Source organism: Misgurnus anguillicaudatus, chromosome 10 (genome assembly GCF_027580225.2).
Source record: "Misgurnus anguillicaudatus chromosome 10, ASM2758022v2, whole genome shotgun sequence".
NCBI classification, from domain to species: Eukaryota; Metazoa; Chordata; class Actinopteri; order Cypriniformes; family Cobitidae; genus Misgurnus; species Misgurnus anguillicaudatus.
This window is the reverse complement of record NC_073346.2, coordinates 41804443-41947529: the sequence shown is the minus strand read 5'-3', so window position 1 is coordinate 41947529 and position 143087 is coordinate 41804443. Positions and strand designations below refer to the sequence as shown.

Genomic DNA, 143087 nt, shown 5'->3' with positions numbered 1-143087 from the left:
AGACGCAGCCATTGTGTCACAAAAGCTTAGAGTCATATGACCTGATTTCAAGTTTTCTTTGTTTTTAGAGTGTTAAATGATGTCTGTGCACATGAAAGATCTGTAAAGTTGCAAAAATTAAAGTTTCAAATCCAAAGAGATCTTCTTTTTAAAAGTGAAGCCTCATACACGCCTACCTAAAACAACTCGTTCAACACGCTCATGCAGTTCGACGTCATACTGGTTTGAACATTTGAATAAAACCGCCCTAATGTACACACAAAGATAGAGAGTCTAACTTTCAATCACGCTGTAGTATTGTTGTTTCCGCCATGTCGAGTTGACGCTGTGTTTTCCCCTGCGAAAGGCATACGACTTTGTTTGGCCTTCTGATTGAGTAAACATTAAGAAACCAGACAACTTCATTTACAACAATGTTTCACAACAATACAGCCCACATGTTCGATTGTGTGCTGCACATTTTACAAAAAGGACTTCTTTCTAAATGTCGGAGAGTTACAAAGTCTGGATGGACACAAAGTAGGGTGGCCATTCGTGCCTGTTCCGCCGGACACGTCCCGAACATGTTTTCGGGTTCGTTCTCCGGAAGTCGCGTTGGTCGACCGCATACGTCATCAAGGTTTAATATTTCAGGTTTGATTTCAGAAAAGCAACCGTTACATTTCAAGGTAAGAATGAAACTACAATGATTGTATGTCTTAAAAGAAATAAATCTTAATTTTCTAATGTATTTTAACTGAAATGTGAGAACCTGATGACGTATGCGCGCGACTTCCGGAGAACGAACCCGAAAACATGCTCGGGACGTGTCCGGCGGAACTGGCACGAATGGCCACCCTAACACAAAGACTTCGTCTAAAAAGTGGAGCAATTCCAACTGCTGGTTCTGCTGACTGACATCGATGTTTTCTTATTTAACGAATTTCCTACCGACGATTCAAACGCAAGTTTTGAGCAGAGTAGCGCTTGTTTGTCCTTTCTACGATCACGAATGCAGAAATGGCTTCATGTTTTAGTATCCTTACCTTACCGTACCGATCTATTACGTTCTGCTCACATCATGCCTGTAAAGTTGACCGATCAGCTTAGTCAACTGTGTTTTCTGGGTCAGATTCAGGCTTGTATTGATATAATGTACGGTATTTAGAAAATAATGTGTTTTTTGAACCATAAACCACGCGATCGCATTATATTAAACCAAATACACAAAGTGATGAGCTTTTTAGTTATGAAATATGGGCCCTTTAACTGATGTAGTTGGACAGCTGCTGTTGTATTGGAGTATTTTTCTGTTTTAACTGCATCTGTCATTCTTGACAGACACAAAAATAATAAAGAAATCAAATATACTCGAGAGCAATGATCAGACATGAGATCATACTGAGATCATGCAACCTTTAACACACACAGACACAGATTTCTCAAATGCACAATAGTTTATTCCTATACTTTTTATGATATTTACCTGACATCTAAACCTGTTGACAATAAAATATTCATAGCAAACCATGATTTAGGCTAGTTTTTCACTATATTTGGATGAACATTTTCAAAAGTGTGGCCCTAACACCTCGTGCCAAACCTTAACACACACACACACACACACACACACACAATGCTTTGCCCCTAGATGGAGAGTGAATGTGCAGAGTGGTGCAGGACTGGACGGGTCCCCTGATGCAGCTCCGCCGTGAGGCCCTGCTGGAAAACAGATGCAGCTGGTCGATGGAAAGCAGGTGTGTGTGTGTGCGTGTGCGTGTGTGTGTGTGTGTGTGTGTGTGTGTGTGTGTGTGTGTGTGTGTGTGTGTGTGTGTGTGTGTGTGTGTGTGTGTGTGTGTGTGTGTGTGTGTGTGTGTGTGACCTGCAAACTCAATTACTGATGAAAAATAGATGACCACATCACACACTCATCTGAACTCTGAACGAATCATGTCTGCCTTGAACCACAATACTCAGTAGTGTGTGTGTGTGTGATTGACACATCTGCTGTCTTAAAGGAAAAGTTCACCCTAGATTAAAAATTTTACACACCTTAATGTTATCCTAGATTTAATTGACTTTTAGAGTTATATTAAATAATATCTTAGCTTTGTAATGCCATGAAATAGTGGCTTTTTTCGAAGCTTTTTAATCATCAGAGAAAGGAATCCATTCGACTTAAAGCAAAACAATATATTTGTGAGAGAAAACTATTTGTATCTAGACAGCAATCCTTCACTTTTGAATGTAAAAACATCTAGATCTCAAATGGAGGCAGCCTGGCTCCACATTATATAAGATGTTCTCGCGAGTCTCGTGTTGTCATATGCGTTGTGATAAAACACGCAGTCTGTGCCTGGGGTGAAATATTTCCTCATGTAATATTCAGTCTGTGGTGAACTATTCCTTTAATTCAGATATGTTCATCACACACAGGACATGACTGCAGTTTCTGGCAGCAGTGAATGTGAGAAACTCTTATCGTGGCCGGGGCGTCGGACTGGTGGGGGTAAAACCGGTACTGATTACCAGGGCCCCAAACGAAGAGAGGGCTCTTGAAAAGTCTGAAATATATTATGGGGTGGGGCATGGGTCCCCTCAGGACTGCCTATGCATAGGGCCCGAGATCTTGTGCAACGCCCCTGATCGTGGCTGTAATACCACTGAAGGACAGACCTGAGCCTTGAGTATCATCGAGTCAATCACTTCCTAACCGCGTGTTGTACCTAGAAACCATGCAGGAATATATTAATAAAACACACAGAACACGTTGGCAACCGCATAGCAACACTTTGGTGTTATATCAGAGGTCACAGTGCGAGACAGTGAATGTGCATTTCTGTGTGTCTGATTAAGGGATCAGACTAGTTAATCTCAAATGGAATGAACCCAACAGCTACACAAACACTCCCCAATACAGAAAATTACATTAGTGATGTGGTGTGTGCGTGTGTGTTTGTGCTTGTCTGTGAAATTGATGTTGCTATAGATGTTAAGAGAATGTCTCTGTGTGTTAGGAAGCATTAATGTCTCTGTATGTGTAATGAAGATCTTATTGCGTCTTTATGACTTGTCTTTGCGTGTGTATTCGGTTGGTTTGATTTTACAGACTGCTTGAAGTGTCTGCATTATAAAGACATTAGCAGAGAGAGACAGTCGCTCTATTATCTGCACTGATAAGAGACTGACAGGAAAACTTACATCTGTGTTTTTATATTTGACATTAATGTGCACACATCATAACACATAACATGTGCTCACAGTCTAATCCGTGATTCAGGTAAAGAGATTCATTTAAATAACATGTGAATAAAAGTGTGTTATCAGAATCATGCCAAAATACTCTGCACTACAGTAATCCATGTAGATGAAACAAACTACCGTGTGATTATGTTTTACATTAAGTGATATGTTGATGTGTCACTCGCTGTTTACTATTGTTGATAGTGACATGAGACAAAAATAAGTCCGAAATTATAACAAGATCAAACTCAATGTGGCTTTTCAGCACAAAGCTGCTCATTGGTTTATTAAAGGTCAAAGCAGATCTCTTTACAGCTAAAGATCTGCTGGCTAGTGCTGCTGGTGACATAACATTAAGCACAGAGGAAGTTAAACTTAGTTAACTTGTTTAGTTCAACTAGTCGGTGAACTTTGTCCACTGTAAGTTAGCTCTTATGAATAACTACTTAAGTGGCTTGGAAATGCTGAGAGAGAGAGATATGTGTTTATGTGTTGTGTGTGTTTTGTGTCCTCGGTTAGCCATTGTGACGCCAGTGGTGTTGTGCGAGCTCATGTCCAGCACTGATAGAGTTTGTGATATGTGATGTGTTGTTATCTTATCTGTGTGATCAGCACAGCAGGAGAATGATAAGATGAGTTTTATTCTACTGGATAATGTGCCTGTTAATCTCTCTCTCTCTCTCTCTCTCTCTCTCTCTCTCTCTCTCTCTCTCTCTCTCTCTCTCTCTCTCTCTCTGTGTAGAAGTTATTGTATTGTGTAGTTTAGAACCCTTCTCAATAGAGGGCGCCAAACTGCTTGTGTACAATTCTTTCATCTACATTCAAGAGAGAAAAGTTACGAAATTACTTGAATTGCTAAAACACATTTTTTGAAACCAGCACTAATTTTCTCAAAACCTTAAACACGAATCCAAATTGTCAAACTAAATTCACAGAACCCCTGACTCTTACAGCAATATCACACGATTCCTTCAAAACCATTTCACCTGTACTCAAAATCAAACCAAGATTTCAATTCATAGACAGATGAGTCAAAATGTGTGTTTTACTGAGAAGTTTGTGTTTAGAGTTTTCCTAAAAAAGAGTTCATGATTTGACAAATGGGTTTAGGGCACTATGATTCTTAACGTTTATTTAAAAGGGACCATGTACATTTCCATTTTTCATTTCATGCATTGTACCGAATTTAGCCAATGGCTAATTTTCATCCCGAGCCGGGTCCCTTGGCAGGTATCATAAACTAAAGTACACATAATTAAGCAATATCGCTCGAGTAGGAGTGTGATATAGCTCTATATCATCACGGCTGTGATTAGGCCAGAGGCACGAGGCCGCAGGCCATCACAGCCGTGATGATATAGAGCTATATCACACGACTCCGAGAGCGATATTGCTTTTATACAACAGTTCGACGGCACACGTTTGAAAAACGAAAACTAGAAAACAACAACGGAGTTATTTTAAAAGCCTCTTTGTTTGAGAACTACTTCTTCCGCCACGGATTTGAGGGCGGCCAGAATGACAGGTAAAACTTTCGGCTGCTTTGAAGCTCATAACAACTCAATGGACGGAAAAGCCCTTTACTTTATATTACCGTTTCTTGGTCACAAAGTGTAGTTTTAAGATTAGTTCAGTCGAGAATGTATATGTATTATATTTAAATCTGCAGTCGATTAGTAAAGATAGCGCCTGTTTGAACGTTTGCTTAGTGAGATTCGGTACAAATGAGAACCAAAGCATGAGCGGACATCAGTGTTCACTCGCCCCGCTGACCACCGCCCTCTCTGGGCTACATCTCTGAAAGAGATACCCTGGCTCTCATGTTGGCCTTGTTTGTTTATGATCGTCAAAATGAGATCAAATCAGCAGTATTTGGTGTCATGATCAAACTATTACTTGTTTTTTAATTCATATTTAGTGTCTTTTGTGTTGTTATTGTTTTGGCGCGAGGTAAAAGTTAATAAAACTACTTGTGTAACGTTACTATTGCTTTCTCATATATTCTTAACGCGATACGAGCACTCGATTATTATTATTAAACTTTGTTCTTGTCAGTAATATATAAAACTGTTTTTTATAAGTGTCAGAGATATGTTTTTGCATGCTGCTTATAAATATAACAGTGGCGATATCTCATAACATGTTTTAATAGTCACGTCACGATAAAGTAAATGATCAATGTCCACATTTAAAAGCTGCGGGGCTTACCTGCAGTTCCACGGTGTTTTTGCGTTCTGATAAAAGATATAGCTCCAGAAAAAAACGAGTGTTTATATTCCTCTTTCCAAGTGTTAATCGTCCACACGATGTGACAAGACATTTCTCCCATTAACTTTAACGTAACATCCAAGAGCGCTGATCTTTGACGGAATAATAACTTCTGATTGGGGATTCACAGACTGATTTATGAGCTAGTAAACTAATGAGACACACACACGGAGAGTGATTCAAACAGCGCGTCTGTGTTTTTCCATTCAGAGATGAGCCTGCTTAGGACCTCCATTCACTAGGTGGCGGAATAATACGAAAGGTGAAGCGGTTACAGTGCCGTTATCAGTACAATATCGTATAGCTCTTAGCCAATCAGATTCGAGAACCAGAAAGAACTGTTGTATAAAAACAAATAACAACACTCACATAGAAAACATTAATACATTAATCCTGTCAGAGGCAAGAAAAAAGATACTATAAAAAAAATGTCAATGTAACCATTTCAATTTGAGTTACAGAGTTCAGTTTAAATGTAAAAATATCACTAGATGTACACAGCTTTTTCTGTCTTCTTGTAAAGGGTTACAATGAATAAGAGGAGAAAGAAGAAAATCCAAAGGCAGAAAGACGAAGAGGAAAAACACAGTCGACGAGTCTTAGAACAAAAAATGCACAAAAAAAGATTGGAGGAAGCCAAGTAAATGATCATGTATAGGCAATAATAGGCAACAGGTTCTCACAAAAAATAATTTTGCAATAACAACCTGCTTGACTGTACATCATTTGGTTTAATTATTAGTAAATATAATGTCATATATGTTGATAAAAGACATATTTATATTTATTTTATGACAGATGAGAAAAGACTGTACAATATCTGCATTCATTCATCCAGACAGCAATGAGATTACATTTGGACTTTTGCAGACATTGCAAGCTTCACAGATTTTTAGAGGTTATCTATATCTAGCAATGTTTTAAAATCTTGAAGTGTGGAATGAAAAATGAAAGTTATTGATGTGAAACATTTCTCATCTCATTCTCCACAGACAAGATCAAATGATCTTTGTTTTACAGCATAATATGATAGAGTGTTATAAAAAACATTAATACTTGAATGAAATATAACAGATAATCTGAAGATTGTTTATTGGAGCTAAATAAAAAGCAATCTTTGAGCAATAAAACATAGATGATGTGAAATGATTGCCAACTATTTAATGTGTTACTTGTATAATTCTTGAATCATGATAATAACTTTAATTCATAATTACTGACATAATATAGAGCTGATTCATACAGTATGTCATGATTATGTGGATAATGTCATATAAGTCTGGATCGTACTGTACGTACAGTAGCTAGACATGATTTCTCTTTCTTTTAATGGAAGAACATACAACAGCAGCGTGTGTCCTCAGTTCCATAATGTGTTTTAAATAAAACAACTCCACCCCACTGGGAATCTTTATTATGAGCAAAGGTCCACACAGCTGCTGGCACAAGGAGGTCCATCTTCCTCTATCTTATCTCCCATCAGTCATAAATATTTGACCGAGAGGCAGCGAGAGATAATGAGGGGCATCTTCTGTTCTGATCTTCACACATTCTGAGACTCAACATCTCAGCGTCAGTGACGGACGGACATCTCATGTCGTTCTGCTTATCTGATTGCATTCGTGCAAGTCGTGCGTGACCTGAGCTGTAAAAAATTATTTTAACATCACAATAACAAAATTCTGTTGTGTTTTTCACATTCTGGCAATTTACAAAATGATAGAATAAGTAATTATGTTTCAAAGAGAGAGCCAATACAAATACAAAGGAAATCTTGTTGTTGTGTTGCCGTTTTGTTTGTGTGTGTGTGTGTGTGTGTGTGTGTGTGTGTGTGTGTGTGTGTGTGTGTGTGTGTGTGTGTGTGTGTGTGTGTGTGTGTGTGTGTGTGTGTGTGTGTGCTATAAGTTCATTAATCTCAGTCTAGCTACTGTGTGCGCTGATTTCGGCAAGTAACGTTCCTGAGTCAACATATTTAACTCACACCTAACTCTAGATTCTGATTGGCTCTCATTAATGACATTATGGGAACTGTATGGATGTAGGAATGTGAGCTGCAGTAATATGAAGCGCTGAGTCACAGGTGTGCGTTCATCCACTTCTGGCTTTTACATTTTTGGATCTGACTGTTATATTTTTAAGAAAAGCTTTTAATGCACTGGTAGCAGGATTTTACAGGGGCATCTTGGCATTTAATCACCACTTAACTACTGTAAACTGTTATCATTTGCAAAGACACACCTTTGAACACTATTATGGGTCAGCGGTCAGTGACAGAAGGTGTGTAAAGTTTAAAGTGGGACGACAGGGAATGTAAGAAGTGAGTGAGAGAGAGAGATTGGTGTGTGTGTCTATCCAAACTACACTGAGGAGGAAGATGAGGAGCAGAAATGTACATTGTTTTACTGTAAGAGAGCTAAAAAGGCATTCGAATGAAGACTCAATTTCTACGAATGAATGAAAATCCATTCAAAAACATTTCAAGTATTGTTGCAGATAAAAGCCATTGCAAAATATGTCTGCACTAACACATACAAGGTTAAAGGCAGCGTTCTCTGAAAGCCAATGTTGATATTTGAAATCACCTAAACAAACACTTCTTTTGATGACCTGCCCCACACATACACAACCTGGGTAACGATGTCGTTTAGGAGACACGCACCTTACTGCTGATTGGCTACAAGTGTGTTTTGGTAGTCGGGCCGAATCTCTTTTCCAAAGCGTTTTTCAGATATCGTGTATGTCGCGCCTTAAAGTGCATGATTTCATGCTTCATTTTTTTTTTTGCTGTGTTATTTTTGAGTATTCAGTAGCCCTCCATCTCAGTTATAGACTCCTGTCAGAATTAACTGCAAAGTGTAGAAGACTTTGTGCAAAAGTGTGAACATGCAAAACTAACAAGTCTGTATTCCTCTCTGTATTTTGTGTATTGGAGTAATGTGTGTGTTGTAACACCCTTAGGCTGTTACCCAAGCAGTGTGTCATAAACTACTGTTTTATTGTCATAAAGCGAGGTGTGTTTATGACTGACTGTGTATATCTGTGACTGTTCTCAAACTCTTTTATAAGCAGCCTGTTAAAAATCTAATGCAAATGTTATTGAACTAAAGAGCAAACAGCTGCCTGCCACTGGTCTTTATAGAGACAAGACGTGTGTGTGTGTGTGTGTGTGTGTGTGTGTGTGTGTGTGTGTGTGTGTGTGTGTGTGTGTGTGTGTGCGTGCGTGCGTGCGTGCGTGCGTGCGTGTCTGTGTGTGTCACTGTGTTCTGTCAGTGGATTGGTTTAAGGCAGGCCTGGTGTAACTGGGGGGGCACACTATAGGCCTACCCTATTCTGACTGATTTCCTGCTCCTTTAAATTAATTTATTCATTTATTTGCATGTATTATTTCCTGTATTTGGGCCTATACACATTCAACTTTCACTATTAAATCTGTTCGCAATCCTGATAATCATGAATTAACTCTGTTACCTCTCTAACCTAATCTCAAGCTAATTATTTCATTCATGTAAAACAGCGCAGTGGAATTCAGCGACATAGATGAAGCTTCCTTGGTTGATGTTTCAGCCTGTAAGAAACATGTGTTCCTTGAATTGAAATCACACAAGCTAGTAATGTTGTTGTCGCTGTCATTATCATCATCATGGGAAAAGAAGACACAAAAGCAAACTTTGAATATAAATCTGACTTTATTAATAAAACTGAACATCAGGACTGCCGTCGTCTGGCTAACAATTTCAGTCTCCTGCCAAAACGAAGTGGCTGAAATCAAAGTTTAAACTACTCAAACATAATTAATAATATAATAATAATAATAATAAATCATATTGAATAAAAATAATATTAAGGCCAACTAAAAATAATAAAATGACAAAAACAGAACTACATTGCTTAAAAAACTATAAATAAATTAAATAAACATAAGCACAGCATCTAAAACTCTTTCAATGGTAAGTGAAATGTTTGTGGCACTGCTTTTTTATTATGGGAGGCATTAAAATGTACAGAAAAATATAATTTGGATTATTAATGCTACGCATGCAGTCTCACATGAAAAAAAGGAAAACTGTTGCTTTGTGAACAGTAACAAGCAATACTTTTAAGAAAAATGAAACATATGTGCATACATATAGCTTGTAGATTATTTTGTTGCAGTCACTGTATAAATTCAGTTATACATGCTAGTAACAATTTTTAATATTAAAGTATATGATGGAATTTAGCTCTGCAATTTCATTTGTGTCTGTTAAGAAAACAGGGGGGGCACAAATTCTTTCTGGGGGGTCACGCCCCCCTTTGCCCAATGCATCGTACAATGAGGTTGCAACCAAATCTCCTAAGCACATCAACCCAAATAATTATTTTATTGAATCTACAATACAAATACAAAGTTTTGTTGAAAACGTTGAAATAAAAATGATAGAAAAACAATATAAAAATAATAAACACAAATATAATGAATCAAAGTTCAAATCAGTTAATTTTAAGACAGCAACAGAGATGTGTTCACTGAAAAGTCATGGAGTAATAAAACATTTCTAAATCAAAACAGAAGATCTAAGGCTGTAACTTTGCATTTATGTGTATGAAATTGACCAAAACGTTTTAATACATTAAATGTCATTCATCCTTTTCCAATTCAGAATCCCAATTTAAAACCAGTAAAGATGTTAATTAAAACCCCCAGTATTTAGTGAGTGATGTAAATATCTGTAGTTCAAGACCCCAGCTAGTCATACAAAATTCACCCATTCTTATCTAAACATACAGATAAACAGACAACCACTTATACATCATCACTTGTTCAGATTGATCAGCTATGACAGAGTTATATTGATATCCACCAGATCATATAAACGCTTCTTGTGTGTGGTTTTCATTAAAACAATTTGCTGCTCTTTTCTTTTCTGTCTGAATGGTGTGCTCTGCCTTTGGTAAGTTAATTTGCCAAATCAACAAGAAATATCGGGAGTTGTAATGAAAAGCAGCGTGCTGGCAAAGGAACGACACGCGAGCATTTAGGCCACTTTAATGTGGTCATTGCACGCTTGACGTTTCCATAAAAACCCCCACAAGCCTTTCCGCTGTGTTTTTAGCTCTTACTACTATTTCCTCTCAAAGGTTAGATATCAGACTGTAATTCTGCACACACACACACACACACACACACACACACAGTACAGTGAGATAGTGGTGACGCCCGCTGTTTCTGCTCTACAGTACTCTGACCTGCTGTCCTGAGGAAACAAATCAAGATTGTTTCTGTTTATACAGCTCGCTGCAAGACTGCTATAATCACAATACAGTACACACACACACACACACACACACACACACACACACACACACACACACACACACCTATGCTCAGTTTACATGTTTTGCGCTTTAATAGATGTGGGAATGCATTCTGGCAGAGATTCAAAGCCTTTAATTCATGAGGAGGATGTTTCCTGCTCTGCTGCACTTATATTTCATGCCTGTTACATGACAAGATCCATCATAAATGTATTGTACTCTGATCTCATGAATTGATCATCATTACAGCAACCCCCCACAAAAAAAAACCATACCAGCTGTTCAAAGGATGTACATACACATAAACAGTCAATCGTTTGGACACAAGAAAATTTTTCTGAATTTTGGACACTACATTTATGTTTCTTATTATCTGAAATCTTTTGATCTTGATCTTAAGCTTCTGCTTAAATGAGTTTGCCAGACAATTCTGCATTACATTCTGCAATACCTCGACACTTAGGGACTCATGCTAAGATGCTGGGGTTGTTGACTTCAGTTCAGTCTTCAACATCATCTTCCCAGCCATCCTTCTGTCCAAACTAACCCAACTGTCCGTACCCACCTCCATCTTTCAGTGGATAACTAACATCCCAACTGACATGCGTCAGCCAGTGACGAAGGGAAAATTAACATTCAGCACCTGCACAATCAGCACTGGCGCTCCTCAGGGCTGTGTGCTCACCCCACTGCTCTTCTTCCTTTATACAAACCCCTGCACCTCTGCAGAACTCAAAAAAATTTTCTTCAACTGCTGCAGATGTGCAAGGACTGATGAATGCATCGTAACACTCTGTACACTTTTTAAAGGTGAAAAACATCCAGGTGGTGAAAATGTTTGCTCCAGTGTTATGCCCATCACGTTTACAATGATGTCACGCAGTAGAGGCGACGCAACTGTAATGATAAGTCTATAATCCCACACACTATGAAACGATACTAAACTGCAGTGGAAACGCCAACCGAGCCAAAGTAAATCGAGCCTAAGCCGAGTCTTTCAATTCAATTGAAAAATGACTATTTATAATAGAAAATCTTGTTCATTTTTTTGTAAGTGTAAGTGCATATCATATAAACAACACAAAAGTAAATATAAAGTTATCCATGAATAATAAGATGATGTATTGTGTGTGTGTTGCATGCCCTCACGGTACGCCTCCAGGAGCTCGACTGTTTTTGGAAAGAATTAAACTGTACAGCTGTATCTGTCTTTTTCAAATCTGATCAAACTAAAGATACGAAGGACGCAATACTACTCTATACACAAGAGAAACTGTGTGTATTGCTGTATGTCACCTTTAAATAAAGTTAAATCTTTAAAATTATAATCCTTTTATTTGATTTTTGACTTGTTTTATTTCTGACAGCTTGACTTTTCAGTCATGTACCAAACCTGTTAATCACTGCTTTAATTTCTGTGAATCATAAGTAGCACCCCTACTTTATCAATATTGAACACAATTGGATGTTCCTCATCATCCTTTAATGTATTCACGTCTGAGGAGTAATCGCTGTCTTAGGGTTTAAACTTGAATTGATAAAGTTGGTAGCCAGCAGCACTATAAAACACAAACTAACCCGGGTTGGATTTGACAATTGGCTTCATGCAACAGGTCGGCTCTCCGTCATGTGCTGCTCTCAACTCTCTCTAAATCTCTCATTGGAATTCTGGTAGCAGTCTGTAAGTGTTTCCCTTCAGACAGGATCTGACTGGGATAACATGGTTAGCAATACGGAACTTCCAAAACAAGGTTTCAATTACCTGCTAATAACGCTCAATCCACCAGCGCAGGAAATGCAAAACATGCTGCAGTTGATGGTCGGTTTTTCTTGCTTTGATTAATCACTCTGAAAAACGGCATTGCGAGCAAGCAAAACACCCTGCAAAAGCCCCGAATCTTCTTCCCATTTCAGTTTTGGGTCACACAGGCATTCTTCGATTCATTCTTAAAGCATTAAATCAAAACTACTCTGTACGCAACAATGCATTTTTACATGATAATGGACGTGACACATTTTCACACAGATACCATTCATACACTCCATATACCAGATACTTTACTCATGGTTCTGTTTGAAAGACAAAAACACAGAGAGAATCAAAACCTGTTCAATTAAACTGCAATACAAATAAAACCAAGCATAGACTAATAAATGATATTTAATCTTTAAAATATCTAAACACTGTAGGATGCTTTACTTAATATGACTTTAAACACTCGATTTTGTACAAAGAAATAGAGATGTCAATAGAGACATAAACAAATGGCTTTTGTGGCCAAAACTTAACTTCCAGTAGACATCTGCAAAGAATCAATAAAAAAACAAGTTGCTCTAGAGGAGCATATTTCTGATAACAAGCTAAATAAACAAGTAGATTATTTTAGTTCAAATCATAGCTGAAGTGTATTAACCATTACACAAAGAGCTAACACTACTGAGTAAAATGAATGAATATAATACTTACAGATCCTTACATTCTTGCCCGGCTGCCAAATTCTCTTTTATCAGCATGTTTTGTCTTTCCTTGTCTTTTGGAAACCGATTTTATTTTCTCACAAGGTATTTGTTCAAGAGTTCAGTTTAGTCACTAGCCAGACCGATAAACATGCACAGACCGGAAGTTAACTTCAGGCCAGGCGCATCACCGCAGCAGCGTATGTGCGTCCCATGAAACCGTCTAAAATTAGAATTCTGCATGAAAATATAAAAAATAAATTTTAATTTCTTAGCTTTGTTAGCTAATAACCAGTATAATATATATATGTTTATACAACAGTTCTTTCTGGTTTTCGAATCTGATTGGCTTAAGAGCTTTGCGATTTTGTACTGATAACGGCACAGTAACCGCTTCACCTTTCGTATCATTTCGCCACCTAGTGAATGGAGGTCCTAAACAGGCTCATCTCTGAATGGAAAAACACAGACGCCCTGTTTTTAAACACTCTCCGTGTGTCTTATTAGTTCACAAGCTCATAAATCAGTCTGTGAATCCCCAATCGGAAGTTATTATTCCGTCAAAGATCATCGCTCTTGGATGTTACGTTAAAGTTAATGGGAGTAATGTCTTGTCACATCATGTGAACGATTAAAACTTGGAAAGAGGAATGTAAACACTCGTTTTTTTTCAGGACCTATTATCTCTTATCAGAACGCGAAAACACCGTGAAACTGCAGGTAAGCACCGCAGCTTTTAAATGTGGACATTGATCATTTATTTTATCTAGACATGACTATTAAAACATGTTATGAGAAGTCGCCACTGGTATATTTATAAACAGCATGCAAAAACATCTCTCTGACACTTATAAAAAACAGTTTCATATAGTACTGACAAGAACGAAGTCTAATAATAACCGAGTGCTCGTATCGCGTTAAGATGAAATGGTAAACCAATAGTAACATTATAGAAGTATAGTTTTATTCACTTTTACCTCGCGCCAAAACAATAACAACACAAAAGACACTAAATATGAATAAGAAAACAACTAATAGTTTCATCATGACACCAAATACTGCTGATTTGATCTAATTTTTGATCATCACACTGTAAAAAATACTTTGCTGCCTTAAAATTTTTTGTTGAATCAACTCGGATTTACAAGTCATTTCAACTTACTATTATTTATCTTGACTAGAGATGAGTTGTTATAACTACAAGTGAGTTGTTATAACTTATTAAAGTAAGTTGACTTTTTTCAACTATATTTTATAAGTTGTGACAACTCATCTGTGTTGACATGACTTGTAAATCTGAGTTGATTCAACAAAAATTTTTAAGGCAGCAAAGTATTTTTTACAGTGCAGGCCAACATGAGAGCCAGGGAATCCCTGTCAGAGATGTAGCCCAGAGAGGGCGGTGGTCAGCGGGGCGAGTGAACACTGACGTCCGCTCATGCTTTGGTTCTCATACGTACCGAATCTCACTAAGCAAAGGTTCAAACAGGCGCTATCTTTACTAATCGACTGCAGATTTAAATATAATACATATATATTCTCGACTGAACTAATCTTAAAACTACACTTTGTGACCAAGAAATTGTAATATTTAAAAACGGCGAATCCGTCCATTGAGTTGTTATGAGATTCAAAGCAGCCGAAAGTGTTACCTGTCATTCTGGCCGCCCTCAAATCTGTGGCGGAAGAAGTAGTTCTCAAACAAAGAGGCTTTTAAAATTACTCCGTTGTTGTTTTCTAGTTTTCGTTTTTCAAACGTGCGCCGTCGAACTGTTGTATAAAAGCAATATCGCTCTCGGAGTCGTGTGATTTAGCTCTATATCATCACGGCTGTGATTGCCTCCGGCACTCGGTCTACGGCCTCGTGCCTCTGGCCTAATCACAGCCGTGATGATATGTAAGGGATAATGTAGAGGAAGCCGGTAGTTATTGGGAAATAAGCCCCGACAGTGTGATCAGTCTTGTATCACACTGAAGGGTGTTAGGACGTCGGTTTGATTGGTTGCTTTGTTTCTGTGTTTTCATTGTCTGTGTTTATGTTTTACAGCTTTGCTCATGCACGTCTGTCACTTGGGTTCTTCATCTTCGTGATTTCTTACACCTGCGTCATGCACCTGCTAATTATTTACCCCTCATTTGGTTTGCTATATTAGTGCCCTTAGCCTTTTGTTTCCTGCGAGTTCGTCATTGTATGTGCCTTGCCATATCTCCTGTCTTGTCTAGTCGGTCTAGTTCCTAGTATTGTGATACTCTAGCTATATGTTTATTTTGTTATTTTTTCAAAGTCTAGTTATTATTCATAGTTCAAGTCTGGTTTATTTCTTTAGTTATTTTCCGCATTTTACCTGTGCTCTCTGCTGTCACCATCTGCCAGGTAACCCATTGCTCTGCTATCTCTGAGTGGTTGTCGTCTCACTCTCCGCTGCAGCTTCGACTGCTTGGCTGCCAGAGGCGCTGTCCAGCGTACCATCGTAGCCGCGATGTAGCCGCGCCCGGCTCGTCCGGGTAATTTCTCTGCGGCAGTTCTATCATTCACCCAGTCTCCTAGCAGTGGATATCTCAGTTGGCCTTCGCTCATTGGAACTCTCTCCCTGTCTACGCACAGCGGCAAATCTCACCCTGTCAAGCACAGCGGATCTTTCTTTCTCTGATTCCTCTCCCATATTATTCACCCAAGCTCAGTCTTGTGGACACTGACTCTATTGAATAAATAAATTTTTCTGCAATTGGATCCTGTCTCAGTCTCCCTCTCTATCCCTGACAGAAGGGGCTTATTTCCCAATAACTACCGGCTGCCTCTACATTATCCCGCTTATTACACGGCTTGCCACATAAGAAAAAAATGAATATGAATTTGAAACATTTTATTGCCATATTTGTTTTAAATTAACATTTTTATCCTTCCACGAAACTTTGCACAGATGAATAAAATGATCGTAATACCTTATTACAGTTTTTTTTTATTGCTAAACGACAGTGGGCACAACTGGAGCTAGATTTGCAAAAATCTAACTACAGTCTGCAATACCAAAAGTCACGTGAGCTAAACTGTTCATATCACCTGCAAAACTCACTTCAAGAAACACAACTCTAAAACATGACTCAAAACAGCTCAGTGCAGCCAAACACTAAACACAACCCTCAATAAGATAACACACACTGTCACTCACAACACACTGAGAGAAAAAACACTAACATCAAACACCAATACACAAAATACTAACTTTTTATCTTTACAGATTGAACAATTTCAGTGACTTCATACAAAGTAATGTTTTATTCAAATAATTATTTATTTATTGATTGATTTATCACATGATTTATTGACATTTTTAGAACATCATAATTCTTTAAGGTAAATGAAAATTTGCAGTTTGCTTCAATAGTCTGGAGTAATTTATGGAATTACAGTAATGAGAAAAAAGGTAGAAACTAAAAGTACATACTGTAATTCATATATGAAACATTTTTTTATAATTGAGTAGCTAATCGTGCCTCTCTCTAGCATCAGGCCACTACATGCCACCCTTCTCCCTCCACAAACCCGTCTTCCTTGTTTCATTTCCAAAATTAGTTTTTCTGAGCTCTACATATATATATGTAGAGCCGCTGCTTCATACTTGTCTGTCTCCATTTTTTTCTCTTTTAAGTTAGCCAGTCTTTGAGAAGTTTTACAGTTTTTTTTTTATTGCTAAACGACAGTGGGCACAACTGGAGCTAGATGTGCAAAAATCTAACTACAGTCTGCAATACCAAAAGTCACGTGAGCTAAACTGTACATATCACCTGCAAAACTCACTTCAAGCAACACAACTCTTAACACATGACTCAAAACAGCTCAGTGCAGCCAAACACTAAACACAACCCTCACTGAGATAACACACACTGTCATTCACAACACACTGAGAGGAAAAACACTAACATCAAACACCAATACACAAAATACTAACTTTTTTCTTTACAGATTGAACAATTTCAGTGACTTCATACAAAGTAATGTTTTCTTTAAATAATTATTTATTTATTGATTGATTTTTTTAGAACATCAACAATTATTTTAGGTAAATGAAAATTAGCAGTTTGCTTCAATAGTTTGTAGTAATTTATGGAATTACAGTAATGAGAAAAAAAGGTAGAAACTCAAAGTACATACTGTAATTCAAACAAATAAATGAGGGGCTAATCCTGCTTCTCTCTAGCATCAGGCCACTACATGCCACCCTTCTCCCTCCACGAACCCGTCTTCCTTGTTCCATTTCCAAAATTAGTCTTTCTGAGCTCTACCTATCATATTTATATAAAAAGTAATATTTTATATATATATATATATGAAATATATATATGACATTGGAATTTATATTTATATAAAATTGCAATCAGCAGTGTTTGAAAGGCACAAGTCTGAAATCAATTGTGTTTTAAATGTGTGGTTCACAGTTTTGACAGCAGTGTTTTAGCATTTGAACAAAGTGCTGTAAATTCACAGTGTTGTGCAGGTTGTGTTTAAAGTCATGGGGTAAGTGTGTAAAGTTTTGAAAACTGTTTTCAAGCATTGAAAAATGAACTAGAGTTTGGTCCACATGAACTGCTGCTGTGCAGACTGTAGTTAGAGTTTTGCACTTGTGACTCCAGTTGTGCCCACTGGCGTTTAGCAATCGAAAAAAACTGTAAAACTTCTCAAAGACTGGCTAACTTAAAAGAGAAAAAAATGGAGACAGACAAGTATGAAGCAGCGGCTCTACATATATATATGTAGAGCTCAGAAAAACTAATTTTGGAAATGAAACAAGGAAGACGGGTTTGTGGAGGGAGAAGGGTGGCATGTAGTGGCCTGATGCTAGAGAGAGGCAGGATTAGCTACTCAATTATAAAAAAAATGTTTCATATATGAATTACAGTATGTACTTTTAGTTTCTACCTTTTTTCTCATTACTGTAATTCCATAAATTACTACAAACTATTGAAGCAAACTGCTAATTTTCATTTACCTAAAATAATTGTTGATGTTCTAAAAAAATCATGTGATAAATCAATCAATCAATAAATAATTATTTAAAGAAAACATTACTTTGTATGAAGTCACTGAAATTGTTCAATCTGTAAAGATAAAAAGTTAGTATTTTGTGCATTGGTGTTTGATGTTAGTGTTTTTGTTGTGAGTGACAGTGTGTGTTATCTCAGTGAGGGTTGTGTTTAGTGTTTGGCTGCACTGAGCTGTTTTGAGTCATGTGTTAAGAGTTGTGTTGCTTGAAGTGAGTTTTGCAGGTGATATGTACAGTTTAGCTCAAGTGACTTTTGGTATTGCAGACTGTAGTTAGAGTTTTGCACATCTAGCTCCAATTGTGCCCACTGTCGTTTAGCAATCGAAAAAAACTGTAATGCCCATTCTGTTTTTTTTTTTGGTGTTGGCTTCGTAGCTGTCATGCTCTATTTTGTCAAGTTCAGTCTCAGTAAGCTCTCTGTGTCTTGTCGTTGTTCGTTCTTCTATCCACTGTTTAAATGTTTTGTTTTTTCCGTACATGTTAAAATTAATGTCGAAATTTTCCATTCTTAATTGTGGTTGTCGAATGTTTGTCACAAGATGGCGCCAAACAGTAATCTTTGTTGGCGCGGAGGGATTTAAAACATACAAGTAGTCCGGCTTTGCGTTATTACTTTGGAGCGGTTATTATTTGAAAAGAATGAACCTGCAAATGTCTCAACTGACCAATCAGAATCAAGCATTCCAGAGAGCCATGTAATAAAGAGCTATATCACACTCCTACTCGAGCGATATTGCTTAAATATATATATATATATATATATATATATATATATATATATATATATATATATATATATATATATATATATATATATATATATACAATTTAATATTTTATTTAATAACATCAGTTATTCCAATGAGAAATGCAATTTTATTTCTGTATATGAGGGGCATTTTTTAAATATTTTGAAGCGTTCAAATCATCTCCTTCTCACACTTATGCTGTGATATGTGTACAGATTTGCTTTACTGCAGCCACAGGCACAAATGCTGTAAGACCTTCAGTCCTATGTTCTCTGAATGTGTCTGCTTCCTGTAAAGTGTTTTTATTTGCTTATTGTCATGAAACAGTCGACTCCTTCCGATTAAAAAGTCAATCTTTTAGAAATATCCTGATGATCTGCAGTGTGTTTCTGCTCACATGAGCTCATACAGTAATAAGAGACATGACACATCAGGTCAGCCTAGCCCTCACCGACAGATATTACGCACACACACACACACATACACACACACACACACACATTCTGGTTTTCATGTTTTGTGGGGACATTCCATAGGCCTAATACATTTAATACTGTACAAACTGTACCTAACCCCAACCATCACAGAAAACTTTCTGCTACTTCACATTTTCAAGATACATCATTCTGTTTGATTTATAAGCTTGTTTCCTCATGGGGACATCAAAATGTCCCCACAAGGTCACAAAAACACTGGTATTCCTATCTTTGTGGGGACAATAATTACCAGGTACACACACACACACACACACACACACACACACAGACACATTCTCATCCACTTTAAATAAAGAACATCTGCTAAATGAATAAATGTAAAAATGTCGACTACTAATCAATACATTTACATTTATGCATTTGGCAGACGCTTTTATCCAAAGCAGCTTAAAGTGTATTAAGGTAAAAAAAAATTATAGTATGTGTGTTTCTTAAACCCATGACCTTTAGCGCTACTAACACAATGCTCTACCACTGAGCTATACAGAAACATGTATACAATAACAGTTCAGGCAGTGTATTTTATATTAATATTCATGATCAATCAATGTCAGATGTTTAAGAGAGTTTAGGATCAGGTGTAAGGAGGGAGGACAGCTTTCCCCACTGAAAGCACGTTTTATATTTTTCCTTTTGCAAAGTAAAAGCAACATAACATAATTCAGCCATATAACTAAGATAACTCATTTAAATACAGCCAGCTATATATCCTTTTGATAGCAGCAATTCATTTCTGACGACGTGATATTGTAAAACATTAATTCATTTCTTTGTGATTTGCTGTTGACACAGCCATAGAAACATGTTGCAATTCGGTCCAACAAACGGCACCCGCACCACTGTGTGACGTCACATGAAATCTATGAATTCACAAGTGTTATAGGCTAAACTTTGTGAAACAAAGAGGCAATCGGTTAAATGTATTCATTTTGACTGAGTATCTTGTTTCTGATGTAGGTCACACAATCTTTTCTGATGATGTCATCAAATGCTGAGGGGATCAGAACCTGCTGTGTTATCTTATTACTCCAGTGAAAACTTCAAACCTCAGCAGATCTGATCTCAGACCTCCTTCTCATTAAACTTTGTACTTATAGAATTTGAACACAAACTTATTTGGATTCATTGTTGTCATATTTGCATGGTGCGAATTGTGATTTCAATGTCTGATGATGACATTGTAACGATCATTTCTGTATAATGTTTTTGACATGAATTTATGTTTAGAGTTTGGAGAGGAAAGATTTCTGTGACACTGATATGTGTGGCTGGTTAACAGCTGCAAAACTAGTGAGCTTGTTTGTTTGTTGTTTAGTTTGCATTGCTCCAGACACAATAACCTTCAGTTTGGACCATTCAGTTCTGATGTGCTGCACGGAGACAATGAGATAATGATGATGGAGCAGACGCTACGCTCCGCAGCAGCAATCTGTTAAACGTTGACCTATAGGTGGGTCGAGCAGAACTACTACGTCTACTGTGCCAAAATCTGTAAAAGTCCAGCGGCCTTCTTTACGATTTCATTTATAATCATCAAGTGTGCCATTAAAGAGAGGGCAAGCAATCAATTTCACCGTTTAGAGCTGTAATGCGTCCGTGGCGACATTTATAAATCTAGAAGTCAGAGTAATTGTGGATGTGGGGCTTTTACAGCCAGCTGTAACCGAGCAGAGCTGCGCGATCCGCACGGAAAAGCGTGGCACATCCCGTCCGAGCGAGGTCACTCTCAAAGAATCTCTCCCACCGTGGCGTTTCTATCCGGCACATGTGAAATCAATCCCGAGCAGTCTTTATAAGCTTGCGCCGTCAGATGGAGAACATATTGGCAGAAAATGTAAGTTCTTTGCAAAGTCCTGCTGAAGGAGAGCCGCAGCACCGCATCTATATCACATTCCGGCTTTAGCCTTCTTTTAATTGCCTGGCCACATGTCAAAGTAAGATCTGAATGACCTCCTGAAAAGTCTTAAAGAAGACGGATCCATCTGCAGTCAGGCCTCGAGAAGGTGTTTAATAAAACTCTGGTACATCCTAAAGCCCCATAAATCACCTCGTACTGTCGTTTACGTACTTGCTGTAGGAAGCGCGCGTGTGTTCTGTATGGACGCTGTGTGCGTGTAACAGTGAATGTGAAGCATGTATTGAGAATCTGCTGTGAATCTAGCCTCTGAAGGCTAGTTGCTAAAAGGGATGAAGCTACGGCCAACATCTCGTGAAATTACTTTCTTTTTCTTTCTTTCTTTATTTATTTATGTCCCCTTAGGGCAATTGGTTGTACAGCAAGACCAGCATATAAAAGAAGAACAATTAACAATACATTAAAAATGTACATTTAAAATAAGAATAAGGATAAAAATACACAGAACAACACAAGACCAGTCGACTACCTGCCTCCGTATTCTCCCCATCTGCCCGAATTTAGCAAGGAGATAGAAGTAGGAATAGATAAGTGTTTATACGTATTACTCCTAGCAGGAGGAAATCTTAACCGAGATCCAGAAGGTAAAAGCTGAAACTCAGAAAAAAGAGGATGAGAAGTAACCATTTGGATAGATTGGGCTTTTCTGACTACCTGTCGATTATATAATTCGGTAGGATGACTCTGCTGAACTCCTAAAATCTTACTGCTAGTATTAACTATTTAAATCTCGCCGGATGAGCGCTGTTTTTATCCTAATCCTACTCCTATATTTCAAACCCAACATCTCGCAAGATTTGGCCATAGCTGTATCCTCTCTAGCCAGAATCGTCCTGGAGGGCCGGTGTCCTGTAGAGTTTAGCTCCAACCCTAATCAAACACACCTGAAGCAGGTACTTAAGGTCTTACTAAGCATACTAGAAACTCTCAAGGCAGGTGTACTGAGGCAAGTTGGAGCTAAACTTTGCAGGACACCGTCCCTCCAGGACCCAGTTTCTGGCACCTCTGGTATACACGGCTCTATGAATGTGTGAATCAGCACCAGCTCAGACTTTATATATATAAATATGATGTACATGTATGCCACATTAGGCCCGTCCATACACGTAGCTGAATGCATACGTGAGTTGTGCTGATGTTAACAGGTTATAGCATTTACACTGCATGTGTAATAGAAGTAGAGCTGCAGCAGTATTCATACATAATATCTCGAACTTATAGTCCCCTCGCAATATGCAGCACTGATGTTAAAGGGGTCCTATTATCTAATTTATAATGTGTTAAAACACCAGTATGTGTCCACAGCTCATTCCTTTTGAAATAATTTGCAAAACCAGTGTGTTGAAACAGGTGGATTGTGAGATTCTGCTGTTGATGTTGTTATTGGTGAATAAAGCCCCGCCCAGCAGTGGTTACAATCTGCTCGTATTCACAGAGAGACAGCCGTGAGTGAGTCGGCCATTGCTGTATCTTCGTTGTAGCAGCTGAAGTTTTACAGTGGTCTCCGTCAAAGAGGCATTATGTCCGTTTCACATCACCTGATGTTTTTTAAATTAAAAACACCAGATAGACATATAAACAACAATAAAAACTTGATTTCACCACAAATAGTTCACAGTAATAAGATGTCCCCTCCTCTGCATCAGATATATGACTGCGCAGACACATCAAAAGTGCTATTATGTTCTCTGCAGTCTGCAGAACTAAAGTGAGGTGAAACGCTTCAAACATCAGAGATGCCTTTATTCATTCACTCATGATGTTGGTTTGATGCAAGCCTGCCGGATTCATTCATATCAGCATTTACATGCTGAACCTCACAATCCGCATAACATCAAAAATCATTTTAGGAACAGGACAGAAGTAAAGTTTAGGATGAAATACTTCTTAGATGATTAAGTTGATAATGTTGATTCCTAACATGAGCTATATGATCAAAGATGCTTGTTTTAGGGCTGTTAGTGATTGTTGAAAGATGTTCAAATCTAGCGATAGCTTTAGGAAATGTTGTCGGATCAGATGTCTCTTGAGTTGAAGGTTTTCGTAGATGTTCCTGTCAACAGTACTGTCGGTGTACCTTAAATGTCACATTTGGGGTGTTTTTGAGCACAGGGGCAGGATGAGAGCAAAGGGGGGCTGCGTAACCACAGCAGATACGCTGAACGTACCACCATCACGACTGACATCCTGTCTTACCGTACGGCTCCATCTCACTCAACCTCGAGGAAAAGCTGCTGCTCTGCACCTCCACATTCTTCTCTGCAGGTAAATATCAGCTTCTATTGTTTAGTCTTGTTTCCGACTGCTACGTCGGTCAAGTAAACCGATCAAATCTGTCTCTCATCCGGGCTTTTTGAACAAGCTGTCGTTCTAAGAGGACATGAGAGTTCTTTAGCACTTCCTCATGCTTAAAATCCCAAGACAGATTTAGATATCAATAAAGGACAACAACTCAGTGGTAGGATCAACAGTCCCATTTCTGTGTGTGTGTGTGTTTTTTTGTGTGTGTGAACAGCTGCTCGGCTGACCGTTGTGTCTGTTTGTGGGGCTGCGTGCATAACTTGTGTGTAATTGTTTGGGGCGGCCATTACAGTATATGTGTGTGTGTCTGTGTATGTGTGTAAGAGAGGTTATTATAAGTGTGTCCAGACACACAGATATCTGCCCTCATGACAGACCAATTAGTGGGAATTACTGATCAGAGGACAGCTGACACAACTCGATATGCATAATACATCTAAAATTAAACTCAACTACAATATCTGAAGTAAAAAAAGTTTTCACACTGTAGCCTCCTTTTAGTTTTGCTTTTTCCTTTAAAGTAATTACTTCTGCTTTCATTATTTTATTATTATTTTAATGAATAAATAAATCCAACACATTTTATTTAAAGCAGAAAGGATGATGTTTCCCATTTGTAAACGTGTGGTTTGTGCAATTCTTGAAGTTTTGTGGTGATTATAAATTTGATTTCCCTTTATTCATTTATTTGTGAGATTACAACATGCAGTCTAATGACAACATAATCCCATTAAACCTTTTAAATATCAGAAATAAAACTGTGGGTCTCATTTTTTTTATATTTAAAATTTAAATAAAAGCTTAAAATTGATTTAACACTGAATCTTTTTACAAAATGAGACTTTTTGATTTTTAGTAACCGTGCATTTCCTGAAGGTTCAAAGAATTGATGTTTTTGTTTCATTTGTCTTAATTTACTCTCTTTCTAGATCAAGTTTAACAAGCTTTGGTGAATTCTCAGGATTTAAACATCTTCAGATGTCTGAGAACTCTTCATAATAACTATAAACACTTTACCTGACATCACCTGTAATGAAAACAAATGCATGTTTGCGTTTCTTGGACATCCCTTCAGTTCTGTCATGTGGTTTTAGTGTTTTGGTAAAAGGTTATAAGGTTATTGGGTTATAGTTTAGAGTTATAGGATTACATTTATTGTTGTTATTTTATTTTATTTTTTTCATTTTGGCAGATGCAAAGTGAGGGTTAGGTGTTCCCTGGGTTTGAACCCATGACTTTTGCACGGCTAACGCAATGCACCACTGAGCTACACAAGAGCACATTTTGTTTATGTGTATGTGTGGTTTATTATAATGTATGGTTAGAGCAGAGGTGTCCAAACTCAGCCCTGGAGGGCCTCTATAGCTCAAACTTGCCTCATCACTAGGAAGTTTCTAGTATACCTAAAGAGAGATCTTGGTTAGCTGGATCAGGTGTGTTAAATAAGTGTTGGAGCAGGACAGAGACCTTTCAGGAGCAGGATTAGACACAGAGAGGGTTATAGGCCATTTCTTAATCAGAAGGCTGCAGCCTCCGCTGGTCGCATTTTATGTCATATTTCAGAACAATAACAATTATAAAGTTGACTATTATTCTTAGTTAATCGTAAATTGTTGTGCTTATTATGACTTGCGTAATGCTCAGTTAACTTAAATAAACCAGTCTTGATGACGTATGCATCCTGCATATGTGTCCTCCGGAGGCTGCAGCCTTCAGATTGAGAAACGGCCAGAGTCTTTATTACCGATAGACGGCGCACTTCACTCATTCAAAATACACAGCGCTGAAACAACAAATGAATGAATAATGCTCAGATAAACAACGTCAAGTTAGTGCGATTCATAAATAATCAGAGGCATTCATTAATAATAATGTTAACTGATATTTACTTTATTCTTCATAACGTCTTCCCTGTCTTTAACAAACTCCTGTACCCGAATTAACAGTATATAAGGTTAATATTAGTGTTAATCTCTACAGTAAAGAACGTCATTATAATTTTAACTATAATATATGTATGTGTATATATATATATATCAGAAAAATAATCAGTAGATAGATAGGTTTAAATAAACTGTAGTGGATTCCCCCCAATCTTTTATTTATAAACGTGTAGAAAATCATTATAATTAGGCTATACGAAGCGATGCTTTATTTGACATATTTTGAGTAGCTTTTAAACTTTAAATGTTTTGAAGCGAATTTTGCTTTCAAAGGTTTTTTAAATGCAGTTTTAAGGGAGTTGAACTGATATGACACACGTCAGTAGATTTGTGTGAAACACATGACGATATGTGCTAAATAATAATGGCTCGTCAAAAGCATTTCGATTCCAAATGCATTTTGTTCTGATGAATTGAGTGTGTTTCCAGTAGAGAGCTGAGTGAGTGCAGTAATGTAAGTGTAAGTGTGCCGTCAAACACAAATAAACACAGATTGAGAGGGTGATGTGGAGGGGCGGGTCGAGCCGTGTGAAGCTCCGCCGACCGAACAAGAACAAGAACTTTTCCATGTGAAGGTCCAATGTTGATCCGCAGACTCTGAAGTACAAACCTGACCCAGCTTGATAAACTTTACCGTGTTTAAACTGTGACATATGAATTTCTGCTGAAGTTTGACGTTCTTTGTGGATTTACGGTGAAACTGCGACCTTTGGCATCGTGTTTCTGGGGTGAGAGATTCACTTGATTTAATGTCATTAAACTCTTGCAGGACATTCGACTCAATGATGATACAAATCAAAGGCTAAACAGAGGCAACATTTTAAATGTTAAAGTGCTAACAATTATGTAGACGGTTATGCTAAACCATTAATCTAAGAGCAAAAATAAAATAATAATCGGATTACATGCAGTATGCTTTATTCTTGCGCTTTGCGAAGTGCCATTAAGTTTTTCTTGCAATTCATCAGGAGCAGTGTGCAATTTTTTTTAAACAATTGACAAACTCAAAATGATCTTGATACATCTAAATTAAAGTGTTCGTAATATTGATAAAAATGTCTGTGAAACTGTCAAACTTTTTTTGCTACTCTTAAAAGAGTCAGTCTTTTATTAAAGGCTGGACATCTCCGTGTCCTTCAGAGACTAAAGCGAAGTTTAATATTTGGCCTGTTTTAGAGACAATCATGAAGCCTCCTGTGAAAGGCAAATTATTTTAAACGATTTGCTTTAGATTCATTCATTCAGCCACGTTCTGCTTAAAAACGTCGTTTTTCGTTTTTGTGTATAGATATTATTTCACTTAACAACTAAGCATTTTTTACGTGTCGACTAAATAAAAAGCACAGGTTAAAAAGAGAAAAATAGCTTATGTCTATCTCTTATATAGCCTATTTTCTAAAACGGCGGATAATAGAGCCAGTTTTCTTTTCATTATTAAAATAAAGCGTATTATTATTATTACTACAAGTAAAAATCGTTTGTTTGAGTTCCGAGTGTTTCAAACTGCTGTGTTTTCACAGGGTTCTGCTGGTGTTTGGTTCAGATATGGGCAGTAAAGCGCTACCGGCCCCGGTCCCACTTCACCCGTCCCTGCAGCTGAACTACTCGTTCCTGCAGGCGGTCAACGCTTTCCCCGCGGCCGTGGATCATCTGCAGGGGCTGTACGGGATTGGTTCGATTCAAACCATGCACATGAACCCCTGGACTGTGGGTTACCCTCAAGTTCAAGGCCTCGTGGACCCCCGCTTTCCGTTTCCCGCGGCTCTTCCTTTCGCCGCGCACCTTTTTCACCACAAACACGGATCCGTGGCGCGCGTCATTCCCGCGCTTCACAAGGACAGACCCAGATTTGACTTCGCCAACCTCGCAGTCGCGGCGACGCAGGAAGATCCGCCGAAACCCGGTGAGATCTCCAAACTGAGCGCCGAGCTGAGCAAACTCTCTCCGGACAGAAAGCCCACGCGCGGGAGACTCCCGTCCAAAACCAAAAAGGAATTTATTTGCAAGTTTTGTGGGAGACATTTCACAAAGTCCTACAATCTGTTGATCCACGAGCGCACGCACACGGACGAGCGGCCGTACACCTGCGACATCTGTCAGAAGGCCTTCAGGAGACAAGACCACCTGAGAGACCACAGGTGACCTACATCACTTTAATACCACACCGCGTCATGTCAGTCATTAGATGTGCTGCCGCGTCATGTTTAAGTTTGCGCGCTTTTCTGATACGTTTTGATGAGACTTTTAATTAGACGGATTATTATTATTATGATGGTGATGATGATGATGATGATGATGATGATGATGATGATGAGACATAACTGCATCTAACATCATTCATTATCGTGTGTTTTTCAGATACATTCACTCCAAGGAGAAACCGTTCAAATGTCAAGAATGCGGCAAGGGATTTTGTCAGTCGCGAACGCTGGCTGTTCATAAAACGTTGCATATGCAGGTTTGTATTTTTCTTCGTTAAACACACGCAAACATTTCTCATCTTTTAATCGTGATGTTCGTGTCGTTTCGTGGCTGCTGGAGTTTATGCACGTGACCTGTGGTTAATTGAGCTACTGTGTTTAGATCCGGAACGCTTTCATTTGCGCTCTTACTGGGCCTCAGAATCGTTAGCGTACAGTTAATATATATATTTGATGTAAAACTGAAGGTAATAATCATTTGCTTGCTTTAAATCTAAACAGGAATCTCCTCACAAATGTCCCACATGCGGAAGAACCTTTAATCAAAGAAGTAACCTGAAAACTCACCTTCTCACCCATACAGACCTCAAGCCTTTCTCCTGCGGCCGCTGCGGCAAGGTGTTTCGACGCAACTGTGACCTGCGACGCCACAGTTTGACACACACACCGCAACAGGACTTCTAATAAACAAACACACAGCAAACCCTCTTATACATGACTACGTTTCATGGGCAAGAAATAAGGAGGCATCAACAAAAGGGACAAGATTGCACACAAACAGACTCTATGAACTCTATGAATGTATATAATGTCTTTATTGTCATTTTTTTGTTTGTTTGTTGGTTGCATTTTAACTCAAAGTCGTTTCAAACATCTGTGTTCACCTCTTGGAAAATGAAGTGTATAAATAAACCAGATTGGGCTGATCTCCTCACAGCATCGAAATGAGAAGATTATTAATAAAATATATGTTGCACCCGAAACCGATACAATATGAGTGAGGTGAAGTGGTCAACATCTGTAATAAAACTGTGTGAGTACACGTGACTGGAGTTTTGTTGCCAACATTTTCCTTTGTTTTTTTATTCAATATTTTTTCTTCTATTTTGAATCCTCGCATTAAGCTGCTGCAAACGTAAATATATTACTCCCATTAATATTACAGTTATATGATTGATATTTTTTAAGTTTATTTTATCGCTATATAATAATACTATTAGGAGTGTGGTTAGGGCGTATTTAGGCGGCGCTCAATGTAAATTATAGCCAACATTTAGACAAGGTAAAATACTATGATTAATTAATAAGGAAAAACACGCGGTAGGCTATATGGAGGTCTTTTTTTAAACACGTTTAGTAAAACATAAAACATTTCTTGACGCCATTTTTAATTGAAATAAAACGAAGAACGTATAGTTGTTTTTAAATTACTGACTGAAATTCGGTTTAGTAAGTTTACATATAAATGTACGCGTATAACCTAAGTAATAAAATATGTAATCATGTAAAAATGTATTTTTTAAATGTGAATTTATTTAAACAGACAATGTGATCTATTTACCTGCTCAGGAATTCTTAAAAACGGCAATATTGTCTATAGCTTTGCTGAAATATTATTAAAGCAACAACAATAATAATAGTAATAAATTTAAATAATTACGAATTTACGATCATAATAAAATTAAAATAGCTCTGAGGTTTTTCCTAAATTGATCTAAGCTGTGACCATTAAAATGCACACACGCACAGACATGCACACTGAAATATAAACATAACTACATTATTTTGTCTATTTTTAATCAAACAAAATCCTCCAAGTTTAGTTTTTTATTTAATGCTTTTTAATTCTGTTTTATAAATGAAACAACTCAATTACATATAAATGCAATAAATAACCACTAAACCGATCGGTCAAAATGGATATGATTCCAATGAAAATACTTTCATTTATTATTCAAGTCAAATCTTACAAAAGTAGAACAAACAATATTAGACTTTAGCACGTGCACTGCATACACACACTCACACACACACACAAACACACACACACACACACACACACACACACACACACACACACACACACACACACACACACACACACACACACACACACACACACACACACACACACACACACACACACACACACACACACACACACACACATGAACAGAGAGATACAATTGTGGTGCATTGTGCAGCCAATGCGCACTTGACAGTCAGGAAAATAAACACATAAATATTACGTAATTCAGAAATTTCACCGTGGAATTTTTTTTGTGGGGTTGACACTTTGCTACAAATAAATGTATATTATAAATACTTCTACCGTCTTCGACAGCTGTGTATATATTATCAGTGAAGATGATGCTATCATTGGTGTGTTTAATAATATTGAATAATATTTAGTTTTATGTCTAATAATAATGATAAGTGTACAGTCAGTGTTTAATACATTTTTAGTGCATTGTCATGGTTTAATGACGTAAAGGCTTCCATTAGTATATTTTGAAATACGAGTTTTATATTAATTGTAATTATTAGACAAATAATTATCGTTGTTTAAAAATATTGTACTCGTATATAGTAGGCGTATTGTGATTGATCATTATTATGATTATCAGTGTGTTTTATTAATGTGCTTGCTTGTCCATTTTTAAGGCATCTGCACAAGTGCACGCACTGTTAAGCAGTTTAATAAACAATCGATCATTTAATTCATTTTAGAGCAGCTTCCAGATCAGTGCTGTCTGATAAAGCACTATCGGAAAACCAGTGTTGGTGTTAACGAGCAACTTCTTGACAGCTCGCCGCCGGTAGTGACGTGTCCCGCGCAGGCGGAAGTGCTGTTGTGTATGCGGAAGTAATGGCGACTGTTTGTGATTTTGTGTGTGCAGCAGCGCGACTCGTATTATGAAGCTGTGTGTGATTTTGTGTGTCATTGTGCGATACGTGTTATATCTAGATAAACTTGTCAGCAGCTAAGTTTCATGAGCAGCATTATATTTTCCTGTGATTTAACAGCACAGTCCAGTCGGCTGTTTCTTGAGAGTTTCTACAGTCTGAAATCCTTCAGATAAACGTCAGCCGTTCTGTGTTATTCACCTGTTCTGGGTTCAGTGTTCTGCCAATCAGTCATGACCCAGGTGAGGCGTTCTGACGAAGGTACTGCAGTTGTATGACGGACGGACTGACTGGGAGTTTACGCAGTTTGTAAAGACACGTCAAGATGTTAGAGTCGTATGTTACTCCTCTTTTGATGAGTTATGTGAACCGATACATAAAGAACCTGAAGCCGTCGGACCTGCAGCTGTCATTATGGGGCGGCGACGTGGTGCTGAGCAAACTGGACCTGAGACTGGACGTCCTGGAGCAGGTGAGAGAGCAGACATGACAGTCAATGAACAATATCAACATATCCGAGATCAATAGATGCTCATGTTTCGTAAGATGTGAGTTATAAATCTGTTCAGTGAACATCTTTGTATAAAACACACTTGTGTTTGTTCTCGTGTCTGTTTTAGTTAATAGTATTATTATTATTATTGAGTTTCATCATGTTATGATAAACGCGTATATTCACAGATACAATGTCATTATTCTGAAACCATTCTGCAGCATTGGACAAACTTTTACAAGCATTTTAAAGAATATATTTTTTGGTTTCTGCCAATCAGGGACACATACACACAGTCACTGCATATCTATAAAGCTATACAGAAGGAATCATGGGGAATGTAAAGTTTTGAACAGCATCACTTGTGTAAATACAGTTACACAAGTATTTTGTGAATTCCTATTTAATTGTGGTGTTAGTAAGTATACCAGAGAAATGGTATAGAAAAATTAAATCATAAGTACGTATTTATTGAGGAAGGTAAAAGGTTTTCACTTGACCTGCCAAAATTTTCATTGGCCCCAATATAAAAATGTCAGTGTCTGTCACATATCTAAAAATAATAATTCAAAAGTCAAATATAATTGTATACATATTCGACAGACATGTTCCAACGAAAAAGGCTCCCAAGATTTCTCTTTTACCTATAAACTGACAGCAAACTGTGCAAAATATTGCATCATTTCTTTCATCGTGTTTTACCCAAGTAAATGTCTGCTTCCAAGATGTTAAAAATTAAATATGTCATTGATGAAAATATGTTTTAGTGACTGAGGGTGACGCGCTGGCACGATCGGGCAAGTCACAATACTTTTTACTGCCCGAATGTCTCTCAAGCTTGCCCCGGGCCACCGGGCAGTCCTTTATGTTGAGCCCTGTAGTTGGTCAAAAATGAAGTTTTGATTTATCGGATTTTTTGTTTGAACTTCCAAAAAAATATATTTCTAGAATTTATTTGATAGTTTTAGGGTTGAAAATATAACAACATAGTAAAGTTTCCTGTAAATTCAACAGGCGTTTGCTGTTCATCTTTTCAAGTTGCTGTCATCTTTGGTTCAATCTGACAGATTTTTTTGTGTTTGTAGGAACTCAAGCTGCCCTTCACGTTTCTCAGCGGTCACATTCACGAGCTGCGCATCCACGTGCCCTGGACCAAATTGAGCTCGGAGGCCGTCGTCATCACCATCAACACCATGGAGTGCATCCTCAAACTCAGAGACGCAGCTACGGTCAGTCACACAGTGATTTATATGTGATGTTCACTAAGACAAAAGGTCCGACTCATTTAATTAACCCATGACTTTGTTTTAATTATATTTTAGACGTGAATCTTATGGTGCTTTGAAACCTTTTGTGAAACCATTTTTTATTATAAGGGGCCTTCAGTCACAAAACTGGCCTTTGAACCATCGACTCACTGATTTCGCATTGAGGCAACTTCACTTCTGTTCAGCCATCGTGCGGTCACGCCTGTTTCTCAATGACAACACGGGAATGAGGATGAGAAAAATCAGGCTTTTCTGGGACTCCAAATAATATTTAGTAAAGCTACACTACAGCATCTATGCAGAGTAAAACACAATCATAATTTAATTAACATCAACGGCACAGAAACGTCATTCACTTTTACTCCGGCCGTACGTCTCTTAAAGGCGGAGTGCACAATGTTTGAAAAACGTTTTGGAAAAGGGAGTCAGGCCGACTACCAAAACACACTTATAGCCAATCAGCAGTAAGGGGCGTGTCTACTAACCGACATCCTTGCCGGGTTGCGTATGTGTGGGGGGGGGGTTTTAAAAGAAGGTCCAGATTCTATTGGGGTAGGGGCGTGTTTGTTTAGGTGATTTCAAATATCAACATTGGCTTTCAAACATTGTGCACTCCGCCTTTAAAGCAATGTTTGTATGGAGCAAACGACACTTTAGGGCTTTTCACACTGCGCTTAACCCTGGGTTATCTTCCTTCTATACCCTGCTTTTAGTCCTAGGTTAAGGAGCGTTTCACACTTGTAAATAACAAGCAGGGTTATCCCTGAAATTAACCCAGGGTTATGCTCGTCTGGGGTTAACTCCACGTTGCGGTGCCAAACACATGCAGTGTGAAACATAGCAAGGTTATAATGTTATGACTCGATGCTTCGCACCAGACAGCCAATCAGACACTGAAGAGCACGTACTTCATATCACCATCTGTGTACTGAAAACACCTGAATTAGAGTAAAAAAAACAGGAGAGATTTATGTTGCTACCTGTTCTGTCACTGATTCGAAAGTGTGAGACAAGTGATTATTTAAAAAGGCAGCGCACTATTTTAATTCACTCAGTTTGACATTGCTTTTTATCCAATCTAGATTGTTGATACAGCAAATATGCGAATGAAAACGTTAGCCTAGGGTTTAGAAATGGGCAGTGTGAAACATCAGATTAAGAATATCCAGGGCTATTCTCTGGTTAAGTATGAACAACGTGAAACACATAACCCATGATTTTGTTAACCTGGGGTTTAGATTAACCCGGGGTTAACTATTTCAAGTGTGAAAGCCCCATAGGAAGAAAGAGCAGCTTTAGCATTTTCAGCTCAGTCAATGAATGAAGAATTTTCATGTTTTAGTGAAAGTACAGACATTACGCTTTAAAAGCCTGTGGTGCAGTCACTCTTAAACCTTCATTTGCTGTTTACACATTTCTACAAACTGAGGGACCAGATGAGAAAAATATTGTTGTCTGTGCCAGATGGAGTTCATAGAGATTTGTATGTAACTCAGATAAAGGTGTTTAGACATTCATGCATTCCATCATGTTTATATGATCTGAAGCAGCGGAGGAGGCGTTCTGAAGTTTCAGAGACCAGCTGGCCACTTACAAACACATTTTGAAGGGAAGTCAATTAGAGCCGGTTATGTTGGCTTCTGCAGAATAGATTTGTAACACATGGTGGTTTCACTGCGGTAATGTCACCCAGTGCTGCAGCTACCGCACGTCTGCGTGTTTCTGACGCTGGAAATGGTAGCGTATGTTGTGTTCGTGCGGGTGGTCATGATGGACATTTAAACCCCAAGCACTTATTTGTCGCGATGGCTTTCACGACGTCACATCTAGTTTAGAAAGAAGTTTTGGAAAATGACAAATGACGTTTAAACAAATTATACGCTGGTAAATCTCGGACTAGAATAACCTTAAACCAGAAACACATGGGAGAACCGGAGTACCCATCTCTCTCTCTGTTTGTGTGTGACACATACATGTGTATATATTCATGTGTTCACCGTGTGAGATTATGTTGTGTGTTTGTGTATGTGCTGGATCTGATCTGTGTTCTGTGGTTGCATAGAATGAAGTTGTGTCTGCTTAGATGTTAACGGGTACACACACTGCTTGGCTGAATATGACGGTGTGCAAACATTCTCACACTCTTTTAAATTCATTGATTTAAATGTGAATACCTGTGTGTGTGTGTGTGTGTGTGTGTGTGTGTGTGTGTGTGTGTGTGTGTGTGTTGACATTTGCTGTCTAATGTTCAAGTGTTATACTTTATGAGGGTGATTCTTACAAAATCCAGACTTAAAGGAGCATTTCACCCGTAGAAACATTAATCTTTATTGAAAGTGCGTCATATTTGTAGTCGAAAGTAACATACATTTAGAATTTGGTGCCTATTTGATCGAAAAAAGGGGTGTTTGTAGTCTCACTCCCTCAACAAAGATATTGGACTTTCTTCTTTCAATCATGCAAAATGATGATTTTTACATCATTGAAAGAAGGAAGTGCAACACTGAAATCTGTATTTCTCCTGTCTCAGCGAAAACTGAGAAAAGGATGCATGACCATTTAAAAACATGACTGGGGTTCTAATTATACAAAGATTAATGCAAATGGGTGAAGATTTTTAAAGGCCATTGAAGCCATTTTTTTTTGCACATTTAAGATTAAGTTCTGAACGTACTAGAACTATTATTTTTAGAGGATTTAAAACATATTTCCTATAGAATTATTAAAATTTTTTAGATTATCATTATCAAAAATGATCATTACCGCAACACGATATTACATTAAATATATGTATTTACAAACTCATGTTTCGGTAATGAGAACTAAAAAATTGTCTAGGTACTATGACAAACAAAATGTTAACTTTTACCTGGAGAGAAAAAATAAGAACTGCTTACCTGGTAGCCATCTTGAGTGTCACAGTCAATTATGTCCCTTCCAACAATTTTTTTGAAAATGTTAGTTCCTTGAGGGCTTAAACAAAGATTGAAAGTTGTTGCGGAGGATGAGAATTTTTTTTCTTGGACACATTTTATATTCCTTATTATTGTCTCTACAGTTACCAATGATCACCAAATACCACATGTTTCTTTACTGTAAATGTTTATAGTATAACATGCACTGAAGCTTTTTATTTTTTAGTTTTTTTTAATTATAAATATTTCCATGTCAATCAAAGAACCAAAATCCAGTCATGGACACATTGCGGTAATGAAAATTTCCCCCTTAAATGTGGGGGAAAAATTTGTTTGTATGATGTCATTTGAAATCATGTTCAAATAAGACATGAAGAGATGTTTGTAACTATATGCTTCTTATTTTGATTTTATTTTCTTTGCATTTACTTTTTATCAAAATGTTTCATGACACCTCATAAGTCTAATTTGGCGAGAATCACCCATGAGTGTTTAGATATCTGATTTTGAATACAGAAACTCTCCCTTCCTCTCATTTCATCCTCTTATGTCTGTTTGACCACACGGGTACAACACAGTAGGGCTGCATGACTCAATAATAATAATAATAATAATAATGAGCACAATTTTACTGCCTGTCTATGCCGGATAATTGTAATGGTTATAATCAGCAAAGATGTCTATGCTGCACAATAAGTAAACTCACTGTGTAAATGTGTTTAACTCTCAGCGTATGTGATGTCAGTCTAAAGTTAAAGGTCACGATGGCTCCTGAAGTCTAATATAAGAGCCTTACTGGGTGGTGTTTGTTGTGAAACGGGTTGTTACTGATGTAATAAAGTAAATTTTCTCTAGTAAATCAGTGGCTGTTATCAGTGATGGCTCTATAAAGCTCTGTGAAAGCGTTGTGTGGGTTAAACTGATCTGTGGACAGAATGTTTGTTCTTGACCTCGACGCTGTGCTTGTTTGATTGTTTCGTCCGTGTCTTCACCGTATCTTTCATCACAAACATTCGACAGGCTGGTGCAATAAATGAGAAACAAACCTTTCGAGCTGTTTATTCCCCAATGCATCTGTGCAGTACCTTCAGCAACACACACACACACACACACACACACACACACACACACACACACACACACACACACACACACACACACACACACACACACACACACACACACACACACACACACACACACACACACACACACACACACACACACACACACACACACACACACACACACACACACACAGCATTTACACTCAACTTTCAGTTTATTTATTCAACTCAGAAGTTGTTGTGAAATGTGCAAACCTCTCCTCTATGATGGCAGATGGTATTTGTGAGGTTGTGATGGTATTTTTCTGTGTGTTCTTTTTTTTTCAGGAGGATAATGAAAGTTGTACGTCCAGCTCGACCAATCAAAGTACCACTGAGAGCTTGAAGAGTGCCTCTAAACCTCGACGGGTGCAACAAGCCCCCAGTGACCCTGACCTGCCCCCAGGTGAGTGATGTTCTGAAGGCCGCAGCCCCTCCTTGACTAATAGCTCTTATCTGGAAGTCCTCTCTTAAAGACCTCCATCAGAGCACAATGTTTGTTGTTATTGGGGCACACGCACACGCACACGCACACACACACACACACACACACACACACACACACTTGTCTGCCTTTTTTTATATTTTTTCACTCAAGGAAAATTATCTGCATTAAACACATGTTACCATTTCTTCTTCCATTCAGATGAGGAACGTTTCAAGACGTAAGATTCGTCTTAATACCACAAATGTCAAATAGGCTGTAAAAATATATGCAGTGTATTTCTCTTCACAATGACAGACTCATTTTATTTTAAATATGGGGTATTTCTCCTGAACGGATCTCTGCTGATGCCTTCTGTGGGCCGGTGCAGCTCTTGGCTGGTGTAGCACATAAAGCAGTTGGTTTTTCCAGCTCTTTTATGGCTGGAGTTTTTGTCCCGGCGGGCCGCGGTACAGGTGCAGCTGAAGCAATAGTTTATAGAGAGTAAGATGAAGGGCTGAAGGAGGGAAAGTGTTGCAGCTCAGCTGGCTAAATTAGATCCAGAGAGCACTAACAGCGACTGATTTTAGGTTTGAACGCACACACACACACACACACACACATCAGAATGTTTGACACGCGAGTGGCATGCAGGCTAACCTTTGCATTACAGATGTAACATTGAGAAATCTGTCATCGTACAGCAACTGTGAGGCATCAGCCCTCAATGGTGTTATTAAACATTTATGCATTTTACACCTGCATGTGCACATGTAATGAGATTGTCAAATTATGTTAAGTGGCGCCCCAGAGCTCATGAACAACGCACAGCGTCACTCGCACAGGAAGACAAACATTTAGGTTGGACAACACGGCAGAAGCATTAAAGTTTTATAAGTTAAAGTGGCACTGCAACTGTTCAACAGGGCTCAGCCATTGGTCCTGCGGTTATGACGATTTATTGCTGTATGTTTTAAGATTTTATTGCTGAAAGTCTCTAGTTTGCAATATTTTCAGTACTTAGATGCTTTTTTCAATAATGACCTTACCATGTTTGCTGTTCACCTGGAACTTCTGGTCCTGAGCAGCTCAGTTAACAAACACACACACACACACGCAGACACACACGCACAAACATTGAGAATGATAGAGTTGCTTTTTTACTGTCAGTGCTTGTTTAAACCACATGTTTACAGCTATAGCTGCTGAATAAAATGACGCTTGTTTCTTTCTTTTGCAGGATATGTCCAGAGTCTTATTCGTCGAGTAGTGAATAATGTAAATATTGTTGTAAATAATTTAATTTTGAAGTACGTGGAAGATGACATTGTGCTTTCGGTCAACATCACGTCTGCTGAGAGCTACACGGTGGACGACCTGTGGGACCGGGCGTTCATGGACATCATCTGTGAGTTCACATCTTCTCTTTGAGATTTAGGGTTTGTGGAAACGACAATGTGCTTGTAATGAGAGTAACCCGTCGTGAAGGAAAGCAGAACTAATACGATCTGTGACAGATGATGTGAAGCGAGCAAAAGACAGAAGAATAATCAGCATGTAAACATCAGAGCCCAAACAAGTCAGCAGAGTCGGAAAGATCTAAAGAGGCATTTCTTCTTGACGGTGACGTCAGGACATCAGAGTAAATCTGGCCTCTTTGTTTAATAACAGCCTGTCATGTGTATGTTACCTCCAGGCCCAAAGATCCAGTCATCTGAACTTAGTCAGAAATCCATGTCCGTGTTGTACACAATGAGACGAGAAGGTTAACCTGGGTCGGATTGAAATGGCCGTGTTGGTGGCGTTGGCTGTCGGGTTTTAGGGTTTTAGACATCAGGTCAAGTGAAAGCCTGAGAGTTGAGGTGTTGTGTAAAGGGGTTAACATGCTTTTAGATGAAAATGCCTTTGGTTTGTAACACCTCGTATATGTTCTTCATTTTCTTCATCTCTCTCATTAGCTCCTGAACTTGTCCTGAGGAAGGTCATCAATTTTTCCGACTGCACGGTGTGCTTGGATAAGCGGAATGCGAGTGGAAAGATTGAGTTTTATCAGGACCCGCTGCTCTACAAATGTTCCTTCAGGACTCGTCTTCACTTCACCTACGACAACATTAATGCCAAAATCCCTGCCGTCATTAAAGTAAGAGAGAAAGCATCTTTAGACTTTTTAGCTTATGTGAACTTACAGACCAGTGTGTGTTAATGTTGTGCGTTTGTGTCGAGGTTCACACAATGGTGGAGAGTTTGAAGTTGTCTGTGACAGATCAGCAGTTGCCCATGTTCATTCGTCTCATGGAGTTGGGCGTTGCGCTGTATTACGGCGAGATGGGAATCCATCGAGACGGCGACGTGGAAGAGAGCGGCTCGCTTCGAGAGAGCGTCCCCAGTAAGCGACACACATTTGATTTGTTTATGTTTGTTAGATTTCTTGTTGGCCAATAGCTTTTACTGTCTCGCTCTCTTTTTTTCATACGGCTTGATATCTGTTAAATGTGGAAATCTTAGGGATTAACTTGGGAAAGAAAGATGTGAGGCATATTTAATTAAAATCTATGTCATAATATTCACATGCCGAGCTGCGGAGATCCTGAAACCGAACCTCACAGAGAACATTGTTTTCCTGCCGAGACGATTACACATTCCAACACGGTGACATCACCTCCTCTTCTCTCCTGCAGGTCTCACGGTGGACGGCTCAGATCCGTCTCTCGCGGGTCAGTACTTTCCGAATGAGGTCGAAGATGAAGGCTGGGTGTCGTGGGCTTGGTCGTTCGTCCCGGCCATCGTGAGCACGGGCGAGGAGAACGAAGGGGAGTCCGACGAGTACGCAGAATCGCACGAGAGCGGCACGGCGCGACCTCTGCGGCACTCCTACAAGGACCCTGTAGTGTCCGTCGGGTTTTACTGCACCAAAGCTTCTGTCACCTTTAAGGTGAAAACATGGTGACATTTTGCTGTTTTGAGAAACCGTTGCTCATCCTGCTTTATTTATCCAGAGCTACTAGCCAATAATAATATACCTATGCTGTCCTCTCCATAGCTAACAGAGAGCTGTTCTGAGAGCAGTTACTACAGTCCACAGAAGGTGAAGTCACGAGAGGTGTTGTGTGTGGAGCAGGAGGGCATTACAGTGGAGGTCAGAGGTCAAATCATCTAATGCCCTCATCACGCTCTTCTTCTCCTCTTCTCATCTTCTCTGTGTCTCTCATTCAGGCTCTTATGATGGGCGAGCCTTTCTTTGACTGTCAAGTGGGAGTCGTCGGTTGCCGTGCTGTTTGTCTGAAGGGCGTAATGGGAGTACGAGATTTTGAAGAGAATATGAACAGAAAAGAGGAGGTTATACAAACAATATGACTTATGACACATCCTATATCTCCTCGTTCTCGTATTCTTAACCATGATATTGTTGTCTCTGTAGGACGCTGTGTTTTTCCGCTGTGGGGAGACTCTGAGCGTGAAGGGCTTGACCTACCTGACCAACTCGCTCTTTGACTACCGCAGCCCTGAGAACAACGGAGTTCGAGCAGAATTTATCTTGGATGGAAACATTCATAAGGTACGAGGCACGCTGTCTTGATCGCAGCGGTCGGTCTGAAGGTTTTGTTGAATGTTTGTGGAATGTAACCCTGACGTTTAGTTATTAGTTTGTCAGAATGGAGACACCTGCTCACAGACATGCGCTCCTCACCTGAACAGAGACCTTTGTTTATCTCCTACAGATTCTTCTGAACTCGGAGCTTGAATGCTTCATGACACTGTTGTCCTAACTAGACACCACGCGATATGATTTCAGCGATGGGCCATTGTTTAGTTTTTTTTTTGCCTTCTCACACACATACAGAGATGCATCCCTCAGCACCGACACATTCTACCAAGCTCTTTTCGTTTTACTGTAACTCTTTAACATTTTGCAATATTGCTCCTGAAAAAGGCCATTTGCACTTTTTGGCAATATTTGCTTTAATATGGTCATTTCTTTTTTCCGACTGCCAATCAGGAGCAGTTCAGTTCAGTTCAGTTGTGTGTCTGTGTTTGTGTTCATAGGAGACGTACACAGAGTCTGCAGGTCTACAGCGATACGGCGCATTTTACATGGATTATCTGTACACGATGGAGAACAGCAGTAATAGAGGTAATGTTGTCTTTATCTGTCTCACTCTCCTCACTGTCTGTCTGTCTGTCTGTCTGTTTCTGTCCCTGTGTCAACTCCTGATAATTATCTAAATGTAACGTAAACATTGATACTCAGGGCTCTTTTTTTACTAGGAGCACAGTGGCCCCAAACTGAACATTTTAGGGGTGCAACCAAAAAATTTAGGGGCACACACCGTAAATCAACATGCTAACCAAATAATCACATTTCTACAAATGTCCACTGTATTACTAATACATATTTTGATGATAGATGCAGAAAGTACAATGTGCTGTTTCAAATTCACTGTCACATCAGAAAAAAAGGTCAAATTTACTGCTCGCACATGTGCGACTGGATGTAAAATTCAGTGGCACACTCTCAAATTTTGGTGCCAAAATGCCACCAATTGGTGGCAGTCTGGAGCCCTGATACTGTTAGCTTTTGCACTCAGACCCATTTCTCAGGCGTGGAAGTGTTGCTCTTTTAGTGAATCTAAAATGACACTTTCAGATCGGAATGTCTTATGAGTCAAAGCGCATCTCCCCTCGGAGACTCGAACCCACGACCCCAGTCCACATCAGAGCGCTGCAGAACCAGCGTCAGCGCTACATAAACGAAACTCAAACCTGTGGCGTGCCGTCTGTCATAATAGTCGCAGCGCTGAGGTGCGGATCTCCTCTAATGCTTCAAATCCGGCTCATTTCCCCCCCGCGTCCTTCAGCAGCGCTATGAGCTTCCAGATGTTTGATATTAGGCTTAATCCAGGCCAGCCTAAATGGGAAGAGGAAGTGACATCACTCGCTGCACTTTTAATCTCCACAAATCAGGAGGGAATTTGAGCAGCCCGTAAACTCTTCCTTTTTTTCCACTTTTCTCTGTTTCTCCATCCATAGTAATGAGACTCCAGCATTCCACACAGAAATCCACTTTTATTAAACACACAGTTTTGTGTGCCCGTGTGTGCATGTGTGAACAGTTGTGTTTCTGCAAAGATGTAGGAAAATGCATGCGTTAGTGAGCACAATATATATTGGCGTTTGCTGTTGTATTTCAGTGTGCGTGGGACCGCAGGACTTTGCTGCGCTGCGTAAGGACGATCCACCAAGGATGCAGGAAACATCGCAGAAGAAGATTGTGATCGGTCCTTTAGACTTGCAGCTTCACAGCAGTGCCGTCCATCGCATTTTGAAGATGGCTGTGTGCACTCTTGACCATGAGTACCAACCTTACTGCAAACCGCAGCCTGGTAAAGATACACACGTACACGGTTGTTATGATCAGCACCACACATGCAAGAATAAAAGATCCCACCAGCGGTTGAGATAAATCAAAAAAGGAAAATCAAGAAAGACAAAAAGCATCAGACTGCTGTTCGTGTAGCTCCATTAGTGGTAGCGCTTTGTGTTAACAGTGCAAAAGTTGTCAGTACTCTAGTATGGTCCTGATGAGAGATCAGATCAGACATGAAGAAACTGTGAAGGTCAATAAATTAGAGTCTGTGAGAAAATATAGGATATATATATAAATATACAGTAAAAACTGTACATATGGTAAATTAACGCTCTGAAGATTTCGCCTTGTACCTCTTGACTTCACATCAAAAAAATTTTTTAGACTCAAGTGTCCGTCTCTCTTGCAGATGTTGTAGAGGAGCATGTGAGTGTCGGGCCAGAGACGGTTTCGGCTCTAGAAGAGTTCATTCCCACCCGTCAGACGAGTGTCACGCTGATGAGGGCTCGAATCACAATTCCTGCGGCTGAATACAATCTACTGCATGTCTTATTGCCTGCTTTACTGGGACAAAAGGTACACATACAGATGCACACACTAATGTTTGTCACACTCCACGTGTGTGTGTTTTTAATGAGTGTGTTTCGTTTAGGTGTCGACTGCACAGACGTCTGCGTCTCGGTTTCAGCTCTTGCGTCCTCTGCCTGCGCTGCAGCTGCAGTTTGAGCGCGTCACATTTGAACATTCTGCTCCCATGTATGAAGAGGAAGTGAACCGCACGGCCAGCAGCCTGAACCAGCCATCAGAAACACTCCTACACAACTGCTACACACACTGCTACCTGAAGGTACGCACGCACGCACGCACGCACGCACGCACACACACACACACACACACACAAACACACACACACACACACACACACACACACACAAACCATCTTTACAGTAAAAACATCTTAGTACAGGAAGTATGGACAAATATGGTAATATTGCAAAATAGATGTACATTAGTAACCCTAACTGTAAAAACTGTCCATGTAATGTCATATTATTATTTTATTGATATTTTTAGCTTGTCTTTTTAATGTGTTTCTCAGTCTCTTAATGGCACCTGATTATAAAATGAACCCTTATTAAGAAAGTATTGACATTGAGTTCACAATCATAGCGTTATTAAGTACGATTGCGTTCATTTCAGTAACGAACCGTACCCCGGACCTCCCTTTCAGGCGGACTTTGGTGCGGTTCGCGGGTGCGCACCCGAAACAGTGTTCACGTCATCCAGACGAATCGAACTGTGATGTCAGTCAGACCCGGGTGTGCACTAACAGTGATCGTGTAAAACCTCTCTTAGACGGCAGACTGTATCTTTTTACACTAGATTACATTGTGTATTTAGGGTTTCATTCAAGTGGCATACACTTTAAAACTCAAAGCAGAATTCAAAGCAGTTAAATGACCCCAGTTACAATCCACACTTTTACAAGTTAGACTGGAGGGATCTGAATAATCAGACCAGTGACCGTTTGCATAAACATAGCCGTGACATTAAGACTGCGTCTTAAGAGTGATTCTGACTAACTAGCAATTAGTTAAGGCTAATCAGTCTTATTATTTGGATTTAAATTAGACCAATTTACCTTTCTATGTAACATACTTAAAACAGTTATGATCAGTCTTAAAGAAAAAAATTCATGACTAACTTTTAAGACTAGTCTTAAACTTGTCACTTATAAACGGCCACAGAACTAAGGTTTTTATGAAACATTATCAGACATATTATCAGCCGCCTATGCCGTCATTCAAACATGTCTGATAAATGGAGTTAAAGATTTTTGAAGGTTCAAAATAATATCAATGTTATTATTGGTCAGGCTGCCTGTCAATCAAACGTCCAGGCGGTGAAGGGTCAATTGCTGTCTATATGAATGAAGCCATGCTTTCTGTCTGTCTCTGTCCGTGGGTCTGAATCCGTCTGTGTACCTGTTTGAATAAATTCATATGTTCTCTGTCTTGTCTGTTCTGGTTTTGTTTGTCTGTCGGACTCTCTGTCTGTACGGGTCTCTTCATTTGTTCGTCTGTCTCTCTGTGTTTCAGGTCTTTGAGCTTCAGGCTGGTCTGACTGTAATTGACTCAGAGGGGGTACTCCATCCGCTCCTTCCCATAATTCCTTCTTTCAGTACGGCTCTCTATGGGAAGCAGCTCTGTTTGCCTGCATACTGGTGAGAGACTTTTCTTGTGGGTAAAGAGTTTAGATGAGTGCATCAGTGGAGGGTAATAAATATCCTGTTATTAGCCTGAGTGTGTGAATGAGAGCCATTAATGCTTTGTGTGTGTGTCTGTGTGTGCGTGTCTGCGTGTGTGTGCGTCTGTGTTGTGTGTGTATGTGTGTGTTGGCCGGAGGTGAGGCGTCTCACACGGTACCGATCACCCTACGTTTAAAGAAGTCCCTGGAGTCTGTCGGGTCGGGCGGCTCATTCCATCAGCTGGTTTAAGTGTGTGTGAGAAGCTGTAATGAGACGCAGCAGTGCAGTCTGCTAAACCTGTTACAGCGCTCACATGAGGAGAGCAGAACTCCACCACCATCACTGATCAAGGCCACATCACATACACGCTGCTGCTGCTGTTCATTTCAGTTTCTCCACTGATCTCTTAGATAACTTCAGAAACGTTTGAAGTGAACAGGATTTTCAGGTCGCTGTGTGCAAGACAATATGAGAAAACAGCGTTAAAGACCCAGGTGTGTGTGAACATAGTGCTGCATCAACACAGACACTGTGCAGAGGTGATTTCATACACGCAAGCAATCAAGACCAACACAATTCAGTTTGCATTAAAAAGACCAGTAGGAATTCAGACAACACACACTAGAGTGACTTCATCACTCTTGATTACTTTACAAATCTTGAGCAACCTATTGATCGAAGTGAATAGGAGATTTTCATACATTTTTAAATCTCCAAAGAACAAAAACAACACATCTGTAACTCAAAGTGAGTGAAGTTTCACTGTATTCCTGATGACAGTTTGAAAAACTTGAAGGCCTTTTTGAATACAGCCAGTGCTGTACACACACACACAAACAGGCACAGACACGCATACACACACATAGACATGCACACACAGACACACACACATGCACCCACACATGCACCCACACACACGCACCCAAAGATACGCACACACACACACATTAACACATGCACACACACAGAGATACGCACACACACAGACATGCACATGCACACATAGACACACACACACGCACCCAAAGATACGCGCGCACACACACAGACATGCACACACAGACACACATGCAGACACACACACATGCACACACAGACACACACGCGCACCCTAACATTCACACAAATTACTCAGATTTCAGTGCTATGAAACTTGAGCCCAATTATGCAGAAGCCATTACTACTGCTGAGTCTCTCTCTCTCTCTCTGTCTCTCTCTCTCTCTGTCTCTCTCTCTCTCTCTCTCTCTCTCTCTCTCTCTCTTGTTAGTTCTGGGATATGAATCATTCTGTTGTGGGTTGATGAGTTGTGAGATAAGAAGTGTGAGCATGATAATCACTGATGTCTGTAGGCTTGATAATTGTATTTATTAAAAACAGAGGTGTAGTGTTTGCTGAATCCTCCCAATCCCCAAAAATAAAGCAAATCGCACCTCCTTTCATAGAGAAGCTTACACACCAACACGACTCGTCCTTGAGCAGCAGTCCCATCTACCCCTGACCTCTCACCCCGTCCTCATCTGCCGAGACTGCCATCCCTGCAGTACGTCAGCCACCCGCTGTCAGGCGTTACGCGCCAAACCACCCAGAAGCACTACAAAGCCAAGATGAGAGCGTTGCGAGAACAGCAGTTAAGTGGTTACAGAGGTTCTGTGATGAGAAGAGCGTCTCTCTCTCTCTCTCTATCAGCGCTGATCAGAGACCTGCTGCCGTTAGTCAAAGAGTGCTCAGGTTCACAGCTCACTTCACTTCTACAAGCAGTTTGAATCCTCTAGTTGTGTCAGTGTTATGTTAATGTGCTTGGAAAGAAGTGATCGTCACGAGTTTGCTTTCTCTCAGGTCCTTCTCACTTATACATCAATGGAGTTGTGGTTGCTTGATTGACATATTGCTGACATCATTCGGTTTAGGGTTTTATACATTGCTGATATCACTTTTAACAAGACTTTTTTAAGATGTAAAATAAATCTTTGTTGTCCGCAGAGTACGTATGTAAAGTTTTAGCTCAAAATACCCCACAGATCATTTATTATAACATGTTAAAGTTGTCACTGTCTGTCCTTTTGGCAGTGCTGTGTTTGGATAGTGCAGATTAAGGGGCGGTATTATTATAATAAGATCCCCTTCTGACATCACAAGGGGAACCAAATGTCAATGAGCTATTTTTTTTCACATGCTCGCAGAGAATGGTTTACCAAAACCAAAAAAAAAGTTACTGGGTTGATCTTTATCACATTTTCTAGGGTGATAAAAGCACTGACACGTAAATATGGAAATAATCATGATATGTCCCTCTTTAAAAATGGTCAAACTACAATCTTTCTCGCTCTCTCCCTCGCTCACCTGTTTGCAACAGGAACGTTTTAATTGCTGGATGGCTGCTTTATTGAAGTGCTGTAGTATGTGATGAGTGTGAATACCCTTTAGAGGTCATGAGGTCAAAGTAACTGTCTTTATAGCGATTGTTGTATGCACAGAACTACAAAACATTTCTGCTGCATTGAAGGTTCCCAAGAGCACTGTGGGCTCCAGAATTTTCAAATTGAGGAAGTTTGGCATAACCAGACTCAAGTTCATCGCCCGGCCAAACTAAACAATCGAGGGAGAAGGGCTTTGATAAAAGAGGACACCAGAAACCCAGTAGTCACTCTTACTGAGCTCCAGAGATCCTGTGTGGACATCTGGGCTTTATGAAGGAAGTTTCTCAAATTTTTCCAAACTCGAAGCGTGCTTTCATGTGTTACGCACTGAGGAGAAGTTCGGATCGGTGGAGAGCTGCAGTGGAGGACTGATGTGCTCTTGGGAGAAAATGTTTTTTTGTAATCCGTCTGTTGACTGACTGTGATGATGTTGTTAGTTAAGATCTCTCTGTTGTTGTTGTTTTTTCAGGGGGAGACAGTCATCAGTTGCTCTGTATGAGTGCATGTTTGAGCTCCCGCAGGTGTCTGTTCAGCTCACTCGTGCTCAGGTGATGCTTCTTCAGTGTATGTATCACAGCTGGATGTATGCTGTGGAAGGAGGAGCCTGCAGCGGCATCAGCGACGCTCTCATTAACCACGCCTACAGACCTCCAGGTACAGTTCACACTTGTGTGTTTTTGTGTTTCCATGCAGACTGATGTTCCACATCTACATGTGTGTGAATGACAGTATCATGTAAGGTGTGTGTGTGTGTGTGTGTGTGTGTGTGTGTGTGTGTGTGTGTGTGTGTGTGTGTGTGTCCTTGTGTTGATAAATTGGGTTGCCCTTGTGTGGAAATGTGTGTGTCCATGACATCTGTCTGATATGAGATTGTCGAGTTAGTGTGTGTGTGTGTGTGTGTGTGTGTGTGTGTGTGTGTGTGTGTGTGTGTGTGTGTGTGTGTGTGTGTGTGTGTGTGTGTGTTTCTACTTATCTTTATTCTGGGGACAAATTTGTATCCAGAAGTGAGCGGAACTTGGCAAAAACCTTCTTTTGGGAAATCATTATTTGTAAAAACAAAATATATGATAAATATTTAATCAAAATCTAGTAGATTTATGTTTTTCATTGTGAAAATGTAGAACTTTTCTGTTAATGTTACAGTGTGAGTTAGGGTTAGGTTATAGATTTGTAACCTGCAGTGTATAAAACAATAGAAGTCTTTATGTGTATATGTTTATGTGGTCTTATAGATACGAACATGTGTGTGTTGGCTTTGCCCTTAGGGTGTTTGATGGGGTGTGTGACCCCAGTGACCATGAGCTGTTTGCTTATGCACCTCTGCACCTGTAACACACGCACACACACGCACGCGCATACATACTGTATAGATGACTTCTCTGATGTGAAAATGAATGTTTTTTTAATGTGGATTTTGTATTGTGACTTCTGTCAGCAGATTATTGGATAAACAAAACCCGTTCTGTAGAATAATCATTTTACAGTGTGCACAATGATCAGACGTGTTAACATGCATATTACTGTGTTTATATGTTGGTTGATGTGTGTGTGTGTGTGTGTGTGTGTGTGTGTGTGTGTGTGTGTGTGTGTGTGTGTGTGTGTTTTCACAGGTGTAAAGTCAGTGGTCTCTGCTCCTGTTCTGGAGTTGTGTATTCAGCGTGTTGAGTTAAAGGTGTGTGAGCGTCCGTCGCTGCTGTGTGTTTCTGGAACTCTGGGAGCTGTTAAAGTTTGTGCCAGGATGCCGGGTAAGAGCAGCTGTGCACATCTGTTTCTTTAACACGAGCCCTTCTCTTACACATCTAAATTGAGATTTGTATTGATGATGACCTGTGAGTGTCCATGACTTTACTTCATTTGGTTCTGTTAAATGCAAAAGAAAACAACTGGTGGAGTGAGCATTAAGTTTTTTGCTTAACTCTGTCAACACATACAGTATACTGATCCACTGTAGGTAACTTTGGATAAAAGTTTCCGCCAAATGTTTAAATGTGAGGTTAAATCTTAAAAACAAAAATTATTTTATACATTTTTATGTTAATTTGTCACCTAGACTAAAAATAATGCTTATATTAGCACCAACATATATGTATTGAAGTTTTTTTTGCAATCCTTTGACATTTTAAGGAAGTATAAATCGTCAAAGTCTTTTACTGATACTAGATTTATTAACTGAGTTGATTCAGTTATCAATATTAATATTTTATTAGTAGTAATATATTAATAATATTAGTAGTTTATATATTATATGTGAAACAATATTTAATATTTTAAAGATGAAATCCAAGTTTTATGTGACAGGATTGTGAATAAACAGAATGACTATTTGCATGTTTATTTACTTCAGTTTAGAATAGGCTATGTGTGTTGTACAGTGTGTGTGTGTGTGTGTGTGTGTGTGTGTGTGTGTGCGTGCGTGTGCGTGTGTTTGTCTGTCTGTGTGTGCTATACATTCATCAATATGGGGGTTCCCTGGAAGTTGAACCCCTGTATTTTTGCAACAGGAATGTTTTTGTGTGTGTTAAATGATTATTTTGTGTGTGTGTTTGTGTGCACGTGCAGGTGTTTGTGAGGGACAGAAAGAGCAGCTGGTTTCTCTGGTTCAGGGTCCGTCTGATACCACAGATCTTCACACCAGCCGTTGGTTAAGTGGGAGTCGTAAACCGGCGTCTCTCCTCTCTCCTGATCTCATCCAAATCTCTCTACAGCTTCCACAGCAGGAGCGCATGCCGAATCCCGGTAGGATGTGATCGACACACAAATCACTCATCAGTTCATCCTCTCGCAAGTGTCATGACACCAAGAGTTTGATCATGAAATACAATATTAACCTGTGTCTCAAGTCATGAAAATTTTGGTCTTGTTTTCAGTAGAAATATTTTACAAGTATTTTCTTGGTGAGCAAATGACCTAAGAAAATAAATCTAGTTTTAAACATAAAATGTAAACAAATGTTTTTGCTTGTTTTAAGCACAAATTCACTTAAATGTTATAGGTTTTTTTTGTCTAAAAACTAGACTTATTTTCTTAGGTCATTTTGCTCGTCAAGAAAATACATCTTTGTACTAAAAACAAGATAAAAATACGAAGTAAAAAAAGTCATTTTTGCAGTGTTGATTGTTTTAGGCTATGTTTACATTCATGCGTTTTATTTTAACACATTGTTTTTAAAAGGAAAACAATCCCTCTCTATAGGGTTTTCAGAAAAGATCTCCATCCACACTACACGCCACAGTAAACGCTTGAAACATGATTATTTACACACACGGGTCATATGTGTACAAGTATAAAAAAGCTGTGAAACAAAAGTTATGATACAGTTAATGTCAGGTTTAGTTGTTGTTCAGAAATATGTTGTTTAATTTGATTTTACAACGCAATTGTAGAGAGATCAGTTTTTCCATTCATGACGAAAGGACTTTAGTTTTGCATGACTGAAAGAACTGCCGTTGCAAACATGGCTGACTTCACTAAAGGGACTTTTGTGGTACCCCGATGTCCGTTAACACAACAAATATGCTTAACTGCAAATTCGCAAGTTAAAGTATAGATAACTGATTAGCAATGAGTGAACTTTTAGACTTTGAAGTTTTAGTTCACTTTTCTGATGCAGTATTGAATGAAGCTCTGTTGTTCATGAAGTAAGAAAAAACCCCACTTCTGTCCCGCTGAATTTGTTTTTCAGGTTTTACTGTAATGCTGCTAATCCAATAACTAAAAACTGATTCTGAATGTTGTTAGTGTAGTTTAACGCTGGTCCTTTCATCTGTGAACGAGTGAAATCTTACTCATACGGTCTCTCTCCGAGCTCACTCGCTCACGTTTCTGTTTAATACAATGCAGTTTTCAAGCGATGCTTTATGACTTTGCGTAGCCGTGTTAGCCTTTAATTTGGCCCAAAATATTTCTAAACGTCTGACGTGCACTTTATGAATTCCATAATAATCTCTTTCACAATCTCGCTCGGTCCAGAAGAGCCACATACACTTGGAAGCGTTCCCGTTCTTACATGCGTTTGTTCTCGCTCGCTTTATCTCCCTTTTCCTGAGCGCGTTAACCTCAAAGCTTTCTTCAAACTTAACGTTTAATTACCTTGAAATGACATTTAAATAATTCCCAGGCTGATCCTGATCTCTGGCTCACACAGTCAACATGAAGATGGGCCGTTCGCTCATCTACATCTGCTTTCCATTCAATTGTTTACCACTGAATTAAAAAGAAATTCCAATTTACTTAGAAAATGGCCGTTCTGTACCCGCTAAACTCTCGTAGTCGCAGACCAAATATGTTTCCGTTTAATGAGCCTGAGGTTGTGGCACACTAATAAATTAAATGCACTTAAAGGCGTTGGATTAACACAAAAGAAACCCAACCGCATGTCTTTGAAAGCACTCTTTTATGAACATATAGTGATTTTCTGTTCAGTGTTAAGTTAACCCTCCGCTGGACGCTGAATGGATGCAGTCATTGTGTGTTTGTGTGTGTGTTTAATAGTCTACTAGTGTAGTGCTAACTGCATTAACAGTATAAACATGGAGTGCATCAAACAGTAGTGTGCTACAGAGTATGATCTCATTATGTTAATGATTTTGCAGGTGCAGTATGAATCTACAGGGTGGCAGTGGGGTGTTTTATGGGTGTGCAGTATTAAGTTTGAGTGTTGCCCTAGACTGCAGGTGTGTGTCTCTCTCTCTCTCTCTCTCTTTCTCTCTCTGTTCGTCCCCGGGGACCCGCAAGGCGAGTTGAGCTTGATGATCATTGAAAAAGAGCTCAAGACGGAGCGGATCGCGGGGGCCGCATGTGTTCGTGCAGCTGTGAGAGTGTGATTTATGTCGGTCTCAGAACTCCACCATTTTAAAATGCTACATTGAATCAAACGCAGGGGGCCGAAGTCACCCGATGCATTGGATGTTCAGAGTTTGTGCTGTGGGAACAGCAGAACAAAGACGTCTTTAATGTTCACTTCAACAGATTTACTGAGATTATGAGACATTTGTACAGTGTGCGGTGTCTGGAATTTTAAAACATGTTAGTGAATCTGCAGACGTGCGTCTAGTTAACAGACAGATTGATTAAAAGCTGCACAGCATCTACTTGACTGACAGCACCTTTCCACCCGTCAGCTGAGGTGTGTGTCTGTGTGTGCGTGTGTGTGTGTGTGTGTGTGTGTGTGTGTGTGTGTGTGTGTGTGTGTGTCTGTGTGTGTGCGTGTCTGTGTGTGCGTGTCTGTGTGTGCGTGCGTGCGTGTGTGTGGAGCTAATGTGAGTTCTCAATCCAGCTGGACTTTGCTGGATTGTGTGTGAGGCAGTAGAATAATGACAGCAGGTGGATCGGGTCTGGTGCTGCTTTGATCCCCCAACACTCTGACCTGAAACCGGATCTCCCGCTTGACGGTTGTGTGGGGCTTCAGGACCCGTGTGAGTCTGTTAGCTCTGATATCTATTAACAGCTCTCAGAGTCTGTGTGCCATTTATTAGAAAACACACACATGCACACGCCCTCTATCTGAATCTTCTCTTCAGCACATTTCAACCCAATAACATCACGTCAGTCTGGCTGCTTCACACAATGCATGTTTTTTTGAGCGAATTTGTTTAGTTCCTCATACCTTTTGTTTGTCTGTTGGACTATTGGTGCTGACTCACATTGGTGCTGTTATGGCACCGAGATCACGGCCGGTCTGACATACGTCTATACGTACTCTTGCGGTTTGTTACATCATCATTTGAGTCTCAAGTCATTGGAAATGTGGCTCACTTCTGAGATTTCTGCAGCACTGGGTTAAAGGAGTAACGTCTTTTGAGCGTGTTAAGACATTCATCTGTCTTGTTGTTGTGTTTTTTGATGTTGTGTTCATCTACTGTGTGTGTCAGGCAGAATGTGATGTAAGTTCATGTGTCATCTCCGGTCCAACTATGAGCGATGCCTGCATACAGACATCACAGTCTGAACTGAACGCTTCATCTGGGTAGCGTTTTCAACACAACGTGAGACATCCAGATTCTCGTAAAACCCAAGAGCCGCTGCTTTAAGCAATGCATGTTTAATTTTTTTCTATTTCTTTCACTAGAGTGATTTACTTTTAGTTGTACAAAGCGTGTGAGATTTGCACGTCTATTAGCAAATGCAGTTGGATATAAAGTTTGATTTGATCTCACTTTTAAGGAGGCCACGGTGGAGTCTGAATATTTTGGTTGTGAATGTGTTTTAGAGATGTTGGTCAGGAGATTCATCGCATCAGAATGAGGTTTGAGCGTGAGGATGAGCTGAGATCATTGAGGATCATTAAACTCTGACCCGGCTGTTCATTAACATCTTCTCATACAAAGTCACTCGATTCACTGCACGCTGCTGTCTCTCAAAACCTCTCATCCCATAAATAAAGAAAAGATTTGGGAAACTTTGGCTTATTTTAAAGGCTGATATGTTTTCCACATTATTTTTGTCATTTTAACACATTGTACAGTTGTTTATATATCTACTGTTATTAAATTATATGAGAGTATTGAGAATGGGCTTCTGACTGCTTGTGCTTTTCATTTCACAGCAGCTTTGAGCTCTCACTTTATTATTTACTCCATTCTTATTCTCTATTGATGGACAGATGGCTCCACGTGGTTTAGCTGTTGCTTCTGTTCAGTGTTTCAGTCATTTTTGTTGTGTATTTTGATTTGATTTTTGTGCCTCTCTGGTCGTTCTTTGCCTTTTTGAAGTCTGATGTTTTGTGTATTCAGAAAGGTACAATAAGTGTATGTAAATGATGTGTTTGCTCTCTTCATTTTAAATTGTGTCAAAAGCTTTTCTCGACTTAAACATTTTCTCAATTCTCTCAAACAAAGGCAGGTTTTGTTTTGTTTTGGTCGATCTGCTTGTTCACCTGTAAAGTGTAAATGTATGTATAGAGTCTGATATTTTGGTAAGGTTAGTTTATGGACGGTTTCAGCAGTAACAATATAAACAAACAGCTTTCGTTGACTTCCGGTAGACTTTCAACAACAACGTCCTTTTACCGTAGTTTATTTCTGATAACAAGGGAAATAAATAACAAGTAAATAACTTTGTTCATATCTAACGCTGTCAACTATTACATGGAGCTAACGGTGTAAAATTAATGTATACAGTGTTAACTACATGTCTTTGAATTCTTGCCTGGCTGCCAAACCTCCGCACACAGTTGTGATCCATCCATGCTCATCGTTTCCCGTCATCTTTAGCAAACCTAAACATTTTATTGTCAAGAAGGTATTTGTTTCAGAGATCACTAGCCAGACCATAAATAAATACAGACCGGACGTTCACTTTGGTTCAGGGGCATAAATGTGTTTCAGTGTTTTTCGCCTGGGTCAATTCTTCTGGTAATCTGAAATGGATGATTTTAGACCAGAGTTTGTTAAGCTGTATGTGGTTGGTTTGGGTTGTTGAAGTGCAGAAGGGAATCTGAATTGGTTTCATTTCAGTGTTCAGTTTCCCTCAGCTGATTTGAGATATTTCACTTTTTAAGGGAATTTTTATGTTGTTTAAAATTCCCGAGGAGTGTGTGATTGCAAATACACAATGTTCATGAGTACTTGTTTTGTTTGCTCATTTCTTAACTGGTTTATTTTCCTCTTTTTTTACTTGCTTTTATTATCATGGATAATTACACCTTTTGTTTATTAAGGTCTGTTAAAACTACCGTCGACCTGACATCAAGTTGTTTTTCTAAGCGTTATCTGTATCTCAACGGTATTAATGTCTCACCGATGTGAAATGATTCCTGTCTGTCGTACGAGCAGCATGAAGGTGTTTGTGAGATCATGGAGGTGTTTCACGTTAGTCTGATGTGATTTGTTAAATCAAGTGTCACCATTCTCAGAAAATTCTATTGTGAGTGATCACATTAAACAATTTTTATCTGACAGACCAAAAAAAGGAGGAAGTTTCATAGCTTAACCTCTTTTCTGTCACCCACCCCTTTTAAGTGTGTGTGGGGGGGGATTTGATGTGCACCTTCAAATGAATATAACTCTGGCATTTTTTTGGTCTAGAAGCCTAATCTTGGTCTTGTTTTAAATAAGGATTTGCAACCGTCAATGATCCACAGTTTTGAATTATATGACGGAAGCGGGAGAGCACATGTGTTAGAAACACATAGATAATGTATCCATAATCTCTGCTGGCAATAAGTGCATTATTCATGGTGAAAAACTCTGTTTAAAAGAGTCAAAATGTTGCAGTGTTTGTACACACTAGCTGAGAACGATATGTCTGTCTTCGCTAGCGATTCATTTATATGCTTCCTTTAGTAGTGCAAACTTTTAATGTCACGCTTGTGAGATTGTTTTGGATGTTTGCGACACAAATAAACACACAATGCCCTAAAAAGACCGATTGAGAAGCTATATGTATAGTGAAGTTTCGTAGTAGCCGCAGCATGGAGGCTGTCAATCATAGCAGTGGCGGGACGCTGGGACGAACGCTCTTAAAGTGAAAATGCACAAATCAGACAATCAGAGGATGAAAAACAGGGTGGAAAATTTGTGTAAATTAATTAAATTTGAGGGACAAAAACAAGTAATATAATAAATACACCTCAGAGAACATAATAAACTAATAAAACAAACACGTCATGACCCCTTTAAAGGAGAGACTGTGCTGAAAATCTCTCCACAAACCCAAGCAGCAGTACAGCAGCACACTTGAAATTACCCACAATGCACTAGCAGGGTGCCAGTGAGTTTGGCACAGGCAAACTGAAACTGCAATGAGTGATCAACCTCACGCATATTTTCTAAAGGGAATTATTCCAGCGACTGTTTTGCTTTTATAGTCATGCTGTAGTTTGTGATTCTGGCTAACTGATAACTGCAGGTCACATGCGCTCACAGACAACGGCAGGTAGTTTTCTGTGCCGGTGGCGGAACGAATTGGAGTCTCCGCGGTCCAGTGAAGCTATCCAAACACAAGGTGTGTAGGAGGGCTGAGAGGCGACCCTTTCCCATGATCCCTCATCCAGAGTTGTGCTCGCTGAAGGTGAAGTGACGTGGACCTTACCGGTCTGCTCGTCGAGGAGGGAGGGAGTTTTTGACGACAGATAAACATTAGCAAGCGCAGTAGTGGGTTAATCTGTCATTAATTCAGCTCATTACAGGCCTGTCATCAGACTTGAGTTCAGGTGGAGCGTTGGAGGAGAAAGGGAATTCTCACAGTGTGAAATGAATGAAATCAACCAGTAGGAACGTTGAAGAGATGACGTTTTAGCTGCATTCCCAGTATCTGTCTGTTTCCTCTACTACGGTCAAGAAAATGAAAACGTCTACTTAGGAAGTAAATGAAAACAGTGTCATGTCTTGTATGATTGCAGTTCTTTCAGATGGATCACACTGGTTAAAGCATGTACAATACTTCAGGCTGGTTTTGTGTACCGCTTGTATTGTAGTATATTACTGTTATGAAATTCCAATACTGTTGTGTACTTACATACTTTCATGAAAGAATGTTGATGACAGCATAAACACAGATGTGTGTGTGTGTGTGTGTGTGTGTGTTTGCACTGGGTGTATTCAGTAGGACTCAGCTGAAGAAGGCCAGCTGAGAGACCTGCATCTAATTTTATTTAGAAAAAAGAGAGAGAGAGAGGCGTGATGAGGTGTGAGGTTTGATCGGTCGGTGGGTTAGTTGGTTGGTAAACGGTAGTTGTGGGTGGTCCGCAGTGCCACTCTCTCCTGCTCATTTTTAAAGTGGTTTGTTTGACACTCTCTGGCCTTAATTTGCGCTGTTATTTCCTGCTGCACTTACAGCTGTGTGTGAGTTCCCATCATGCACTGCAGCCTCTGTGACCTCTCACATTTACTCATAACATCACTGCCCCCCTGTGGATGATCCCACTGCACAGTGGCCTTTATCAGTCAGATGTTTATCATTTCATGCTGATTCCTGCATTCAGTTAAGATGAGAAGACCTAATAGGACTATTAGAAATGTGTTCAAATATTCCTACTCAGAGAATACTTGAGATAAATGCGTGCGTGCGTGTGTTACACTTTAATCTAAAGTTTTTGGCTCATGAGCATCTTAGAAACAGCAGTGGTCCTTCTGAACGCTGTGTCGCATGGAAACCTGTGGCGCAGGTGGTTCTTCTGTTCTCCAGCTTTAATGGGCTCAGTGTAAACGCTCGTGCAGCTCTCTGCTCTACAAATAAATAATTACCAAAGCCTATCGAATGGATACGTCAAACACACAGAGGAACGTCTCACTCTTTCTGTCTCACTCTTTCTGTCTCGTTCTCTCATCTCTCTCTCTCAATCAGTTTTAATGTACTTTAGTGTCATGTCAAACACTTGTACACTTAAATCAACAACAGTGTAAAACAGTGTAGTTTATGTCATAAAAGTGACGTAAAAGTATATGATGTAGTCTTGACCGGTGAAAAACAAAATGATCTCTCTATAGACGGATTCAGCAGTAATAACATAAACAAACTGCTTACGTGGAACAAACGTACCTTCCGGTAAACTTTCGCAAAGAATCAATAGTGTTCACTTTATGCAGCACTGCGCAGACCGATCGGCGGCAAAATCAGACATTTTGTATGATTTGAGCTGGCGCTGAAGGCATGTGACTGTGACGTGTGGTTTTAAAGGACCACGAGAGCATTTCGAGAGCAGCTGCCTGCAAAGCGGCTGCAAGGTGTTCTGATGACAACACAGCTCTTCGTGATGGGTCGCCTTACTGATGACAATGATCACATGCATTTCATGTTTAATCCAACCTTCAGTTCCACTAATAAACATTATAAATTCATGTTTTTATAAGACTTAAAGACACTATGCAGTTATTTTACCTTAATATAACCGCTTCAAAGTTATTTCGGTGGTAAACAAAGTCATAGTAGGGCGAATCATCCTCCTGTTGAAGCTCGGGGAGGACGCCGCTAGCAAATCCTGTGACGGCATTGCAAGCTTGGCAGGAGCGCCCCTGACAAATCTTACGAGAATCACGGCTTGCTTTACGGCAACGACGTCACACACGTTAGGCTTGTTCGACTTCATGCAGCACTGCAAGAACTGACCGCCGGATGACGTCAAAGTACTGCGAGAATGATCCGAGACGTCACTTTGACGTCATCCGGCTGTCGGTTCTTGCAGCGCCGCATGAAGTCGATCAAGCCTATAAACAACAACTGCACGCGCGAATTTGAGACGTGATGCTAAACGATTTAAAAGTTAAGAAAGCGCGTTTGGAATAGAGAAGGAAAAGGAAAAGAGAATCTGATCATGTTAGAAACGGGACAAGAGTCCCACTCGGTCAGGTTTTTACTCGTTGGCATGAGCTTAAAGACAGCACTGGATGGGATGTTGACCTGCCGATCTTGTTGATGGACTAGTAAGTAAATCTCTTATTTGTAAACTTGTTTGCGGTCTATGTTGTATTTTGTTGCGCTTGCTTGTTGTATGTCATGCGATTATCATGACAACAGTTGTCAATATCTCACATAATGATCAGGACATAAATAAAGCCTAGAGGTTGTAAATAGTGTAAATATGCAAAATTTGCATAAAAACGAAAAGAAAACACAGCACACACGTCACTACGGCAAGCAGCAGGTTCCGGCTTGACGGCTCCGTCTTCAACTCCTTCGACTGCAAGCAGCAAACCTCGCCGATCGGTCTGCGCAGCGCCGCATGAACTCGAACACACCTAATAACAAGAGTCCTTTTAGAGTAGTTTATTTCTAATAAACAAGTAGATGACATTAGTTTAAATCAAACAACTACACTGAGCTAACGTTACTGTGTAAAATGTGTCTTATATAATCTATACAATCTTAACTTCAGATCAGCTGTCAAACCTCCCTTCACATAGCGCTGATCCATGATCGATGTCTCCTCTCATCTTTAGGAAACCAATTTTTTTTTATATTTGTCCCCGAGTTCAGTTTAGCCACTAGTCAGACCATTAAACAAACAGAGACCGGAAGTTAAGTTTAGTCCAGGTGCGTAACCGCAACAGGCGCATGCGTCCGATGAAACCGTCTAAAGTGAGGTGAGGTCCATGTATTCTCCGTGTTTTGTCTCATGTGATCTGTCTTAAAGTGCTGGCCAGAAATATTTTACCCTTTTGTTGTTGTCTTTGAGTTTACGTGTAATTCATGTATCTGTGTTGTATGTTTGTAACTTTATATGTGCGATGAGTAGCAGTAATACACGCAGACAGCAGCGAGTGTGAATGGACGTCATCTGTGCATTTGTGTCCTGCAGTAAATCTGAGGCATGTTATCTGCAGCTCTGATCTAGTTCATGAAATAGTTAATAATCTCTCCTGTGTGTAAACTTTAGAAGTGCGACAGTAATTCATACTTTGACTGAAACATCTCGTCTCAGTTTTGAACCCATGAAATGAGTTGTTGGGAACTGATCGAATGCGTGTGACATAACTCTGTGATTCACGGTGAGATTTGGCTGATTCTGGCTGTCTGTATATTTGTTTGTAGATTTGTCTTCATGTCTGTCCTTTTTGTAAATGTGTCTGTCTGCACATACTGCTTGTCTCTCTGTCTGCCTGTCTGTGTGTCTCTAGCTGTCTTTGATTTGTGTGTTTGTCTGTGTCTCTGTGGATTAGAGCTGTTTGTCTGTAACATGCACTGATATTGTGCACTTGTTTTGCATTACCTGTAGTGCTGTGTGTGCTTTAGTCTCGTGTATGATCAGAATCCTTCACAAGAAACGTCAGCGAAGGTTTGGCTTTTCCACTCACACCTGCAGTAAGAAACAGATGGTATGAATACAACACTGTTCAGATGTCTGGTGGAGTCTCATGCACACTAGATGCTGAAGTTTATTTGAACAGTGATTGCACTTAACATGAGGAGGAAGTGACTGGACTCGGTGTTATTCACAGTGATGCATATTTCACCGCTCTCTTTTACCTCCAATCAAAATAATCCAGCGCTTGAATACACATTAGTGCCCTACACCTGCAGCTTACACACTCTGTGCCCTATACAAAAAAGAGTAACAAATTATTAAGTTACTGTTACAATAAATAATAAGTTGTAGAGTTATTTAACTCATATTTTTTAATAGTTAGCAAAGCGATTGATTGGACGCTCAAAGTACATTTGAGAGTCCTTCCCAGGTTGGATCATTGGCGAGGCTACATAAGAGATACATAAGGTCCAATCAGATTCACGGCTGGCCCACCCACTCAGAAGAGACACAACATTTTTTTTGTTGGAAAGCAGAAGAAATCATGCATCATTAAGGAAATAAAAATCGCTATAAAAATAATTGCATCATTCAGAAATAAATAACTATTTATATAGAAAGTTTAGCACAAACCTTGCAGATGTTAACATTCAAGGCATTTTAAACAATTTGAGCGCAAGAAGATGTTAAAGTTTTCAAACACACAATCTCTCTGCGGTTGACAGGACACAATAATATCTTGAGTCCTCTCATAAAAACAATCAGTTATGTCTTAAAGTGAAAGCAAACAGTTAAGGAAGAAATTAGATATCAGTATATTGATCCGTGGTTAGTTGTTCTTAAAGTGGTGGCAGTACCCTCACTATAAATGTTTGTGTCATTATGTTAATCAAACAACAGAAGACAAAATCATTTCTATAGCTTTAAAAAGATGAATTATATTTCATTTAGAAAATAAAGAGGAAAGTGTTAATAATATGCATTTGATTATATTTCTGTTCCTACTGTTAGACTTTAGTTGTAACTTTGTTCTTTTCTATTTTCATGTGCTTATAATTTCTTGATTTGTTCTTATTTTATTTTCCACCATCACTTTTTTGCTGGTCCTAAAATTATTCAATCCATGACTCAAAAATTTTAATGTAATCCATTTAACCACTACTGTATTGTATAATTAGGTTATTTAAGAATAGACATTGAGATCCACACTATTTTAGCGAGGTCCACTCCGTTTAAAATTTCTGGCCTCGCCACTGGTTTGTATGATTCATATGTGTGTTCTCAGCACTCACAGTTGTGTGTATCTCAGTGTCACTCATTGCTTGATCTTCTCTCTCTGTGTTGTTGTTGTTGTTCAGCATCAGCTGTTCTGATGTCAGTGTCTTGTGTCAGTGTGTGCAGAGGATGAGGACAGGACAGCTTTATTAAATACTCACTCAACGTGTAGTCAGTATGTCATGTGTGCAGGTGCTCTGTCTGATACTGAATCCACCAATCACAGCGCAGTATAAGGCTGTGAGAGTTCCATGATTGGCTGCTCTGTTTATTGTCATAAAATTAGACAGTTGAAATGCCAGATATAGGGTTAGATACTTAACAACTGATGCACTTGTTTTTCTTACACACTTGTTTTTCTTACGCACTTTGTTTTCTTGCGCACTTTGTTTTTCTTACACACTTGTTTTTTTTGCGCACTTTGTTTTCTTACGCACTTTGTTTTCTTACGCACTTTGTTTTCTTACGCACTTTGTTTCTCTTACGCACTTGTTTTTCTTACGCACTTGTTTTTCTTACGCACTTTGTTTTCTTGCGCACTTTGTTTTTCTTACACACTTGTTTTTTTTGCGCACTTTGTTTTCTTACGCACTTTGTTTTTTTCGCGCACTTGTTTTTCTCACGCACTTGTTTTTCTTACGCACTTTGTTTTTCTTACGCACTTTGTTTTCTAACGCACTTTGTTTTCTAACGCACTTTGTTTTCTTACGCACTTTGTTGTTCTCACACACTTGTTTTTCTTACGCACTTGTTTTTCTTACGCACTTTGTTTTCTTATGCACTTTGTTTTCTCACGCACTTGTTTTTCTTACGCACTTTGTTTTTCTTACGCACTTTGTTTTCTAACGCACTTTGTTTTCTAACGCACTTTGTTTTCTTACGCACTTGTTTTTCTTACGCACTTTGTTTTCTTACGCACTTTGTTTTCTTACGCACTTTGTTTCTCTTACGCACTTGTTTTTCTTACGCACTTTGTTTTCTTACGCACTTTGTTTTCTTACGCACTTTGTTTTCTTACGCACTTTGTTTTCTTACGCACTTTGTTTCTCTTACGCACTTGTTTTTCTTACGCACTTGTTTTTCTTGCGCACTTTGATCTTTTCTTGCGCACTTTGATTTTTTCTTGCGCACTTGTTTTTCTTGAGCACTTTGTTTTCTTACGCACTTTGTTTTTCTTACGCACTTGTTTTTCTTACGCACTTTGTTTTTCTTACGCACTTGTTTTTCTTACGCACTTTGTTTTCTAACGCACTTTGTTTTCTAACGCACTTTGTTTTCTTACGCACTTGTTTTTCTTACGCACTTTGTTTTCTTACGCACTTTGTTTTCTTACGCACTTTGTTTCTCTTACGCACTTGTTTTTCTTACGCACTTTGTTTTCTTACGCACTTTGTTTTCTTACGCACTTTGTTTTCTTACGCACTTTGTTTCTCTTACGCACTTGTTTTTCTTACGCACTTGTTTTTCTTACGCACTTTGTTTTCTTGCGCACTTTGTTTTTTTTGCGCACTTTGTTTTCTTACGCACTTTGTTTTTTTCGCGCACTTGTTTTTCTCACGCACTTGTTTTTCTTACGCACTTTGTTTTTCTTACGCACTTGTTTTTCTCTATAAATATCCTAGCGTACACTTGAACTGAAAGCTTTCAGACATTCTGTGTTAATATAGAGTTTGGTATGTGTCCTGATATCAGCATAGACCACCGCAGGTGTGTGACATTGACTTTAGACTAAATTAAACTCCTCTGCTGTTTGTTTACTGTCATGGGGTCAGTACAAATGACTCCTGAAATTACAGATGTTATTCTGACAGGAAAATGTCCTCGCCGCTCTTCGTATCTGTTAGATCAAAGAGCTCGTCCCTCGTACGGCTTCGTCTTCAATGACTGCCGGAGACTTTGATGTGCCTCGTGTGTTTATCATAGCAGAGCCGTCGCGCTGGGCCTGAGCCATGATTGGAAGAGAACTTTTAGACTGCAGGTGGCCCGGCGTGTGTGTTGTTATCAGACACACACACAGAGAGTGAATGAGAGAACGAGAGAGAGAGAGAGAGAGAGACTCTTAAAAGGCCATAAAGTTTCTTTAATATAGCTTTTAAAGGAAGAGAAGATCCACTGGAACATCAAGAGCAAATCTTACTGTTGAATTCAACAGGATGTTTCAAATGTCACACACAATACAACACACAGTACTTAGATGTTTTGACACACATCTGCTCGTGTGAGTGTTTATGTACGTTTTTGTTTGTACGCTTGTCTACTTGCATTTTCTTCCTCTTGCATTTAATCATTTGTGATGGCGGATGCTAATTGTCTCTCGGTGAGTTCCCCCGCGGGCCTGACATACAAGATTCTGAACCGTTCCAAAGCTGTTCTGGAAGTCGTGGAGCTCATCGTCGCTCTTATCTGATGATTGAGGCGTTCTGATTTACGCCAGTGAATTCCCACTAAATCCCGAAGGCATGGGAGCCATTATGTGCACGCTCATGAAGAATGACCTCAGCACTGAACTGTGGGTAAAGATGATTATTTAAGAACCAGAGCGCCTGAAACTTTCTTGGACATTTAATAAAGGAAAATGTTATTTTTGGGCAGCGTTTAAGATGATTTGAGGTGCTGTGTTAAAGCCAAGATGGGTTTGTCAGAACAGTCCGTTATACAACTGTACAGGTTTGTGTGTGTGTTTGATGCAGTGATGCAAACTAACAGGTTTGTTGCATTTGTTATTAACCCCATCAACACAGGTGAAATGACTATAAATACTACAAATCAAGTTGTTAGAAGTACACAGCTCATCATTCATCTGGCATTAAGAAAAAATAATTGGAGAAGAATGTCATGCCCAGGGCATCATGAACCAGATTTTAGGCTTCCAACAACTATAAAATCTGAATTAATTTTTTTGCGCGTGTGCGTGATGTAGGTGCAGTGCTGCTGGTGAGTGTTCAGGGCATCGCTGTAAACGTGGATCCAGTTCTGTTCTCCTGGCTCCTGTTTCAACCTCAGAGGTCCAGTGGCACCAGACCTCCTCAACAGGTTCCTATGGTGATGAAGAAGAGGAGGGAAGATGAAGCTTCTGTTGGCAGCACTCCATTGACCAAACAACCCAGCAATCCGGCCTCAGACTACACCAGCAGTCCTGTGAAAACTAAGACACAGACAGGTGCGCACACATTCTTAATGCTTTTATCAGGTTTAATTTAATGACTGGAATAAATCAAGCAGATTCATGAGTAGAGTTTTTTTTGGTGAGTGTTTGATTTGGTGTTATATCAGACAGGTTTAGGAGGAGGTGTTTGTGGGAGGAGTGTAATAATCCTTCCAGAATTAAAGCATTACAGAAGTGTGGTTTTTATTAGCACAAACAATACACCAATCTGTACACGCACACACACACGCACGCGCACACACACACACACACACACACACACACACACACACACACACACACACACACACACACACACACACACAGAGACTGATCCAGCAGCACCTGTATACATGAAGCTCAGGACTGAAACCAGTGATACTGTGTGAGACAGTAACATTACTCTTAAATGTGACGCTCTGACTGTTTATATTTGTGTGTGTAGAGTCAAGGCCTCTGTCTGTCCCAGTCAAAATCTTTCCTTCGTTTGAAGAGCGACATTTGAGTTCGGAAGAGCGGATGAAGAACCTGATAACAGAAACGTGGAACGCCGTCAAACACCTCACACTGCAGGTGACACAAACACACACACACACACACACACACACAGACATTAAACACTTCACACTGCAGGTGACACAAACACACACACACACACACACACACACACACACACACACACACACACACACACACACACACATTAAACACTTCACACTGCAGGTGACACACGAACATTAAGTGTTTGTATTTGGTTTGGCTCTGAGGTGGAGAGTTATCACAACATTAAAAGGAGATTATAGCCCTCAAATTGATTTAGTCTGTGTGAATATATGAGCTGAAGTTTTTATTATCCTCTGTGTGCTCTACATCAGTGTTTCTCAACCCTGGTCCTCGGGCACCCCCTCCCAGAAAGTTTTAGATGCCTCCTTATTTAACACACCTGATTTAAATCATCAGCTTGTTAGCGAGACATGTTTACCATTTTAGAAGGAGGCTGATGAGTTGAATCAGGTGTTTTAAATAAGGAGACGTCTAAAACTTTCTGGGAGGGGGTGCCCGAGGACCAGGGTTGGGAAACACTGCTCTACATTAACCTGAAACACAAATGTATGATATCACATTCATTATTTCTGTGTTTGGGTCCACATGACATAAGCCAAATATTTCATCTTTGTTGTGTGTATAAGTTTAGTAATAAAATATTTGCAGCATCATAACTCAACTCAACTGCCCAGCCCTCCGTATCACTCATTCCCTTGTAGGGTCAGAGGTCAATGCTCTTTTCTGTTAGCTCTATCTGTGAGGACAGATGACCAATCAGGGACAGGAATGATGTTGTGTGTGGGTGCGACTGTGGACAATGTGTCCGTTGTGAACTGCAGAGCCTTTTGGAGCGGATTGTAAAAACACGGGCGTGCGTTTCATCCCGTGTGTGTCCCACAGCTGCGCCTGAAGCTCTGTGTTTCATCTGCTGGGAGCCAATCACATGTTCCACACAGCGAGGTCACTTCCTGTGTCTGTGAGAGTGTGATTTGTGTTGTTTATCGTTCATTATTTGTGTATGTGTGTTGGAGTGTCAGGTCTGATGTTGATGATGTCACTGATTTTACATTAATGAAAGATGAGAATTAGAAGCAGTTTTTTGAAATTCTGTCTTATGGTCATTTCTTACCAACTAGAAATATAGAGAGATGAAGAGATGAGGTAGAGAAGAAGATGAGATCTATATGAGCTTTTAGATGTATTATTTGGAAAAATTCTAAGCCCTGCCAAATGTAAATGTGTTTATATCTCACATGTACACACGCACTCATCTCACACACATACATGCACAGTGACACACACTGGGTGTTGTAAGATTTTCTCTGTGTGTTTTTTTTGTGCAGGTTGAGCTTCAGTCGCTTTGCGTGTTTGTGCCGTCTGACAGTTTGCCGTCACCCAGTACTCTGGTGTGTGGTGATATTCCAGGCACCGTACGCAGCTGGTATCACAGTCAGACGTGCATGCCTGCGACGCTGGTGTTGTGTCTGCCGCAGGTCAGCGTGATGAGCGCTGGTCACAGACGCATGGAACCGCTGCAGGACTTACCGTTCACTGTTCACAGACCTGTGCTGGAGGAGGGTACGACCGCTCACCTCACATAGTTTCTATATGCTGTAGACTTCACTTGACACCTGAACATGCACACGTGCTTTACCATTACAACACTAACTATTCTGTCTGTGTGTGTGTCTGTTTTTCTCTGTGTGTCTTCCTCAGGTGATGCATTTCCGTGGACAGTGTGTGTAAATCAGTTAAGTGTGTACTCTCTCCTGGGACACCAGCGTTCTCTAAGTGTTCTTGATCCCATGGGCTGCACATCCACCCTGGCGCTCACTGGACCAAAACTACAGCCAGACACTAAACACGCTTTCATCATATGTTTACATGTGGACCTTCAGCCTGTGCACCTGAAATGCTCAAATCCTCAGGTTCAGCTGAGTTTCTGTGTGTGTGCGTGCGTGCGTGCGTGCGTTTGTGTGTGTGTGTGTGTGTGTGTGTTTGAATAAACCTTTGGGGCAAAAATGTCCTCCAGAAGTGCCAAATGTGACAAAAAAATCTTTATTCTTACAGTACAGAAATGTATTAGTCTGTAGTAATAATCATTATTCTCTATATGCAAACATGAGTCTGATATGGCTTCATATGTCATGCTGAGCTTTGTGTGAGTTGACATAAACGGAGCTGTCAGTCATGCTGGTGTGAGATCACAAACACACACACATACACACACACACACACACACACACACACACACACTAAAAACACGCACACAGTCAGATGTTGTGACTTTCTTCAGTTTGTGGAAACAGTGAATATAACTTTGGCCGAGTTGTGCTCTGTCTTGTTGTGATGTTTTATCTGCACACAAACACAAACTGATCTGAGCGTTAAATGTGGAAACATGAGAATGTGAGATGTTTGTTTTATTTGATGGGAGAACGCCAGCACTGATCTCTGCTGTTTTATAGAGCATCTTTTGTTTTGGTGAACATAAAATTGATATTGATGGGTCCGAGCACACATCTAGAATCGCTCTCGATCGCTGCATGCTGATTGGATGCAGAACAACAGCGAGAGGAGGACAAAATCATTTCCTTGTTTTGTCAAGCTAGAGCTGAATTGCCAGTAATCCCTAACAGAACAGAGCAGTTTCCAGCCTCTCCCTCCCTCTCTTTCTCATTCTCTATCTCTCTATTAATTAATATAGGAGGCACCTTGTGTGCTGATTATGAAGAGAAGAGAGACACAGAGATAGACGTTTCTGTAAAGATGGACAACCATTACCTGGAGCACTCCACTAATCTGGGCTTTGATTAAATCTACAAACTTTAACAGAGATTTGTGTTACTTCACTGTTGTTAGATTAGGTGACTCCGTATTACTCCAATGTTAATTTTTTCAATGTGTGCTTTATTGGCATGAGGAAACCATAGGTTTGTATTGGGCTGTGTGTAATGTTACTTTCTCTGTGTCTCTCTCAGGTTCAGCTGCTGTATGGTTTATGGTGTAGATGGAGTCAGATTCTCAGCATACTTGACCAGATGAAGAACAGAGGAACCCAAAGACAATCAGCAGCATTTCCAGACTCTACAGCACCGCCCGCTGGTCCTTTCTCACCTGTCCACAGCAGTGCTGGCACCATCCCACCAGATACCAGTACCTATAGTCCATCAGCTGACCTGGGCTCTCCAACAGAGGTCATATACACACACACACAACTGCAGAAACACAACTGTACACACACACACACATCATTGATGTACCCATTATTGTAGAGATGATGTATATATATATATATATATATATTAGAGATGCACAGAATTCCCATTTTTCTTTAGGTGTGACCTGGAGATTCTGATTTTCTTTCTAAGATCTATAATTGACAGCATATATAGGCTACAAACTAAAATCTACTTTTCTTTAATAAAAAAAAATTAATCATAAAATAAATGATGAAACATTGCACTTTTACCTGAACTGCATTAAATCACATGATCTTCTTTCCAGGGCTGGATTATGCATAGACAGGATTGGGCGTGTGCTCTGGGGCACCAGGCAATAGTGGGGCACCAAAGGCTCCAGACTGCGACCAAAATGCTTTTCTTACAAGTACTCATGCATGTGCGGACCCTCGTGACAAAATACGGAATGCGCTATTGGGTTTTAACTGCTCAGTTGCATGACGATTAATGCAATTTCATCAATCGTGCGTAATGACAGCAAGTCTATTTATTTTTCAGTAATGCAGTTATTTTGGGAAAGTGTGAATAATGGCATTGCAGGCTGATTTAAGGTGTGCCCTAAATTTTCTGTTGGTGCTCCTAAAATTTTCAGGGGCTACAGTACTCTAATAACAAAAAAATTAGCCTAGAGCCCTGAGTGAGTAGACTTAGTCTAGACTAGACTTAGACTAGGGATTAGTTTGTAACTGGCTGCATGTGTGATAAGTAGGGATTGGCAGGATGGGTTTATTTATTTATTGTTTGTGGTTATGGCACATTTGGAGATCTGAATGGTTAGCGTTACAAGCGACTGTGGTCCACAGTAGAGACTGGGGGCGTGTTTAATGTCGTGCTGCACTGCGCAAACCTTGCAGTGTATGACATCACAGTACCAGTGATTCAAAAGCAAATGGAGAAGTCCGCTGACTCCGCTCCGAAGGCGCACCCCGTCTGGGTACATTTTGAACCTGATCAACGGGATTTTTGTCTAATCAAAGTGAAGCCTAATCTCACTGCGTCCTTTTAAAACCATGGTGTGATTATGGGGCGATTTGTGGGGGCGGCTTGAGTCGCGGTCTTGGTCAAACAGATCACGTTTCCATGTACAGAATTAAGTTAATGCTGCTTCTACTGTGAGTGTGCGTGTGGCTGTGACGTTATTGCTTGTGCCACTGGCAATAAAAGGACCGGCTCAGAATCAGAATGTCGTGAGACTGACCATCCAATTACCTGTCCAGATGATCATGTGTAAAATCCCAGTCTCTGGCCTGTCAATCTGTGCATCTCTAATGTGTGTGTGTGTGTGTGTGTGTGTGTGTGTGTGTGTGTGTTTTAAACTTGCTGATGGCAGTCAATAAACAGAAAAGTTGGTCCTGCAAAATGTCCTCAGTGAGAGTGTGTTTGTGTACATTGAGAATCACGCAAATATTCATTGCTGTTTTTATTACTCTGAATGGGTTTCATGTTTTGAATGGTCTCAGTTGTGTCAAGTTTCACACAGAGTTGTATTGTAATGTGTTGTGTGTTTGTGTGTGTAGGGTGATTCAGTGCACACCGAGGATCCGGTGCAGTGTGAGACGATGACTCTTGAACAGAAGACCTGCAGCTTCAGCGGTGCGAGTGGAAAACTCAGCGTTTGGATGCAGTGGATGCTGCCCAAACTTACACTTAAACTCTTTTCTTCTGAGCACAGAGACAACGGTACTCATCACACCATCTCACATCCAGTGTTGGGAACATTACTTTGAAAAGTAACTGTTAAATCATTATAAAAGTAACTAATTACTAGGGAAAGTAACTATTGTGTTACTTAAAAAATGTTCAAAGAACTTTGATTCCCCCAATATTAAATCTGTTATGGACACTAAAGAGAAAGCAGTAATTTTGTAGCAGCATGTGACGATGTGAGATGCTTCATTAGATGTGGTTGTCTCACCTCCTCCTCCTCTAAGACCTTTTTTACACTGTCTGTCCAAATATGATTTTGGTGCATATCAGATTGGAATCCAATTACATTTAGAACAGCCAAATGTTGTGCCAGCGTGACGTCATTGCAATAGAAACGACAGAACGCTACAGGACGCACAGATCGGATCTGAACAGTTGTGATACAGTACACAATATGGACAGTACGTATGTCCAATCGGATATGCACCAAATATCATCAGATATGGACTGACAGTGTGAACAAGGTATAACACACAAACACACACCAATCATCATCAGTTATGTGCCCCCCCCACACACACACACACGAGAAAAACATTGCCTGTCTGGCTGAGAGAGAGAACATACTTGAAATCGCTTCAGTGAGATCAATTATAGTAACGCGTAACATTTTAATGTAAGTAACGGTAACGGCATTATAATTTATTTGATTACTTGTTACTGAAAAAGTAATGCCGTTAGTAACGCTGTTTATTTATAACCCCGTTATTCCCATCACGGCACACATCTTAAACTCTGATCTGATCTCTCTTATTTAACATAAGATCTCATCTCATGATCTCATGTCCACTGTTACAGACAGAGAGGTGTTCATATATTCACACGCAAACACTGACAGAACGCCAACGCTTTACTGTTGTAAAATGTGTAATAATCTTATAAGGTTAAATTCTTTGACAGTTGTTTTAACGTGAAGCCCAGGATGAGAGATGACATTGTGCTGAGTATATTTAGGACATCAATGATGAGATAAAAGAGGCTTGAGGAAGGAACAGAGGTCAGAGGTTACATCACTAAAACACTTCAGAAACACACAGACAGCAATTTTACTGATCTTGGACCTCCTGTCACAGTTCTGTGATCTGTGTGTGTGTGTGTGTATGTGTGGAAAGGAAATTTGTGTGTGACGGGCCCCTGAGAAACAGCTCGGCCCTTCACACGTGTGCCGCTGTTGTTTGTTGTTGACCGTCGGGTGCTGATTGGACACGTTACTCTACCAAACAGGAAACAGGAAGCAACTCTGAGCTCCAGAGCCCAGCGAGAGCACAGCTGCCTAAACGGCAGAACAAGCAGAGATTGACAGAGAATGACACGAGTCCCCGGTCGGGTGTTCATGTGTCTCCGCTAAACTCTGACCTCCTGCTAATGGAGTTTCAGTGAACTTGAGCTTTCAAACGCTCTCTTGTGTATCTCACTTACAGCTCAACATCTGCAGGTGTGCGTGTGTGTGTTGCCATATCCTCATTAGTGTGTGTTTGTGTTTGTTTCCCAGAGGTCTGTGTGGTGGCGGAGATGGAGGACATGAGCGCATCAGTGGATGTCCAGGACGTTTACACCAAGGTGAAATGTAAAGTGGGAAGTTTCCACATAGATCACTACAGAAGCAGGTGAGAAAAGTGTTTTGTGTGTTATTGAGTTTGGGGGCAGAGAGAGGTTCAGGTGTCGTTCCACACACGAGCTGATCCAGCGTGAGAGAGAAAGCGAGACGGCCGAATATCTTCACCGAGAGCTTGTGTGTGTTGTAGGCCTGCTGAAGGTTTCCTCTATGATGGTGTGATTCTGCAGTGTAAGGAGACACCTGTGGTGAGAACTCGAAACACGAAACACACCGTTCATCTAAAAGAGCTGTGTGTGTGTGTGTGTGGGTGTGTGTATCAATGCTCATATGCAACTGCTCCTGTGTTTAACAGCAGAACCCTCTTCTACAAAATCAAGATCTCATGAAACTAAAACTGCACAAATGATTTTGATGTTGTCACTCAAATAAATCGCATCTAATGCTGAAATAAAGCCGAGATCATAATGAAGTTATATATACTAGTGATGATAAATAACCTGTCAGTGTATGGTCTGCTGTTGGACATTGTGTGTGTGTGTGTGTGTGTGTGTGTGTTTGTTTGTGTGTGTGTGTGTGTGTGTGTGGTGATTTCTCTTCTCTCTGCTCCCAGAATCCTTTTCACCTGCTTCTAATCAAGCAGCAAAGCAATCAGATGACTGAAGCCAGAATCTTTCTCCTCTGTTTCTCTTTGTGTTTGCGTGTCTGTGTGTTGTGGCAGTGCTGAAGAGAGAGCGTCGTCGTGTGCTGGGGTCGTCCTCTCTTGCACTGACAGGCTCAACAGACGCACGGTTCTACTGCGACCGCTCGGCAGGCAGGACCCTCACAGCCATTTCACCTTCTTTCCTCCTGTAAGACTTTCTGACTCTGTTTCCTCTGCAAATGTCAATTCTGCTAAAGCCTTTTTTAATTGTTTCAACACGAATTGTAACCATTACATGATCAAGCCTCTTTAATTGGAGGTTTTTATGCACTTTTAAAGGCACCAGTGGCCAAACTTCTCTCCAGTGAACCCAATTTCTGAATGTTGTATAACATCACAGCTGAAATTCATGATTATAAAACAACGAGAGAGGTTTAGACACTGCATTACTTTCACACACTCACTGACTTCTGTCAAAGGCAAAACTAACATTGTTCTTAGCGTTTAAACCTGAGAAACTAACAGTTAGGTTAAGGGGCGGGACATTTCCAAAACGAGTCTTTTCAAAACATTGATGAAGAAACTTTTGATACACATTTCTTTGGGATTTTTGTGGCTCTGCTAACAGGTCACAGTCAGTCTTGGGTACTTTTTGGGAAAAAAGTTATTCATTACTAGTTACTAATTACATCTTCAATCAAGTAATTCGATTACTGTACAAATTACTCTCTTCAAAAACTATTTATTTTTTATTACTAACTACTTTCTATTTAGTAAATGATACAATACAAAGATAACGGCTCAAATATCATATAAAAGTACATCAGTTATTCTGGTCACACATTTCACACACAGGTCCAATTCTCTATTAACTACTTTTGCCTCAATCCTAACCCAATACTTAGTAAAGTAGTTGTTAAGTTTAAGTATTGGTAAGGATTGGGTAGGATTAACCCTAACCCTAATATACAGTGAGGAAAATAAGTATTTGAACATCCTGCTATTTTGCAAGTTCTCCCACTTAAAAAATCATGGAGGGGTCTGAAATTGTCATCGTAGGTGCATGTCCACTGTGAGAGATGTAAAAAAAATCCAGAAATCACAATATATGATTTTTAACTATTTATTTGTATGATACAGCTGCAAAAAAGTATTTGAGCACCTGTCTATCAGCTAGAATTCTCAAAGACCTGTTAGTCTGCCTTTAAAATGTCCACCTCCACTCCATTTATTATCCTAAATTAGATGCACCTATTTGAGGTCGTTAGCTGCATAAAGACACCTGTCCACCCCATACAATCAGTAAGAATCCAACTACTTACATGGCCAAGATCAAAGAGCTCTCCAAAGACACTAGAGACAATATTGTACACCTCCACAAGACTGGAAAGGGCTACAGGGAAATTGCCAAGCAGCTTGGTGAAAAAATGTCCACTGTTGAAGCAATCATTAGAAAAATGGAAGAAGCTAAACATGACTGTCAGTCTCCCTGGCACTGGGGCTCCATGCAAGATCTCACCTCGTGGGGTCTCAATGATCCTAAGAAAGGTGAGAAATCAGCCCAGAACAACACAGTAGGAGCTGGTCAATGACCTGAAAAGTGCTATGACCACTGTTTCCAAGCTTACTGTTAGTAATACACTAAGACGTCATGGTTTGAAATCATGCACGGCACGGAAGTTTCCCCTGCTTAAACCAGCACATGTTCTAACATGACAATGACCCGAAGCACACAGCCAGGATAACCAAAGAGTGGCTCTGTAAGAAGCAAATCAAGGTTCTGGCGTGGCGTTTGACCTCAAACAAAGGCTACTGTACCAAATATTAACATTGACTTTCTCATGTGTTCAAGTACTTATTTGTAGCTGTGTCATAGAAATAAGTGGTTGAGGAGTCGTGCGTTGTGATTTCTGGATTTTTTTTAGATAATTTTTCTCGCGGTGGACATGCACCTGCGGTGGCGGTTTCGGGCCCCTCCATGGTTTCTGGGTGGGAGAACTTGCAAAATAGCAGGATGTTCAAATACTTATTTTCCTCACTTTAGAATAAGGTTTTGCAGAATCAGGCATTAATATGTGCTTTTTAAATACTAATAAACAGCCAATATCTCAGTAATATTAATGCTAATAACCAACCAGTTAATAGTGAGAATTGTAAACTACACTAGTAGTTTGTTACCATTATTCTCATTAACTTACCAAAGTATTTAAAGTGAGAAGGATCCATAAAATACATGCATTTTAACCGTAAACTTGTATATAATTGTGCTACACTCCGTACACAGTTTTTACTTCAATTACATCAGAAGTAACTGTCATTAAATTACTGAGTAATCCCTTACATGACTCTTAAGGAAAAAGTAATTAAATTACAGTAACTATTTACTTAGTACCTAGTTACACCCAACACTGGCCACAATCTCTATACTGAGAGTGCATTGCAAAGCAAAAAGATGGCGCACATGCATTACATCTTGGCCACAATACAGCCGTCTAGAAAAACTATAGATAAACATTATATTGCATAAATCTAACTGAACTCTCCAATAATAACCCATATCAGTGACCAAAGAATAAATTCCCGAATGTTTGCAGTCAAATGAACTGATGCTGAACGAGGCTTTTTTTCTGATAACTAAGCTGATTATGTGCCTGACGTGTTTCTAATCTCAGCCGGTTCTGTGTTCGTGCCGCTTAACGTACATGTACGTGTGTTCACCAGAGACTTCATCTCTACTCTTTTGTGGTCTGACAGACAGCGGCGAAAGCTCTGGAGGTCTCTCACCAGCAACACGGTTTCCTGTCCGTCACCTACACGCAGGCCGTGACCCGAAACGTTCGACACAAGCTGACGGCCCGTCAGGAACGCACGTCTCAGAGGTTATGTGAGGAAGGTGTCGACGGCTCGCCGCAGTATCTTCACGAGATCCTGCTCACGGCTCAGCCCTTCGACCTCGTGCTCTCCTGCCCTCTGCTGGTGACGGTGATGCGCGTTTTCCACGTTACCCCGCCCCCTCATTTGCGCCACCCAGTCAGAGAGCACCTCACTCCAGGACAGCCAATGAGAGGCCACTCGCTCTCGTCCGGCAATCTGCCGCTCATCTATGTCAACACTAGCGTGATTCGTGTTTTCTGCCCCCTAGAGGACGTGCCAAGCAGCAAACGTAAGCAAACTTGATCTGTCTGATAAAAATGCAGACATCTCCTGTGTTTGCTTGAGGATGAAGAAAATGATGATGATGATAAATGTATGTGTTTAGATTCACAGATAAAGGAAGACACTGTTGTGCTGAAAATTGGATCTGTAAGTGTTGCTCCACAGGCTGATAATCCGCTGCCTCGTAGTGTTCTACGCAAGGACCTCTACCAGTAAGTGTGTGTGTGCGCGTTTGCATGTGTGTTGAAAATGGTCCTGGATTTCATGTGAGTGTCCTGTATCGAACAATTTTCAAAGAATAGTTGTTTTTTTGTACTGTACATAATATAAACTAATGTTGCTCTGTTGGCAGTGTAGACAGAACTAAAGCTCTGAATCAGTTCAGATCAAGGATTTCTTTCTTTCTTCAGCTGTATTTCAGGGCTTTATAATGATATGACTGGCGCTCAGTGAGTTAGATGTTTCCAGAATTTGATTGCCTGTTTTTGTACTTTTATTATTAGCAAAATGTAGTGCCCTTGGGTGACCATATTTAAAGTTCCCCCCAAATATTTTAAATAATATAAATAATAATAATATAAATAATACCATGTTAGCCCTTGACTGAAAATTTTGGCAGCGCAAGCGGAAAATTTAGGGGTACACCTTAAAGAAATAGTTCACCCAACAATGAACATTTTGTCATCATTTACTCACTCTCATGTTGTTACAAATCTGTATAAATGTCTTTGTTCTGATCAAACAAATGAAGATATTTGGAGGAATGTTTGTAACCAAACTGATCAATTGATCAAACTTTCCGAATAGGAAGTTATGAACCAAAGAATCATACAACAACATTGACTCATTCCAACCAAAAATACTCAATTTACAACAAAAGGTACAACATGTCTGCAAAATATAGATAATGTAATCACACAGATTACCAATCCTGGTGTCTCAAAGTTTTCTTCTCAATCTCATCTATAATGTTAGAAGTTCTCCCGCTCTGTCTCTCTCTCTCATTTCTGTGATGTCTAACTGAGCTGCGCTTTATCGTGTCTCTGTGTTGACTTCTCGTGGGGCTGGGTAGACCCATCTGTAAATTAACTGAGCGCATGGTGATATATAACAATTGATGCGTTGTGCAAATATGCGGAAAAATCATGTCACACATTCTGTTTTTTTGTCACGGGTGCCCCAGAGATGCCTCAACCCTAACCCGTCTCAAAAACTTACTCCATTTGGTCACAGTCTGGAACCCTTGGTGCCCTCATTATTTGTGGATATTTTCAGCTCTGCAGTCATTATTTGTTGTGTGCCGGTGCACTTGAAGAATATTTAAACAAAGTTCTGTGTGCAGGATCTCAATTGGATGTTTTACCCATTTGTTGAAATTTGGATTTGTCAATGGACCACACACCCCAGAATCACTGAATGTCATATTTTTACCAAATGGCAGATAAGTCATTATGGGTTATCTGGATAAATGTAATTCATTCAGTGTTTTATCTGAAGTTTTTCATGGGATCTCAATGTTTTCGTGTCTCTCTCTCTCTCACTCTGTTTCTCTTTGTGTTGAGCAGATAGCTGGTATGGTGTGTTTACAGTGATTATTGTGACATGTAAACTACACATGAGATAAATGACTTGAGTAATTAACACAACATTGAAATGCGAGCGCAGACACACTGAGTTTCAGTGGATAGCAGTGATTTTTAAACAGCCCTTCTTGCTGTCAGCGTGGAATGATTTACTGATGATGATGATGATGATGATGATGATGTGTGTATGAGGATATTTAACTCTTATTAGGGTGATGTTTAACAGGCGTATATGGTGTATTTATGAGTGTATGTTTGGCCTGGAGGGAAGGCTGAATGTCAAACACACCCTAAACTTTGAGCTGAGTGTGAGAACAGAGTCACACCTACAATCTTCCTCCTCCTCCTCCTCCTCATGAGTCCTTCAGCTCCATACATCATACCTGACCACAACACAGCCGTCCTTCATTTTATTTACTTAAGTACTTTATTGTGTTTACATACAGTAATGAAATACTTGTATACATCATCACAATAACAATAAACCGTAAGGTGATATTACCCAAACGATATAAAGTCAAATAAAAAAATACAAATAAATATAAAAACCGACTTGTAACATGACTGTGATGGATTATATTTAGTGATGAAGGCAGTAGTTGTGCTTTTTGAAGGTCAGCGGTTGTTGGGTGATTGTTTTCCCTTAACATCTGTCTATGATCTGCTTCTTAAAAACTCTGCTTTTCTCTCATCTCTTTATATTTAGCACAGTGAATGAGAGTCTCTCTCTTTTTATCTCTCTCACACCACTAATTGCAGTAATTTCAGATGCAAATGAAACACAGTTGGTCAATAAATGCTGAGCATGCGGTCAGTGAGATGAATGTGTCTCATGATGTCATTGATACAGGTGGCGTGTGAACACAGACACGACTTAGATTAAGCCAGGATTAAGTCTGAACATTTAAGTAGCTTTTATAAATGTGCCTTAGAAAAACATTGCTGGTGTTCATCTTTGAGACGAAACAACGGCACTGATGCAGTGATGTATTGGACTGAAGCCTTGTCTGTGAGACTGATAAATGAACGCCCATCAAAGAGATGTTTATAAGTTGTCAGATAAAGTTTTGAAACAACATACAGTGAAGTTAAATTCAAACTAAATGAGACCATGTCAAGTCATGAAGATGTTACACATAAAAGTTAAATGAAAAATAGTGCATACTGTTGTCGAGAGAATCACACTGTAATCTTTCTTTCTTTCTCTCTCTCTCTCTCTCTCTCTCTCCAGACGGGCATTAAATCTGGGAGTGTTGCGTGACCCGGGGTCAGAGGTTGAAGATCGTCAGTATCAAATCGATCTCCAGAGCATCAACATGGGTACAGCTCAGTGGGATGATCTGAGGCCCGAGCGGGAGAGCTCAGCGAGCGGCTGTCCTCCAGACGTAGAGAGAAATTCCCAAAATCCTGCACTGGAGTGGAACATGGCCAGCAGGTATGTCACTCCTGTACCCAACACACACACATACACACACACACACACACACTGTGTGTGTCTTCAGGGATTATCATTTGGCCCAGTATCATTTTTCACTGAAAATCACATGATCACCTTGACAGTAGAATATCCAAACCAGTCCACCAGACACTTTTAGTCTTTTTATTGTAGTTGTCGAGTATTTTCTCTCAGTAAATGTTGTTAAGTTAAAGCAGTCGCCCTGTGAGGTCACGCGAGATCTCTGGCACCTGTTCAGGTAACTGGATCTTTAATGGGTACGGTCCAATCGTGTGCTGGCAGTAATCCTGCGGTTCCTGCTGTCTAATCCACTGACTCGCATAAATATTAGCGCTTTCACTGTATGATTGTTTTAATAGTAGCAGATGTGGCAATTAACAGCACGTTATAAAGCACGGAGTGTTTGTTTTACTGCCCACAAATGTTCAGTGAGATCAGATCAGAGAAAGAGAAAACGATCAGATGTGGGAGTCAAAGCGTGGGAGCTGAGATATGAATATTTGAGCTTTGCTTTGTGTGTGCGCACATGTGCATGTTTGTCTGGGTGTCTCCGTGTGTGTGTGTGTGCACGCGTGTGTGTGCGCGCAGGTGTGTCTGCGTGTGTGTGTGCGAGTGTGTGCTCTGTGTGTAGCATTGCAATTGCAACCTGACGTATCACAAACACTCAAACATGTTAACTCTTTCCCCGCCATTAACGAGTTATCTCGCCAATTAAGAGAAAACATTTGCATAATAAAAAAAGTGTTCCTGATGAGGTTTTATGTTTATTTGTAATACTGCGGTTATCCACTAGATCCACTTACTCAATTTATATAAAAACTGAAGCAAAAAAATCATTTACTAATTTTAAACTTTGTGTATGTTTTGATAATTGTTCTGAATCTGGGCCCGTATTTATAAAGAATCTTCATGCAAAAAGTAGCTCCTAGTGACACAATTCTAAGAATATTCTTAGAAATGTGGGCGTTTACTCTTAAAATTAAAGAAAAAGGTAATCCAGAAAGCATCTTAACCCTTAAAAGAGGTCTTAAGGTCAAATTGTTAGGAGCACAGACGAGGACTTTTAAGAGGCTTAAGAGTTTTTTTAGCAACCGGGAAAGTGGACAAAACATGAAGAGGGAGACCAAAAATTTTGCACACAATGAATGACAGTAAGTTAATAACATGCAACACATTAGATCGTGCAGGAATCATGTTTGTGACCGATCTTATTAGAGACATAATAATATAATATAGCAACAGAAATAAAAGTAATCACTACATTAACTACAGTCACACATTCAGTAACTAGAAAAAATGCAACTATAAAGCAAAGATGAATTAGGTCTGTTACAGACGTCAAAGTAATTACACAAACATTGTGTTGCTGTTTATTTCCTATCTAATATGTTAAGTATGACATTAACAGCACTATATATATATGTTTATACTTTATTTATTTTATATATACATAAATATATATAAAATAAATATATTAATTATATATTAATTTATATTGTATATTTTCAATTTTTAATATATATATTTTAATATATAAAATTTTCAATTTTATATATATATACACGCATGTATACATGTAATTTCAAATTGATGGCTAATATAGATCCTATACTTAAAAGCACTCTTTTTCTTCCTTCTTGTACAACCAACCAATCTCAGTCTTCAAAAGATTGTGTCACACGTAGCAACAGGGTCAACCCCGCCTCCTCAGTAAGATAAAAGTTTTTGTCTTTTCCTTACTTAGAGTTGCTCTCAGATCAGTCCCGAATCGCTCTTAAGCTAAGACTCCTACGTAAAAGTTTTTAAGCTAAATTAAGAGTTTTCTCAGAGGACTCTTAGAATCTTTAAGAATACGGGCCCTGATCTCTAACAAAATTCCCTCACAAAAATGCAATTATTTCAGCTTTTTGCAAAAAAATATTTAAGAGTTTATAAGCAGAGAAAAAAATATAGATATGATGAAACTTTTTTCCTGGTTTGTTTGTTTATTGTTTGTTTGTTAGTAGAGGGTAAGATAAGATAAGATAAACCTTTATTGTCCAGAAGGAAATTTGTTTAAGACACACAATACAGCTGCTGCCTAACACAATAACATACTACATTCATACAGTGCAAAGAAAAGGCCAACACTGCTTTGCTCACAGTATCACACAAGGTCTGTTCTATCATTTGAGATATTTGTATGTTTATATATTTTTAGAAGAACATTTTCCTTAAAGGCATTTTGTGAAACCTGGTGGGCAACTTTTCAAAAAATGGGTGTCAGGGAATGAGTTAAGAGTCCTTTTCCTCACTCTGTGTGTTTATTCTCTCTCTCTCTTTCTCTTTGCAGTATTCGCAGACAGCAGGAGAAGCGAGTCATATTGTCACCGATCATCACTGATTTCTCTGTGCGTGTAACAGCCGCACCTGCTATCATTTATCGGAGGCCTCTGGCAGCAGCGCACGGACCAACAGAGGTAGTCAGATATTTACTCAGAACTTATAGTGCACAGATTTATCAGAATGTGTATTACCTTAAAGCTGAACTAATGTTTTAGAGATGGATTTCTACTGTAGTTTTCTGCCCCACTGTCCTGCAGAATTGATCTCTAATCCAGATCAAACTTTCCTGTTTCTACTTACAGGGTTTGTTGAAGTTCATGCAGCGCTGCACAGGCCGATCGCTGGCAGTGATTGGAGTGCAGACTCCTCCGTTTGCTTTAAATCGCTCTCGCTGTGCTGTGATGTCATAGGCCGATCGGTCTGCACATCGCTGCATGATGTCTAACAAACCTAAGAGTTCCTGACCGATGTGAACAGTGTTTCTTTAACAATTACTTCTTTATTCTATTATTTAACTTTGTTTTTAGCTATTTGTTCTTATTCTTTTAATTTTATTTCTTTAACTTACTATTTCACTTTTAATTTTGCACTATATACATTGTTTTATTTTTATTTGTACACATCCCAGCTGCAAATGCTTTGGCAATACAAATGAGTTTTTATCATGTCAATAAAGCAGATTTAAACTGTGTTTAACATACAGTACGAGTACAGCGGCCATAGCTGTGTTTTATCATAAATAATCAGAATCAAGGACTGGAAGAAATGGTTTTATAATCCTAATATGAATCTGTGTTGTTTGTTTGTAGGATGTGGTGGTGTGTGGTCACAGTTTGGAGATAAATGTGACATCGAGTCTGGAGCTCTTCCTCAGTATCTCACAGATGCAGTTACTTCAACAACTTCTGCAGGCCAACGTGGGACTGACAGATATCAATGAAACTCCTGCAGATGTATGGAAACACACATAACACACACAAAAACACACACACACACACACAAACACATACACAGACACACAAACACAAGCTCAAAAATAATCACAACCTCACCACCAAATAAAAGTAAAAACAACTGGTGCTTAAAAAACATCAAACATTTATCTAAGAAGCTTAGTGTTTCTCCACTGTCTGTCTGTCTGTCTGTCTGTCTGTCTGTCTGTCTGTCTGTCTGTCTGTCTGTCTGTCTCTGTCTGTCTGTCTGTCTGTCTGTCTGTCTGTCTGTCTCTCTCTCTCTCTCTCTCTCTCTCTCTGTCAGTGTTTAATGGCTATTAATGTTTATGAGCTCATTGAACAGTACTGTTAACATGTAACCACTCACTCACACACACACACACACACACACACACACACACACACACTCCTCACTCGGTAAACAACACATACGGCTTTCACATAAACACAGAGTCAGGACTGTGAAGGGAAGTGAATGCTGATACAGATTGATACATAACCAAATAAACATTAGACAGCTGTTGAACACAGACCAGTGAAACACACACACACACACTAAACTCTACACTGGGAAACACAAAACATCACATGTGTGTACTGTTGTGGAGTTTGTGATTCATCTCTACAGAATCACAGATCACTTAGATTCAGGACATTATATGAACAACTCATATGCTGTCACCTGACTACAAACATAAACCCAGTGGTTCCAGGGGGCTCTCAGTTTTATACATTTTATCTCAGAAACCTAATAAAAATATAGCTCTCAACCAACAACACTACATTATATCATTTAATGTGTTTTGTTTAATTCAAATTTTAACTTTAGGATTGTTTTATGTCATACATTTTCTTAAATGGTGCAGTGAAGGGATGCACCGTACACAAAGGGGGTGCACTCTGAAACATTTGTGAGTGTGTCTGTGTCTGTTTGTGTTTGTACTTTCCTCAGCCTAATTATTTTTTGTATATGATCATTAGTTTCTCTTTCAGGTCATCTATTGTTATGGTGAAGTAACAGCGGTTCCCTTAATCAGTAACTAATCCTCATTCAAGGACTCTTTCAGTACGTGACTACAGACTCGAGAGCTCAGTCTCTTCAGTTCAGTCGAGTCTCTGCAGAGCTCAGTGAAACAACCCTAACCATGCCATCACTTGTTTTGAATGAAAATCTCTGTGCTGTGAGTTGTTATGATTGCTGAAGTGCAGAGATTCCCTCAGGGACGGTGGCCCGTGTGTTCATTTGATTTGCGGCCCCGCGAGCGGTTAGTTGAAGGTCAGCGGACTGCCGTTTTTTAGCTCTGAAGCTCAGATGAATGTTTTTGAGGGTTCAGGTCTTATTCGGAGATGACCTCTGAACTCTGTGTCTACCTCGCACTTAACACGCGCTTGCCTTGCTGGGAAGGTCGCCTGTGTTTTTTTCTCTGTCGGAGCAGAAGTAACCGAGGTTCCCCTTCGGTTGCTCTGTCTGCGTTTGGCTACTAAACATCTGCTAAGTAGGAGGCTCGCCGCAGCTTATCTCAGATGCTTTTACGCTTTCAAAGTTCATGTACTTGGCATCTAGGCTATGTTATGAAACCAGATCTTCTTTTCTCTCAGTGCTCAGTGACCCCTCGTACCAGAATCGACCGATAATTGACAGGCAGTCAAAACACTTCAGACGCTTTACCCAGAACCTCTCTCAGCGCAGCGGCCCGGCACATTCTCCAATTCACCTCAGAAACCCGATCTATTGGAGATCAGTAGCAGCTGAGACGTTCGGTCATAACAGTTTGTCAAAATTGGCGTGAAACTCCAGATAAAATCGTCAAGCGCAGAATTACATTAAAGAGAAACAAATATGGTCTTTGAGGTGATGCTGTGGAGGCCGTCTGACCCGAGACTCTGGTTTCTGCTCAGGTGAGGGAGAGCGGTGCCCTCGTCTGCTCTCTGCCCGGGCCCGAGCGGGGTCACGCGTTTAGGGAAGCGGTTATTGGAGGGTAAAGAAAGAGGGTTAACCTGAAGCTGGGCTGAGAGAGCTGTTTGGTTAGGCTGACCTGTATAATCAAGATTACACGTTTAAAAATATTGAGAGAGAGGTGATGTGATCTTTGCAGAATGTGCAGATTGTGCTGGTGGTGCTGATGATGTGAATGAATATGTTTCTTTGGTAACGATGTCTTGTTCTGGCTTCATGCGTCTCTTTCTGTGTTCTGGGTCTGATGGTGATAAACGAGAGCAGCTCATCTCTCTGTAAACGGACACAAAACACATCGACTGTCTGACTGCCCCCCCACACCCACAGCAGCAATGGGCCTTGTTTACCCCTCGCTTACCCTGGATTTACTCACGTTGCTGTTTCTGGTTGGTGTAATCAAAACAAAACCAAAGAGCGACTCTGTGATCTTATGGAGACACAAGTGTTTGAAGTTCAGGTCACTGAGAGACACTCGGCACAATTTAATCTGAAGTCTCGTCAATGTTTGGTGAAAACATTCAGTGAGATCTGTAGAGGGTTAACATCCTGCTCACCTAACTGAGGATTTCTGATGAGAATGAACCATCATAGATAAATTGTTTAATTATGTTTACTTGCACTAATACTTTAAAACCCACCATGCCTAATTTGTCTGTGGATAAAAGATTCAGAATGTTCAGACAGTTCCTGCTCTTTCCATGAATGCACACGGAGATGAAGGGATCTTATTTTAGGAGTCGTTTGGAGAATAACAGATCCAAGTTATCACATTCACTAGACTATGTGATCTTCTGTTGTGTTAAACCACAGAATTAAAGTTGTATTTGTTTGGAACGACATGAGGTCAAGTGAATGATGACAGAATCTTCATTTTTGGATGACCAAACCTTTTATGTGTTGAATGTGTCTGATGCTTACTGTGGTTCAGTGCTGCTGACCTCTGACCCCTGACTGTTTGTTAAGGACTGTGATAGTAGGTCAGGTACGCTTTCTCCTCTCTTTTATGCTGGTGTATAAATGAGAGTTCTGACCCATCAACCAGAATGAACGCTTTGGGTGTTTTTGCCAGCCGAACTGGAAATAATGAGTCACCAGCCTCGCTGCAGGTCTGTTTGTTGAATCTGAACAGCGGAACCGAACTGGGGGACTGAGGAAAATATCTTTCCTCAATCGCTCCCAAAACGGGATCCCACATTCTGGCCTCTGTTGCCAGACTGTCCAAGCGTTACTGCGTCAGGTCGAGACCCGCTCGTGTCTTTGTTGTGGTTAAGCAGCAGTACCGAGCAGTCGTGTGTTCGGGGTCTCTTGGCTTTGATGCACATGCGGTCCTCACGTCTCGTAATGAATGTGACTTCACAGGAATCGTTCCACCCTGCAGAACGAGGCGGTGGCGCTGCTTTATGGTACACACTTTTAAGTGCTTTTGTTTTCTTCAAAGGGAGTCTCAGATTTGAGGCGAACATTCTCGGGGACTGTGAGCTTAAAGCATATGAGGTTTCTCAACGTTCTCTTAAAGATTCTGAACTGAACCTGACCTTTCATGAGGTGTTAAATGTGGGTGGGCGTCTGTGTGTGCGTGTGTGTGTGTGTGTGTGTGTGTGTGTGTGTGTGTTGCGTTGTGTGTGTGTTGCGTGGTGTCTAATAAGTGAAGATTTCTGTGTAATGTTCTGCCAGTGCAGCTGTAATTAAAAACAGGTGAAGAATGAGACCGACTGCTTTCTGAATGAAAGGCAGATGTTGTAGAGAATGAGACGTCTGACGTGCAACAGGTGCCATAGCTGACCAAACATCTGAACTTGACTTTCCTTCACTTGTGTCTGTGTTGTAGATGCGAGGTCATCATCTGCCGGCTGCTGCGGGTTCAGACTCTGTGGACGGTTTGTGCGGTAGTGGTGCTCCCTGCGGGCAGGACAGCGGGTTCGGCAGCGACAGCGCCCGTCTGCGGATGGTTCGACTCGACCGCCAAAGCGGCATGGGTCAGCGCCGCCTTGCGCGCAGCTCACACCAGTCCATCATTACTAAGAACCTCAGCTTTGTCCCCTTTGATGTTTTCCTCACCGCCGGGCGCATCTCTCTCATGACGTACGCCACCGCGGCTTTGAGCAAACCTCCCACCGACGCCTCGCGTCCGGAAAAGAGCACGCTCGACGTGCCGGAGGACGATGCCGATCTCTCGTCAGAGGGCGGTCTGTCCTCCGTGACGGCAGACGATCTGCTCGACGGCAATGTCGGCGTGGGATCGGCAGGAATTCCGGCTGGCGTTTTGGCATCCAACCGGTCGTCGGCGCGGCAAGCTTTAGGCGTGACGGTGGTGAGGCAGCCGGGCCGCAGAGGAGACAAAGACTGCAGCCTGGAGCCGCTGTTATTCCTGCAGGTAACGCAGCCGTCGGTGTTAATAAACTGCCACCATCGCAAACAAAGGCTGGAGCTCTCACTCTTTGACCTCACGCTAAAAGGAGTCGCCAACGATTACAAATGTCTCGGTGAGTGATGCTCTTTATACGTGACAAAAGATGAAATGTTTGATGATCAGAACTCTGACTCTCTCTCTCTCTCAGATGCAGGAAAGTCTCTGCCAGAGGTTTTAGACTACAGTGTGTTTTGGCTGCAGACATTAGCAGGAGAGGCAGACAATCGGACTGGCATCCCACCTCCACTGCTGTCTGTCATCATCAGAGACTTTCTCACTGGACCAGGTGAACACAGACACACACACACACACACACACACACACACACACACACACACACACACACACACAAGCAGTGTTTTTGGAGGAGTTGTAGTCTATCTCTTAGAGTTGCCAGTACTGAATAAATGACTTATCAATGACTGTGAGCACAATGACAATGTGTGGAGAGTTTATACTGTAGCTGGATCTGTGCAGTCGCGTCAACCATAGAGGATTTTTGTCCAGGTTGAGATTAATGTAATGGTCCTTCCTCTCAGATTCCTGCAACAGGTCGTACCCGCGGGTGCCCGCATAAAAGTGGCAAAACGAGTGGATTGTGACATTGTTAAAATTCACGGGCGGGTAATTAACTCCTTGCGGGCGGGTAGTAGCGCGGATAAAAAATATGTGCAATATTTGAATGTCTAAATTACCATTACACATACGCAACAACGTTATGACATTTGGACCATCACGTCACCACCACTGCGACAGTGCAACTTTTGTTGATGCTTCTCGTAGTGTAGTTGGAGTAAGTGTTGCAAGAATAGCTATGGATGAAGTAAAAGTAAGGTTGGCGAGTGGATTGTTGACAACAAATCTTTAAAGGCAAAATCGGATGTGTGGAGAAAGTGTGGTGCAATACAAGGTTGTATTTTTTTCTTGTTCTTTTTTCATTAATATGTCTATTTGTGTATAGTTATCAGGTTCCACAGCCTAGCGTGTGTGATTTATCGCAGGCACAGATCGGGTAATAAGCCAAATATTAACGGATCTGGGCGGGTGCGGATTTAATTTTGATATTATCATGGGTGACGGGTCGGATCTGTGGCTGATCTTTGTGGGTATAGGCGGGGGGGGGGGGGGGGGGGGTCTCCAAAAATGGACCCTAACCTAACTCTGATATCTGTTATTACTTGTATGGTGTTGTCATCATCTCTGGGTTCAGATCTGTTCTGAATATGGGCCAGATCCAGCTGACAACGTGAACTTCAGGATGAGACAGGGAGGCCCAATAGAAATACAGTTAACACTATATAAACATTTCTCTGTTTGAGGGAAAGAGTTTCATTATAATATGGTAAATGTTTTATACTGCAGCTTTAAAAAAATCACATAAAACTAATAAATAATAAAATATATAGAATAGAATATGTTATTATTGCTCATTTTCTTGTTGTCTTATACCACGGGTCTGTTGAATGCTGCATTCTGATTGGCTGAGAAATGTTCTATGGGTGTTGATTATTTTTCTGTAAACCGCACACCTAACTTTTCAAATGTCTTAAAAATTGGCACCAGAGCAATGTTTGTGGTAACCGTGGTATAAGAGGAATAAGAGGAATAATTGACTCCGGTCCTTTGAATTAGGACTTCGCGTCGTGCCGCATTACCACCTTGCTGTGCATTATTTTCTTATAATTCAATGGCCCGTCGTCAATTATTCCTTACATAAATAGATTATAATCTAATAAAATGGTTTATTCTTCTCCTTATACTGTCAAACATTTAGGCAATTAATATGATAAGTAAGAAAAGTCATATTAAACTCAACATGCCTTTTCATCTCACATGGAAATTAAGAATTAAAAGCATGAAAAAATGATATGAGTAGATCAAGAGTTTGCCATAATACCATGAACAGCGTCATGATTATATCAACATCATGAAATATACCCCAGCACAACACATCTATATAAACTGGTTACAATCTTAAAGATGTCACTGTTTTAGACCATTGAAAGATAACCTGTATGAACTGTATTTACAAACCAGTAAGTTAAGTTAATGTCAGCAGTCTTTCAGTAAGCAAGCGAACACGACGACAACAGAAAGGAACCAAAACTCAAGTTGTGGAGAAAAACTCTTGTGAGAAAGCCTGGAGGGTCAGATCTCAGATGACACCGCTACAGCTTCACCCTGTAACTTTTGGTTAAAATGAAAGCTTATAATAGCGATTATCAAGCAGAGATGGTGATATGTTTGGTTAAATAAAGGCATAGTAGAGTAATGATATGAGTTATAATTATGTATTGGTTTGAGGCAGATGTCAAGCGGTTGAGTAATCTTTTAAAGAAAGATAGTGAAAGAGGCATAATGTTAGTGATTGTAGCTTTCACATCACACTGTTGATATTGCTTTGTATAATCTAACTGGGCTGTAAGTTTACTGGGAGACAACCAGGCAGATGAGCTGGTAAAGTAAGCAGATTGTGGAGATATTAATAAAGACGTCCATCTCATATTGCTTCTGAGTGACCCGGGCTATGGCCATCATGCGGAGGAGCATTGGTCAGAAACTGTGATGAATATCAGGCCTAATCTGTCGGTGTCCCCTGTGACAAAACAAGTTGCTATTAGCGTGTAATGTTACAGGAATACGGATCAATGAATGTGTGAGTTCAGTTCTGGTCAAGCTAACTAATGCGGCATAAAAAGGTTGAGAAATTGATCTAGGTGAATAATGTGAAGATATCAGGATTAGAAGTTTTTTCTAAGCATTACATTATGCATGAAGGAAATTATGTCTGATTTTCTGCTGTTTGTTTCAGAGTTGAAGGTAGACATCAGTCGCCCGTTGAGGGTCAGCCCCACGCTGGCTAAGATTGAACAGGCCAAAGACTTTTGGAAAAGAATCTTTCCTGAGAGAGAGATGGACCGGTCGCCTTCGGGCTCCACCCACTGCTGCGACGGCGACGCCCCCCTTCAGACTCCCGAGCCGCTGCTGGGTTCGTTGCAGACATTCATACCCTTCCACAAGATCTCGCTGCACACGGTGCAGATGGCGGCGGCTTTGGAAATGGAGTCGCACGCCGTGCGGCCCAGTCTGACGTTGTCCGTGTCGGGCGTGACGGGCGCGTTGACCCTGAAGAGCGACGCCCTCAAGTCTTCAGGTTAGTCAAGTGCAGCTCATTTCCTGTCTAATTACCTGCTGGCCTCAGTCATTCATGTGTTCTGTGTGCGGCTCCTGATTGAGTCCTTTAATCCAGCAAAGGGTTTAGTTCCTGTTACCCACAATGCACCACGGCAGAAAATCAGAGCATTTGTTTTATTTCGATTGACCGGAAATCCGCTTAATCTCTCTGAGCCTTTAAGAGAGCCGAGAGTGAATCTCTAAAGCAGACCACAACCCATCTAAAGAGGAAGTCAGTAAGCGTCTTGTGTGTGCTGGCGTTTGTCAGCATCTCCAGCCTGCAGGGCACGAGCAGATCAGAAGAAACCACAGAACGACATACAGCTCATACAGCATCAGGTTTCAGTCCTGAATTCAACAACTAACTCCATATTTACAGTGTTGGGTTGTGGGTGTATGCGTCAAAAGTGTGTGTGTCGGTTGTAAGCGCATTTGTGTGAGTGTGTAACTGTATGTTTGTGTGTCTTTGTGTGTGTGTGCGATACCACCCATCTGTATAGCAGATGCCTTTATAAAGAGTTTCTTAATGTTTCTTGAAAATTTTAATTAAAACCTCAACAATTTGCACTTGTTTACTGTATTGGGCACATAACTGCAGCATGAGACATGCGTCCGGGTGCGGGCCAGATTCGCTCTGCTTGCAGTGTGACTTTAATAAACCATCATCCAACTAAACATGATAAACGACAGGTGAGTGTACAAAGTTTCGTAGCCCTTGTCATGTGTTAGTTAAATAAATGTGTTGCAGTAAAAGCATAAAGGAAAGAATCACATCTCTGATGTTTAGCTCCGCTGAATGTGATTTACTTTTCCTGAAATAAAAAGTGATATAACATGATTAGAAAAGTAATAGATAGACGGATGATGGATAGACAGATAGTGATGGTTACCTTTTGTCAGCCTCCATTACATTTATTGGTCTTTTAACCTGACATTCAGCTTAACTTTTACTTGACATGATGATATATAATAAGTGATGATGAACGGTCATTAATGTTTGTGGATTGTGACGTTCTTCAGACGTGTATCATGGGACACGAGGGTCGTGTGTGGCCGCGAGACTGTGGTTCTCCGCTCGGGTCTGTTACGAGACTCTTGTGGCCGTTAATTACGAAGGTCTTGCTGATGCCAGACCGAAAAACCACAAGCTCTTAAATCTCTCTTGTCACTTAATGAAACAAAGATGTGGCCACAGACCCCAGAGTCGAGGGTCTGTAAGAGATACAGGGATATTCATGTCCTGTTTCTGCTGATCGTGCTCATTATAGGACAGAGCACCTTTAGCTTAACTATTATATATTAGACTTATATATGACACATTCCTTTATGAAATAAAGAGAGAATAAATTAATTGTATTATATTGTATTTTGTTCACTGAAAATCTAAAATGATTTATTCCTTCAGCGTCACAAGTATATTTGATTTGAACAATAACATCTAATATGACTGCTGTGTAAACCTAAAGATGAGGATATAATGCTTTTTAATACATTTAAAACATTACTAAATCAAATCTCTGTTTTCGTTCTATGCCTTTAAGAATTCAACAGTTAGGTTACAATTATATTTTATACAGTGACATTTTTATAAATGGATGATGTCATTGCCATTATCGATTGACTGACGTGCAAATGTAACATTATGGTTTTTCCTCTCACATGATTAAGGGTAAGGTTAAGTATCGTTTACATTTTAACCAGTATCGGTACCTGAAATTCGGTAACGGTACCCAGCAGTACCCTTTTTTAGTACATTCTTTGTGTAAAAAACAAAAATGTTTATTTTGGTGAAAAAAATAAGTCCAAAACTCTCTATTTTGACATTTGCCTTTTTTTGTTGAAATTTTACACTGTTTTTGAGAAATGTTATCTCTCAGCTGCTTATATTAACTTCAGGTGTAGCATAACAGACTGTGTTTACGATAATCACTGCATTTTTAGATAATTTTGTGAAAAGATGTCAGATTAAGCAAAAGAAACATGAACTCGGTTAGCATTTGTGTGCTGTCTGAAGCGTTGAGATGCAGCTTTACATGGATGCACTTTTCATTTCTGTCAATCTATCTATCTAGATGGCTTTAAGGAGGTTTGCGTATCACTTCAGTGTGATGATGTGTTGGTGCAAACTGGTCTAAAGGACAGAAGTGTTGTGTTTTTGGGTCCATTCTCCTGCACTGCACATCTGGAGGCTTATTGGTGCAGACACAGCGGAAGCTCCACCCCCAACTCACCTGCTCCACCAAGAGTGTTGATAGATTTGAAAGGCGGTTTGCTACAGGTACACATGACGTGTGTGTGTGTGTGCGTGCGTGCGTGCGTGTGCGTGTGCGTGCGTGTGTGTTTTTGTATATACATCATGAATCATTGTGAGTCAAAGATTCCAGCTGCCTGAAGCCAAACACACTCTGAGGAATCCTTTACTTATATTGAACCGGTTCTTATAAAATGTGGCCAAAATGATTTTATTCATCATGAGCAGTGTGTAGAAATAATCACAATAAGATTGTGTGTGTGACTGTTAGGGAAACTCTAACCTAACCCTAACCTTTCTCTCTCTCTCTCTCTCTGTCTCTCTCTCTCTCTCTCTCTCTCTCTCTCTCTCTCTCTCTCTCTCTCTCTCAGGTGTTTTGGGGTCAGCTGCAATTTAACTGTTTGTCTCACATTCAAGAGCATCTACAGAATTACTGCAGTCAGATGACGAGAGTGGAGGCGGAGTCTAATGAGAAGCCCCTCCTTTCTCTTGCAACGCCCGCCTCTTATCCCACCCAGTCAGAGCACTCCTCTGATGACCTGCGTACGGGCCTTTTCCAGTACATACAGGACTCTGGTAACACACAAACACATACACACACACACACACACATACACCTCTACAGATATCACATCGAACGGGTGTAATGTGTGATTGTCTGTCCGTCTGTCAGCGGGTCAGAAGTTGCCTTCAGCTCATGAGGTCGTGTTCTGGAAAGAAACAGACGATTCCTCAGGCGTGATGCTGTGGCGATATCCTGAACCGCGCATCATTACGTTCCTCAGAATCACACCCGTTCCCTTCAACACCACAGATGACCCGGACATCAGCACGGCTGACCTGGGCGATGTTCTGCAGGTGAGCCTTCATACTGATGGGCTGCTCATGTGTGATGGATGAGTGAGGGTCTATTAAATACAGGTGTTCCTGTAGTTCAGTTACTATAGCGATGCTTTAGCAGTGCAGAGGTCATGGGTTTGAATCCCTGATGAAATCTATGAAGAGCACTGAGAAATGCATCGATGCAAATGTACAAATGGGGTCCAAAGCATTTTGGGATCAGATCACCAAAAACTCATATAAACCATCACAAACTCTATACTTTATATTCTGATACGTTGATACTGCAAACATAGAAATTCATCAAGCCAATAAAACACTGAAAGAAAAAGAGATTGGACTTTAAATGTGTGTGTGTGTGTGTGTGTGTGTATCTCTCGTTTGTGTGTGTAGGTTCCCTGTAGTCTGGAGTACTGGGATGAGCTGCAGCGGGCGTTTGTGCCCTATAGAGAATTCAGTCTGTCAGAGAGCTCTGTGTGTGAGCTGACGCTGCCCAGCCTGACCCCTAACACACACCAGACTGACCTGGTGACCTCTGACCTCTGGAGGGTAGTGCTCAACAGCTCCAGTGAAGGTGGAGATGAGAGGTCAGTGTGTGTTTTACAGGACCGTGTGTGTGTGTGTGTGTTTTAGATGTATTCATTGTTTTTGTGTGTGTGTCTGTGTGTAGTTCGGACAGTGAATCAGGTTCTCAGGTGCCCTGTGATCAGCTGGTTTGTCCGACCGCTCTTGCCGCATGTACGCGTGTGGATTCGTGTTTCGCTCCGTGGTTCGTGTCGTCAGTGGGGGTCTCGGTGCGATTGGCGTACCTGGAGCTGAGATTCTGCCACAACCTGGATCAGCTGGGCACAGGTGTGTTTATGTTGTGACACAACGCTCCGAGCAGCACATTTAAAAAAACAAACGTTCTGTCTGTTGTTGTGCTGTAATTTGGTTTTGCGATATTCAAACATAAATGGGCTTTTGGATCATCATGCATCTTGACTGAGCGTTTTTATTCATATAAAGTCAAAAGAACAAGTTGTTTAGCAGTAGACTACCGCTGCCTTCGTGTCTGATATGGATGGAGATGAAGAATGATTCCTATAAACGTCGTCAACATGACCTATCCGTGAACATTCAGAGAGTTCATTGTGTGTGTTTACTGATTCTGTTCTCTAATGTTAACATGTTGCAGTGCCATGCAAGAGGCTCCGCCCCTTCCTCCCAGACAGGAAGTTGCCTCAGGACCAGGAGTTTGCAGTTTTGTGCGTGCGTGAGCCGTGTGTGTATGTGCGTCAGTGGAGCGACGTCACTCAGTGTTGTCATGAGCTGAAGTTTTCATCCACGCTGAGCTGCAGACTGCTGGAGTATAGAAACCTCACACAGCTGTCTGTCATTCAGCCGGTCAGTCTGCAGGGATACGCCACACACACGCTCACACGCTCACGACACACACTTCACTGCAGTACCACACTACAGCCGCTGCACGCCAATGTCGGACAATACGCCATACACACTCTGGACAGAGCTCTGCAGGCCTGGAGACAGGTAACACAACAACACACAACACACTCTGTGTGGACCCCTGTGTGTGTGTGTGTGTGTGTGTGTGTGTGTGTGTGTGTGTGTGTGTGTGTGTGTGTGTGTGTGTGTGTGTGTGTGTGTGTGTGTTTGTGTGTGTGTCTCTGTGTGTCTGTGTGTGTCAGACATCATTAGCTAGAAAAGTAGAATTGTCTAGACGTGCAGATCTTCTGTTGTGAATCTTTTTTTTTTCATGTATTTTAGAACCGGGTTCCTGATGCTGAAGAGTTGGTTTTCAGTCATTATGTCATCTGTAATGACACACAGGAAGTTCTGCGGTTTGGCCAGGTGGACACAGATGAGAACATCCTGCTACAGAGTAACCAAAGTCACCAGTACAGCTGGAGAACCCATAAATCACCTCAGGTATCTTCACCGTCTGTCTGTCTGTCTGTCTGTCTGTCTGTTTGTTTGTTTGTGTCTGTCTGTGTCGGTCCGTCTATCTGTCAGTCAGTCAGATGAAGGTTCAGGTAAGCTGCTGTGATTGTGTTGAAGATCAGACAGACAGACAGACAGACACATGAAGTAAACAGATGATTTTGCTGAATTGTTTCAGAGGTTAAACAGGAAGTGAAGATTGGGTCATTATTTATTCGTCCTCATGTTGTTTCTTATTGTTGGTGTTTGTCTTGTCCATGCAGAACACATTCATACAGTATTATCATAACAGTGTCAAGTTGTTCATAATGTCTTGTGTTGTGGTTCCTGGAAACACGTGAACAGATTCTTGATAGTTTGTTCATTCTGGTTTTGAAAGTTTTGTTCATCATGTTATCTTGTAATGTCTGGCTCTTAAAGACGTCACTGTTTCAGTTTTTGTTGGTGTGTGATGCCGAGGTGAACTTCATGTTGTTGATATAATCTCTCTATGCTTATTGTTCATGCTATTATTGCAAATTATGTATGTTAAAGTGATAGTTCACCCAAAAATAAATTCTGACATCATTTATTCACCCTCATGTTGTCCTAAGACTGTTTAAATGTCTTTGTTCTGCTGAACACACAGGATGATATTTTGAGCAATGTTTGTATCCAAACCGTTTTTGAGCACCATTGACTTTAAAAAAACAATACATTTATGCACAACATGAGGGTTTAAACTCTTGCTCTTATGTCATTTTTCCATTTCCATGCAAGTCTAGTTTGATACGACACCTGTTCTTCATCATATATATTAATTGACTTATTAATATATATATATATATATATATATATATATACGTATTAATAGACAATAACATTAGCAGGAATAACAGCCCCTGCACACACATGTATCATGTGTTAGTGTATTATATCTGTATGAAGATGCATGTCATGATCTGCTGTAGATGACGGCGGGCGAGTATAAAGACACTGAAGAGTTTCCTATGTCTGCAGTCTTTAATGCACTAATACTGTGTGACTGACCACAAGAACCACGTCTGTCTGTCTGTCTGTCTTGTATGTCTTGTCTGTCTGTCTGTCTGTCTGTCTGTCTTGTATGTCTTGTCTGTCTGTCTGTCTTGTCTGTCTGTCTCTCTGTCTGTGTGTCTGTGTAACTGCGGCTGCAGGTTCTTCCGCTGTCCTGACTGTCGTCCTCTCTGTGGTGAAGACAGATCAGTGTCTCGTACGGCGGGCGGGCGTGCGGTTCAGACCGATGAGGGTGTTTATCCGGTCTGTCCGTTTGTTGACGATCTCTCGGGTTCGAGTCCTGATGCTGCGGGATTTGTGTGGATGGCGCATCGTCTGGTTCTTTTGTCTTAAGCTGCTTTTGTCAGATTTTTGTTTTTTGAGAGATGGTTTTCATTACACCGGTGTCTTTAGCTCTGTTTATCAAGAACATTCTGGCTCTTTAACCACTGAGCGGTGCGGTGGTGAGTCGCGTCTCTCCGCTGGGATTCGTGTGGCATGTGAATGACTTCAGGGCTGTGGACGCGTTCAGTATGGAGACCATTAGCATCAATCTGGATGGAATTTGGGTGGATATTCAGTTTCCTGTATGTTCCTCTGGGTGGAGATTGGGGGGGGGGGGTTGTGTTCATCACAGTAGCTGCTGCCAAACTCCTAAAAACACGCACACAAACACACACACATAGAGTATGTGTGTATATGAAACCCAACACTAATCCTCATCCAGAACTGCAGCTGTTTGGGTCGGAACCGGGTCTGAAAGTGACACACCGGCAGGGATTTGTAACGCCAAGACTGCAGTCCAAGACAACGGCAGTGATACGACAGACGGCTCACGGGTCGATGGATATTGGTCATGTTTTGTACTCGTCCAGCTGTGCGGCTCATGACCGAACATGTGCGCCGGTCAGCCGTTTGATGTGAGATGAGAGCCGCTGTTATGGATTCTTACTGAAGGTCAAACTCGGCCATAGGCGCTAGAAAATGTGCTGTTGTAAAAATAAACGGGGGTCGATGTGCTCGCCTCAGCGTTTACACCCACCCGTCGCTTCCTGGTGAATAATACACCGCTGAGGTCTCAGAAATTATGTCATTTCCACACGGCAGCCCTCTGGAGAAACTAAATCTCTTTAAATTGACTTCAGCCTTTGATTGGGCGTGTTTAAGTAAGAAAATCTGCCTTCAAACAGATCTGAGCCGGGTCGACTCTCGCTCTGACCCTCACCTTCATGTTTCCATTTACGGGTTAGCACATTTCAGCATAGTTCACCAAACTTTTCCAAAATTCCTCACTTATGAGCCAGTTGACATTTGTCACATCTTCAATGAACTGTGATATTTACAAACATACTTAATACAGATGAGTCATGTTTTTATTATCAGGTTCCATACAGACGATTTCTTTGTGTGTAAAGTGACTGCAGTATATACTCGAATGACAGACAGCTTATTTTATTGATGCTTTTAATGTTTGCATTGATTAGTAAAGATGTTTATAATCATCACATTTCTGTTTAAATGCTCTTCCTGGACTTTGGCTTCATTTCTGTTGTCTATTCTGCAGTAGGCTGCGATGAAGATGTGCAGTAATGTCAGACAGTGAACATTTTACTAATGTGAAAGTATTTTTAATACATTGTGATGGTCATGCATTGGATACAGATCACAGACTGATCAAATATGAAAGTAGTGTCTGTGATGTCACCCATAAGTTTGTGAAGTGCTTTTTTTAAGCCAATAGTTGGAGGGGCTTCCCGTGAATCCCATCACCATCTTGGTTGTGCGTCACTGCTCATCACTCGCGGATAACCGAAAATGGGTAAAGAGGCGGGACGTGGGTGAAGCTGAGGTGGCTGGTTGCTGAAACCACGCCCCCCCAGCTCGACTTTAGTGACAGCAGTGGCTCCCATAACTCAAGTGGCCACGCCCTTAATTATGCAGAACTTTTAAGACTTCATATATGAGTTATAAAAATATTACCCGCCTCACAGTTGTCATGAAGGGCAAAATGAGCTATAAAGTCCAAAAACACTTTTTGTTTCAGGCTGTAAAGATAGTATTTTCTGCTGTAAAGTTGGGCATTTTAACATGGAGGTCTATGGTGATCGACTCTTGGAGCCTCTAGCGGCCCGTCGATGAATTGCTGTTTAAGTCACTTCTGTGTTGGCTTCACGATAGAGTCCAGAAGATTACCCCTTTATACAGATACATTAAACATACCGGATTTAACTTTACTTTATATTTAAAATATGTCTAATGTAATTTACTTTAAATGTAAAGAGATTATGAATGGAAATGAAAAGTGATGACTCTCATATCATTATTTATGATGTATAAGCCTGTGTGTGTGTGTGTGTGTGTGTGTTAACAGCTGCTTCACATCTGTATGGAGGGTTGGGGTAACTGGCGCTGGGCAGAGCCCTTCAGTGTAGATGATGTGGGGACTCTCCTTCGCACCATCCAACATAAAGGCCAAACAGCATCTCTCATCATCAGAGTCAAACAGCTCAGTGGAGTCCAGAAACAAGTACGAATCACACACCATCAAAATATTGGGAATAATTCAAGAACACAGATGGTATCCTGTGTATTTTCTCTCTTAACTCTTTCCTCACTCGTGTTTTTTAATAAATGTTGCCAGCCAATGCCAGCATTTTTTATGATTTTTACAAAATGATTATGCCTGATTATGTTCTTCTATAAATGTATAAACATACAATATATATAATACAAACAACAGAACTTCTGCTTTCAAACAAACAAAAAATCCTACCTTTATCCAACCTTCATTTGTTCACTTTTAATAATTGTATTTTTGTAAAGGACTTTTTTAAGAGATCAGATTCAGAACGATCATCAAAACATACAGGGTTTCTACTGTTTTTGGATCTGTGGATACCTTAATGTTTTATAATTTGGATAATAGCAGAAATATGGATTGCTATAAAAACTTCATCAATGGTAAGGAAAGAGTTAAAGTCACAATATGTAAGATGTTTGCATTAAAATATACAAAAACATCTGGCACATTGTTATATATTTTGTTCACATTTATACTCCCAAATCTTTTCAATAATGTTTGAATTCAGAATTCACCTTTTTTAGAAATGTTGTGCACCTCTTCATAACTTCACTCATTAAAGGTGTCCATGTTCATCAGTTTCTGCTTTACTGTGGGTAAAAATCATTGAACTGTTCGACTTCATGCAGCGCTGCGCAGACCGATTAACTTATGACATCACAGAATCATGAAAGTGATTTTAAAAGCAGTACGATGGAGTCACTCTCGTGAGTGTTGGTGGATCTGTGCAGCACCTCATGCAGAAGTTTTATAGAAACGTCTAAATCTTCACTCTGTTGTTGTTTTTATTAAACCACACTGTTGACTTACATTATAACATAAGAGATTTATATATAGATACATATATATATATATTGTGCCTTTAATGCTTAGATGTTTGTCTCTGTCAGGTGATTATTTGTGGCAGGCAGGTGATGTGCAGTTTTCTCAGTCAGTCTATAGAGCTGAGACTCATTCAGCATCACAGCGCTCATGATGGTGAAGCAGCGTTACGTGAGCGTGTCACACGTCTGGAGCCCGACAGCAAACTGCCTTCATTTGTCCTGGAGGAAGCAGAAGTTACGCAGCTGTGTGTGCGAGCCTGCGGTGATGATGCGTGGTCACGAGACGTCTGTCTGGAGCACAATAACAACAGCGCTGTAGTACAGGTAGCCTACATAAGAGTAAAATATACATTAAAGATTAAAAATAACTCAATCTAACTGAATTAAAAATATATCTGATATGTTTAGCTATTATATTTCACCCAGTGTGACGGTCACTTTTATTTGATTCACACTTTTAGTCTCAGTGACTGATAAAGATTGAAACAAATTGACAGTTTGTGTTGTGTGATACAAGAGATATGTGTGTGTGTGTGTGTTTAGGTGCCATGTTCTGATGGGTCACTGCTTCATGTTTGGTGCACAATAATACTACTGGAGGCAAACACACACATTCAACAGAGATTGGTGAGTACAGACACACACACATACACATTCATGTTAGTTTAAATTAAGTTGTAAATTGTAAGTAAGAATGCAAAGGAAAGTGAAGACATTTGAGTGTTTTGATTAAATATTGTGAGTGATGTTCAACGCTTGTACTGTATGATGTGTGAATGAAGGAGTTGTGTTGTGTTGTGTTTTTAGGTTGTGTTTAGTCCTCTCTTTATGATGTGGAGTCACCTGCCTGATGCTGTTCTGGTTCATGTTGAGAAAAGAAGTCTGGGCCACAAACATACGCAGCTCATTCATGGCCGCGGCCACCAGGAGGCGCTACAGAACGTAGAGACAGATCTGATACACCACCTTACATTCCAGGCCAGGTAAACACACACACACACACACACACACACACACACACACACACACACACACACACACATACAGATATTACTTGAACTTTCATCCTGTATTAACACACAAGGATGTGTGTGAAATTATACTACTAATTAAAGTGTGTTTGTGTGTTTGTGTTTGTGCGCACGTGTGTTTCAGTGAGGAAGATGATGCATCAGACTCTGCTGTTCCTGTGTCCACTGCTGTCATTAAGCAGATCATCAGCAGATCAGCATCAGATCAGAATCATCAGAATCTTCTAGATTACTTTTATGAAGAGAAAACATCCAAGAGTTCAGCCTGGCCCTACAGCAGCAGAGAGACAGACAGGTACACAAACACACACACACACACACACACACACACTCTTATTTGTCACAGCTATGAGGACATAAGAGTCTTTATAATGACTATAGAAAAACCCAAACCACACAGAAAACATTTTTGTTGTGTGTCTGATTCAAATTTTCCAATCTGAGATGATTCAGTGTCCTCAACATCCTGATGTAACTCATTTATCAACACATAAATGTCCCTCGAGTACAGCTGACACACACACACACACGCAGATATCTTATACGAGTGTTTTAATGACTTTTAGCATCTCATATAGCCGAGGTGTCAAAATCATTTAGGGCGGGATCAGAAATAAAATCCCCTTACGAGAGCCAAACTTTATCATGCTGGCATTGACCCAGAGCTGTCGCCAGAACAGGGGAGGGGGGCATTGGGGGGAACCAGAGTCAATTAGAGTCAATTCCCCTTATACCACAGTGACCAGACACATTTGACAGGTCAGGTGTGTGTTTATCAAAAAATAATGTATATACACCATCAACCAATCAGAATAAAGCATTCAACAGATCCGTGGTATTAATGAAGATATATGAAGTCATTGAAAATGAAACAAATATTTTACACAGACTTCTCGTGAGAACACACAGCAGGTTCTTTTTTGCAAGCGAACGCAAAGGTTTTGAAAAATATTTTCCACCATCATGTCCCTTCAGTGGGTTCAAATGTGTGCACATGTACAGTAGTAACAGAACGTCTGGTGTGCATGAACAACATCTTGTTTTGTTTGACTTGAACAGGTTTCTCTTAACTTTTATTGACTGCTCATGAGACATTCTTGTCACTTTTTCATGCTTCTGTCCTCAGAAAGTTTTTGTCTTTTAGTTTGAGTGAGACTGTTTTCCTTAACGTTTTCTATAAGCCACAGTGCTTCTCATTAAATTTCCAATCTAATTAAACAAAATATGTACACAAAACACACATTTCAGAACAAAATGTCATCATCCGGTAAAAGTTTGTATTTAATGTTGACCTCTCTTGGCATATAAATGTGTCTTGAACTCTTGTGAAGAGATGACATTAAATACTGAAGACATTTATTGATCATTGTATTGTGTTTTCTATAACTGTATTTTCTGCTTCTGTTGTAATAGAGAGAAATAATTACGTGCGTGTGTGTGTGTGTGTGTTTGTGTGTGTAGGTCTGTAGTGGAGTCTGTGGCGCAGTGGGACAGTCCCATGCAGGTGCGGTTAAGCGCGTGGAGGTCCGGTCTCAACACACTGATGGTGGAGCTTCTGCCGTGGGCTCTTCTGGTCAATCACTCACACTGGGACCTCTGGCTGTTTGAAGCTGAAAACATCGTCATTCAGATACCAGCTGGAAAAACTCTCGTACCACCAAATTTCAAGGTCGGTCGGTCTGTCTGTCTTACTCTTACTGTCTTGTCTCTCTTTATATCTCTGTCTCTCTCTTTGGCCTGATGAATCAGAGAGCAGAACTTTAAGTCGAATCAGATCCATGAGTTTCAAATCGACTGTAAAAGTGAAACAAATAGAGCTCGGTCTCCGTGGAGCTGCAGTATTTATTAGTAGTTCTGCCACAGTAGTTTTGGCAGCGTCGGTGTGCCAGGGGTTTTCTGTGGCATGCCTGCACTATGATGCAGTGTAAATTTTGAGGGTTTGTCCAGCGGGCACTGCGGTCATGATGTGGTCATGATCATGTTCACTACTGCGCCTCAACACAAACGCTTACACAGATGACGGTGGTGCGATGATAGCATGTTAGGAAAACCAGAGATATAATCAAGAACTTTAGAAGGCGGCGAGCCAGCTATGGCCCATGGAAAGAGTCAATGGGACCGCAGTGTAAAGAGTCACGAGTATCTGGTTAATTGCAGTGCACCTCACTGTCAACCAATCCTGGTCCAGAACTGTAGTAAAATCAAGTTATTGTTAAGTACAATAAACCATACTGCCATCCAGTGAACACACACTACTACATTTAGCCTACTACACTCATCTAAAGGATTATTAGGAACACCTGTTCAATTTCTCATTAATGCATTTAGGGGTGTGGTCCTGGTCAAGACAATCTCATGAACTCCAAACTGAATGTCAGAATGGGAAGAAAGGTGATTTAAGCAATTTTGAGCGTGGCATGGTTGTTGTTGCCAGAAGGGCCGATCTGAGAATTTCACAATCTCCTCAGTTACTGGGATTTTCACGCACAACCATTTCAAGGGTTTACAAAGAATGATGTGAAAAGGGAAAAACATCCAGTATGTGTCAGTCCTGTGGAAGAAAATGCCTTGTTGATGCTAGAGGTCAGAGGAGAATGAGCCGACTGAATCAAGCTGATAGAAGAGCAACTTTGACTGAAATAACCACTCGTTACAACTGAGGTATGCAGCAAAGCATTTGTGAAGCCACAACACGCACAACCTTGAGACGGATGGGCTACAACAGCAGAAGACCCCACCGGGTACCACTCATCTCCACTAGAAATAGGAAAAAGAGGCTACAATTTGCACAAGCTCACCAAAATTGGACAGTTGAAGACTGGAAAAATGTTGCCTGGTCTGATAAGTATCCATTTCTGTTGAGTCATTCAGATGGAAGAGTCAGAATTTAGTGTAAACAGAATGAGAACATGGATCCATCATGTCTTGTTTCCACTGTGCAGGCTGGTGGTGGTGGTGGTGGTGTAATGGTGTGGGGGATGTTTTCTTGGCACTCTTTAGGCCTCTTAATGTCAATTGGGCATCGTTTAAATGCCACGGCCTACCTGAGCATTGTTTCTGACCATGTCCATCCCTTTATGACCACCATGTACTCATCCTCTGATAGCTGCTTCCAGCAGGATAATGCGCCATGTCACAAAGCACGAATCATTTTAAATTGTTTTCTTGAACATGACAATGAGTTCACTGTACTAAAATGGCCCCCACAGTCACCAGATCTCAACCCAATAGAGCATCTTTGGGATGTGGTGGAACGGGAGCTTCATGCCCTGGATGTGCATCCCACAAATCTTCATCAACTGCAAGATGCTATCCTATCAATATGGGCCAACATTTCTAAAGAATGCGTTCAGCACCTTGTTGAATCAATGCCACATAGAATTAAGGCAGTTCTGAAGGCAAAAGGAGTCAAACACAGCATTAGTATGGTGTTCCTAATAATCCTTTAGGTGAGTGTATATGGCTGTAGTTTATATATACATCTGTACACATGACTCATAAACTTCAACTTGATGTCATGATGATGAGTTTTAGGGTTATGTTACATAATAATCTTCTTTCGTGTGTGTGTGTGTGTGTGTGACAGGATGCGTTTCAGATTGGCATTTATTGGCCACAAACTAACACGGTGCACAAATCTCCTGCTGTGCGATTGGTCCATGAGGTGTCATCCCCACGGTGGCCAGAAGGGGGCGGAGCCGATGTCCTGCTATTGGATGAGGAGGGATACATACACACAGACATCACACTCGGAACTCAGCCAGGAAAACTGAAGGTGCATGTCTGTCTATTTGTGTTTGATCTGATCTGTCTTCAGCTAACCTGTCTGTCTGTCTGTCTGTCTGTCTGTCTGTCAGCTCTGTCAGTTGTGTGTGTCATCTTCAGTGAAATACGGGATTCAAGTTTTACAGATTGAGGATAAAACCATCCTGCTAAACAACACAACAAACACCATCAGGTGCAAAGCTGTGTTATCACAACACATGACTACAACACATGACCAGGTACAACACAAACACACACACACATCATTACTGTTGTTGTTAATGTTGATTCATATTAAATATATTTGATGTCTGTCCTTCAGGTCTATCAGGTCCCTGAGTCATCTGTGTTTACTGTGGGTCACGCTGGAGATCAGGTGTCTTGTCCTGTGGCCTGCTGGGATGTCGTGCGTCCTGCGTCTGAACTGTCAGAACTGAATACCCCGCCGTCATCCAAACATCTGCTGTTAAGTTGTGATGGTCAGGGTGATCTCTGGAGTCTTCCAGCGTTTGTGCGATCAGATTTCCCCAGACAGAGTGTTTGTGTACCAGTGGAGGCGACAAGACAAAACCCTTTCAACACGAGGTGCGTCTCAAAAACAACACACGGCCAAATGCAAGCGAGTTCCTGTTCAAAATGTTTCATTTGCATTACGGCATCACTGAAGATCCAATCCACCTCATTTTAATGGAGATCTTTTTTAAATAGTCAGCACTTCATAGCTTTATTATGAAACTGAGCGTCAATCATAAATCCAGACGGGCTCGTGCTTCTTGTTCATGCCAGGTGTTGCTTATCAGCAAACAGCAGATAAGTTTAGTCTTTATTAACTTCTGTTGTTATGTTCAGCCTGTAATCCAGTTCTGTGTCTTTCTGTGGTGATGATGTGGTGACAGCATTTGATGAATGTTTGTGTTATTATTTGGGGCAGATTGTTGTCTGGTTGTTTTCTGTTGTGCCCATCACTGTGTGAGTGCTGCAGTCATTTGGTCATTTCAGTATGATGATAAATCGCCTCATAGTCTCTAATCACAGTGCCAATGCTACTGATGCTACATTTAGTTCACGACTAATCACCCCAGTACTTAATTCTATACATTAGTACCAGAACTAAAGGGCTCATCATAGTTGTGCGTAAGTTCTACAGCGTAGCCATGATGCCGCAGGCTACACCTCAGTTTTCATAAATACTTCTGGGTCGTCGCCCGCGTCGATGTGCACTTACACATGCAGACCACTAGTAGGCAGTATCCACCCGTATAACCACAGTAGCAGCGCAACAGGCAAAGAAGAAGAAGCTTGGCCAGTAAACCCACAAACCCAGAAGAAGAAAGGCAGTTTGCTGTGTATGATTTGACAAGATTAGTTGTGATGGAGGTAAATAGACAGCGATTTTTGTTGAGTTAAATCCTCAACTTGACCCATCTTTGTTTTTACCGCCGCAAGCAGAAATTCCTCTGAAGAAATACAACACAGATCATTTTACATGACGAGAGGGGTGAGAGTGGTGAATTGTGGTCAGTAATTAACTGGGCTGTGTTTTACATGTGTGTGTTTGTGTGTCTGTGTGTGTTTGTGTGTCTGTGTGTGTTTGTCAGGGCTCTGGTTCTGACCTGTCAGGAGCATCTAGGCATCACATATCTGACTGTAAGTGAAGATCTTTGTCCACGGATGCTGATTCACAACCGCTGCCCAATGAAGCTGTTACTAAAGGAAAACCTCAAGGGTAACAAAAACACACAAACACTGATAAACGCACACAATTTAACCAGAATTTAATAATAATGTTATGTGCATGTTCCAGTAATGGTTCTTTGTGTGCATATGTGTTAGATTTCTTTACTGTCAAATGTCAGTATCATGTTGTGCGTGTGTGACAGTCGTGTTGTGCGTGTGTTTCAGAGTGTCCACGAGATGAAGTGTTTTGCAAGGTTTTGCCGGCGGTCTCTTCTGTTCATCATGAGCTGTTTCATCACGCCTCCAACTTTCCTGAGTGCAAACAGAAAGAGACGCTGCCCACTCTGCTACTCCGTGTTGTCACTGACACGCCTACTGATCCCATAACCACACCCATCAATCCCACAGACACGCCCAACACAACAAGTTGGACTGATGACATCGATATCAGCAACCCTGGAACACAGGTGACGCTACACTCACAGATACACGACAGCTGTGACTTTAGACCAGCAGAATTCAATCATTTGTGTGTGCGTGTTAAACCTTCATCTTCATTCAGAGTCAGTCATAATAAACTGCTGATAAGATTAATGTAAGACAGTTTCATCTGAAATGAAAGGGCACTGATTGGTTAAAATAATTAGTGTGTTGTGTGATTTGCAGGTTGTTTTCCTGCCTGGTTTTGGCTGTTTGTACATTGATGTGCTTCACCAGAGTGGCACCATAACACTGACGCTCGCACCCGAGAGCAGCACCGAAGACCTGATGGCACCTTACAGGTACAAAGTGTTGTTCATGTTGATGTTCTGTGTAACTGCACCAAAGGGCTTTACTTAGTGTCGGTGTGTTTGTGACAGGTTGTCCAATCAGAAGCTCTCGTTCAGGATCCTGTCGAATGAGGTGAGTGTGGCGCTCTGCGATGACATCACCACCCCGTCCAGATCCGTGGAGCTGTTACGTCTTACCGTTTCCAAACTGCTGCTTCATCTGCCGCCATGTGATTTGTCGATCGATGAAATCACCGCTCCGCCCATCCACACGCTCCGGGTGCACTGCGGCAGCCTGCAGGTGGACAATCAGCTGTACGACCGCGCCAGCTTCCACTTTCCAGTGATCGTTTGCCAAGAGCCGCAGACTGAGCCGGGCGTGTGTACGTGCGACCCCGGCCTGGCGCTCACCCCGCATCGCCCGGAGGAGTTCTGTGAAGCGTGTTTCCTGTCTGTGACTGTGTGCGTCTCCGCAGACTGGCAGCTGGACCGACTCGCCTTCCGCATCAAACCTGCACGCATCTATTTGGAAGACACCTTCATTTATTACATGAAAACGCTCTTCCGCACCTACATCCCAGAGTCCCTGCTGGCTGAGAGGGAGTCCGGGCGGAGAGAAGGCGAATGGCCGGCGGTTCCAAGCGAGGTCCTGGAGTCCATGCGTGCGCTGGAGAAGCCGGTGCATCTGCAGAAGCTGTCCATCGAAGCCGTTCATCTGCTCGTGAGCATCCACGCCTCTCTGAAGCTCTACATCGCGTCCGATCACACGCCGCTGTCATTCTCGACGTTCGAACGCGGACCGATCTGCACGACCCCGCGACAGCTCGTGCACGCGCTCGCAATGCATTACGCCGCAGGCGCCCTCTTCAGAGCGGGTGAGTCTCTCGCTCAAGTTCCTACAAAACAAATATCTGTTAGATTCAGACCTTTAGAATCTGTGTTGTTTAGGATGGGTGGTCGGTTCATTGGAAATCCTGGGCAGTCCCGCCAATCTGGTGCGAAGTATCGGGAATGGAGTGTCAGATTTCTTCAGGTTACCGTATGAGGGTTTGACTCGTGGACCAGGAGCTTTTATCAGTGGCGTCTCCAGAGGAACAAACTCATTCATCAAACACATTTCTAAAGGTGACAACGCAAACACTGAACCTCCACTGACTTTACATTGATAATAATACGTTTATAAACTATAGGGTTAGAGCGTGCTGTCAGCAATGCCGTGATGATGGGTTTGAATCCCAAGAAACATGCATACTGTCTACATGTCTAGCTTTAAAGGGATAATATGGAAAATGTTTGCATTAAAATATCCAAGATTCATATATATTTTGCTGGTATATATGTTGTGCTTTTGGTAGAATAATGGTTTTATGATCAGAGAAGGATAGGGAATGATTACACCTTTATTTACATGAGATTCTGGTTTTGGGGTCTCTGCAGGGACTCTGACGTCTATCACTAATTTGGCAACGAGTCTTGCACGTAACATGGACCGTCTGTCACTGGATGATGAGCATTACATGAGACAGGAGGAGTGGCGGAGACAGCTGCCCGAGACTCTGGGAGACGGACTGAGACAAGGACTGTCAAGACTGGGCATCAGTCTACTAGGTGAGACACACACACACACACACACACACACATTGTCTCTCTCTCTCTCTCTCTCTCTCTCACTGTCTGTCAGTCTGTAATGCTTGTTGTTTGTGTATACTAGGTGCCATCGCAGGTATTGTGGATCAGCCCATGCAAACATTCACACGGACTCTTGAGATGCCTGATTCAGCGAGCAGTGCAGCGCGTGGCGTCATCTCTGGAGTGGGGAAAGGCATTGTGGGAGTTTTCACCAAACCAATAGGAGGAGCAGCTGAACTTGTGTCACAGACGGGTTATGGTACATTCAGCAGTTAGACATCATACATGTTTGTGTGACATCATTTTCTGCAGATGTGATCGTTGTGTACGTTTGTGTTTTCAGGTCTCCTGCACAGTGCTGGACTTTCCCAGCATCCTCAGCAGCTGTGTCTGCCGACAGACAGAAAATCAGCAGACGCTGTCAACAGCCACGTCAAATACGTCTGGTAAACATGAACGTTCTGCTCTTCTTATACGTGAAGATAATGTGGACGATGAAACTTGTGTGATGCAGCTCAACTCACACAATCTCACTGTTACTTCTGCTGGCACCTGTGTATGTGTATAATTGCGTTGCTGTGTGTGTGTGTGTGTCGTATAGGAAGATGTTACAGTCTCTGGGTCGCCCGGCGCTACACATGGCTCTGGAGGTGTGTATGGTGAGCGGGTCCGGTCAGGAACACTCGGGCTGTTTGTTGCTCAGTGGAGAGGTTTTGTTTGTGGTCAGTGTGTGTGAGGACGCACAACAGCAGGCGTTTCCTATCACAGAGATCCAGTGTGAACATGACGCACACAAACCTGGACACATCACACTCACACTTCAGCAGCATCGAGTCTCTGGAGACACTGAGGTACACACTTCATTTAGATTTAATTGTGTTGATGGTTTTCCCTTTCATGATTGTAAGATCTGACAATAAGCCCTCAAAATAAAACTGAAATCTATCAACAGTAAGATTGGTCAGTATATAATGCATGACTAACAAATATTTACCACAAATTATAAAAAATATAAATGACAAATGAATGCAGTTTTGTGTCTTTTAAGTTGTTTGAAGATTTTTTTTATAATAAAGATCAATGGCAGGTATAAAATCAGTTAATGTTTTGTAAAAAAAACACTAAATACAAACATTAAGTCTCTTTCTCTTCTGTCTGTCTGTCTGTCTGTCTGTCAGGCTGATGGAGGTCGTGAGTGTCTCTCTGAGCTTCAGTATAATCGTCTGGTGGATTTCGTCACAGGAGCGTCTCAATATCTCTCACCGTCCACGTCGTCACTCAATCAGCCGACGATCGTCACTCCTGCCGAACCGCCATCGACTACAACTAAAACCTACCATTACCAGGCTGACCCGGCCTTTGCACACGTGTTTATCTGCAAGTTTACCATGGTGAAAAATAAAGCCCTTCGCATCGGGTTCCACTAACAGTCTTCATGGCAGACAATTATTTGTTCAAAGACTTTAACCCACGAGAAATGCTCAACTTTATAAATATAAAGAGTTTTGTTGTATTTATATGAATCTGTTTGTTTGTCTGTGATGCTGAAAACCAATATAAGGCCTTTCATCTGTATTTTTATAAGCAATGCACAAAAGATGATGGTTTTTATTTTAATAGTCCCTCCTCTATTCTGAGCTAAAGAATCGCTTTAAAATAAATGTTGATTAATAAATTTTATAAATTATAACCAAGATTTTTTGTAGGATTTTTCACATGTTGTCCTGTTGTGCAGTTTAGCTCTGTCTGGATGTTTGGACGCAAGCGGTTGTTTCTGTGCTTCTGTTGACCTGTGACACACAAACACAATGATTTCTATAGAGCTGATAGTGAGGAGGAGTATGAAGAGATGAGCGTCTTCATCATCTGACCTGTAGTCAATGTGTTTGTGAGTCTCAGACTGGATCCTGACCTTCTGTCTGTACAGAAAACATCATCACGAGGAGATTTAATTAAATGAGTCAATTATCATTCATGACCTCAGTTAACCCTAACCCAAAATAAGACTGGATAACTGGATTTTTGGAAATCATATTTTTGTAAACATTCTCACAAATTTAGTGATGCACGTCAATTTAAAGGGCCCATATTTCATGGCTAAAAATTACTTTGTGTATTTGGTGTAATACAATGTGTTTACGTGGTTTATGGTAAAAACATTTTTTTCCACATATCGTAAATTTTTGTAGCACCTCTAAGTCTCACCCATCTGTAAAAGGTCGTTTTTGTACAAAGCTCATCGTTCTGAGAAAGCGCGGTGTGAACCGATTGACCGAAATACGTAAACGTTAATGTGCCACTCCTTACCATGTTTTGAAAGATGAGCTCCCAAAGTAATAGTGAAAGCCAGGAGATACTACTGTATTTACTACCTTATCAATACAAGCCTGAATCTGACCCAGAAAACACAGTTGACTAAACTGATCGATCAACTTTACCAGCGTGATGCGAGTAGAACGTAACAGATCGGTAAGGTAAAGATCCTAAAACATAAATCCATTTCTGCATTTGTGATCGTAGAAACATTAAATACAGAAACATCGGCTACTTACAGGAAACCTTTAGACGAAGCCTTTGTGTCCATCCAGATTTGTAACTCTCCGGTGTTTAAAAATAAGTCCTTTTTGTAAAATGTGCAGCACACAATCGAACATGTGGGCTGTATTGCTGTGAAACATTGTTGTAAATGAAGCTGTCTGGTTTCTTAATGTTTACTCAATCAGAAGGCCAAACAAAGTCGTATGCCTTTCGCAGGGGAAAACACAGCGTCAACTCGACATGGCGGAAACAATAATACTACAGCGTGATTGAAAGTTAGACTCTCTATCTTTGTGTGTACATTAGGGCGGTTTTATTCAAATGTTCAAACCAGTATGACGTCGAACTGCATGAGCGTGTTGAACGAGTTGTTTTAGGTAGACGTGGATGAGGCTTCACTTTTAAAAAGATCTCTTTGGATTTGAAACTTTAATTTTTGCAACTTTACAGATCTTTCATGTGCACAGACATCATTTAACACTCTAAAAACTAAAGAAAACTTAAAATCAGGTCATATGACTCATTAAATTAAATGTCACTCAATGATACATTGAGCAGATCATGCTTTAAATCTGCATTTGAAGCATTTGCGTACCTGTCCCACATGATGACATCACTTCCTCCCTCCGAGTTGTCTCATGTTCCAGTGCTGCCATGTGCTTTGAGTAGCACCACGAGATCTGATGACAAAACAACCCAATTCACCATCGACAAATGTAAACAATGGCTTTCATACAGCTTCATTGGTGGAGTATCACACTATTAATGGTCTTGGGTTTGATTCCCAAAGAATTGGGATGTAAAATGTAAAAGTCACTTTGTGTATTGTAAATCACGACTTGCTGACGTCACAACAGGGTTCACACAGGCACCACGTCATAAACCAGCACCAGATTTCAGATTTAATATGTTAACCTAAATCAGGGTTCCCCAAATCTTACCCTGGAGGGCCGAGCGCTGCAGAGTTTAGCTCCAACACTGACCACCTGATAGGGTGGCCATTCATGCCAGTTCCGCCGGACACGTCCCGAACATGTTTTCGGGTTCGTTCTCCGGAAGTCGCGTTGGTCGACAGCATACGTCATCAAGGTTTAATATTTCAGGTTTAATTTCAGAAAAGCAACCGTTACTTTTCAAGGTAAGAATGAAGCTACAATGATTGTATGTCTTAAAAGAAATAGATCTTAATTTTCTTTAATGTATTTTAACTGAAATGTGAGAACCTATATGATGTATGCGGTCGAGCGACGCGGCTTCCGGAGCTGGCGCGAATGGCCACCCTATCAGGTGGTCAGTGTTGGAGCTAAACTCTGCAGCGCTCGGCCCTCCACCCGAAAACATGTTCGGGACGTGTCCGGCGGAACTGGCACGAATGGACACCCTTTCACCTGAGCAAGGTCTTCATGATCACTAGAAGATCACAGGTGGCTAAGTTTGATTAGGGTTGGAGCTAAACTCTGTAGTGCTCCGGACCTCCAGGATAAGATTTTGGGACCCTGACCTAAAAGGTTTAAACCCATTCAATCCCCACAGAGAAGATTGTAGTCTACAGTAATCAAAAATCTTGGTAAGAATCTGTAGTAGATAAGCTTTTTAGACCCATAAATTAAAAGTCTTAGTTCATGTAACTTTTTGACGTACAATTTTAAGTTCATTAAACTTGAAAGATAACATGTACAGATTAAACTGATCGTTTGTTTTATGAGGGGTCTGTTGGGAAGTGTCGTCTTAAATAAATCTGACAGTCCAGAATTGTCATGTTAGTTTTCTTCAGAGGTAAACTTGTCATGATTTCTTTTTGTTTTTCGTGATATATAGTCCTGATGTGTGAATGTGACCTCTGACCTTATAGGTGACCTCTTTAATTCCTGAATCCTCCTTCATCAGACCTTCATCAGTGAATGTATGCGGTTCATCGTCCTGTTCATCACAAACACACACAGATCGTTGACAAACTGCATTCAATATAAAAACATCTTCAGTGTTTAAACTAATGCTCACAGATCCATCTGTGGGTAACATCACGCCAATCTGAGTATGATCTGTTTCTATAGCCACAGCTAAATCAATCAACATAAAAGAATATTATCACAGTAAATACTGCATAATACTGAATTGTAGCATTAAATTACATCTGAATGCTTCTGCTAAATATCACAGAACACAAAGTGCATCTGGAAGTTCATGACACAATACAAGCTGTAGCTCTCAGAAAACTCTCAGTGTCTCTAGAAGCTGTAATGATGAGCTCTACAAAGACTATTACAAGATTTTAACATGTTAAAAGAGTTTAAGTAAAAGCAGAACCTAAAGATAAAGTGGACATAAAGAGGGGCTGAACACTTTTTAAAACGGTAAATTCTCTGAATTTGAACATTGTTGAAAACATTTGGGATAATGTAAGAACACACGTGAACAAAATACACAACACTGTGCTAGTAGTTTTTGGATATTTTTTATAAATCTTACATATTGTGCCTTTAAGTCCAGCACAGTAGTGATACTGGCCTTCATGACATAAGAATCACAGATGTGATGTTGTCACGTGATGTACCTCAGACAGCCTGTCGTCCTGCTCGTCCGTCTCTCTTCTGTCTCTCTCTCTCCACTGGTTCTCTTCCAGTACTCGGAGAACCTCCTTCTCACCCACAGCTGTGCGTAACGCCACAAAATCAGGCCAGTGTGTGAGCAGCTGGTTAAACACACACATCTGACACACACACACACACACACACACAGAAAGTTTAAATGTTGTGTTGTATCAGTCATTTATCAGCTGTTGTGTGATTGGTCAAACCTGTGCCTCTCTGAACACATATGGCCCGAGGGTTCGGCGCTGATTGGTGATGCGCTCCGCCAGCTCAGGAGGGATGTGGATCTGCAGTGTGGGATGGGCAGAAGAACTGATGAAACAACTGATGATGATGGAGATCTTCCTTTGAACCGTGACATCATCACAGTGAGAATGACACAGATCCTGATTCATACACAGAAAATATATCTGAACAACTTTAACCATTACACACACACACACACACACACACACACACACAAAACAACACACAAACAGAGTTCAACTGGTAGATCATTGTGTTAGTAGTGTCAGATGTTTGATCAACAGTAAACACGCAAACTATCCACCTTATTTTTGATGTAAATGTGGGCGCCGCCATCTTTGAGCTCCTTTATGTAAAACGTTTGGTGGTGAGCCACTAATTTAAGCTAATGATAGTCATATTGCAAGGGACACGAGTGGATTTTGAATGTTTATTATGAAATCCACGACGACTGGCATAATTTGTGCAGTTTGTGGTTGACATAATAGCTGGAACAAATGAAGTAAATCTCTACAAAACATTTGTTTTAACCATAATACACACACAAGAAATGAATGTGGTGCATGTATCCACGATCTGTATCATATCATATATATATATGTAGTTCTAAACGGAGATCTGATCTGTATGATCTGTATCCACACCTTTATCCTTTCATAGAAAACCTGAAAACCTTTCATAGAAACTGACAGTGAACAATTAAGACAATAACTGTTCAAAAACAACTAATATTATGCTGATAAAAATATGCTGATTTAGCTGGTTTATTCTGCTACTATATATTACAACAAATATATTATTACAGTACAGAATATATACGACATAAACTGCTTATTAGTTAATGTTTATAACAGTTCTTAATGTGTTAGGGTTATCATAAGCTCATGTCTTATCTACTGCATATATGTTCATAAAACGAAAACAATACTGAATAAATGTAATAGTTTAATATGTTTATTATGTTCAAATAACTTACAATGTGTTAAATGAAAAAGATGCTGCTCACTGTCGGACCGTGTGAAGCTCGATGTGTCGCCATAAAAACTCACACAATCTCAAAGTCAATTAAAAATTGCTGTTTAAAAAAACACACACCAGAGGGACACTTTAAACGTAGCACTGAAAAGGTTAAAAACATGAAGTCTTGGTCTATTTCATGTATAAACACTCGACTGACTTTCCCATTGTAAAGATACTGGTAAGCCTCTGAAGACCTGTCACTCGCCCATAATGATAATTGACGGTCCGGAATGTTTAGGCTCCTCCCAAACCTCCGTTTAGAACTACATATGATATGATATATATCAGGGCACTTCTTCATTTCCTCCTCTCACTGGTTCATACATGACAGGTGTTGTAAATATTTACCATAACTGTTTAAATCATGTTTTATATGGATTTTCTACCGGCCAGCTATTGAAACGGAAGTCTCGCACAAAGAAGGGAAATATATCACATCACTTACTCATGCGTTCGCAAATAAGGTGGATACTGTATGTCACTTTGGATAAAAGCATCTGACAGATAGATAAATGTAAATGAAACACATCTGTCAATGTTCCTCTCATCTCTAAATGTTCACCTTATATCTCTGAACCTCCAGCCAGAAGAGAAGATCATTTTCCAGCAGATCACCACAGACTGACAGAAACTTCTGGAACTGCAGACAGGTGAGAGGGTTTAACAGAGCCTTACGCAGAGAGACAGACACCTGAGACGAAGCCATCACACCTCCATTAACCTGCTGACAGACGGACGGACAGACAGACACAGATGAAGTGTGTATAAGAATTATTCTTTGCTACTAACATACTGCTTTTAAACCACAGATGACTACTCTATTAACCTAGTAAACATTGTCATGCACATTAATAAATCATCTCAAACACATTATGACATAACACAAGAACATTGAAAGGACAGAAATGTTTGGGCTGTTATAATACTGATGACAAAATCAAATCTAATAAAAAACATTACTGCAGGTCATAAGAGTCACCTTATAAAACTGCCGCCTTCTCTTGTTGTGACGGACGACAGGCTGCTGTTCACACATTACACCTGAAGACTGAACACACAGACACACAATTGTCATTGTCAGGTTTGTTGTGTTATTTATCCACCAAAATTTAATATAGAAGAGAGAGAGAATGAGTGAGAGACATAAATGTGTCTGTGGAGATAATATCACGTGACTTTAACTGTGATGATGCTCATTTATGTCCAACTATTGGTCCAGAAAGCTTGTTTAGTGATAACCAACTGAGTTTCATCTCACCTTGAGTTTGTGATGTGTGTTGAACTGGTGTGAGTTTGAGAGAAACAGCGGCAGCCAATGATCTTCTAAACGCTTCTGAACCACAAACTGCAGCTCAGTCAGAAGAGACACAGAGACACTGACACACACAAGACCAGTGGACATCTGCAACAACTACACACAAATACACTGAATGAGTGAGTGATTGTGTGTGTGCGTGTGTGAGTGATTGTGTGCGTGTGTGATTGTGTGTGTACCCTCATCTGTTCTTCTTCACTAGCAGGGCTGCTGGGTGCAAACAGAAAACTGTTATTGAAATATTTGGCTCTGATGTTTGAGTATCTCTCCTCCAGAAGTCCTTCATCACTGGCAGGAGTTTTCTTTAGCTGCTCCACATCCAGCCAGTACTGCAGATCCATACTACACACACACACACACACACACACACACACACACACACACACACACACAGAATGCAGGTCATTAAATATACCTCGATAATAAAGTATCTTATGTTCATCTACAATGTGGCGGCACCTGACCTGGCTGAATTCTTCTCGAGGAAAGAGAGGAAAAGCTGAAGTTCTGAATGATTCTGGATGAAAGAATGAAGGCGGAGTCCACGGAACTGAAGAGGAACCTTTGACCAAAGATCTGGAGCTCTGGTGACCTCTGCTGGTGCAGAAGAAGCTCTAAGCACCTGTAAGATAAACCAGCACAACATCACCCAACTCAAACTATTTCTGCTTAATAAAGACATTTAACTGAAATCAAATGTTGTTCAACTGCACTGGGAACAGCACTACACAAATAAAACTAAACTGAAGAGTGTAGGTTACAGCCCTAATGGTTAGAGAGTCGGGCTTGTAACCCAAAGGGTCACTGTATTGAATGATTGACCACTGTGTGTTTCTCTGTGTGTGTTTCTGTGTGTGTGTTTCTCTGTGTGTGTGTTTCTGTGTGTGTGTCTCTGTGTGTGTGTCTCTGTGTGTGTGTCTCTCTCTCTCTCTCTCTCTCTCTCTCTGTGTGTGTGTGTGTGTGTGCGTATTCACTGGGTGAAGTAAAACTAGAGGTCAATTCTAGGTCTTTTCTAGATGTCAACGTCTAGATGCGTGTTGTGTTAGAGTGCATCACAATAACAGAGCACACTGTTTGGGTACTGCATCCCACAATGCAATGTGTTATGTAACTGTGTATATGTGCTACCTGCCGCAGGTTTTTTGTCTGGGCATGCGTGTATAGATTTTGCAGCATCTGGTAGAGTTCAGTCTCTGCACAACGCACTTCATCCCTCAGTGCCACCTGCAGACCACAGAGACGATCAATACTCAATCATCTGGCCATGTACTGTTAACAGAATGTGATGATGATGATGATGATGGTGGTGGTACCGACCTGTTTCAGTGATTCTGTCAGCTGCGCGGAGAAGAGTGTCCACGGCTCCAGCAGGATGGTGAGTGCATGTTCTTCCGCCTGATCAAATAGATCCTCAAACGCTGGACTCAAATGGGCCAGAACACCTTTTCTGTTCTCCTCACTCAACCTAATGCTCATCTGAGCTCCACTGCAAAGGTACGAGCTGTACAAGAGCTGAGATTAAAGAAAAAGTGTTGTGTAAAAATGTGTATATATGTGTGTTTGTGTGTGTGTGTACATGTGTGTGTGTGTGTTCACCTGAGCTGTGTGCTGTACTCTGTAAGGATCAAATGTAGTCATACAGAAGAGCTGAATGTACTGCAACAGTTCTGAGCAGAAATGAACGGCGTTCTCCCACAGCTAAACAAACACACACAGACTTTAGACAGACAATATAAATATATTTATACCACAGAATGCAAAGCTTTCTTCTAATTGGTTGAGAAATGTTCCACAGGTATGCATTATTTTTTTATAAACGCTCACCTGACCTGTCAAATGTCTTAAAATAACCACCAGAGCAATGTCTGTGGTAACAGCTCATGTGTATTTCTGACCAGAATATTCATCTCTAACAGACAGCTAAACATCAAACAAATTCACTTTTCATGCTTATACCTGATTCCCTGAATTCCGACAGAAATGTGTGAAAGTGAAGCCTGATCTGGGTTCAGTGAGTAGAACATCCATCAATGAAGCCATTTCACTGCTGTCCACCGTCTTTTCAGTGCAGGTGGAGGTGGCCCGCTGTACTGCTGTGTCTGCGCAGACTGAAAACGGCACATGCGCAGCTGCAGACAGGTGTGAGGTGCTCATACACACAGGATTCAATATGAGCTGTGATACGGGCCAGTGATCAGACAGACAGCATGTAAAACGCTGACCCCTGAAACACACACATATTTCAGTAAATGTGCAGTACAAATATGATGTGTGTGTGCGTGTGTGTGTGTGTGTGTGTGTGTGTGTGTGTGTGTGTGTGTGTGTGTGTGTGTGTGTGTGTGTGTGTGTGTGTGTGTGTGTGTGTGGTTACCAGTAGAGAATCAAGGTTTCCAGCAGTCTGGACTGAACATGAATCAGTGTGTTGAACTGCCAGCTGATGCTGTGGTTTAATCTCAGTCTAGAGAGAAGTTCAACATTCAGAGCTGTCGAGCTGCTGCTGTACACATACTGACTCTTCATCCACACTAAATACCTGTAACACAAACACAGATCAGACTCATTACTAAACACAGCACACGTCAGTGGTTTCTCTGAACATACTTAAGAGGTCACAGAAGTCACATTTGCGTTTTAAAAGAACTTCTAGCGTACACACACACACACACACACAGTTTTATTTGGAGAGCATTACTCAAGCACCTGCTCTTTGTCTGCGTGTTGAGCGTCTTCAGTCGTTCGACATCCATCCACAGACCCAGAATCTTCTCCCCCTGCCCACCAACCAGAGACCTTTTAAAATCCACAAATCTCTCTCTGGCACCATGGACACCAGACAACATCAAGCCGCTCTCTCTGGTGACCGGGGCTCGGGTTTGAGAATGAGGTGTTTGTCTCTGTGTGAGGTTCTGTTGGGTTGGGTTGTGTTTGTCAGTCTTAACTCGACCTGTGCACAAAACAGGTTTAGTGTCCATTTCTTTACACTCCTCCTGTCATTATAATGTTAATGATTTCTTTGCAGCGTATCTGTCTACCCTGAGCTGTGCACTGATGAATCGTCTCATGCCGGTGAATCTCTGAAGAGCTGCAGAACTGCTCACACACACAGAATAGATTTTATTTTACAGTATTTACTCTGGTAAACACATTCATTTAGGGTTTTATGTACCTCCTCACACAGCTGTTTGTGATGTTCTGGTCTCTCTGGACCACTGAGCTGAGACAGACATTTAGCCAACCTGTGTAAAAAGCCCACAGAGCAAAAGACAAGAGAAAATCATCTGGCTTTACAAGTGTTTACAGTTGCATTATAAAATAAAACATGTGCAACATATTTTATATGCAAATACTTGATGCTTTTTTTCTAAACAATGTACATATTGTCATGCAATGTTTACTTATTTGTGATGTTTTACTCTAATCTTGTTTATAACATGCACCTTCTCTCATGTCCTGTATTTATTATTTCGCATTGCAGTAAATTCTGTGTAATGTTAATAGTCGGGTTGCTAACGCAATCTTATTTCTCATACAGGCCACTTAACACACAGATTTCTATTAATCTATAAAGATTACAACAAATATCCACACAGTGTCTGATCTCACCTGTACTCAAAGTAAGTGTCACTCTGTAGAAAGAGCGAGAGTCTGTCTCTCTTCAGCCACTGGATGGTCTGATCTCGGTCTAAACACTACAAGAGAAAACACATTTCATTTCATCTGTCTGAACACATGACAGCGTCAAACACCTGAGGACGGCATTCATCCAGTGCGTCGAAACACATACAGTGACCGTGTAACGGTTGTCTTGAACCGGTTCTGGTGGGAGCCAGTTTGGATCGGAGAGCGTTTTTGACTGGAGTTCATGTAGAGAAGATCTGATTCGACAAGACAGATCTTCAGCTGTCTGACTGAGCAGCTCAAAGCCTGCAGAGATCCGATCATATCTGACAGCTACACCAAACACCTGAAACACAAACACACACACACGGGTGTGCTTTATGAGTGTGAGCGACTCAACATCATCACTACACAGTACAGTAAGGACGCTGTAGTTGTGCTTATTCTTTATTCTTATTTTCATGTTCATTACCATTAAACTGCATTAAACTGTGTAAAGGGTTGTATAAATACGGGTTTAGGGAAATTTCAACTTGAGTGTTATTGAAACTAAGTGGCGGCCGGTGACTTCTTTTTCGAGGGTGCACGATGTATTTAGCCATCATGTGTGTGGCTCATCATGTCAAAATATGTGTTTGACGCGTTATGTAAACTTATGTGCATCATGTGTCATGTAAAAAAAATACATGCCTGCTTTATACAGGTGCCCCTTTTTATATATATTTTGTTATTTATTTTAGTATGATGTTTCTACTTTAAATGCACAAAACCTTTATCTTAAATATTTATTATACTGTGTTGGCTATATATGCAGCAAGAATAAATCGTACTATATTTGACTTGTGGAGCATGTTTATCACCCCTTTTGTCTTCTTTTGTTTTATTTATTGTTTTTATAACTGAATCAGAGAGAAAGAAGTATTTTGATTCAACCACACGTTGATTTATTTTTTTGCTCAATATGTTGACACAATGCTATGTTGTCCCTCATTTTGTAACCCTCTGATTTAAAAAAACAACATAAAAATAAGATTTAAACAAAATACGTTTCTGTAGCAGACACTTTGAATTGGTTTATAATAAAAGAGACGCTTGTGTTTCTCTTAATCTCGTGTGTAATCAGAGTGTAATGTTAAGTGAGTGTCTTAAATCCTTCTGATGCATCTGCAGCAGGTATGTATTGTGACATGACATATATGATGCACATAGATTCACATGACACAACGAACACACATTTTGACATGACGAGCACCACACACACCTAAAACACTCTAACACATATTTTGCACCCCTCAAAAGAGAAGTCACTGTTAAAACATCTGAAGTGTTATAGAGTTACATTCACAAACACTTGCTGCTTTATTTGTTTAGACCTTTAAAGTACTGTACAGCTTCATCTTGAGTGACTTATGAGGTCTTATTTCAAACAAACAGCCTGTGTTTAATCACCACAATTATCAAAGATATTGGATTGAACTAGATTAAACACTGATAGAAATAAGGGGACATTTAACGATTAATAGTGACTGAAGTCTTGCCTTCCAGTTAAAAGAGCCAATCAATAATCAATAAAGACTGACGACTCTTTAAGAGTTTGGTTAAGAAACCCAAGTTATGGTACAGTTGGTCAGATGTAATTGTTGATCAGAAAATATGTTGTTTATTATATTTGGTTTTAGGGATATCTGTCTGTCCCCATTCAAGTAGATAGTTTAGCCTTTGTATTAACACTCATACTTACATAGCCTGTCTATGAAAAAAATCTGGATAAATTTTTATTAAACAATGTAACTAACAGGGGAAACTTTATTGCTTTTTCTCGAGTTTTTTTTTTTTGCTACTAACACAGCAGTTTATCTGCATGTTAAAGTTGAATAAAGTAAAACGATTGATTCTCACTGGCAGCAACAGAAAGTCGTTAAAGAAGTCGACGAAGATCTGATCAGATGTCAGATGTTCCTCCTGTTCAAAAACAGATTCACTTTAGTAAAGTTACACATCATCATCATCATCATCACCACACATACAGAAACATTGCGACACCGGTCTGTACTTACGAAGTTGTCGCTCGTTATCTCCGGTAAATCTGAAAACAAACGGAAAACTGCGTCACACATACGGGAATAACAACACCGAACCGATATAATCTAAATTAAGATCGAAACTCACCCGGAATCGCTCGATACATCGCGAAGAGTTCAGCTGATCTGATTCAGACAGAGCTGCTCGCGCGTCAGATCGCGTTGTCATGGTGATGAAACGCCAAACTCGGGTTCAGATATTCAAGTTTGTAAAACACAGCAAACTCAATACATGAAATTAATGTAAATGGAAGAACAAAAACAATTATAAAACCTTCGATTACAACATTTAAGGACTTCAATTGTTTAATTTCTCTGAAGTGACTTCTTATCAACAGTTGATGGTTTTTACTCAGAATAAAGAAACAAAACCAACAAGAGTATAAAGATAAAAAAGGTTTTATTTAAAACAATGTATAAAAACATCCATGTAAAGAGCAAAAATGATTTCTGTACACAAGTGCAAAACTCTGAGGTAATTCAATATTTAAAAAAAACACAGACAGACAGACAGAGAAACGGACAGAAACTCAGAGTCTTTTGACATTACGTTTGCTCTGAGCGCTGCCGGGCAGAAGATCCCTACGACTCCTGCGTCTGCCGGACAGATGAGTGCAGTCTCTGGATCCGTGAAACTCACACAAACACAACGTACAGAACCGAAACCTGCAGTCGGCCCAGCTGCACAGACCCTCGGCCCGCAACGAGTGACAGCGAGCTGCATGTTGACAGCGTGGACACGGCTTTAAAAATTCATCACTGAACAGAGTTTTGGCCACCTGATGAAGAGAGAGAGAGATCACAGTTCATATACAAACTCAAAGTTGAATGAAATGTTTAATTATGTAGTTACACAATCGACATTCTTGTCATTTGTGCATTCGTTTCTCAAGAGAACTTCTCTCCCACACACCTGAAGGAACTCGATGCGTTTGGTGCTGACCGGTCTCTCTGTGTTTTGGGTCGGGGTCTGGGGTGTGTGTGGGGTTCTGGCCTGAGCCTGAACTCTGCTCAGAGCCGATCTACAGCTTAGCGTTAGCCTGGTGTCAGCATCCGAAACATGCGCCAATCTACCAGTCTACAGATGGACAGAAACAGACAGACAGACAGACAGAGAGACAGACAGTCAAATACCAGCAGACACATGCATACCCATCGAGAAAATGCATCAGCCCACAAATGTCCACAACGGCATACATCACAGATTTCTGTAGCATGTAAACAACGTATATGAATTTTCAAATAACACTTCCCAAAATGTGCAGTACGCGGTTGACACTGAAAACTACTGTAGCTCATAATAATGCAGCGATCGATTACTAGTGTGATGAATGAACTGGGCACAACTACAGAGTTAAGGTAAAATGGCAAAGTCATTTTCAAGATCATAACTATAGACGTTTCATGGGACGTATGCGGTTACGCATCTGGACTAAACTTAACTTCCAGTCTCCGTTTGTTTAATGGTCTGGTTAGTGGCTAAATTGAACTGGAACAAATATCTCAACAAAAATTCAGTTTCCTAAAGATGAGAGGAGACGTCGATCATGGATCAGCGCTATGTGAAGGGAGATTTGACAGCTGATCTGAAGTTAAGATTGTATAGATTATATAGTACACATCTTTCACAGTAACGTTAGCTCAGGGGACACTTCACAAGACTTTTTTAAGATGTCAAATAAATCTTTGGTGTCACCAGAGTACATGTGTGAAGTTTTAGCTCAAAATACCATATAGATAATTTATTATAAGATGTTAAAATTGCCACTTTGTAGGTGTGAGCAAAAATGTCCTGTTTTTGTGTGTGTCCTTTAAAATGCAAATGAGCTGATTTCTGCACTAAATGTCAGTGCCGTGGGTGGATTATTATAATAAGATCCCCTTCTGACATCACAAGGGGGGCCAATTTCAATGAGCTCTTTTTTCACAGGCTTATAGAGAATGTTTTACCAAAACTAAGTTACTGGGTTGAGATTTTTCACGTTTTCTAGGTTAATAGAAGCACTAGGGACGTTATGAAGCACTCTTCCATGTTTATGTCCCCTTAAAAAATAACCACTAGAATAACGTTTACGGTAAAAGTGGTATAAGACGAATAACTGACTTTGAATTATTTGTAAATAATGCACAACTGGGTTGTAACTCCTAAACCCTGCACAAGGTTACGCCAAAACACAGCCACTACACTTGTATACTGTATAACAATACTAGCAGGTGCACTAAATGTTTTTATTGCCAAACTCATGCAGCCCTTCTGCTGTAGACAATGCGGTTTAAAACTCCTGAAACGCTGCCCAGCACCTCTTCGTATATGTACTTTAGCAGCAGTTACACCAAACATCTACAAACACACACAATAACCCACAACTGGAAGTAACTTAAAGTGACAGCAGATTATTTTGGATTTGAAATGCACTTTGTTTTAGCTTGTGAAATAATAATTCAAATAAATACTTGCTTCTAATGGCAAAGCTCAGATGCTTTTTTTGACAAAATATAAGTTTGTCACTAAATAAAAGAATGTTCTGTTGATTTGGCTGCAGAATGTTTTTCTGAACATTGCTAGTACCGGATCATACGGAAACAAGGACCATCAAACCGTGATACGAATCAAACTGTGAGAAATGTGGACCGCCCCACCCCTAACCTTGGGTGTGCATTATTTTCAAATAATTAAATGGCCCAACATCAATTATTCTTTACGTATTCCCTCCCATTAGAATCTCACCTCTATTGCAACTTTTAACTCTTTGATGTGACATTTCCTTCTATAGGAGGCTTTTCTGTCTTCAGAGATGATGTCATTCCAGTCTTCAGAAACCTGCCCAAATCTGCAAGCAAAAACTATTTTATATTCTTCTTCTCCATAATAACAACCAAACAAACAAACAAATCAAACAAGGAATAAGCTGAACTCGGGTTCAATCACCTGAAGATGTCAGCTGCTGACAGAAGACTCAGAATAACGGCTAGTATGTGTCTCAGGTTTCGCATCTTGAGTTCCACAACGATGTCCACTTTGTCCAGGCCCATTTTCCGGCCAATGAGCCCCGAGAGAGGAAAGCCGGCCCCGCTGGGTCCGTCTTCGTCTGACAAACGGAGCAGCTCCTCTAAACTGGTTTGCTGCTGTAGCCCACGTGTGCTTCGACAACTTATGGCATGCACGACCTGCAGCGCCGGAGTCAGAGACAGGTCGTGCATCTTCTGTGTGGCGGCACCCAGCGGGGTTCTGTCTAAAAACACACTGTCCTTACTCACGTGGGCATCCGACTCACGCCGCTGCTCTCCGGCTACGTCCTCGGACTGCGAACCCCCCTCTCGAAGAGTGGACAGCCTTCGCTGTCTCTCCAGTCGTGAGCGTCTCCTCTCTTTGCTGCCCGAGGACAACGGCAGCACCAGCTCCTGGAAAGACCCGTCGTGATCGATAGAGTCGTCGTGCGATTTATCCAGACCCAGAGAACTGAATCCGCTGTCCTCTGAGGTCAGGGAGGGCGTCTCCAGGACGCTCAGTTTCTGCTTTTCTGACCTCAGAGGGGACCTGAAGGGATCACCTGCAACCTGCATTAAGTCATTTACTGGCGGAGAAGCAGCGAGACCAGCTATGATGCTTTCATCGAGATCTGGCTCATTTAGGGAATTCTGACCTAGCATTGGGTTCATGTGACCTCCACACTTGCCATTGTCAAGGGTTGAAGTAATCGCTTCAGAAAACAGAAGACGGCGCTTTCGACAGGAGAAATCCAGATCGTCGGGTTTTAAAGTGCTGTAGGTCAAAGGTCCGGTCGGGCTGATGTCTAGAGAGTCAAAGCTCTCGTCTCTGCAGTTCACGAGATCTTTGGAGGTTTCTCCAGGTGATTCAGCGACGCCGCAGTCACTCCCATCAGCAGAGCCCGACCGGGACATAAGCAGACGTCGGCGGAGTGACGCGTCCTTTTTTTTGATCTTGGGAGTCTCGCACCAGCCCGTTTGGACAGGTGGTTCCCTCTGTGAATCTTTCATGTCCTTCGACCGTCTCTGGTCTTTTCTGTGGGACGAGCACACCTCACGGTTTTCTTTGGTGCTGCTGAAACGGCACGACTGGGCGTCTTTTCTGGGCGTGTAGCGCCGGCCTGTACCGTGACCACAGGTCTGATATTTTACACCCTGAAAAGGATCAGACATCACCTGTGTGCTCTCCATTATCTCCAGCTGGTCTTTATCAAACACTTAATGGCCCAAAACCGCTGTCAACCTACAAACAGAGTAAATCACAGTTAATCTCTGGCTGATCATTTCACAGCTAAAGATGTAAATGTGCTCATGGTTTACAAGTTAGTAGTGTTGCTGGAAATTCATTCAGCTACATATAAAACTATAATATGAGGATGAAAGCAAATTCTGTCAGGTATTAGAAATGAAGTGTTGTTCATCACTGTATGTTCATTAATAAAGCGACAGGTGACGGTTACTGTTGCTATGGTGACACGCTGAGAGCTTTCCCTCCTTTAGATTTAAATTTAGCGCGGATTTAAACGCTAGTGCACGACACAGTGTCTGAGCGTGCACACGCCGGGTCACAAGCAGTACAGTAATAAGAGTTTATATGAAACACATTGCCCTTTAATACGTCTAGAAAAGCACGCGCGTCACCTCACTGCTGACAGAGTTAAAAAAAGGCGCTAAAATGAGATTTTAAGAATCGAAACATCAGTCAAAACAAACACAATCATACAAACACACACACTGACTGACATAAGCTGCGTCTCAACTCACGACCTTTATAAAACACACCGGAAGTGATGTGTCTCCAGAATGACACATTAACGAGAAACAAAGGTGTAAAAGTTCGTGAATGAATGAATGAATGCTGTACTCACTCGCGTGTTATCAGAGTTTCATGCTGCTACCGCTGCTCAGGGTGAGAGAGAGAGAGAGAAACGCTCATCAGCAGCTCAATGAGGCTCCACCTTTCAAATTTCGAGCCCATGTTTCTGATTGGACGTGGATTTAAAGAGACACCCAATTATTAATAGTGCCCAAATATTTTTTCAGCAGTTAAAATGTTTCAAAATGCAATATTGTTTTCACTTTCTACATAAGCAAAATAAATCTCAAATAATTTACTAAAGAAAAGTTTATAAAAATGCCTGCTGATGTGATCATCTTCTGCGACCAGGCAGCAAACATCACAGCACTAAAAAAGAAAATGTCAGCATCACAATACAAACTACAAAACTTATTTGTGACCCCGGACCACAAAACCAGTCATAAGGGTCAATTTTATGAAATTGAATTCATAATTATTAAATACGCTTTCCAATGATGTATGGTTTGTTAGGATATGAAAATATTAATTTGCCAGAGACAGAACTATTTTTAAAAAAATTGATTCTGAGGGTGCACAATTTTTTTTTTTTTTTTTTTAAGAAAATTGCCTTTGAAGTTTTCTAAAATGAAGTCCTTCGTGACACATATGACCTAATAATGTTTTGCAATAATTTTTTAAAAATGTATTTTTTAGCTATTGGTGCTACTTATGACTAGGTGGATGACATGAAAGTATCGCGAGAGCGATTCGAGAAATTACACGGAGAAGTCTGCTTTCGAATTGTCTCGCGGTACTTTGATGTCATCTGCCTGTCGGTTCGTGCAGAGTCGTGCCTCACCACATTGTGCTTTTGCTAAATTTTCCCCGAGACTAATCACTTGGAAATGTTCTTTTAAGACAATTATTTTGGAAATAATTACATACAAGAAAACACTTTTGTTAATTTTGATGCTATGCTAAGATGTTGTTCATATGCTGAGGGTAATAATCTAAGGTTTGTATTTAATTATATTATTGCCCCTTAAAGGAAATTGGATCAAAAAATTCTTAACTTTGAACATTTTAAAATGCATGTCATACTTGGAAACAATATCAAAGTGTAAAAACTTAAAAGCGAGGAAACCCATAGGCCTACGGCAAAAAAAAATATTTTTAAATACATTTCAAAATATATATTTCAAAATATACAAAACATTGCTGAAAAATATATTTTGGAATATGTTTATAAAAATGTATTTGCACTGCTATATTTTTTGGCCATTTTTGATATGAATTTGAAAAAGAAATAAAGCATTAAAAGATATATTCACCTTACTTTAATTTAAGGAAATATATTCACGTCGCATTGTAAAAAAACTTTGTTTATGCTACGAACCTGTAAACATAACCGTTTTTAAAGGTTAAAATAAAATGTATTTTCAACTTCTAAAATATACTTTATACAATGAACTTATACTAATATATTTTTGCAAAGAATACATTTTTTGCCAAATTAGAAATGTATTAATGGTCAGGGTCAGTAATGACCAATGTTACTGACCAATTTTAATCGCCATTAAAGATTTACGAAAACAAAGTTTTAAAAGTTGTTGTTGTTAAACTTCTTATAACTTCTGGGCCGATAAGCACCGCCCACTGTTAAACGTGTTGCCATAGAAACGGGACGCGTGAACGGGAACGGCGCTCACTGCGCAGACGCTTTACTCCTGTGATCTAACAGCAGAAATATAGTCATATAACTGCAAAAATCTTTTCGTCCTGTCGGATACTTATTGTGATTTGGTAAGTAAAACCTGAATGAACTGAACGATTTAAGTACATTTACATTTAGCAGACGCTTTTATCCAAAGTGAGTTAAAAACAGCACGGGATCTGATAAAGAAGTGAAATAACCTGAGAAGTGCCGTAAATTTGCCATCCGAAAACTTTGTGATGTTTGTGTTAATGCGGTATGCGATGTTTGTGTTACTGTGTGATGTTTGTGTTGTTGTGTGTAGCAGGTGTCATGAGTGTTCAGACTGTGTCGTCTCTGTTGTCTCCGGGTTTGAGCTGCAGCTCAGTTCTTGTGGAGCATCTAGACTACAACTTCATCCAGAACTGCTCAGACCTGAAATATCTGGAGCAAATCCTGAAAGTTCTGCGGTGAGATGAGACCTGTCTGTCTGTCTGTCTGTTTGTGTGTCTGTCTGTCTTCATATGTCACTCACATGTGCTGGTGTTCCTCAGGTCGGGACAGGAGGGTTTTTATCCTCATCTGATTGAGTTCTGTGAGAAGCACATAGAGAAACTCGACCCAAAGTGTCGTTTCCTCAGGAAGGAGAACCCACCTGCCACAGCTGCCTGTTTCTCCACAGAGGAATGGAGTGAGATGGAGAAAGAGCTGCAGGTACAGACATCAACTCCTCGAGATGTTTGAAGGAAATGTTGTTCAATGCTTTAGTCTACATACACTGAATGTAATTCATAATTCAACTGGATTTACAGCATGAGAAGCAAAACTATTAAAGCATGTTCTCAGAAAATGTTTTTTGTGTGTTTTGTTGATTTCATTCAGTGTGATTCTGATTTCTTTGGAGGTTTTATGTTTGTTTGTTCTCATGTCACAGCAGTGGGAGGAAAACATCAGAATAAATGAGGCGAGACTGAATCGCAGCCCAATATTCGCTGTTGTCGACGATATGCCGGCAGTTCGCTGTCCAAACACAGTTCAGGTATCACAGAGTCCCTTCAGAAAATATTCACCTGATCCCTCAGATTCACAAGATTAACAGATGAAACATTTTAACAGGAAACCATCAGGACTGAGGTTAAGAATCAGAAGAGCGTTCCTCGTCCGTACAGAGACTGGGACAGGTCAGTCTCTACTGTCATCAATAATCTGTATGTGTGTCTGCGTGTGTTTGTGTGTCTCTGTGTTGTGTGTGGCTCACTGATGTTTCCTTGCGTCAGGTTTGACGTGGAGACAGAATGTGCTAAAATAGATGAGAGTGAGGTCAAAAGTTCTCCCGAGGTCATCACCCGTCCAGACATCACGACCATCAAACACACAATAAACCACACAGGTGAAATGTTTTTCAGCAAACTGCCTACACATCACGTCACATCATGTTTTGATCAGCAGTATTTGTGGCATTAAGTCTTTAACTTTACATTATTAAAAGTCATTTTTCTTGGAAGTAAGGATACTAATAAAGGAAGTAAAACAATGTGGCTAACAGTAAGCACACAAGAAAGATACTAAATGTTGTGAAAGTACAGCCAAACATCAGAAAATCACTTAAATAATAAACTTAAAAAACAGTCCAATATAAAAAGTCAAATCCAATATTCATGTCATGAACATTTACAGTTGACATAAAGATGTTGAACAGAATGTTTTACTGATTTAAACTGAAGGATGAGTTTTGAAGATTTTCTGTGGTTATGGACATCATCATCATCTCTTTAATGTTTGTTGGTTTTTCAGCCCTGACGGATCAGGAGAAAGTCGCTCTCGCCTGCCGTGAGAAAAACAAAGGCAATGAATCTTTCAGAAGTGGAGATTATGAAGAGGCTGTGGTTTATTACACGAGGTATCAGGAGAAAGATCTGTGAGGACGTTCAGGAGCGGCTGGGCTTTAGTAACACACGCTACATATTGTGTTTGTTTCTAGGAGTTTGTCTCTCGTACCTTCAGCGGCTGCTTACAATAATCGCGCACAGGCTCACATCAAACTTCAGCGCTGGCACGCGGCTCTCGTCGACTGTCAGACGGTTTTACAGCTGGAACCAGAGAATGTCAAAGGTGAGAAACGCTCGCTGGATCATAGATCTATAGGTCTATAAATATATTTGTAGTTGAAATGATTGAAAGTGGACCCAGTATTTGTGTATATATTAAGGTGTTGTGTCATTATCCACACTTTTGTGTATGTGGACAGTTGACTGGATTGTTAGTTGAGTTGTGTGTGTCTGTTTGTTTGTGCGTGTGTAGCGTTGTTGCGTCGTGCCACCGCGCACAAACATCTGGGCCACTCGCAGGAATCCCACGATGACCTGCGAGCCGTTCTGCTGGTGGAGCCACACAACATAACTGCACAGGTTAGAAGTTCACTTTCATTCACATAGAGACAAACTGATGACAGGAACTCTTGTGGTAACGTCTGTATTGACCCTCAGAAGCTCCTGATGGAGAACTCCAAGACGATCACAGAAAACCAACACAAATCCAAAGCAGGGAAGAAGCTCCTCATTCAGGAAGTGGAGGAGGAAGAAGAGGAGGATGAAGGTGGAGACACAGAGTCAGGAGTGATGTGGGATTGTGAAGTCACGAGAAATAAACACAAGAGTCCAAAAAGCAAAGCCGCTCAGAACCACAGCAGCCGATCTGAGGACACCATTCAGACAGACAGACGGGTGAACGCCCCCACGGAAGCTCCGCCCCCTGAACTCACCTGCCTTAAAGAACCGGAGGGACATGTGCTGTTTAAAACTGAAGACGCTGTGGAGACAAACACACAATGTGAAAACACAACAGCAGGTACACACACACACACACACACACACACTACAGTATATTTAATGTATGTACAGTTGGGTCTAAGCCCTGGTTTCACAGACAAGGCTTTGCTTAAGCCAGGACTAGACCTTAGTTAAATCAAGATCTTTTATAAAAACATACACTGTTGTGTATCTTGAGACAAATCAATGCACTGGCTTATTTTAAGATCTGGACGTGAAAGTTATTTTCACTTGAGACAGCTCAAACATGTGTTTTAGTCTAGGACTAGCTTTAAGCCTTGTCTGTGAAATCAGGGGCAAATGTCTAAGATCGCATTCAAAATCTGCACTAAAAAATATACTTTTTATATTTACACTGCAAAAAATAAATGTCTTACTTAGTACTTTTGTCTTTTCAGTACAAATATCTAAAAATTAAGCAAAAAAATCTTTGAAAATTTTCTTAAACACTACATTTCAAGAAAAATTCAAGAAAACTTTCTTCAGAAATGTCAGATTTCTTCACTTGTTTTAATCACTTAAATTTCATATTTTTTGTCTAATTTATTTGTTTTATTCTTCTTGAGATGTTTCTGCTAAACCAAGACAAAAATACTAAGTAAGAAAGTAATTTTTGCAGTGTATGCATCAGGTTTTTTTTTATTTAAATTTTTTTTAATGGTGACTTTATACCTGATTCAATGAGATTTCAGAAAAGTGATGTGAAGTTTGTGTTTCAGAGTTTGAGCTCCTGAAGATGGAGGGCAGAGATTTAATTCTGAATGGCTGCTATGAGGCGGCAGCAGATAAATACACTCAATGTCTTCAACTCCAACCACAACAATCTGTGATTTACACCAACAGGTACAACCAAAACATCACAAAACATAAATATGACCTTACAAAACACACACAAATAAACACAATATGCTGATAAGCTGTTGTGTGTCTCAGAGCGCTCTGTTACATCAAACTCCAGCGCTTCACTGAAGCAAAGCAAGACTGTGAATCTGCCCTCCAGCTTGAACCCACCAATAAGAAAGCTTTCTACAGACGTGCAGTGGCCAATAAGGGCCTGAGGGTGAGAATGTCTCCTTCATTCAGATGTTCGTCTGGAGTGATATATCTAATAGTGTGTGTGTGTGTGTGTGTGTGTGTTTAGGATTACCTGGCATGTAGCGCAGACCTGCAACAAGTGTTGTGTTTGGATGCGAGTGCTGTGGAAGCTGAAGAGCTGTTGGATGAGGTCAAACATCTGATAAAGAAGAGGAAAGATTCATCATCTAAACCTCGCAGAAGAGTTCCCATCACTGAGGTCAGCCCCCCCTCCACACGCACACACACACACAGTCTGATTTAAGCACAGGTCTGAGATCAGCTCTGTATGCAGGTTGAGGATGCTGACGATGAAGATCATGACGGCGCTGATAACAGGTCCTGGATCAGCCTGCAGCCCATGAATGCGTTCGAGTTTGGTCAGGCTCTGAACGCTGCACGCGCTAACAGTGATCTGTTAACCTGCGCAGAGCTCCTGCGTAACGTCGCATCAGAGCTTCTCCCGCAGTACATCAGCACGCAGCTGGACGGACGCACCATCAGCTTCATCATCCAAACACTGAACGTCCACCTGCTGCGCTCACACCCTCACCTGGTTTATCAACACCTGAAGCACCTGCACACGGCTCACAGATTCTCGGTGAGAATAAAACTTCCTTACGTCTTTCATTGGTGTTCTTCTAACATGTTTATGTCTACGTTGTCATCGACTGTAAAGTATTATCTGCACTGAAACGACAAACACTGAGATTCTCATCACTCAGCTTCCACATTTAAGTTGTGGTTTAACTTTACTCTGCCAATGACAAGTTTTTACGGCAATCCAGATTTCCGCTATTATCCACTGGGTGTCGCTCTTACCCAACTTTTAAAACACTAAAGCATCTGCTGATCCAAAAACAGTAAAAACTCTGTGTATGTTTTGATCATTGCTCTGAATTTGATCTCTAGCAAAAATTATCTCAGCTTTATGTTCAAAATGTTGTATTTTTAAAGAAACCTACCAATATTTGAGAGGTGATAAAAAGAGAACAAATGAGGGTAGGATGAAACGTTTTTTGTTTTGTTTTTTTGAAAGCAGAGTCTGCTAAAAGTGTCTTCTAAATGCATAAATGTAAATCTAATGTGGTTCCGATCTAGCAGTAAGTCAAGCAGTGTTTCCTTATATTAAAGGTGTAACTTTTAGAAGAATCTCTTAACAAAAATGCAATCTAATCTACATAACTTTATTATCAGTGGTGTATAAAGACCTTACATAATGAACTGTATTGTTTTTATTATCTTAGAATGAGATGTTTTTTCTCCATACACCGCATCATGTTTCTACAGTAGTTCCTCACATCCTAACCCTGGAGAGTTTAGCATCAACCCTGATCACCTATCTGTGATCTTCTAGTGATCGTGAAGACATAGACAGAGCTCCAGACTAACTTTTTTCACTAGGAGCACAGTGGCCCCCAACTTAAAATTTTATGGGCACAAACAGAAAATTTAGGGGCACACATCGTAAATCAACATGCTAACCAAATATTCACATTTCTACAAATTTCCACTGTATTACTAATAAATACTTTAATGATAGATGCAGAAAGTACAATGTGCTGTTTCCTATTCATTGTCACATCACAAAAAAAGTCACATTTTCTGGTCGCACATGTGACCAAAATTCAGTGGCACACTCTTACATTTTGGTGGCAGTCTGGAGCCCTGATAGATTATCTTGCTCAGGTGTGTTTGATCAGGGTTGATGCCAAACCCTCCAGCGAAGAACCCTGAGGCCCTAAACAGACAAACTGATCTACAGAGCGTGTTTCATCTCTATGTTGTTTCAGACGACATGTTTGTCCTGTTGCAGCTACTGAAGCTTTTTATTGCATTTTGAAATTGAGGATGGTTGCAAGCTCAATTAAAATGCCACTAAAAACACATTACACCTTTATAAGGGGAAAATACACAGAAAGATTTCTTGCAGATGGCTCATTAATATCTGTCTGTCTGTGTGTGTAGATGGTGTTGATGCTCCTGGACTCAAAGGATCACAGACAGCTGATGGAGATCTTTGAGAAGCTGAGCGTTGTGCAGACTGAAGCTTTTTCCAAAAATGATGTCAAAGATTTAGCCAACAAATACATCTGAAGCTCCTTTCTTCTGGACTCTTTTCTCTCATTGAAGTCTAGCTTCTGTATAAATACCACAGTTACTACATTAAAGTTCTTCACCACATGTTCTGTGTCTGGTCTCAGTGATGATGAATCACATCTTGAGTCATGTTTGTCATCATTGATGTTTTTCAGAGCACCATTAACGTTCTGTTTTCAGTGTAGATCACAAACCCGTCGGGTCTTCAGCAGTGGAAAAGAAACTCAAACTTTCTCACAAAGCTTTTATTTTTTTTAGAAATAGACAAGTTGAAAACTACAATTACTGTTATTAATATTTACACACTTGTCTGGTTTGTATCTTCATATATGAAGTCTGTAGGGAGTTTCTCTGGTGGGATTCTCATCAGTTGCTCATCATACGAGCGCAGTGTCCAGAGTTTCTCCAGCTCATACGTTTCTCTGGTCTCCTGAAGCATGAGATGAATCACCAGTGATCCTGTACAACAGAAGACCCATCAGCACACCATCAGACCCATCGAGTATCATTCTGTGCGGAGACCTCAAACTCTATACAAACCAAAGTCAATGCATTTCCAGTCATCACAATCTCTTCCCTCCAGTCTGACGTGAGCATCGCAATCCCGCCGCAGAAACTTAAACTGAAATATAAAGCATGAAAAATACTGAGTGACCTCTTTAAGATTAAAAACTAAAGCAGAAACCACTTCTCTTTATATCGTCTGAAAAATTCATCAGTTCAGTACAGTTGGATCATTATGGTATAAAATTTAATCTTATTAAAGTGCACCTATTTCATTGCTTAAAAAACGCTATTTTTGATGCTCCAGATTTTCCTCTCTTCCTGAAACGCACTGATTTTGTACAAAACTCATTGATCTGCAAAGCTCTGAAGCGGAGGAATTATGATAATGTCTCTCTTTACTACATCACCAATCCCAGTGTGTGTTTGTTGTAGTCCAAGAAAAGAGATGTACAAACTCACATCATCGTTTATTTTGGGGTTTGTACCTTTAGCCGTATCTTAACATGAACTAATACACACTTACATACTAAAGGAAAATTAAAAACGTGAATCAGATAATTGGTGCTCTTAAATAGTGAGTGTGTGTGTGTGTGTGTGTGTGTGTGTGTGTGTGTGTGTGTGTGTGTGTGTGTGTGTGTGTGTGTGTGTGTTGTCTTTACCACTTTAAGTAGAAACTCAGCCATTGCAGTGAGATGTCGTGGTGATGCTCCAGTGACTGTGATGATGTAATCTGTGTATTTGAGCTCTTGTGGGACTTTGATCACACAGATGTCTGTTGCGTTCTCCTGTCTCAAAACAGACACCACCAGACTGATGTCAAACTTCTCCACAGACCCTAAACACAACCACACAAACACTTGTGTAACCTTTCCTCACACTGTAATGAAATAGGCTGTGTGTGTGTGTGTGTGTGTGTGTGTGATGCTGGACAGATTATTAAAAGTTGAATTGGACTCACTGCGTCTGTCGCGGGTTTCAGGATCTTCTGCGGATTCGTGTCGAACTGTCGCGATGTTTGTAGTTGTGCAGTTTTGTATTGTGGTTGTGTAGTTTAGTGCTGTTACTCTGGGTGTTCGTGCTTTCCTGACGTCATTTATAACACTGACCTTCTGACAGCAACTCAGACGCGCCGCTTTGAACATCATCCTCTGACGCGCGTTAGACGCGAGGCAGCGCGCCGCGATCATTCTGTGTGATCGAGTACTAATATGTGAACAATATAAGATAATATGCAATCATTCACACACTATTATCTCCTTCAGCATTCTGGATGAACGTGTGTTTCACTCTGCCAAAGCGGTTTGACGCGCGCCCCCTGTTGGTCTGGATGTGTGTAAAAGTAGGCGCCTCTATTTCTTCTGGTGTTTTATGGCGGTTTGGCAAACCAACGAAATTGTGCATTACCGCCACCTACTGATCTGGAGTGTGGAGTAAACATTTGAAAGCGAAACCAAGTTCTTGTGTTTAAAATAATAATAATTCATGTACTCTTGGTCGCCTAGACTCGTTAGACTTCTTTGCTGTAGGGGTTCAATCTTCAGCTGGCTGGCAGGAGCAGCCACTGGCGGGTCACGTGACCCGCCACTCAACCACTGGCAGGCCACGTGACCCGCCACTCAACCACTGGTGGCCGCCACTGGCAGCCGCCATCCCTGTCACTGGCAGCCGCTATCTCTGCCACCGGCAGCAACCGCCCAAAAGTAGTTTGACGTATTTGGAAGTGATATGCATTCATTCAGTGTGTTTAATGTCCAACTATTTTTCATGCCTTCACAACCTTGCCTTTCCTTTCTGTTCAAAACCGGATTTATTTGCTTTGTAACATGGATTTTTTTGTATGTATCTGCCAAATGGCTATTAAGGCTTGGAGTTGAAGCTCCCGCCTACACTATTATATCAAACAAAATATCCTCCACATGCAGCTCACCAGCCACCGCCCTGCGCAAACTCCAATGCACACCCAAACAAAAAGAATTATATTATTTTTACTCTGCATCTGTGCTTATGGATGTCTTCCAATAATCAATCATCATTTTGTAAAGATTTTCCGCATTTCAGGTGCTTAAATTTAATTATCTGAACTGTATGCATTTACAGCCAGCTCAGTCACTGTTTTGCTATCCACAAAAGGAATTATATCATTTATCATATTTTTTTACTCTTTATTTGTGCTTCTTGATGTCTTCTAAAAATCAATCATGGTTTTGTAAACATTTATTGTGTTAAATGCGCTTAAAAACAAATTATCTAAACTGGATGGACCACACCTCAGTCAGCTACTATTTTGCGCGAACTTTAAAGCACGACTTCCTGCTCTTCACAAAGGAATTATATGATTTTTTTTACTCTGCATTTGTCCTTATGGATGTCTTCCAATAATCAATCATCGTTTTGTAAACATTTATCGTGTTTATGGTGCTTAAAAAAGAAATGATCTGAACTGGTTGGATTTACAGCCACCTCAGTCAGCCACTATTTTGCGCGAACGTTAAAGCACGACCTCCTGCTCTTCACAAAATGAGTTATATAATTTTTTTACTCTGCATTTGTCCTTATGGATGTCTTCCAATAATCAATCATGGTTTTGTAAACATTTATCGTGTTTATGGTGCTTAAAATAAAAATGATCTGAACTGGTTGGATACAGCCACCTCGGTCAGCCACTATTTTGCGCGAACGTTAAAGCACGACCTCCTGCTCTTCACAAAATGAATTATAAATTTTTTTTACTCTGCATTTGTCCTAATGGATGTCTTCCAATAATCAATCATGGTTTTGTAAACATTTATCGTGTTTATGGTGCTTAAAATAGAAATGATCTGAACTGGTTGGATTTACAGCCACCTCGGTCAGCCACTATTTTGCGCGAACGTTAAAGCACGACCTCCTGCTCTTCACAAAAGGAATTATATTGTTTTTTACTCTGCATTTGTCCTAATGGATGTCTTCCATTAATCAATCATCGTTTTGTAAACATTGATCGTGTTTATGGTGCTTAAAAAAGAAATTATCTGAACTGGTTGGATTTACAGACACCTCGGTCAGCCACTATATTTCGCGAACTTTAAAGCACGACCTCCTGCTCTTCACAAAATGAATTATATGATTTTTTTACTCCGCATTTGTCCTTATGGATGTCTTCCATTAATCAATCATCGTTTTGTAAACATTGATCGTGTTTATGGTGCTTAAAAAAGAAATGATCAGGGGCCTATACCATGAAGCTGGTTTAGTTGGTTAGCCAGCTTTGTTTAGGATTAGTTTGTGCAAATCCTGGGTTTTGTGTACCATGAAAATAGCTTTTACCAACAAGGCCTGCACATTGGCTTGGTTTTGTCAACCTGAAACTAATCCTGTAACCCTGAGTTTGTTTAACCATTTTCATGGTACGGGCCCCTGAACTGGTTGGATTTACAGCCACCTCCCAACAAACATTTGGACGTGTGATGACCGTTGAAAAGACGTCCGTTCGTCACGTCCCGTCCGCGTTGAAAAATATATCCAAAATGAAAGTTGAGCCGACGTCTTTGACGTCATCTGGCCGTGAATTACACGTCTTTTCTGCACGTCCCTGGACGTCTAAATGCGCCGTATTTTGGATGTTTAAATGTGTTCCTGCATAGTTTAAATATATGTTTTAAGCCCTCATATAGCAAACATGTGGACGTTTTATGACCGTTGAAAAGACGACCCTTCGTCACGTCCCATCGCGGTTGAAAAATACCCTAAATTAAAGTTCAGCGGACGTCTTTGACGTCATTTGGCCGTGAATTACACGTCTTTTCTGCCCGTCCCTGGACGTCTAAATGTGCCGTCTTCTGGATGTTTAAATGTGTTGCTGCATAGTTTAAATGTATGCATATAAAATGAATATACACCCATTGTGTAACATCGTGAAAGGCAATCAATTGTATTGAGGTTTAACACATATTCACAAAGGTTCAAAATCAGTTCAAAATTGGTCCAGTCAGACCTGAACGTCCATAAACCGTTTTAACCACGTGTACTTCACAAACACATTAAAGAATACATTATTTGTGGCCATAACAAAAAAAAGAAGCATGTTCTGATTTAGCACTTTATTTTTTTTAACCATTTAACTATAATAACAACTTCAAAACACTTTCTATAAAGGGATAGTTCACCCAAAAATTAATATTTAGTCATTTATTCCCTCTCATGTTTCAAACCTGTATACCCTCCCATGTTCTGCCGAACACAAAGATATGTGAAAGAATGTTTTTAACAAAGCAGATCCCACAACCCATTACTACAATTGTAAAAAAAATATTGACAGTTAATTGGTTGTGAAGTTACAAACATTCTTCAATCTTTGTGTTCAGCAGAAAATATAAAGGTATACAGGTTTGAAACATGTGGATAAGAAAATTATAACAATTTTCCTTTTTTGGTGAACTCTCTCTTTAACACATCACAGCTGTTTGGCTTTTTTGTATCCACCACCCCCAGCTCTTCCTGGAGCGTGCTTGAGGTGGTCTGCCATAGCTGCATCTATTTCCGAGTCTGTGGCATTTGGGCTCCACCTCTTCACAGCATCTTGAAGGAAGAGAAGAATATGTTTCTTTTTAAAATAAATACAATTAAAATTTTGAGGTAAATGACATGCACTTACTTTCAAAATCTTTATGGTCTACAGCTAAAATGATATATTAATATTATATATATTATTGTACAAAATATGCTCTGCTTTAAATAAGTGTTAGATCAGTTGTGGGGGATACAGCATTTGTCCCCTCCCTCTACAAAACCACTGTGGTGCCCTTGAGAAAGACCCTTAACTAGGTGTGTCAAAAAATGAACAGGACATTTCTAAAAAAGACAGGTGAGCTGTGATGTCCCCTGAATAGATCAAGCATAACAATAAAATTACAATCAATATACAAGAACAAGTTTTTTTAGATCAACATTCCCCAAATTACCTTGAATAACATAATACAAAGGTGTGCCTTTAAAAGACTTCTTTTCCAGATGTCCACCACCCCTCATATTGAACTTTGCTATAAGACAATTTGACATCATTCTGTGAAAGAAATGTAAGATTACTTCACCTTAGACAAATAACCTAAAAGGTCAATAAATCACAATTAACAGTAATGAGCAATTGCATACAATGTTTAAACATACACTATGTGTTAACACTTCACATGTTTCATCTACCATGTAACAAGTGCTATGAACTATATCCTCATCCCTAACTTTGGGTGACAAGTAATGGCTTACACTGAAATTATGTTTTGATTTCTTGTTTTCAGTATGGCTGACTGTTTAAGTCATTACGAACATTAAAACTTCTCAACAAGTGATGTGTGACGGATTAAATCCTGAATTGAAGTAATATAAATAGCTGGGTTAATTATGGTGGTAATCAATATATATTCCTTAAATATTATGCAGGATTACACAAATCAAGAGAAATAAATACCTGTTCATAACGTTGTTCACGCAGTCTCTGACAGAATATCCACCAACTCAGACAGTTGCTGGACCTAAATGTGAAAACAATTGAAATAATGTTATAGAAAGATAGATGGAAATATATATACATATTCTTTATGTCACAACTTACGCAGATCACCTTGTTATCAACATATTTGATGTATTCATAATGCACAATACACAGTCATATAGCATTTCTTACATGTTGCATTTGAAGCTGAGGCCATAGGTGAAGAATCAGGTAGTCTCCATCCGGTAATTTTTTCGTTGTGTTACCTCACCTGTACAAATAGAGTTAATTATATGGTAGTGTAAAATATTAACAGTAAATCACTTCACAGTGTAATACTGCATTAGTTATGAAATCAGCTGTCTGTACTTTTAGGTCTTTGTGGTTGAGCAATGACAGATATTATAAGCTCTGTATTTGTAACTATTAACTCAGATTCAGAGAAATGTAAATATGTTTATACTCTTAGCTTTGTTGTCACTAATGTTAAATCTTGCATGACACCTTGCATGTAATTTCATTAAGTACAATAAACATACACATGCACAATGTATTGCATTTTAAAAAATACATAGTAGTGTAAAATATTAAAATAAATCACTTTTTATATCAAAGTTTTTGGATATTATGTTGACATTCAGGCAAAACCCTGACTCATGGAATACATTTTTACCTAAAAATGAGAATGACATTATAAAGGCAAAAGTGTATGCACTTAGGAGCCAAGCAATGTGTTTGTATAGTGTGGGAATGCACCAAAAAAAAACATCAGTAGCACGTATGTCTCATAGTGTCACAGCTTATTCTAGGCCAGGGTATAGATCAATCACACCATTGTGATACCGATGTTTACTGTCATGAAGTGTGCCTGTGTAAACAAAATACACCAAAACAATTTATATACATTTTTGAGTTTCATATCAAAATATATAAAAGTCATTTTTGAAAGAATCATGTTTTTTCGTAGTATTAAGCAAAAGCAGTCAAAAACTTACAACTTAATGTAGGGTAGACAAAGTCAGGGGTCGGGCACGCCTCATCTAAGTGTGGTGGACACAAAACTTGATCTTTAGCACAAACAAGGACATATGAAACATTAGAACATTAACAAATGTGTAGACTGTTTAAGTCATATCTACAAAAATTCATATCTACAGTTTTCCATACCTTTTGTTATTGTTTGTAGAATGCCCATCTTTATTTGGTTTGTGTTGATCTTCAACTGTAAATAAAACGAAATTGTAATTAATTATATTAACTCCACAATAACAACTCCAATTTGTTAATGTATTTTCAAACTGAGACATTTACCTGACTTGGGTTTTGGGTGGTTATATTTTGGAGGGTCTGTGTAGGACACAGTGCCTTTAACAGCTTGTTTATTTTTATTTGGATGAGGTTCTGCTTTTCCTTTGTACAAAACAAAAGCAAAGGAAGTTAATCAAACAAACACTTCTGCTAAACTTTTAATGCAAAACAGTATTTAATATTTTGCATGTGCAATGTTTAGGCAATCAAATCATTGTAATTCCATTAATGCCAAATAACTTTTATTTTTCAGATAATTTACTTTCTGAAAGAGACTTTCAAGAGGCTACATTAATAAGGTACTTTGACTGTATCCTTAAACATACTTTATACCATGTATAACTTCAAAGTACGTTAGCTTTTAGCCTTCTAGCTAATTATTGCAATACTCAGTGTGGACAATTCTGGCAACGTTTATTTCGGAGCCTTCGTGTCAAACAAGTAAAACTTAAGCACGTTAATCAAATAATACACAATGTACTTACCCAACAGTAGATTTTGAATGATATATAGACAAAACTCCCTCGTAATCGCTCCTCGTGTTTGAATGTGAACTTCCGGAAGAACGCGTGACGTCACCACTATCTCGCGAGATAATCTGTCCTATCGCGGGATTTTGTAATATCCCCAGATTTTTCGCTATATTTCTTAAATTAATTAATAGCACAGTTTTTGAAATTACATCCAACTCAGACCTAAATGGTGACCGGATATGTATCTGTTTTACATTTATATGCATACATTCAATAATAAAACAGGTTGGAATAATGACTAAAATGCAGTGTGGCTTTGCAATCACACTGGGCACTTTGTGATTATAATTTATTTAAACAAGATAAAGTTAATATATTTACTTTGTATACAAATCGTGTATTTCATAAAGATTATCCTGTTTTTTTCCTACTAGTCTAGTCTAGACGTGTAAAAGACGTCAGTGGACGTCTATTCACAACCTCTTAAAAACCTACTTTTTGCACTTAAATTAATTATTGCAGTATTAACCAAGGTGTAAGCACAGCATTTGCATATTTCACAATGACTTTATAGAAGGTTTATGATTTTTTATGGAGGGTCATGATGGACTATAAATGCACGTGTAAAAGACGTCACCTAGTGACGTCCTCTTACAACCGATTCACAACAGGGTATAAATGAAGAGTTTGGTTCCAAAACGCAATAAATCCATTTTGACAAATTTTGGTAAAAACGTGTTTTCTATACCAAGAAAGTGACAAGATGAAAACAACTATTTTCTGTTACAAACTTTCACACAGCATCTTTAGGTTATAAAAACATAAAAAATTCAAATCCATAAGTTGATTTTCAAAGATTTATTATAAAAACGGATTATTTTTTCCACAAAATGCAATAAATCCATGACAAGTTTTTATTCAAAATGCTATAAATCTATTGAATCAATAGCCTATATAAATGTGCATTCATCTTTGCCATGTTATATTCATTTAGTTGACTAGTTGTACACACTAATTAAAAATATAAACATTAATGTTATTAATCAAAACACTTACTTTGTCATATTAAGAACCCTGTCATTGCGGTTACTTGACGTCTTCGCTTAACGTCTTTCACAGCGATCGACTGTAAAATGTTTTTGGTCCTGCTCGATTTTCGTTGACTTTGAGTAAAATTATGTACAGTTTTTCATAAGATCCTCTGGGGTCAATGTGTTAGCATGAGAAGCTTGATGCTGTCGGGAGAACAAGCACCCGTCTCCCAAGTGCCTCTCAGGGAAATTGTTAGATGCTGATGGCTTACGTTTCTTTCCCGTCACAGAAAACCATCACAGGTTTAGCGATGCAATTAAAGTATTATTTTGTTTTGTTTGTTTGTTGATCACGTAGTACAAAGTAGATGAGGAAAACCAGGACTCCGTGTACTACGCGCGTCCGCCATTGCTTGTTTACATTGCGTGAACGGTGGGCTGTAATATCAGAAATGGAGTTATTGCGTTCTGTAAAAAAGTGGGAGTGGCGTTTGTCGCATTTTGGGAAAAAAGGGAGAAAAGATGACAGAATAACACGGCGGATATTGGATTTTGCGTAAAATTAAGAATTTACTTTTAACTACTGACCTGATATAATACTGATTTTGGCAGTAACTCATTTTTTTCAAAAGTGGCGTTTATTGCGTTTTGGAACCAAACTCTTCAAATATTGAAGCACGCGTAGTAAAAGTCAAAGTAACAATTATACATGCAACCCCATAGAACTATAGACATGTACAAATGTATCTGAATGCATTTTTATGAAATGTTCTGTGTTACATATTTTCACCGATTTGTGCCGTCATACCGCGACTATTTTTGGCCAGGGACACGACGTTGCGGTCGGACCAATGTTTGCTGGGCTCAGTCAGCCACTATATTTCGCGAACTTTAAAGCACGACCTCCTGCTCTTCACAAAATGAATTATATTATTTTTTTACTCTGCATTTGTCCTTATGGATGTCTTCCAATAATCAATCGTCGTTTTGTAAACATTTATCGTGTTTATGGTGCTTAAAAAAGAAATGATCTGAACTGGTTGGATTTACAGCCACCTCAGTCAGCCACTATTTTTCGCGAACTTTAAAGCACGACCTCCTGCTCTTCACAAAAGCAATTATATATTTTTTTTACTCTGCATTTGTCCTAATGGATGTCTTCCAATAATCAATCATCGTTTTGTAAACATTTATCGTGTTTATGGTGCTTAATAAAGAAATGATCTGAACTGGTTGGATTTACAGCCA

At 40.2% G+C, this 143087-nt stretch overlaps 6 protein-coding genes and 2 long non-coding RNA genes across 18 annotated transcripts; 3 read left to right on the top strand and 5 right to left on the bottom strand.

Moving 5' to 3' along the window:
- Nucleotides 1–23375: 23375 nt before the first annotated feature.
- osr2 (odd-skipped related transciption factor 2) lies at nucleotides 23376–28887 on the top strand. 3 transcript variants are annotated; one of them, XM_055212039.2, is made up of 4 exons: nucleotides 23376–23710; nucleotides 27210–27827; nucleotides 28048–28147; nucleotides 28474–28887. In XM_055212039.2, exons 1-4 carry the CDS (start codon nucleotides 23493–23495, stop codon nucleotides 28546–28548), a joined length of 1011 nt encoding a protein of 336 aa, XP_055068014.1. In that variant the 5' UTR covers nucleotides 23376–23492; the 3' UTR covers nucleotides 28549–28887. The 3 variants fall into 3 exon arrangements, with proteins under 3 accessions (XP_055068014.1, XP_055068013.1, XP_055068015.1); XM_055212038.2 differs by having other exon boundaries at nucleotides 23377–23710; nucleotides 28392–28887; XM_055212040.2 differs by lacking the exon at nucleotides 23376–23710 and adding an exon at nucleotides 26165–26417 and having other exon boundaries at nucleotides 28392–28887.
- A 1831-nt stretch (nucleotides 28888–30718) lies between these two features.
- Nucleotides 30719–108853, top strand: LOC129448956 (intermembrane lipid transfer protein VPS13B). 4 transcript variants are annotated; one of them, XM_073872660.1, is made up of 60 exons: nucleotides 30729–31269; nucleotides 32376–32519; nucleotides 36868–36985; nucleotides 38244–38411; nucleotides 38962–39143; nucleotides 39227–39389; nucleotides 39682–39935; nucleotides 40044–40139; nucleotides 40217–40339; nucleotides 40422–40559; nucleotides 41048–41135; nucleotides 42193–42384; nucleotides 42778–42944; nucleotides 43021–43215; nucleotides 44468–44592; nucleotides 47504–47688; nucleotides 48645–48779; nucleotides 49594–49770; nucleotides 63912–64151; nucleotides 64582–64709; nucleotides 66026–66260; nucleotides 66399–66610; nucleotides 67664–67879; nucleotides 69442–69604; nucleotides 71124–71238; nucleotides 71377–71434; nucleotides 74584–74992; nucleotides 75089–75197; nucleotides 77800–78003; nucleotides 80357–80483; nucleotides 81159–81302; nucleotides 85088–85742; nucleotides 85818–85955; nucleotides 88482–88823; nucleotides 90916–91121; nucleotides 91466–91670; nucleotides 91768–91952; nucleotides 92328–92521; nucleotides 92605–92786; nucleotides 93112–93464; nucleotides 93702–93863; nucleotides 97258–97413; nucleotides 98358–98615; nucleotides 98835–98918; nucleotides 99099–99274; nucleotides 99447–99617; nucleotides 100784–100991; nucleotides 102909–103097; nucleotides 103180–103326; nucleotides 103410–103672; nucleotides 104686–104813; nucleotides 104990–105231; nucleotides 105431–105546; nucleotides 105625–106409; nucleotides 106483–106659; nucleotides 106972–107142; nucleotides 107246–107422; nucleotides 107507–107609; nucleotides 107765–108014; nucleotides 108342–108853. In XM_073872660.1, exons 1-60 carry the CDS (start codon nucleotides 31123–31125, stop codon nucleotides 108588–108590), a joined length of 11829 nt encoding a protein of 3942 aa, XP_073728761.1. In that variant the 5' UTR covers nucleotides 30729–31122; the 3' UTR covers nucleotides 108591–108853. The 4 variants fall into 4 exon arrangements, with proteins under 4 accessions (XP_055067665.2, XP_073728762.1, XP_073728761.1 ...); XM_073872659.1 differs by lacking the exon at nucleotides 71377–71434 and adding an exon at nucleotides 71908–72037 and having other exon boundaries at nucleotides 30730–31269; XM_073872661.1 differs by lacking the exons at nucleotides 74584–74992; nucleotides 75089–75197; nucleotides 77800–78003; ... (29 more) ...; nucleotides 107765–108014; nucleotides 108342–108853 and adding an exon at nucleotides 71908–72037 and having other exon boundaries at nucleotides 30720–31269.
- Nucleotides 108841–120831, bottom strand: LOC129448957 (regulator of G-protein signaling 22). Of its 4 annotated transcripts, none has more exons than XM_073872664.1 (24): nucleotides 120661–120828; nucleotides 120549–120577; nucleotides 120391–120453; nucleotides 118658–118837; nucleotides 118477–118562; nucleotides 118040–118109; nucleotides 117906–117963; nucleotides 117574–117817; nucleotides 117245–117331; nucleotides 116830–117097; nucleotides 116470–116571; nucleotides 116191–116385; nucleotides 116002–116097; nucleotides 115338–115495; nucleotides 115053–115215; nucleotides 114817–114969; nucleotides 114538–114606; nucleotides 114121–114282; nucleotides 112499–112678; nucleotides 112256–112411; nucleotides 111547–111621; nucleotides 110297–110381; nucleotides 109035–109082; nucleotides 108841–108953 (listed from the first exon to the last, which is right to left on the bottom strand). In XM_073872664.1, the coding sequence occupies exons 1-24, from the start codon at nucleotides 120677–120679 to the stop codon at nucleotides 108841–108843; spliced, it is 2859 nt and encodes a 952-aa protein (XP_073728765.1). In that variant the 5' UTR covers nucleotides 120680–120828. The 4 variants fall into 4 exon arrangements, 3 of the variants coding, with proteins under 3 accessions (XP_073728765.1, XP_073728763.1, XP_073728764.1); XM_073872662.1 differs by having other exon boundaries at nucleotides 117245–117406; nucleotides 120661–120823; XM_073872663.1 differs by having other exon boundaries at nucleotides 114121–114279; nucleotides 117245–117406; nucleotides 120661–120822.
- Nucleotides 120832–120955: 124 nt separating this feature from the next.
- On the bottom strand, nucleotides 120956–125588 carry fbxo43 (F-box protein 43). Of its 3 annotated transcripts, none has more exons than XM_055211681.2 (5): nucleotides 125429–125588; nucleotides 123502–124803; nucleotides 123301–123403; nucleotides 121516–121650; nucleotides 120956–121351 (listed from the first exon to the last, which is right to left on the bottom strand). In XM_055211681.2, exons 2-5 carry the CDS (start codon nucleotides 124749–124751, stop codon nucleotides 121103–121105), a joined length of 1737 nt encoding a protein of 578 aa, XP_055067656.2. In that variant the 5' UTR covers nucleotides 124752–124803; nucleotides 125429–125588; the 3' UTR covers nucleotides 120956–121102. The 3 variants fall into 3 exon arrangements, with proteins under 3 accessions (XP_055067656.2, XP_055067654.2, XP_055067655.2); XM_055211679.2 differs by having other exon boundaries at nucleotides 121486–121650; nucleotides 125429–125587; XM_055211680.2 differs by lacking the exon at nucleotides 125429–125588 and adding an exon at nucleotides 125328–125403 and having other exon boundaries at nucleotides 121486–121650.
- A 1421-nt stretch (nucleotides 125589–127009) lies between these two features.
- On the top strand, nucleotides 127010–133137 carry spag1b (sperm associated antigen 1b). The gene is made up of 15 exons (XM_055211676.2): nucleotides 127010–127161; nucleotides 127377–127521; nucleotides 127606–127765; nucleotides 127986–128090; nucleotides 128168–128232; nucleotides 128329–128441; nucleotides 128846–128951; nucleotides 129033–129163; nucleotides 129353–129459; nucleotides 129538–129898; nucleotides 130599–130722; nucleotides 130813–130939; nucleotides 131021–131173; nucleotides 131249–131554; nucleotides 132922–133137. Exons 2-15 carry the CDS (start codon nucleotides 127385–127387, stop codon nucleotides 133048–133050), a joined length of 2124 nt encoding a protein of 707 aa, XP_055067651.2. The 5' UTR covers nucleotides 127010–127161; nucleotides 127377–127384; the 3' UTR covers nucleotides 133051–133137.
- A 146-nt stretch (nucleotides 133138–133283) lies between these two features.
- On the bottom strand, nucleotides 133284–134887 carry malsu1 (mitochondrial assembly of ribosomal large subunit 1). The gene is made up of 4 exons (XM_055211685.2): nucleotides 134519–134887; nucleotides 134220–134395; nucleotides 133594–133675; nucleotides 133284–133512 (listed from the first exon to the last, which is right to left on the bottom strand). The coding sequence occupies exons 1-4, from the start codon at nucleotides 134745–134747 to the stop codon at nucleotides 133352–133354; spliced, it is 648 nt and encodes a 215-aa protein (XP_055067660.2). The 5' UTR covers nucleotides 134748–134887; the 3' UTR covers nucleotides 133284–133351.
- Nucleotides 134888–137313: 2426 nt separating this feature from the next.
- On the bottom strand, nucleotides 137314–140950 carry LOC141367320 (uncharacterized). Its single transcript, XR_012371674.1, has 5 exons — nucleotides 140821–140950; nucleotides 139220–139298; nucleotides 139004–139067; nucleotides 138501–138601; nucleotides 137314–138117 (listed from the first exon to the last, which is right to left on the bottom strand). It is a non-coding gene; the product is annotated as an uncharacterized lncRNA (long non-coding RNA).
- On the bottom strand, nucleotides 139316–140656 carry LOC129432758 (uncharacterized). The gene is made up of 4 exons (XR_012371675.1): nucleotides 140339–140656; nucleotides 140195–140249; nucleotides 140023–140094; nucleotides 139316–139895 (listed from the first exon to the last, which is right to left on the bottom strand). It is a non-coding gene; the product is annotated as an uncharacterized lncRNA (long non-coding RNA).
- Nucleotides 140951–143087: the final 2137 nt, after the last annotated feature.

What these genes read in the sequence shown, in the direction of transcription:
- LOC129448956 (XM_073872659.1), top strand. Translation starts at nt 31,123, where the DNA reads ATGTTAGAGTCGTATGTTACTCCTCTTTTGATGAGTTATGTGAACCGA. An exon ending in AGGAGGGCATTACAGTGGAG is followed by an intron (nt 40,140 to 40,216) that starts GTCAGAGGTCAA and finishes TCTCTCATTCAG; the next exon opens with GCTCTTATGATGGGCGAGCC. An exon ending in CCACGCCTACAGACCTCCAG is followed by an intron (nt 47,689 to 48,644) that starts GTACAGTTCACA and finishes GTGTTTTCACAG; the next exon opens with GTGTAAAGTCAGTGGTCTCT.
- osr2 (XM_055212038.2), top strand. Translation starts at nt 23,493, where the DNA reads ATGTTCCTGTCAACAGTACTGTCGGTGTACCTTAAATGTCACATTTGG. An exon ending in CTCCACATTCTTCTCTGCAG is followed by an intron (nt 23,711 to 27,209) that starts GTAAATATCAGC and finishes GTGTTTTCACAG; the next exon opens with GGTTCTGCTGGTGTTTGGTT. An exon ending in GACCACCTGAGAGACCACAG is followed by an intron (nt 27,828 to 28,047) that starts GTGACCTACATC and finishes TGTGTTTTTCAG; the next exon opens with ATACATTCACTCCAAGGAGA.
- fbxo43 (XM_055211679.2), bottom strand. Translation starts at nt 124,751, where the DNA reads ATGGAGAGCACACAGGTGATGTCTGATCCTTTTCAGGGTGTAAAATAT. An exon ending in AGTTAAAAGTTGCAATAGAG is followed by an intron (nt 121,651 to 123,300) that starts GTGAGATTCTAA and finishes GTCCATCTGTAG; the next exon opens with ACTGGTAGATTGGCGCATGT. An exon ending in AACGCATCGAGTTCCTTCAG is followed by an intron (nt 121,352 to 121,485) that starts GTGTGTGGGAGA and finishes TCTCTTCATCAG; the next exon opens with GTGGCCAAAACTCTGTTCAG.
- LOC129448957 (XM_073872662.1), bottom strand. An exon ending in ACAACCGTTACACGGTCACT is followed by an intron (nt 118,563 to 118,657) that starts GTATGTGTTTCG and finishes TTTCTCTTGTAG; the next exon opens with TGTTTAGACCGAGATCAGAC. An exon ending in GTCGGAATTCAGGGAATCAG is followed by an intron (nt 116,572 to 116,829) that starts GTATAAGCATGA and finishes GTGTTTGTTTAG; the next exon opens with CTGTGGGAGAACGCCGTTCA.
- spag1b (XM_055211676.2), top strand. Translation starts at nt 127,385, where the DNA reads ATGAGTGTTCAGACTGTGTCGTCTCTGTTGTCTCCGGGTTTGAGCTGC. An exon ending in CCGTACAGAGACTGGGACAG is followed by an intron (nt 128,233 to 128,328) that starts GTCAGTCTCTAC and finishes TCCTTGCGTCAG; the next exon opens with GTTTGACGTGGAGACAGAAT. An exon ending in GCTGTGGTTTATTACACGAG is followed by an intron (nt 128,952 to 129,032) that starts GTATCAGGAGAA and finishes GTTTGTTTCTAG; the next exon opens with GAGTTTGTCTCTCGTACCTT.
- malsu1 (XM_055211685.2), bottom strand. Translation starts at nt 134,747, where the DNA reads ATGATCGCGGCGCGCTGCCTCGCGTCTAACGCGCGTCAGAGGATGATG. An exon ending in TGAAACCCGCGACAGACGCA is followed by an intron (nt 134,396 to 134,518) that starts GTGAGTCCAATT and finishes GGTTGTGTTTAG; the next exon opens with GGTCTGTGGAGAAGTTTGAC. An exon ending in CTGGAAATGCATTGACTTTG is followed by an intron (nt 133,513 to 133,593) that starts GTTTGTATAGAG and finishes TCTGTTGTACAG; the next exon opens with GATCACTGGTGATTCATCTC.